The 133,779-nt window shown below is 41.2% G+C and overlaps 1 protein-coding gene across 2 annotated transcripts; it reads left to right on the top strand.

Moving 5' to 3' along the window:
- The first annotated feature begins 57,632 nt into the window (after positions 1-57,632).
- Positions 57,633-131,164, top strand: ints10 (integrator complex subunit 10). Of its 2 annotated transcripts, XM_041187138.1 has the most exons (18): positions 57,633-57,781; positions 62,324-62,391; positions 64,797-64,900; positions 71,034-71,173; positions 78,380-78,461; positions 79,172-79,312; positions 81,102-81,273; positions 82,508-82,677; positions 97,744-97,880; positions 106,932-107,085; positions 110,843-110,925; positions 112,384-112,530; positions 113,429-113,537; positions 114,772-114,851; positions 119,660-119,822; positions 122,568-122,661; positions 127,888-127,959; positions 128,674-131,164. In XM_041187138.1, exons 1-18 carry the CDS (start codon positions 57,653-57,655, stop codon positions 128,828-128,830), a joined length of 2,202 nt encoding a protein of 733 aa, XP_041043072.1. In that variant the 5' UTR covers positions 57,633-57,652; the 3' UTR covers positions 128,831-131,164. The 2 variants fall into 2 exon arrangements, with proteins under 2 accessions (XP_041043072.1, XP_041043081.1); XM_041187147.1 differs by lacking the exon at positions 127,888-127,959 and having other exon boundaries at positions 57,641-57,781.
- Positions 131,165-133,779: the final 2,615 nt, after the last annotated feature.

The raw sequence follows: 133,779 nt of genomic DNA, 5'->3' as shown, positions 1-133,779 counted from the left end.
GTCCTTAGCTACTGCATTAATCTCCTTTTAAAATGGTTTTTAATCACAACTTTTGTTTCATCTGACACTTTATTCATTTTGAAAAATTCCATATGTTAATGCTTTTCTCAACCTGTCTGCCTATCTTTCTTTCTTTTAAGCCACTCCTTTAAAACCTACCCCTATTCATCTCCCCTTATATCTCCTTATGTGGCACAGTGTTTTGTTTGACGTTCCTGTGAAGCGCCTTGCGACTTTTTTTTGTGAAATATGCTTTTTAAATAGAAGTTGTTTATGTATGCTCCTTGAATTATATTTCTCAAGTCATTTTCATTTTTTTTTAAAGCTGGGCATCCACGAAACCCCAGATTCACACACACATGCTGAAGTGTTTGGAGAATCTTTTAACGTGTAAACTATATCCAGAAAAAGAGACAAACTGCCAATAAAAGCATTTCAGCTTTGAATTACAGTAATATTTCAACAGATCCATTACATCTGTAGACCACAACAATCCTGTTTTGATGCATTAGGTTAACAAGGTTACTGAAGCATCATTATGCAGGAATGCATTGTATCTGACAAAGCTCTTTCTGATTTTTCAGCTCATGCCTTTACTTCACATTTGGAAAGCCTTCCAAATAATTTTCAGATCAATTTCAAACATATTTTGATCAGTTGTCTTTTGCAAATATCTCTGTTATAACCTTTTTGACATGTTGCCATTCATTCAATAACTTGTATTTTAGGAAAGTCATCATGAGCTTAATGTTTCAGCATTATCTGACTAAAATTGTTAGGTATAGTACCTGAGAAAAATTGACAATGCATAGAAACTAAGTGGTAATGATTTATGATGGTAATGAGTACATTTGTGAAATGTTTATCTGCATCATTAGGAGTCTTGTAAAACCTTAACTTACAACAAAGTAAATTGTGGTACTAGCTCCAATAATGAACAGTAAAAGATTGTAGGACTTCAAAGACCCAATATTTACCCATATTAGGACTGTGCCAAGTAATGAGTTTCAGTTCAAGCTTTGTACTACTTGAGAGAGGGGTGACGGAATCCATTCTAATAGGGGAGTGCAATCCGAGTTTTGTGATTATCAGTGAGCCTTTGTCCTATGGATTTGTGTTGGAAAGTGGAAATTTGTTTCAGTTTTGTCATTTGTATTTCCCTTTAGAAAATATAAACTCCAGGAGTTTAACAATATTTTAATCATATCGCTAGGCTGATTATTGTTTTGGCACTGACACACTGGACAGAGGTAAGAAACCCTGTACCTTAGTGCTTTGAAGTAGCATACATGAGGCGATGCAAACTAATCCAAAGTTGACCTGTGCTTTTGTATTCGCAATTGCCTAAAATTCAGTGGAAATATCTCACCAGACATTTTTTTTTCGAGTTTGGGTCATAGAACCAATTCTGAAATTCATCTATAATTTTAAAAATTCCAGTCGTTTATTGCCATTATTTTAGTTGTTATCATATTCTAAAAATAGTCTCTAACACTAGTCTCTAGTGGCTATTAATATGAAACATTCCTTGTTACAGGTATGATCAATAATTATAACTTCAAGAATAGATTTTTTTAACATTTTTTCAGCATTTACATAATTGGGAATGTGACCATTCCCAAGGAGCTACCTTGATCATCTTGACCCTTGATATTTTTTGGGACATATTCATGTCTCAGACCTAAAGCCATTAATGTTAATTCATCTTTTGTGCTTTTATTATACAGGGAATGTTTGAGTTGCACTATATAATCTTAACAAATCTGATCACATTGACGAAATACAGTACTGAGAAAATGAAATCGGAATTTTACAACACTGACTGAACTAACACCGTTAAACAAAATGGACAATGGATTCTTCATCGTCTTCCACAATGTCTTGTGATTTCTCGGCTGACCTAATTTTGCATTGCCTTTAAGAACCTTCTGCTCTTTGTCATTGACAATCTTTATGGTATTACACTGCATTTGTTTTTCACCTCCATTGTTTACTAGTGAATATAGAAAATGTTGATGGGAAATGTTAACACAATCAGTGACCCTAGAGTTTTATTAGATTAGAACTGACTTAGTGTAAGTACTATCTATTGCCAAAAAGGAAAGCAGTTTTTATTAAAAATTAAAATACCAACATCCGGCTTTCAGTGATTCATGCCAAATGGAAGCAGTTTGTCACAGAATTTGATTGTCACAATCCCTGAACTTCTCCAAGTCATTTTTATGAAGGCATATTCCGTTTAGTGATCTATTGCATGTGCGTAGCAATTAGTTTGGTACCTTTCATTGGATAATTAAGGAGCCAGTGGAAACGTTCTTTAAAAATAAATTGAGCTGACCTAAATGATTTTGCAATATATATGGAATAAACAATACTTTTTCTAAATTTTTTTTCAGTATCATATTTTCACTTGTTAGTTCATTCAAACGAGTTCAGTGGTGATTTGCCACTCTTACACTCCTTGGATTCTACAGTTATATTCTTCAAACATAATTGTACAGGAGTCTTAGGCACTGCATTAAAATCATTTTGGCTTTAATTTGACACTTTTTCATACATAGCGTGGTTGAAAATAGTTCTGAAATCTCTTGATGTTACCAATATTTTCTTTGCAAAGTTTTAATTCTTTAATGATTTTAAGATTTTGCAGGTTATGTTTGCCATAGTTTTGTATAGTACAATAGATGGTAATTCTTGTATGTATAATGGAACATTGGTATAAATTATGCAGAAGTTACTCAAATTTTCTGCGGTACCATCTCAAAGTTGGTTTTAGTGCCACTAATGCTCAAGGTTTATAATAGAATCATTGAAAGTTTATAGAACAGAAAGAGGTCACTTGGACCATCATGTCTGTGCCTGCCAAAAAACGAGCTACGCAACCTAACCCCACTTTCCAGCATTTGGTCCATAGCCCTGCAGGTTATGGCATTTGAGGTGTAAAACCAGACATCTCTTAAATGAGTTGAGGGTTTCTGCTTCTACTACTCTTTAAGGCAGTGAGTTTGAGACTGTACAACTCCCTGGGTGCAAAATATTTTGCCTCATCTCCCTTCTAATCTTTCTACCAACCACTTTAAATCTAAGCCCCTAGTCACTGACCTCACTGCTAAAGTAACTAGGCCCTTCCAATCCACTCCATCCAGGCTCCTCACAATTTTGTACATCTCAATTCAATCTCTCCTCACCACCTCTGTTCCAAAGAGAACAACTCCAACCTATCTAATATTTCCTCATAGCTGCAATTTTCCAGTCCTGACAACATCCTTGTAAGTCTCCTCTGTAAACTCTCTGATGCAATTATACCCTTTCTATAATGTGGTGACTACACATATTACTCAAGTTGTGGTCTAACTAATGTTTTATTTAGTTCTAGCATAACCTCTCTGCTCTTGTATTCTATGCCTCGGCTAATAAATTAAATACTATGTCGCCTTAACCACCTTATCAACCTGTCCTGCTACCTTCAGGGATCTGTGAACATTCACTCCAAGGTCCCTTATTAAATTAATTAAAGACCAGTAGGAAATTGAAAAACTAATTAAATAAAATAGAGATGAAGGGCCAGGCGATGTGTTGTAGCTGCATGATGTGGGAGCTGGTGGACCCCATTCTGGATCCTAGTGACCACATCTGTAGCAAATGTTGGTTGCTCGAGGAACTCCGGCTCAGAGTTGTTGAGCTAGAGTCTGAGCTTTGGACACTGTGACACATCAGGGAGGGGGAAGAGTTACCTGGAGGCTGTATTTCAGGAGACAGTCACACCCTTTAGATTAACTACCTTAAATTCGGTCAGTGGTCAGGGACAAGAGGGTGTGACTGAGTGAGGCAGGTAGAGGGATCCAGGAAATAGCACTGCCGGAACCTCAGCCCTTGCCCTTATCCAGCAGGTTTGAGATTCTTGCTCCCTGTGTGGACAAGAGCGGGGACTGTAGGGAGGATGAGCAAACTGACCATAGCACTGTGGTACAGGGAGCCATTCAAGTGGGGGGAGAAAAGAGAAATGTAGTTGTAATTGGGGATAGTGTAATTAGGGGAATAGATGCTGTTCTCTGTAGCCAGTATCGAGAGTCCCGTAGGCTGTGTTGCCTACCTGGTGCCAGGATTTAAGGATATCTCATCTGGGCCGCAGAGGAACTTGGAGTGGGAGGGGAAAGATCCAGTTGTCGTGGTCCACGTAGCTACCAATGATATAGGTGGAAAGAGGTTCTGCTGAGGGAAAATGAGCAGCTAGGGGCTAAATTAAAAAGCAGAAGCAAAAAGGCAATCTCCAGATAACTACCTGAGCCAGGAGCTAATTGGCACAGGATCAATAAGATTAAAGAGGTAAATGTGTGGCTCAAAGATTGGAGTGGGAGAAATGAGTTCAAATTCATGGGACATTGGCACCAGCACTGGGGGAAGAGCGAGCTATTCCAGTCGGATGGACTGCACTTGAATCATGCTGGGACCAGTGTCCTGACTAATCGCATAACTAGGGTTGTAGATAGGGCTTTAAACTAAATAGTTGGGGGGAGGGTTCAGTTGCATGGAAATATAAAAACTCAAAGTTTAAGGAGAGGGTAAGAGTGCAGGTTAGTGACGAGGCTGATTGTTATCAAAAAGTGAAAGGAAGGGACAGAGTGTGTGAACGCCATATTGCACCAAAGAATCATAAGAGTGGGGAAAATTGCCAATAGGGCAAACTTAAAGGCTTTGTATCTGAATGCACATAGCATTTGGAATACAACTAATGAGTTAACAGCACAAATAGAGATAAATACGTATGATTTGGTGGCGATTACTGAGACATGGTTACAGGGAGAACAAGTTTGGGAGTTGAATATCCCAAGGGTACTCAGTATTTCAGAAGGATAGGCAGGAAGGAAAAGGAGGTGGCGTAGCTTTGTTAGTAAAGGAAGAGATCAGTGCTATAGTGAGGAATGATATAGGCACTGGAGAGCAAGACATAGAGTCAGTCTGGATAGAAATAAGAAATAGCAAGGGAAAGAAGTCCCTGATGGGAGTAATCTATTGATCCTCAAACAGCAGTTCAGCAGTAGGGCACAGTATAAACCAGGAAATACTGGGAACATGTAAGAAAGGCATAGCAATAATCATGGATGATTTTAATATGCATATTGACTGGACTAATCAAATTGGCAAGGGTAGCCTCAAGGGAGAGTTCATAGATTGTATTAGAGATTGTTTCTTGGAGCAATATGTTGTGGAACCAACCAGGGAGCAGGCTATTCTGGATTTGGTTTTGTGTAATGAGATGGGATTAATTAATGATCTCATAGTAAAGGATCCTCTAGGGAAGAGTGATCATAGCATGATAGAATTTCAAGCTCAGTTTGAGAGTGACAAACTTGAGTACCACACTAGTGTTCTGGAGTTAAACAAAGGTAACCATATAGGCATGAGGGCAGACTTGGCCCTAGTGGACTGGGCAGGAAGACTACAAGGTAGGACATTTGATGAACAGTGGCAGATATTTAAGGAGATATTCAATTTCTCCCAAGTAAAATATATTCCAAAGAGGAAGAAAGATGGTAAGAGGGGGAAAAGCATCAATGGCTAAGCAAGGAAGTTAAAGATAACATAAAGGCAAAAACTAAGGCATACCAAATTGCAAAGGTCAGTGGCAGGCTAGAAGATTGGGAAACTTTTTTAAAGATCAACAAAGGGTTACTAAAAAGATAATAAAAAGAGCAAAGTTAAATTATGAAAGAAAACTAGCACAAAATGTAAAAACTGATAGCAAAAGCTTCTACAAGTATATAAAAGGAAAGAGAGTAGTTAAAGTGATGGTCCCTTGGAGGACGAAATGGGGAGTTAATAGTGGGGAATGCAGAAATGGCAGAGACGCTTAATCAATATTTTGCCTGTTTTCATGGTGGAGGTTTTGGTACCACTCCAATCGCTACAGGTAGAGCAGAGGTAGTAGAGAAGGAGGAACTTAGAAGAATCACCATCACTAGAGAAAAAGTACTGAGCAAACGATTGGGATTAAAGGGTAACAAGCCCCCAGGACCTGATGGCCTACATCCCAGGGTCTTAAAGGAAGTGGCAGCGGTGATAGTGGATGCATTGCCTATAATATTCCAAAATTCCCTGGATTCTGGAAAGGTTCCAGTGGATTGGAAAAATGCTAATATAATGCCCTTATTCAAAAAAGGGAGAGGCAGAAAGTAGGAAACTATAGACCAGTTAGTTTAATGTCTATCATTGGTAAATTGTTGAAATCCATTATTGAGGAAGTAGTAATGAGGCATTTGGAAAGTCAAAATGCAGAGTCAGCATGGTTTTATGAAGAGTAAATCATGTTTGACTAATTTGCTAAAATTCTTTGAAGATGTGACAAGCAAAGTGGATAATAGGGATCCTGTAGATGTGGTATATCTGGACTTCGAGAAGGCCTTTGATAAGGTGCCGCACAAAAGATTGATATACAAGATAAGATCACGGAGTTAGGGGTAATATATTAGCTTGGATAGAGGATTGGCTAACCAACAGAAAGCAGAGAGTCGGGATAAATAGGTCTTTTTCTGAATGGCAAGCTATAACTAGTGGGGTGCCACAGGGTTCGGTCTTTGGGCCCCAACTATTTACAATCTATATTAATGACTTGGATTCAGGGATAGAAGGTACTATAGCTAAATTTGCAGATGACACCAAAATAGGTGGGAAAGTAAATTGCAATGAAGAAATAAATTTACAAATGGATGTGGACAGGTTAGGTGAATGGGCCAAAATTTGGCAAATGGAGTTTAACATGGATAAGAATGAGGTTATCCATTTTGGTCGGAAGAATAAAAAGGCGATATTATTTAAATGGAGAGAAACTTCAGAATGCTTCAGTGCAGATGGATCTGGGTATCCTAGTGTATGAATCGCTGAAAGCTAGTATACAAGTACAGGTAATAAGGAAGGGAAATGGAATTTTGGCATTTATTGCTAAAGAAATAGAGTCTAAAAATAGGGAAGTGTTGTTGCAACTGTACAAGGCATTGGTGAAACCGCACCTGGAGTACTGTGCACAGTTTTGGTCCCCTTGAGGAAGGATGTAGTTACATTGGAGGCAGTTCAGAGGAGGTTCACTCGATTGATTCCAGAGATGTGGGGCATGTCTTATGAGGAGAGATTGAGCAGTTTAGGCCTATACTCACTAGAGTTTAGAAGGATGAGAGGAGATCTAATTGAGTTACATAAGATGCTAAAGGGGATAGACAAAGTAGACGTGGAGTGGATATTTCCCCTTGTGGGGCATTCTAGAACGAGAGGCCATAGTTTTAGGCTTGGGGTGGTAGATTTAAATCAGAGATGAGGCGAAATTATTCTTCTCAAAGGGTCGTGAATCTGTAGAATTCACTACCTCAGAGTGCAGTGGATGCTGAATAAATTTGAGGAGATAGACATTTTTAATTAGTAATGGGTTAAAAGGTTATGGGAAGAGGGCGGGAAATTGAAGTTGAGGCCGAAATGAGATCAGCCATAATCATATTGAATGACGGGGCAGGCTTGAGGGGCTAAATTGCCTACTTTTGCTCCGAATTCTTATGTTCTTTGCACCTCCTCGGTGTCCTCCCATTTTTTTGTGTACTTCTTTGCCTTGCTTGACCTCCCCAAGTTTATCACCTCACACTTCTCTGGGTTGAATTCCATTTGCCATTTTTCTGCCTACCTGACCAATCTATTGTTATCTTTTTGCAGTCTACAGCAGTCGTCCTCACTATCAACTATGTGGCCAATTTTTGTGTCATCCGCAAACTTCTTGATCATTGCCCCTATATTTACGTCCAAATCATTAATGAATGCCACAAAAAGCAGGGACCATGTGGAGCCCCACTGGAAACAGCCTTCCAGCCACAAAACTACCCGCCAACAATGACTGTTTCCTGCCACTGAGCCAATTTTGTATCCAGCTTGCTACATTCCCCTGGATCCCGTGGGCTTTTATTTTTTTTATCCAGTCTTCCATGTGGGACCTTGTCAAAAGCCTTGCTAAAATCCATGTTGACCACATCAACTGCACTACCCTCATCAATCCACCTTGTTACTTCCTCAAAAAATTAAATCAAATCAATCAGACACTACCAACCTTTAACAAATCCATGCTGACTGCCTTTGATTAACCTGTGCCTTTATAAGCAACAGCCTATCCTGTCCCTCAGAATTGATTCCAATAGTTTGCCCACTACTGAGGTCAGACTGACTGGGCTGTAATTATTTGGTCTATCCCTCGCTCCCTTTTCAAACCAAGGTACAATGTTAGCAAACCACTATTTCCCTGGCACCTTGCCTATAACCAGTTAGGATTGGAAAATGATGGTCAGACCCTCATCAATTTTCCCCCCAGGTTCTTATAATTGCCTGGGGTACATTTCATCCGGCCCTGGCAATTTATCTACTTTCAAGGATACTAATCCCCTCAATACTTCCTCTCTCCCTATGTTTATTGCATCCAGTGCTTCACACTCCTCCTCCTTAACTACAATGTCTGCATTGTCCCCCTCTTTTGTGAAGATGGACACAAGTATTCATTAAGAACCATACCCATATCCTGCAACAAAAACAAAAATAGCTGGAAAAACTCAGCAGGTCTAACAGCATCTGTGGAGAGGAAGACAGAGTTAATGTTTCCAGTCCGTATGACTTCATCAGAACTAAAGAGAAATAGAAATGTGGTGAAATATAAGCTGTTTAAGGGGGTGGGACAGGTGGAGCTGGACAGAGGACCAGTGATAGGTGGAGGCAAAGGAGAGATTGCCAAAGGTGTCATAAACAAAGGTCAAAGGGATGTTAACAGTGGTGATATTAGCTTAAGGATGTGCTAATGGTGACATTAAGGGTAGAAAGGATGAGCAAGTGACAGATGGCCCTATTGGGGGCTTGGGGGGAAGGGATCAAAATAGGCTAAAAGGTGGAGATAAAACAATGGATGGAAATAAATTTTTAAAATAATAGAAATAGTTGGGAAAAGAAAACTATACGTATATAAAATATATATATTAGAAAACGGGGGTGAGGATGGAGGAGGGAGTTTATGATCTGAAGTTATTGAATTCAATGTTAAGTCCGGAAGGCTGTAAAGTGCCTAATTGGAAGATGAGGTGCTGTTCTTCCAGTTTGCGTTGAGTTTCACTGGAACATTGCAGCAGGCCAAGGGCGGGCATGAGAGCAGAGTGGTGTGTTGAAATGGCAAGCAACAGGAAGGCCTGGGTCATGCTTGCGGACAGACTGAAGGTGTTCCACAAAGCAGTCACCCAGTCTGCGTTTGGTCTCTCCAATGTAGAGGAGACAGCATTGGGAGCAGCAAATGCAGAAGGGAAGTGCAAGTGAAGTGCTGCTTCACTTGAAAGGAACGTTTGTCACCCATATCCTGCACCTCCACACACAGGTTACCTCTGTCTTTATGGGTCCTACTTTTTCCTTTGTTATCCTCTTAATGTATTGATAAAACATTTTTGGGTTCCCCTTGAGTTTGCTTGCCAATATTCTTCCATGTCCTTGCTTTGCTTTTCTAATTTTCTTTTTGATTTCACCCCTCCTTTTTCTATATTCCTCTTGGCTTTCTGTAGTATTGAGTTCTTGGTGTCTGATATAAGCTTTCTTTTTATATCTTCGCTTACCCTGTAAGTTCCTTGACATCCAGGGGGCTCTAGATTTAGCCATCCCATCCTTTTTGTTTGTGGGAACATGTATACTCTGAACCCTCTGAATTTCCCCTTTGAATGTCTCCCCTTGCTGTGTCACTGATTTACCCTCAAGTAGCTGTTTCCAGTCCACTTTTGCTAAATCACTTCTCTATTTAGTAAAGTTGGCCTTGCCCCAATTTAGAACTTTGACCTCTGTTCTATCTTTGTCCTTTTCCATAATTATGTTAAAACTAACTGAATTATGATCACTACCACCAAAATGCTCTCCCACTGTCACTCCTTCCACCTGCCCAGATTCATCTGTCAGAATTGTTATGGTGCAGAAGGAAGCCATTCAGCCCATCATGTCTGCACTGGCTCTTTAAGCATTATGACTCCATGCCATTCTCCTGCTTTTTCCCTGCAACCCTGCACATTGTTTCTATTTAAATAATCATCTAATGCCCTCTTGAGTGTCTCAAAATAACCTGTCTCCACCACACTTCCAGGCGGTGCGTTCCAGACCTGAACCACTTGCTGTGTGAAAAAGTTGTTCCTCACATCACATTTGCTTCCTTTGCAAATCACTTTAAATCTGTGCCATCTCATTCTCGACCCTTTATATGAGCAGGAATGGCTTCTCTGTGTCTCTTCTACCCCTTCATGATTTTGAATGCCTGTGTAGCATATGCTTCCTTGGCAAAGACTGATGCAAAGTATTCATTTAACACCTCAGCCATGCCCTCTGCCTCCATGTGTAAATCTCCTTTTTGGTTCCTAATTGGCCCAATCCTCCTATTACCACCCTTTTACTATTTTTATGCTAATAGAAGATTTTGGGATTCCCCTTTATATTGGCTGGCAGTCTTTTCTCATAATCTTTCTTCCTTCTCTTATTTGCTCCTTTACCTCTCGTCTGAATCTTCAGTGTTCAGCTTGGTTCTCAATTGTACTTTCTACCTGACATCTGTCATAAGCATGCTTTTTTTCGTTATCTTAATTTTTATATCCTTTTTCATCCCATGAGCTCTGGATTTGTTTGCACTACCTTTCCCTTTTGAGGAATATACTGTGGCCGTGTCTGAACCATTTCTTCTTTGAAGATCGACCAAGTGTTCAGCTACGGTTTTTCCCACCAATCTTTGGTTTCAGTCTATCTGGCCCAGCTCCCTTCTTGCCCCATTGAAGTTGGCTCTCCCCCAGTTAATTATTGTTACTCTGGATCGTCCATTGCCCTTTTCTACCATCATCCTAAATCTCATGAGACAATGCTCACTGTTTCCTAAATGTTTACCCACTGACACCTGATCTACTTGGCCCACCTAATTTCCAAGAACCAGGTCCAACAGTGCCTCCTTGTTGGACTGGACACATACTATTGTAGAAAAATTTCCTGAATACAATCTAGGAACCCTTGCCCCTCTCTGCCCTTTACACTACCACTGTCTCAGTCTACATTTGGGTAAAGTCCCCCGTTATAACTACTCTATAATGTCTGCACCTCTCAGTAATTTCCCTGCAGATTTATTCCTCTGCATTCTTCTCACTAGTTGGTTGCCTATAAACCACACTGAACGATGTAATTGCATCCTTTTTGTTCCTTAGCTCTAGCCAAATTGATTCTGTTCTGGAACCCTCTGGGACATCCTCTTTCTCCAGCACTACAATGCTCTCCTTAACCAGTACAGCCACCCTCCTTTTTTCCTGCCCTATCATTCGCCTTGTACCCAGAAATATTTAACACCCAGTCATACCCTTCATTGAGCCAGGTCTCTGTTATCGCCACAGCATCATAATTCTGCAAGGCAATCATGAGCCTGTAACTCGCCTATCTTATTTGCTATACTTTGTGGATTCACATACATGCAGTATATAACCTTAACTTAGACTTCATTACTCTCTCTCTTACTCCAACTTAGCCTATTAACTTACTATTCTCTATTCTAGTGCTATCTGCATCTCGCAGTATTGTGTGCACCTTGTTATTCCTCTCTGGTTCCCACACCCCTGTCGAGTTAGTTTAAAATCCCCCAACAACACTAGCATTGAGCTTCACTGGAACATTGCAGCAGGCCAAGGACGGACAGGTAGGCATGAGAGCAGGATGGTGTGTTGAAATGGCAAGCGACAGGAAGGTTTGGGTAATGCTTGAGGACAGAACGAAGGTGTTCAGCAAAGTGGTCACCCAGTCTGCATTTGGTGTCTCCAATGTAGAGGAGACCGTGTTGGGAGCAGCGAGTGCAGTAGACCAAATTGAGGAAAGTGCAAGTGGAGTGTTTGGATCCTTGGATGGTGAGGAGGGGAGAAGTAAAGGGGCAGGTGTTGCACCTTCTACGATTGCATGGGAAGGTGCCATGGGAGGGGGTTAAGGTGTTGGGGGTGATGGAGGAGTGGACCAGGGTGTCCTAGAGGGAACAGTCCCGACAGAATGCCGACAGCGGGGGTGAAGTGAAGATGTGTTTGGTGGTGGCATCATGCTTGAGATGGCGGAGGATGATCCTTTGAATGCAGAGGCTGGTGGGGTGAAAAGTGAGGACAAGGGGGACCCTATCATGATTCTGGGAGGGAGAGGAAAGTGTGAGGACAGAGGCACGGAAGATGGGTCGGACACGGTAGAGGGCCCTGTCAACCACCATGGTTGGGAAACCTTGGTTAAGAAGGAAGACATGTCAGAACCATTGTTTTGGAAAGTGGCATCATCGGATCAGACTTCCTCCATCACCCCCAACACCTCAGCACCCTCCTACAGCATCTTCCCATGCAATCGCAGAAGGTTCAATACCTGTCCCTTTACTTCCCCCCTCCTCATCGTCCAACGGCCCAAATATTCCTTTCACATGAAGCAGTGCTTCACTTGCACTTCCCTCAATTTGGCCTATTGCATTTGCTGCTCTCTGTGGTCTCCTCCACATTGGAGAGACCAAACGCAGACTGGGTGACCGCTTTACTGAACACCTTTGGTTTGTCCTCAAGCATTACCGAGACCTCCCTGTCGCTTGCCATTTCAACACATCACCCTGCTCTCATGCCCACATGTCCGTCCTTGGCCTGCTGCAATGTTCCAGTGAAGCTCAACGCAGACTGAAGGAACAGCACCTCATCTTCCAGTTAGGCACTTTACAGCCTTCTGGACTTAACATTGAATTCAACAACTTCAGACCATGAACTCTCTCCTCCATCCCACTCCTTTTTGATCCCCCCTGTTTCTATATTCATTTTTATTGATTAATTTTTATTTTTTCCCCACTTATTTTCATTTTTATTTTTAAAATATATTTCCAATTTTTATTCATTGTTTTATCCACAGCTTTTAGCCTATTTTCAATCTTTTTTTCCCTCCACCATCCCTCCACTGTTATCTACTTGGATTTCCAGAAGACCTTTGACAAGGTGCCGCACAGGAGGCTGCTCAGTAAGATAAGAGCCCATGGTGTTAGAGGCAAGGTACTGGCATGGATAGAAGATTGGCTGTCTGGCAGGAGGCAGAGAGTGGGGATAAGGGGGTCGTTGTCAGGATGGCGGCTGGTGACTAGTGAAGTTCTGCAGGGGTCAGTGTTGGAACCACAACTTTTCACTTTATACATTAATGATCTAGATGAAGGAACTGAGGGTATCCTGGCTAAGTTTGCAGATGATACAAAGATAGGTGGAGGGACAGATAGTATTGAGGAGGCAGGGAGGCTGCAGAAGGATTTGGATAGGTTAGGAGAATGGGCAAAGAAGTGGCAGATGGAATGCAACATGGGGAAGTGTGAGGTCATGCATTTTGGTAGGAAGAATAGAGGCATAGACTATTTTCTAAATGGGGAGAGAATTCAGAAATCTGGAGTGCAAAGGGACGTGGGAGTCCTAATCCAGGATTCTCTTAAGGTTAACTTGCAGGTTGAGTCGGTAGTCAGGAAGGCAAATAAAATGTTTGCATTTATTTCGAGAGGACTAGAATGTAAAAGCAGGAATGTGCTGCTGAGGCTTTAATAAGGCTTTGGTCAGACCACATTTAGAATATTGTGATCAATTTTGGGCCCCGTATTTCAGGAAGGATGTTCTGGCCCTGGAGAGGGTCCAGAGGAGGTTCACAAGAATGATCCCAGGAATGAAAGGCTTAACATATGAGAAACATTTGAGGACTCTAGGTCTATACTCGATGGAGTTTAGAAGGATGATGGGGGATAGGATTGAAACTTACAGAATACTGAAAGGCCTGGATAAAGTGGACGTGGGGAAGATGTTTCCATTAGTAGGAGACACTAGGACCCAAGGGCACAGCCTCAGAGTAAAGGGAAGACCTTTTAGAACAGAGATGAGGAGAAACTTCTTTAGCCACAGAGTGATGAATCTATGGAATTCTTGCCACAAAAGGCTGTGAAGGCCAGGTCATTGAGTGTATTTAAGACCAAGATAGATAGGTTCTTGATTGGTAAGGGGATCAAAGGTTATGGAGAGAAGGCGGGAGAATGGGATTGAGAAACTTATCAGCCATGATTGAATGGCGGAGCAGACTTGATGGGCCGAATGGCCTAATTTCTGCTCCCATGTCTTATGGTCCCCTCCCCCTACCCTACCCCCATTAGAGTCATCTGTCAATTTCCAGAGTGCTTACCTTGGTCCGGCCATTATCACATTCTGCTTTCCAGTCTTAATGTCACCATTAGCAACTCCTTTAGCCAGTACTACCACTATTAACAACCCTTTGACCTTTTGTTTATGACATCTTTTGCAATCTCTCCTTTGCCTGCACCTATCGCTGGCCTTCTATCCAGCTTCACCGGCTCCACCCCCCCTTAATTAGTATATATTTCACCATATGTCTACTCCCCATTAGCTCTGAAGAAGTCATACTGACTCGAAACGTTAACTCTGTCTTTCTCTCCACAGATGCTGTCAGACCTGCTGAGTTTTTCCAGCACTTTTTGTTTTTGTGTATGTGAAGGAGATTGTGTGTAAGGTAGAGGCATTTGAAGATCCAACAAGTGTGAGAAGCCTCCAGCCTGTAAGCCACAAATTTGTCTGCAAGGACCCAGAGCTGAAAGAAACTCATTTTGAATGCGACTGTCCAGGGTGTCCCTCACCAGGTGTCTGTTTAAATCTGAGATTTACTGTTGCCTTAACAGGGGCGTAACTGAGAGTCAGATTAATTAGGGGATTCTTGTAGTTATTATAGTAGTAATTTTGTAGACATATGTATGTGTTTACAATCTTTCTTATATTAATAAATGTTTAATTTAGTTTTATAAAAAACCTCTGGAGACTCAGTGGTCTTATTATTACTGAATTCAAAGCCTGCATCTCAAAACATGCAAATTGCAAAAATGGGTTATGACAGTTGTTTCAAGTTTCTGTCTGGGATTTGAACAATTCGACCTTTACCATCAGCTGTGTCATAATAACCACATCCCCCTTCCTACCTAATTCATCGATACCAACATGGACCACAACCTCTGGCTGCTCACCCTTCTCCAGAAGGATGTCCTATAGCCACTCAGTGACATCCTTGACCCTGGCACCAGGGAGGCAACATACCGTCCTGGAGTCACATCTACAGCCACAGAAACACCTGTCTGTTCCCCTAACCAACAAATCCCCTATCACTATTGCTCTTCCTTTCTTCTTCCTTCTTCCCCCCCTGTACAGCAAAGCCACTCATGGTGCCACAAACTTGGCTCTGACTGCACTCCTGTGAGGAATCAGTGCCCTCACCTGTATCCAAAATGGAAAATCGAATAGCAAGTGGGACCCCAGAGGACTCCTGCACTACTTGTCTGGTTCTCTTGGGCTGCCTGGGAGTCACCCATTCCCTTTCTGTCTCCATGCTCCTAAGCTGCGGTGCAACCACCAATCTGAATGTGCTACCTATGTAGCTCTCAGCCTCTCTGATGCGCTGCAGTGACTCCAGCCACTGCTTGAGCTCCAAAATGCGAACAGTCTGGGCAACTTATTTGTTGAGTGCCTATTAGTGGCATAGATTTGTTCTCAATCTAAGCTCTTGTAAGTGCAACTATTGTCAGGAACTGATTCATACCTAATGACGCCTAATGCTCAGAACTGCAGACCTAAAATGGCTAAAGCCTGTTTTTGACATAAAATAGAAAAAGCTTTACTCTGCATTTAAACATATTATAATTTGAGCTTACTGAAAGTTGATGTAAAATGCAAAAAAATGAGAAAACTGTTGCTCAGCTTGATGAGAACAATGTTTATCTCTACTTTTTGCTTCCTGTCTGTTAATAAATCCACTATCTGTGCTAATATATTAACCCCACCTCCAAGCAACTGTTAACCTTTTGTGTGACATCTCATCGAATGCCTTTTAGAAATCCAAATACACAACATCTACTGGTTTCCCCTTATCCACATTACTAGTAACATCCTCAAAAAACTCTAATAAATTTCTCAAATACTATTTTCCTTTCTTAAAACCATGCTGACCTTGCGTGATTGCACTATGATTTTTTTAAGTGTATTGTTAAGATTTCCTTAAGAAGTTCCAGCATTTCCCAATGACTGATTTGAGGCTAACCGGCTGGTAATACCTGTTTTCTCTCTCCCTCCTTTCTTGAATGATAATGTTACACTTACCAACTTCCAATCTGCTGGGATTGTTCTAGAATCTATGGAATTTTCTAAAATCATAAAATCTCTGCAACTATCTCTTCAGAATCCTTGGATGTAGGCCATTAGGTTGGATTTTAGTCCTCTAGGTTCCATAAATACTATTTCTCAGTTTTTTTAAAAAATCCATTCATGAGACCTGGGTGGGTGGGCCAGCATTTATTGCCCATTCCTAATTGCTCTTGAGAAGATGGTGATGAGCTGCCTTCTTAAACCGCTGCAGTCCATCTGGTATAGGTACACCCACAGTGCTGTTAGGGAGGGAGTTCCAGGATTTTGGCCCAGCAACAGTGAAGGAACAGCAATATATTTCCAAGTCAGAATGGTGAGTGGTTTGGAGGGGAACTTCCAGGTGGTGGTGTTCCCATGTGTCTGCTGCCCTGTCCTGCAATGCATCTTGTAGATGGTGCACACTGCTGCCACTATGCATCAGTGGTGGAGGGAGTGAATGTTTGTGGAAGGGGTACCCTGGATGGTGTCAAGCTTTGAGTGTTGTTGGAGCTGCACTCATCCAGGCCAAGTGAAGAGTATTCCAACACACTCCTGAGTTTTGCACTGTAAATGGTGGACATGCTTTGTGGAGTCAGGAGTTGGGTTAGTCACTGCAGGGTTCCTAGCCTCTGATCTGCTCTTGCAGCCACAGTATTAATATGGCTAGTCCAGTTCAGTTTTTGGTCAATAGGAAGCCTCCAGAATGTTGATTGTGGGGGATTCGGCAAAGGTAATGCCATTGAATTTCAAGGGGTGATGGTGAGGTTCTCTCTTGTTGGAGATGGTCATTGCCTGGTAGTTGTATGGTGCGAATGTTACTTGCCACTTGTTGCACAAGCCTGGATATTGTCCAGGTCTTGCTACATTTGGATATGGACTACTTCAGCATCTGAGGAGTCACAAATGATGCTGAACGTTATGCAATCAGCAAACATCCCCACTTCTGACCTTATGATGGAAGAAAGGTCATTGGTGAAGCAGCTGAAGGCGGTTGGGCCTAGGACACTACCCTGAGGAACCTTTGCAGTTACATCCTGGAACTGAGATGATTGACCTTGAACAAACATAATCATCATCCTTTGTGCTGGCTATAACACCAACCAGCAGAGAGTTTTCCCCCTGACTCCCATTGATTCCAGTTTTGCTCGGGCTCCTTAATGCCACAGTCTGTCAAAAGTGACCTTGATGTCACAGGCAGTTACTCTCACCTCGCCTCTGGACATCAGCTCTTTGTCCATACTTGCGCCAAGGCTGTAATGAGATCAGGAGCTGCATGACCCTGGCGAAACCCAAACTGAGCATGTGTGAGCAGCTTATTGCTAAGCAACTGACACTTGATAGCACTGTTGATGACCCCTTCCATCATTTTACTGATGATCGAGAGTAGACTGATGGGGCAGAAATTGGCTGGGTTGGATTTGTTGTGCTTTTTGTGTACAGGACATACCTGGGCAATTTTCCACATTGCCAGGCAGATGCCAGTGTTGTAGCAGTACTGAAACAGCTTGGCTAGAGGCCCGGCAAATTCTGGAGCACAAGTCTTCAGTACTATTGCTGGAATATTATCAGGGCCCATAGCTTTTACAATATCCAGTGCCTTCAGCCATTTCTTGAGATCACGTGGAGTAGCTGAAGACTGGCATCTGTGATGCTGGGGACTTCCAGAGGAGGCCAAGATGGATCATCCACTTGCCACTTCTGGTGGATGATTGTTGCAAATGCTTAAGCCTTATCTTTTGCACTGATCTGCTGGGCTCCCCCATCATTGAGGATGGGGATATTTGTGGATCTTCCTTCTCGTAAGCTGTTTAATTGTCCACTGCCATTCACAACTGGATGTGGCAGGGCTGTAGAGCTTCACTCTGATCTGTTGGTTTGGAATTGCTTAGCTCTGTCTATCACTTGCTGCTTATGCAGTTTGGCACACAAGTAGTCCTGTTGCAGCATCACCAGGTTGACACCTCATTCATAGGAATGCCTGGTGCTGCTCCTGGCTTGTTGGTAATGGTAGAGTGGGGGATATGCCAGGCCACAAGGTTGCAGATTGTGGTTGAGTACAATTCTGCTGCTGATGATGGCCCACAGCGCCTCATGGATGCCCAGCCTTGAGTTGCTAGATCTATTTGAAATTTATTCCATTTAGCACAATGGTCATGCCGCACAACATGATGGAGGGTATCCTCAATGTGAAGACAGGACTTCATCTCCACAAGGACTATGCAGTGGTCACTCCTACTGACACTGTCATGGACAAATGTATCTGTGACAGGTAGGTTTGGTGAGGTTGAGGTCAAGTATGTTTTTCCCTCTTGATTCCCTCACCACCTTCTGCAGACCCAGTCTAGAAATCAGCAAGCTTGGTCTGTACTGGCGCTATAGAACCACTCTTGGTGATAGGCATTGAAGTTCCCCTCCCAAAGTACATTCTGCGCCCATGCCACCTTCTGTTCTGGAGGAGCACTGATTCATCAGCTGAGGGGAGGGCAGTATGTGGTAATCAGCAGGAGGTTTTTCTTGCCCATGTTTGACCCGATGCCATGAGACTTCATGGGGTCTGGATTCGATGTTGAGAACTTCCAGGGTAACTTCCCTCCTGACCTTTTACCACAGTGCCACCACCTCTGCTGGGTCTATCCTGCCGGTGTGACAGGACACCGGCAGGGATGGTGATGGTGGTGTCTGGGACATTATCTGTAAGGTATGATTTCGTGATTATGAATGGTCAAGCAACAGCCTCTCCCAATTTTGGCACAAGCCCCCAGATGTTAGTGTGGAGGACTTTGCAGGGTCGACAGGGCTGAGAATCATTTCTAGTCAATTTCTAGGTTGATGCCGGGTGGTCCATCCAGTTTCATTCCTTTGACTTTCTAGCAGTTTAATACAATCTGAATGGCTGGCGTGGACATTTAAGATTTAATCACATTGCTATGGATCTTGAGTGAGTCACAAGTAGGCCAGACCAAGTAAGGACGTAGATTTCCTTCCCTAAAGGACATTAGTGAACAAGATGGAGTTTTACAACAATCAACAATGGTTTCATGGTCATCATTAGGCTTTTAATTCCAGAGCATTACCCTGGGTCTCTGGATTACTCATCCAGTAACAATGCCACTATGCCAGCGCCTCATTCCTATCAGTCCCTAGGTAACCCTCTATTTCTGATATGTAACTTGTGTCTTCTACTGTGAAGACACACAGAATATTTGTTCAATGTCCCTACCATTTCCTCGTTCATAATTTATCCTGTCTTTGCCTCTTGGAGGCCAATGTTTACTTTAGTTACTCTCCTTTTTGTACACCTGTAAAAGCTCTTGCAATCTGTTCTTATATTCCTGACCAATTTACTTTCATATTCTATTTTTTTTCCTTTTTATCAGCTTTTTGGTGGCCCTTTGCTGTTTTTTAAAACACTGTCCGACTTCAGGCTTACTACTATTCAGTAGTGCAGTGTTATATAAGCCTCTTTTAATGTAATACTACCCTTAACTTCCTTAATAATCCATGGATGGATTTTTCGTCCTGAGTTATTGTTTTTAATGGAATGTATTTTTGTTGAACATGCTGAATTGTTCCTTTAGCAAAAAATAAATCAAGGACAGAAGGGGCATGTAATTGGAGACCAAATTAAAATCAATCGGTTATTTCTTTTTTTTAAAACTAATCTAAAGAGTTATCAAACTAATCTATCTGTCGAAGGGTCATGAGGACTCGAAACGTCAACTCTTTTCTTCTCCGCCGATGCTGCCAGACCTGCTGAGTTTTTCCAGGTAATTCTGTTTTTGTTTTTAATCTCCATCAGAAATGTGATCTTTGTTTAATGCGAATGGTCCCAGAACATTTAACTACTTTGTTCCTTTTTAAAAATCATAATTCAGTGAAGTCTTTCTAATTTAAACTTTTTATTGCTTGTCTTTATACAATAAGCACATTCTTGCCCTTTTTTGAGTAGTGTAACATTATTGCAAATTTCTCCCCTCTTACAACTGCTGACTCTTTGGTAAAAATGATGACACTTTGATGATAATTTGTACAGTGCCCAAGTGACCATCTTTGTTATCAGAAGAGAAAAGTATATATTATTCAGGCATGATATTATAGCCCGATCCTGTTTCCATGGCATTATAGCCCAATCCTGTTTCCACCTGATTGCCACACAAATGTCCTTTGCAGGAGTGATCCTTTTCAAGCGCAAGAATTCTGCCTGATTTCTTATTGGAGTGTTGATACTAATTGTAGTACAGAAAATTCTGTCCTTTCTGAAATGATGAATTCAGCACAGGTTGGCAAAGAAATCTGAAGCTTTATGGTCTTCAGTAATACTGAGCTGTACAATGGAGGAAAGGTGTTGAAGCAGGGTGATGTGCTCTATTGTCTCAAAGGAAAATGTAAAGATTAGGAGGGATAATGCTTATGATAAATCACAATGTTACTTGTGACTTTTGTTAGGGCTGTCTCAGTGCTGAGACAGGGACTGAAGCCTGATTGAAGAGATACAGCTCTGAGTTCCATGAAGGATGGGCATGGACTTTGGAGGCAGCGGAGCAGTCTCAGACTTTGGAGAGGAAACTGAGTTTTAAGATGGGATAGTACTTTGCAGTGAGTGGAGAATGTTTTCTTTTGAGGAGGGAATGATGATGGTGACTTTGAAAGTGAGGGGGATAGTATCCGAGGAAAGAGAATTGTGCACACTGTTATCTATAATGTTGGCCAGGAAGGGAAGATAAGTGGGAATGGGATCAAAGGGGCAGGAGATTGGCATCATTGAGATTGGCTGTGGGAGGCATGAAGAGCAGTGAGTGAGGAAAGAAATGCAGGTTCAGGACGAGGGCAAAGGGGAGCTGAGCCTGTGGTGGGTGGAGTGGTTTGGCAATATTAGGAAAGTGGGAGAAGCAGCAGAGGTAAATACATGGATCTATCTTGATGGCAAATTCTGTCAGATCCTTGCTTATTGAAGGTGACAGAGAAAGATTTAGGCAGGCTGGCTTAAAAGTAGATAAATCTCCAGGCCTGGATGAAATGCATCCCAGGCTGTTGAGTGAGGCAAGGGAGGAGATAGCAGAGGCGCTGGCAATAATCTTCAATACCTCTCTGGCCACAGGAGAGGTGCCAGAGGACTGGAGGACAGCCAATGTGGTACTATTATTCAAGGAGGGAGGAAGGGATAAACCAGGGAACTACAGGCCAGTCAGTCTAGCCTCAATGGTGGGGAAACTATTGGAAGCAATTCTGAGGGACAGAAGTAATCTACACTTGGAGAGGCAGGGATTAATCAAGGACAGTCAGCATGGTCTTGTTAAGGGGAGGTTATGTCTGACCAATTTGACTGAATTTTTCTAAGAGGTGACCAGGTGTGTAGATGAGGGCAATGCATTTGACGTAGTCTAATTGGGCTTCAGCAAGGCTTTTGATAAGATCCCACATGGGAGACTGATAACGAAGGTAAGAGCCCATGGGATTCAAGGCAATTTGGCAAATTGGATCCAGAATTGGCTGAGTGGCAGGAAGCAGAGGATGATGGTCGAGGGGTATTTTTGTGAGTGGATGCCTGTGTCCAGTGGGGTTCCACAGGGATCGGTGTTGGGTCCCTTGCTGTTTGTGGCATATGTAAACGATTTAGACTTGAATGTAGTAGGGTTGATCAGTAAGTTCGTGGATGATACAAAAATTGGTAGCGTGGTAAATAGTGAGGAGGATAGCCTTAGATTGTAGGAGGTAATAGAGGGTCAGATGGGCTCATCAGTGGCAAATAGAATTTAATTCGGATAAGAGTGAGGTTATGCACTTGGGCAGGACAAACAAGGCATGGGAATACCCAATGAATGGTAGGACCCTGGGAAGTACCGAGGATCAAAGGGACCTTGGTGTGCATGTCCAGTGGTCCCTTAAGGTAGCAAGACAGGTAGATAAGGTGGTTAAGAAAACATATGGGATACTTGCCTTTATTAGCCGAGGCATAGAATATAAGAACAGGGAGGTTATGCTGGAACTATATAAAATGCTGGTTAGGCCACAGTTAGAATATTGCATGCAGTTCTGGAATCCACATTATAGGGAGGATGTGATCGCACTAGAGAGAGTGCAGAGGAGATTTACCAGGGTGTTGCCTGGGCTGGAAAGTTTCAGTTATGAGGAGAGATTGGATAGACTGGGGTTATTTTCCCTGGAGCAGAGGAGATTGGGTGGGGTCATGATTGCGATGTATAAAATTATGAGGGGCATAGATAGGATAGACAGGAAGGAACTGTTTTCCTTTGGCGGAGGGATCAATAACCAGGGGCATAGATTTAAGGTGAGGGGCAGGAGGTTTAGAGGGGATGTGAGGAAGAATTTTTTCACCCAGGGGGTGGTGGGAATCTGGAACTCACTTCTGAAAGGGTGGTAGAGGCAGGAATCCTCATAATATTTAAGAAGTATTTGGATGTGAACTTGCGATGCCATGACATACAAGGCTATGGACCTAGTACTGGAAAATGGGATTAAAATAGTTAAGTACTTGTTTGACTGGTGCAGACTTGATGGGCTGAAGGGTGCTTTTCTGTGCTGTAGACCTCTGTGACTCTATGATTTAAGGAGACAGTTGATGGTGGAGAAAAGCTATGGATATCTTTGCTGTCTAGGGTGGTCTTGAAGTGGTGAATCATTTTGACAGAGTGCAGCAAGGTATGGTAGTGCTTGATGTGTGCCAACAGATTTGGTGATGGATGACTATGCCAGTTTTCTGTCAGTTATGCTTTACCCCTTGGACTTGAGAGCAAAGACGGGAGGTATACATGGGCGACCAACCAGGATGGAAGAGAGTAAAGATTTTGTCAAACCCAGGGCAACACAGGTGGCAGAAAGTGAGTGGTTCAGCAAATCTACGGTTGCAGAAATATAACAGTAAATGAAGGGCAAAGGCTAAATAAATGGAAGTACAGTTGTAAATGACACATGAGGATAGAGACAAGGAAGGGGATATCTGGGTGGAGGGGTGCATGTGAAGGACATAATGAGGTGATTGGGGAGTAGTCTTTTCTGTGATCAAGACCATGGGTTTAGAGATGCCAAGCTCAAAGGGATGTCTCTGAATGTCAGTAGGAGAGTTTAATTGGCAGATAGTTCAGAGGAGAGAGATGAGGCATGATGCAGATTGAGAAGGTACATTGCAGTGGCTGAGGAAAGAAAAGTTGGAGGTCATCTTGGGTAGAAACCTGAGACAGGGCTGGGGTCAGTTGTAAACAACCAAGGTTTTAAATGAATGGTGGGATGTTTGAAAGAAGGTGCCAGTGGAATAGGGAAAGAGTTAAGAGGCCACTCTGCCACTGCCCTGGATTAAGTGGGACAGGTGGTAGACGGTGTAAATAGGGAATGAAGCTTTGATGTGGAACAAGCTGTTGCCACCCATGAACCAAGTATCAATGAAACCCAAGATTTCAATGCAATCACCCATTATAATGTGAATAGCAAGGGCCTTGTATATGAATAAGCAAGCATCAATTCTAGAAAGAAATACAGAGCGAGTTAACTGATTTGCTAGCATTGTCTAAGGGGGCAATGGTGAGTGTAATGGGAAGGAGGTGAGCAGTGTTAGCTCCCAGCAGATATGCTGTGCAGGAATGTTATTGAGAGAGGAGAATGGAGTAGTAGGAGTGTTGTTTGCAGGAAACCAGCATGGGTGGCTCATCCATGACTCATGGGGATAGAGACAACGAAAGGGATATCCGGGTGGAGAGGTGCATGTGAAGGACACAATGAGGAGATTAGGGAATAACCTTTCCTGTGGGAATAGAAATGCCAAGCTCAAAGGGAGCATGCCAAGAGAGGCAGAGAGGATGGATGTGGTCGTATTAAAGCCTGGAACATCAGGAGAATAAAAAGGCAGGGAAGTAATGATTGGCTGGGGCAGGAATTGGTGAGGACAAAGTAATCAAGAAGGGAGAAATAAATTGTGACATTATTGGTTGACAGGAGAGAAGGAACCAAGAGAGGCCATAGGGACAATAAAAGGAGTTGGACATAATGGACTTCGGTCCAGAATGGCAGCCAAAATGTTCAGGCAAATTGGTAGGATTTGCATGATCAAGATTAGCAGAGATCCAAAAGTGAATAGGGGAGCTCCAAGCACAATTTTTAAAAAAATATTCCAATCTAATTAGCAGAGATCTAGTCCTTCCTCTAGTCATAATAAAGCTTCTGGGCATTGGCTAGATCATTTTACTCTTTTAAAGTACAATGTGAATGTGATACATAGCATATTGTTAATTATGAAGTTCATGGCTATGAAATAAATATGCAGAAAAGCCAAAATTGTATATTTTTCTTCAAACCTTGTAAAAGTAGATGTGAAGGAATTTCAGCACAGTCTGTACCATGCTGCTTGTTTTTTGAAACTTCTCCCACGATCACAGTGCAGACTTGCTCAAGATATTGCTTGTTTTCCTGTTTCCTAAATTATAAGAAGCAGTGATTTGTTTAGGCTTGCATGGTCAAAGCATAATATCATGAGTTGAATCAGTTCATGAAGCCTCAACATTCCACTGCACCGTGTATCAGGGATATACCAATTAGAAATGGGAATGTTATAGGATTTCAGAAGTTTGTTATGGGGCTAGCAAAGTGTAGATTTGCACTGCTTCTCTGAGACAGTACATTCTTCTGTTTGAGCTCAGACAAACTGGTTTGTGATAAGTCAGTAATATATGTTAAACTCATTTAACTTACAGAACTTTTAAAAGCATGGAATCCAAATTGATGCCAGCTGCTGAACAAGAGTTCATAATTTCAGATTTTCTTGTATATGGATTTCAATGACAAGCCAGAAAAGATCACATTTCAGAGGGAGAAAAAATTATTTGCATTTTATCTCAAAATATAAATATTTGGCATAAGATGGATTGTAGGATTGTTATGACTGATTATTTATCTTAAGGTGCAATGCCCCAGGGCTTTTTCTGCTATTGGAGATAAATCTTTGCATTGCATATGCACAATTAGTATTTGAATGCTGAGTCAATTCTGATCTTTGCCCTTGTTTGTGAGAAACAGGGGACGTGTGTTAAGAGTAAAGGTCAATTATTCTACGAACATACGCATTAGGAGCAAGAGTAGGCCATTCTGCCCCTCAAGCCTGCTCCAACATTTGATAACCTCATGGCTGATCTGATTGTGACCTCTATTTACCTGGCAACCCCTATACCCTTTGACTCCCTTGTCAGTCAAGAATCTATCTAAAAACAAAAAAACTGCGGATGCTGGAAATCCAAAACAAAAACAAAAACAGAATTACCTGGAAAAACTCAGCAGGTCTGGCAGCATTGGCGGAGAAGAAAAGAGTTGATGTTTCGAGTCCTCATGACCCTTTGACAGTTCTGTCGAAGGGTCATGAGGACTCGAAACGTCAACTCTTTTCTTCTCCGCCGATGCTGCCAGCCTGCTGAGTTTTTCCAGGTAATTCTGTTTTTGAATCTATCTAACCCAGCCTTAAAAATATTCGATGACCCAGGTGCCACTGCTCTCTCAAACAGAATTTCACAGAGTAATCCACCCAAAAAGCGAGACCCCTTATTTTTAAACTGTTTCCTCTAGTTCTAGTCTCTCCCATAAGGGGAAACACCCTTTCAGCATTCAAGCTACACTTTGTAAAACAATCTTTAAAAATAACAGCCAGATACATTGGATGAAATTTTCCACTCCAGTTGGCAGCAGTTGTCATGGCAGGTGTGAGTGGGCAATATGGCAAGAAGGCCAAAATTGGTTTTGCACCATCATGAAACCAGTTTGCGATTGTCTGTTCCACTCCTCAATGGCAGGCCGCGTTTCCCACCGTCCAATTTTGGGAACTTAGTTTTAATGCATTTGCATCTCATCATTGAGTCCACATGCCAAAATCATCCTGCCACCTTAAATTTACCTCCCACTTAGACCATAAGACGTAGGAGCAGAAATAGGCCATTCAGCCCATCGAGTCTGCTCCACCATTCAATGAGATCACAGCTGATCTGATAATCCTCAACTCCACTTTCCTGCCTTTTCCCCATAACCTTGATTCCCTTACTGATTAAAAATCTGTCTATCTTAGCCTTGAATATACTTAACTACCCAGCCTCTACAGCCCTTTGTAGTAAAGAATTCCACAGATTCACTACCCTCAGAGAAGAAATTCCTCCTCATCTCTGTTTTAAATGGGTGACCTCTTACACCAAGATAATGCCCTCTGGTCCTAGACTCTACCATAAGTGGAAACAACCTCTCAGCATCTACCCTGTCAAGCTCCCTAAAAATCTTATATATTTCAATAATGTTGTCTCTCATTCTTCTAAACTCCAAGAGTACAGGCCCAACCTACTCAATGTCTCCTCATAAGAAAATCCCTCCATACCCAGAATCAACATAATGAATCTTCTCTGGACTGCCTCCAATGCCAGTATATCTTTCCTTAGATAAGGGGACCAAAACTGTTCACAGTATTCTAGGTGTGATCTAACTAGTTCAGAATGTTGTGATTTACAACTGCCTTTAAAAGGCATACACCTGGTAAGCTGAACGTCAAGGGGAACTCTGAGGTGAGTGCCCGCAACCTTTGGCAGCTCTCATGAGGCAAATCACTTTTTCCCAGCTGGCTTTCAGTGTGGTGCCAGGGCAAGGACTCCAGTTCGGGTGGGACCAGGGTGGTGGTGGCTTGGGGGGTGGGGAGGGGGGTGGTGGGGGTGTGGGTGGTGCAAGGCAGCACACACTGAAAGAAGCACACAAGCACATGTGGGAGCAGGGCAGGGAAGCGGCCACGCACTAAGAAAAGCTTGTAAAAAGTGAGCATTCTTCCGCAGCTGAGACCATTCAGCTGCAGCTCCACTGACATGCTTGGGGTCAGGCCTCTGAATCTTTTCTCCCCACTCAAGCAATGCAAAAGCATGAATGTGCCACCATCTGCTCCAGAACCTTTCACCTCTCGGGCGCTGACAGTAAATTAATGTGCATTTTAGGGGGCTGGAGAACAATTGAACGACTGAGCAAGTTGTAGAATTCCCTTGCGAAAGATGGGCATGATGCAGTCACTGGTGGAGGTGCTCAGAGCCTCTTGCAGTGTCTTTATTATGGCGTGGACCAATATCCCTCATGGTTCAAGCTAACAGCTCAGTCTTGCAGTGCCAGTTAGGAGAAGGCCTGAGCTGAGACCACAGCATGCAGTCCAGTGGCTGAAGCTGCCATCAATCAATCAAGTGGAGTGAGACTGAGGTGGATGGGGTTTTGGACAGCCATGAAGCGACTACACACTGGCCATCTAAGTGGTGGCCAGCACCCCCCAAAATGCATGAAGGGGCCTTGAGGCTTAACCAAGAGAGGTCCTTAGGACACATATGCTAACCCACGTGAATCCCTCTTTGATCCTGCAGGAGGAGAACATCATGATCATGGAGCCTGGTCATTTAGTGGTATGCATCATGCCTTACAGGGAGCAGAGAAGAGTATGACAAGGGCGCCTTGCTCACCAATGGGAGGAGCACTACCCTCAAGATGAAGGTGCGGCAGGGCCTCCTGTGAACACAGCTGAGGATTCACCGCGAGCTGTCGCTCCTAGGTGCCTCACTAGACCGAGAGTCTATAGATGGTATTTATCATTCCTGCAGATGACTGAGAACCAAGGTGGCCAAAGACTATGCATGTCTAGTGAACTGGTCGGTCACATGCCACCTGCTGCAGGATTTGGGGTGCCACGGGGACATGGAGAGCCTCCAATTCCATTGGCCATCATAGTGACCATGGTGCTCAATTTTTACGAGTGGCTTCTTCCAAGGTTCCTTGGTGACCTGCACAGGATCCACCCATAAGTGTATCCAGGAGGTCATGGACACCATATTCGTGCAGAGGGAGAACTTTGTGCATTTCGTCTGGGATCAGGCAAGCTAGGTAGGAAGCAAGCGTACAAATGTAATGATCTCTGGCTTTCCACAGGTGCAGGGTGCAGTCGACAGCACTCACATGGCACTTAGATCTCCATAGCAAAAAGCAGTCAACCATGATAACTACAAGGGCTTCCACTCGTTGAATGTTCAGCTGGTTTGTGACCACCACAAACGTATCCTCCAGGTCTGTGCACAATTCCCAAGGAGCGCCCACGACTCCTACATCCTCAGCAGGTCTCAGATCCTTGGCATTTTTCAGCATCCACAGAGGCTGCAGTGTTATGTCATGGACATGTAGTGGAGACCCTAATACTCGGCAAAATTCCAGGAGAATGATGACAACATGCAGTGAGGACACTCCAAGGACCTTCACATTGCCTAAATGAATATCTGACCCCTGTCTGGCTGAGGGCAGCTCGTTTGAGCTCTATGATCATGGTCTTATCTTGGAGATGCAGCCATGAAACTTTGCATACTTCGAAATACTACCTCTCCCCAATTAACTTCTGTATGCATTGTGAGAGACAGTTTATTTTTAAATGGTGATCTGATTTATTACTTCATAATTCATACATTTTTAATCTAAAAAACTATCGGTGGAAAAATGCCACTACTTCCCCAAAAACTACCTCAACAGTCATTCTCCCTCCTGGGATTCCATTCTCTCTTCACCACATTACTCTCTTACCCACTTCCCTGATGTAGTTCTCCCCCTTCAATTTTCATTTAATTTACAGGGACACTTTGTCTCTCTAACCTTCATCCTACAGTTCACAAGAACCAACCTCACTCCAAGTACACAGACACTTTACCTTTGCCTGATTATGTTTGTTGATGTGAAGAAATTATTGAGCTCTCTTCCTCACTGTTCATAGCAGTTTTAAGTAAAGAGAACACTCAATAAGCTGAAAAAAAGCTGCCTATTCTATGTTTTCTATCAATTCAAAACGCTCTTAGCTCTTTCTATTTTAAGCTTGTCAAATTGAAACAAATGATCCTTGTCTTGTCTTAAGCCATTGCTACCAATTCAACTTCTAGTCATGTGGTAGTACAAAATTTGAATATTGCTGAAAAAGAAACATGCTGTCAAAGCTTTTCGTCTTGCACTCATCAGGACAGTTCACAAGAATAAAGATAACAGCAATTTATACTGCATGAGAAGAGAGTACTGATTGGTTGGCTAGTGGACTCTGGTGGAGGCATTGCCACGGAGAAAGAAGACGTATGTTCACGCATTGTGCCTTTTCCAACTAAACAAAAGCTTGGGGACAGCCATTCCCTGGTTCATTCCCCACGGCAATGCCTTGACCAATCAGAGTCAACCTGCCTAGTTTGAATTTGAACAAAAGCTTGGCAGTTAACCATTCCCTGATGCATTCTCTATGGCAATGCTCTACCAATCAGAGTCCACTTGTCAACCAATCAGCACTGTCTTCTCATGCAGTATAAGTTGTTGTTTCTTTTAAATTTGGAATTCTTGCAAACTGTCCCGACGAGTGAAAGACTAAAAGCTTTGACAGCATGCCTCTCTTTTTTCAGCAATACTCAAATTCAACTTTTCTTCTGTCAAATGATCAAAGTACAAGCTACAATATATATAAAGTAACAAATGCCTCTCATGTGTGGGAGTGTAGTCGAATGGAGGCCCAACCAATCCCCATCCACCATCACCCTCCTCCACCTGACTGAGCTTGTTTTCATCCTGAGCAACTTCTCCTTCAACACCACTCACTTTCTTCAATAAAAGGTGTTGTTATGGATACCCACATGGGTTATATAAGCATACAAATTAGGAGCCACAGTAGGCCATTCAGCCCCTGGAGACTGCTCTACCATTCAATATGATCATGGTTGATCTGAATGTGGCCTCAACTCCACATTCTACTTACACCGATAACCTTTGATGCCCTTATTAATCGAGAATCTATTTACCTCTGTCTTCACCGCTTTCTGGGAAGAGAGTTCTAAAGACTCACAGCCCTCAGAAGAAACTTCTCATCTTGTCTTAAATGTAAGACCCCTTTTCTTTTTAAACTATGTCCCCGAATTCTAATCGCTCCCACAAGGAGAAACATCCTTTCAGCATTCACCCTGACAAGTTCCTTCAGGATTTAATGTTTCAATAAGGTCGCCTCTCATTCTCCTAAACTCCACTAGATACAGGCCTAGCCTATCCAACTTTTCTTCATAAGTATCAGTCGAGTGAACCTTCTCTGAAATGCGTCTAACGCATTTATATCCTTTCTTAAATAAGGAGACCAAAATTGTACTCCAGATATGGTCTCACCACTCCCCTCTATAACTGTAGAAAATTACTTCTTTTATATCCTATTCCCCTTGTAATAGATAATAACATTCCATTTGCCTTCCTAATCACTTGCTGTGCCTGCATACTAACTTTTTGTGATTGATGTACCAGGATATCCAGATCCCTCTGTATCACTGAGTTCCGCAATCTCCCTCCATTTAAGTAGTACACTGCTTTTCTGTTCTTCCTGTCAAAGTGGACAAATTTATGTTTTCTCACATCTGCCAGATTTTTTCCCATTCACTTAACCTATCTATGTCCCTTTGCAAGGTCCTCTTCACAACTTACTTTCCTACCTATCTTTGTGCCATCAGCAAATTTAGTAATCATACATTTGGTCCCTTCATCCAAGTCATTGATATAAATTATAAATAGTAGAGGCCCCAGCACTGATCCCTGTAGCACTCCACTTGTCATATCTTGCCAAACCAAAAATGACCCATTTATGCCTGCTCTGTTTCCTGTTAGCTAACCAATCCTTGAGCTATGCTTGTCTTTTTGTGAGATATGTAGAACATTCATTATTTCAGTTGGGCCCCCTCTCTTATCTCTCTTTCTGGCACATTGATGACTCGTATTGGTGCCATTTCCTCTTGCCACAAACTGGAAAATTTCTTTGAATTTTTTTCAAATTTCCATCCTTCTCTCCTTCACCTGGTCCATCTCTTACTCTTCCCTTCCTTTCCTCAACTTCTCTGTTTTCATTTCAGGTGTTTGGTAGATAGCCTATGTTCACTACAAACCCAGACTTGCACAGCTACCTTAACTACACTTCCTCACATCCTGCTTCCTGTAAGGACTTCATTCCAATCTCCAAGTTTCTCTTTCTCTGTTGCATTTGTTCTGATGATGAAACCTTTGGCACTTCTAATATGTCTTTTATTCCTCACTCAAGGATTCCCACCCAGGGTTGACGAGGCCCTCCACTGATCCATTTCATGCACTTCTCTCAACCCTTCCTCTCCCTCTCAGCACCATGATGGGGTTCCCCTTGTCCTCACCTTCTACCCCACCAGCCTCCATATTCAACGGATCATCTCCTGCCATTTTCACCTGCTCCATAGTGACGCCACCATCAAACATGTCTCACCCTACCCTCCCTTTTCAGCATTCCAAAGGGACTGTTCCCTCTGTGACACCCTCATCGACTCCTGAGTCACCCCTACAGCACCTTTCTGTGCAAATGCAGGAGATGCAACACCTGTCCTTTCACCTCTTCCCTTCTCCCCAGGCAAGGTCCCAAACACTTCTTTCAAGTGAAAGAGTGATTTTTTGTACTTCTATCAATTTAATATTCGCTGTTCAAGATGTGGTCCCCTCTGCATGGGGGAGACCAAACATAGACAAGGTGAACACTTTGCGGAACACCTCTATTCAGTCCGCAAGCATGACCCCAAACTTCCTGTCACTTGTGATTGTAATTTTTCACCTTGCTCCCATTTTGACCTTTCTGTCCATAGCCTGTTACAGATTCCAGTAAGCTCAACACAAACGCAAGGAACAGCACTCATCTTTTGTCTCTACACTTGACTGCCTTTTGAACTTGGTATTAAGATCAACAACTTTAGATCATGACCTCTGTCTCCATCCTGTGCAATGTGTTTTTTTGCTGGCTTGTTTCTTTCTTTAGCACTTCACGTTGCATTCATATTGCTGCTATATAGCCATTCACACCTCATCTGTTTACTATACTCATTATCACTATCTTTGGATTTTGCATTATGAAATCTTCTGTTCATTAATCTCTATTCATTAATCTCTACTATTATTCACCCTATTGCAGACCTTCCTGCTCCTTCCCCATTCTACTGACTTGAAACCTCTGAAATTTATCGATCTGAAACATTGGGCTGTAACTTCTGAGCACCCCAACGTCGGATTAGGGGGATACACCAAAGAAGCACTGGGTGACCTCACAGGTAAGGGTTTGCATTGCAATTGCCCAGAAGCGCAAGCTTCCTCTGGGTAATGGCCCTGCTCTGGGAACCATTTGGAGTGCAATTTTACATTGCAAGCTTTGGAGGTTCTGACAGGGTTATATCAAGGGTTATACTTAGAAAAAATTAGGAGAATTAAAATCTTTCTAACGTCTGGGTAACTATTGTAACGAACCAGACCAACCGCACCCCACGGGACTCCCCCACCCCCCAACTAGCCACACCCCCCCACACTACAGTATTGTCCATACCCCCCCAAACACCCCATGTGACTCCACCCCACCTGCACAGGCACACACTGCAGGTCTGACTTTCATTCCCATGACCCGACCCCAACCTGACGTATCCCCCCACACCCTAGCACCCCCCCAATCGCAGCAGACCTGGCCTGACAAACCCCAACCCCAATACCCAATCTGGCCCAACTACCCCCCATGCAGACCCAGCCCTCCACAAAACACCCCCCCACCTCCACTCTCCCAAAAAACCCACCCCCTCCGATATGAGGTCCCACCCCTTCCACTGAGGACCGATCCCACCCCCTTCACCGAGATCCGGACCCCCACTCCACTCCACTCCACTGTCCCCTCTAGATGTCTGACCCCAACCCCAACGAGGTCCGACCCCCACCTCACAAACCCACATGAGGTGCAGCTGCCCACCACTCCACACACTGAAGTCCAAATCCCCTCAACTGACCCATGCCCCCATCCCACCAGCACCCCCACACTGACCACTGATGACTCGCCCCCATCCCACCCTTCCCCATCACACCCTACCCCCCCCACCCCCCCCAAACGAGGTCTGACCAACCCCCTTTCCCGAGGTCCAACCACCCCGACACCTCCCGAGACCCTGACTCCCTCCCGAGATCCCACTGTGCCTCTGATTTTTCCCTCCCACCTGCCAAATCCTATCTACTTACCCTCTCCCTGGCCCTTCAAGGACCTATAAATTTCAATGGGACCTTTAACTTACCTGGTTTACGGCAGCTCGTGCTGTAAAAATGGGGCCGTGTCCTCCTTCACTTCGACAGAGCTGGTCTTCGCCACAGGACCTCGAGGGCGAGCTGCTTTGCCTGGATCTCGCCTGGCCTGAGCTGGAAGGCCGGGCAAGGCAGGCTTGGAGGAAAATCACCTAAGTAATTGGGCATGGAGTGGCAAATCCAAAGCTATTGCCACTCCAAGGAAGTTACAGCCCATTAACTCTGTTTCTCTCCACAGATGCTGCCTGACCTGCTGAGTAGTTCCAGCAATTTTTGTTTTTAATTTCTATTGTTATCATTCGCAGTATTTTTCTTTCCCAATCAGGAAACACCTGATGAAGTCATACTGACAGAATCTTACTTTTTAGCCAACATTTCAGACTCTTATCACCAACCCTGGGTATATCCTGTCTTACCGATAGGCACTCACACCAGAGGTTGTGGCTCAGTGGTATGCAGTAAGGAGCGAGTGGCCCTGCAGGGTGTCTCTGAACTCCATGAATGCTCTTGGCATCAGGTTAAACATAATAAGGAAACCTCCTGATTATCATCTACCACCTTTGGTTAGCTGATGGATCAGAACTCCATGTCGTACACCACTTGGAAGAAGCACCGATGGTAACAAGGGCACAGGATTTGATTTAGGTGGATTAAGGGTCTATATGTTCAACATTTGCTAGGTAGGACTGTGGCAGTGACAGAGCCAATATGAGGGAAAAACCTACTTGACCTCACGCTCACTAACTCTACCTGCTGTAGATGAACTTATCCATTGCAGTGTTGAAAGGAGTAATCACTGCACAGTCCTTGTGACAGTGAAATTCTAACTTCACACTGAGGGCATCCTTCATTGTGTTGTGTGGCACTACCACTGTGTTAAACAGAACACATTCAAAACAGATATAACAGCTCAAAAATGGGCATCCAATCACATGCAGTATGCTGTCAGTCACAGCAGAATTGTTTTTCAGCACATTTGTAATCTCATGTACCAGCATATTCTTCACTACCGAGCCAGGGGATCAACCCTGGTGCACTGAAAAGTGTAGAAGCGCATGTCAGAAACAGCACTAGGCATACCTGAATATGGGATACCAACTTAGTGTTTTGGGACCATGTGTGTAGGAAATGTCATCAGCTATTTGAGCTCAAGCTCAGGCTTTCCAAGCTTGATGGGCAGCTGGAGTCACCGTGGAGCATCAGGGAAGCTTCAGGGAGGTTCCAGGTGGCGGCCATCCCGCAGGCAGTGCGTGTTCAGGATAGTAGATCGGCGGCCATCCAGAGGAGTAGAAAGAGGCGCCATGTGTGTGCTACACTCAAACCAGTACTCAGCATTGGAGACTGCTGGGAATGATAACACCATGAAGGAATGTAGCTCGGACGATGACACCAATGGGCAAGGAACTGTAGAGGAGGGAACAGCAAAGGTAGAATTGTAGTCGTTATAGGAGATTCCATAGATGGGGGTGCAGACAGACAGGCATTTCTGTAACAGTCATCGTGAATCCCTCATGGCGTGTTCCATCCCTGGTGCCAGGATAAAGACATGGAGAAGGTGCAGAATACTGTATTCTGCATGGCGAAGGGCGTGAATCAGAAGTTGTACACGTCGGTACCAATCACAAAGGGCAGGTATTGGCTCCCTACAGTCTGACTTTCAGGAGCTAAGAAGGAAGTTAAAAAGTAGGACCCCAAAGGTTAATAATCTCTGGATTACTCCCAGTGCCACATGCCATTGAGAGTCGAAATGCGTGGCTTGAGGCATGGTGCAGGAGGGAGAGCTTCAGATTCTTGGAGGATTGGGACCAGTCTGGTTCATGCTTCTTCCTGTTGTACTCCTACTAGACTGGAACCAATGATCTTGTAGGGAAGTTCACTAAGGTGTTTGAGGAGGGTTTAAGCTAAATTGATCAGGGTGGGAACCAGCATATAGAAGTAAAGAGAGGAATAAAGGAGTGAGTGTTAAATAGAACTTGAAAAGGAAGTAATACCTTATTAGATAGCAGGCTAAGAAGCACTGAAAGGAATACAAAGACAGGCTTTGTATGTATGTATAAGTATAATGAGTGATACATAAAGTTGATGAGCTACAAGCACATAGCAATGCGGGAATGTGATATAGTGGTAATGACGGAAACATGGTTTAAGAATGGTGGGGATTGCACATTAGATATTCACAAATACAGTGTATTCATTTTGGGAACGAGGAAAGGAAGGTGGCAGTCCTGATCAAGGAAGGCATTGTAGTGTTGGAAAGAGGATGTGCTTTGACATAATCCATTGGATAGAGTTGAGAAGCAAAAAGGGCACAATCACAACTGGGGCTATTCCTCAGGCTCCAAATAGCGAGTGAGAGGATGGGGAGCAAATCTGCAGGGAAATCACTTGGATGTGCAAGAACTATAGGTTGGTGATATTGGGATATTTAATTACCCAAATATTGTTTGGGATAATTATAGAGTAAAGGGAAAAGAAGAAGAGGAATTTCTGAGAACTTCCTTGACCTATACGTTCTTGGTCCAACTAGGAAGGAGGCATTGCTGGATGCGGTGCTGGGGAATGAGGTGGATCAAGTTGATCAAGTGTCTACGGGAGAACAATTGGGTAAGAGTGATCATATTGTAAGGTTTAAATTAATGGAGAAAAGCAAGGAACAATCTAAAGTAATTGAAAGAGGACTAACTTCAGTGGGATGAGAAAATGTGGCGAGGGCAAAATTAAACTAAATTGTGACGAGAATAGCTGTAACTTACGAATGGGTGATCTTTAAGGAAGAGATGTTTCAGGCTAGATACATTCCAACAGGAGGGAAAGGCAAGGGAGCCAAAGCTGGGCTCTTTGAATGAAGGATATAGAGAAAATGGTTAAACAAAGAAGAGCATGTATGATGCATGTCAGATGAATTCTTCAGGAGAGAAGTTGAGAGGATAAGTGAAGAGAAAAATTAAATTGTCAAAGAGAGAATATGAAAATAGAATGGCAGTTAACATAAAAGGGAACCCAAAAATTTTCTCCCATATATAAATAGTAAGTGTGCAGTAAGAGATGGGGTGGGGCCTATTAGAGACAAAGAAGGTGACATGTTCTTGGAGGCAGAGGGCAAGGCTAGAATACTTAATGAGCAATTTGTATTGATGTTTATTAAGGAAGAGAGTGCTGGCAAAATATCATTAGAAACAGAGATGGTGGAGGTAATGGATGGGGTGAAAATTGATAGATATACTAGAAAGACTAGCTATGCTTAGAGTGGATAAATTGTCTGGCCTGGATAGTTTACATCGCTGGTTGCTAAGGGAAGTGAATGGTGGAAATAGCAGAAGGAACTGCCATAAGCTTCAAATATTCCTTCAATGCAGAGGAGGTACCAGAGTATTGGAAAATGGCAAATGTGACATCCTTATTCAAGAAAGGATGTAAGGATATTCCTACTGACTACAGGCTGGCAATTTAACATCAGTGGTTGGTAACATTTTAAAAACAGTAATTGAGGAAACAATAACAGGCATCTGGAGAGCTTTGAGTTAATTAAGGATAGCCAGCACAGATTTGTAAAAGGCATATTGTGTTTAATCTAATTAAATCTTTGGATGTAATAACAAAGAAGGTTCATGAAGGGATTGCAATGGATGTTGTTCATATGGATTTTAAGAAAGTGTTTGACAAAGTACCACATGAAAGGCTGATTAACAAATTGAGGTTCTTGGAATAGGAGGTGAGTGCCAGCTTGGATTTTAAAAAATGCCTTAAGAACAGAAAACAGAGCCGCAGGAAATGGTTGCTTTTCAGGTGGAGGATGGTAGACAGTGGTGTTCCCCAATGGTCTGTGCTGGGGCTACTACTATTTTTGATATATTAGAGTAAAATTTCAAAATTTGCTGATGTTTCCAATCTTGGAGGTGTGGCAACCAGTGAGGATAATGCAATCAACTTGCAACAAGGCATAAATGGGCTAACAGAATGGGCAGACAAGTGGCAGGTGGAATTTAATACAGAAGCGATACATTATGGCAGAAAGAATAAGGAGAGACAAAATTGACTTAATGGCACAATTCTAAAGAGTGTGCAGAGACAGAGGCCTGGGAGTTCATGTGCATAGATCTTTGCAAATGTTAAACAATCACGGAATCATTTCTAATGTTGGACACTGTGTTTTGAGTTTTGCAAGTGCAGGATGGTTGGGTACAGTCTGTAACTTGCCCATTGTGAACAGCAGAAAGGATTTGCTGTTTGTTACAATCCACCACTCTTTGGGATGTATGGCCTACATGCTAGCATCACACTGGCACTGAAATTCATATACTACATGACTCATTTGTGTGATAGGTAGAACGTCTTTTTGGCTTGACAGCAGCATCCTGTTTGTGGCGAATACCACTCATGTTGCTGCTGCATAGTAGCAGCATGGAACAGCTAGCTTCACCTGTTCCTCAAATTTTTGAGATACCTTGCCCTTCCAGGGTAATCTGAGGTACATTGGGCAATTTTCAGGGTTGAAAATAATGGCCTTAGGCCCATTCATGAGTTTGCGCAACACACAGCGCGAAATGATCTGATCAAGGGGCCATTATCCAGCAGGATGTCTTTAATGAGCCCTATTTCAGCATCAAGCTTGCATGTTGAGCAAATGGCTTGTGCCCTATTTATAAGGTTGCTGATTAGGCCAATCTTATAGTGTGTGGAACTGTAAGAATCCTAACGCGTATATTGACCAGTGAAGGTAAGCTTGCGGTAGACTGTAGTAGAGAAACTCCTGGCAGATTTCTCAACGAATACATCAAGGAAGAGGATAAAAACAAAAAACTGCAGATGCTGGAAATCCAAAACAAAAACAGAATTACCTGGAAAAACTCAGCAGGTCTGGCAGCATCGGCGGAGAAGAAAAGGGTTGACGTTTCGAGTCCTCATGACCCTTCAACAGAACTGGGTGAATCTTAGGAAAGGGGTGAAATATAAGCTGGTTTAAGGTGTGTGTGTGTGTGTGTGTGTGTATGTGTGTGTGGGGTGGAGGGGGGAAAGAAGTGGAGGGGGGGTGTGGTTGTAGGGACAAGCAAGCAGTGATAGGGGCAGAGAATCAAAAGATGTCACAGACAAAAGAACAAAAGAACACAGAGGCGTTGAAGGTGGTGATATTATCTAAACAAATGTGCTAATTAAGAATGGATGGTAGGGCACTCAAGGTATAGCTCTAGTGGGGGTGGGGTGGAAAGGCTAGCAGGGCATAAAAGATTTAAAAATAAAGGAAATAGGTGGGAAAAGAAAAATCTATATAAATTATTGGAAAAAACAAAAGGAAGGAGGAAGAAACAAAAAGGGGGTGGGGATGGAGGAGGGAGTTCAAGATCTAAAGTTGTTGAATTCAATATTCAGTCCAGAAGGCTGTAAAGTGCCTAGTCGGAAGATGAGGTGCTGTTCCTCCAGTTTGCGTTGGGCTTCACTGGAACAATGCAGCAAGCCAAGGACAGACATGTGGGCAAGAGAGCAGGGTGGAGTGTTAAAATGGCAAGCAACAGGGAGGTTTGGGTCATTCTTGCGGACAGACTGCAGGTGTTCTGCAAAGCGGTCGCCCAGTTTACGTTTGGTCTCTCCAATGTAGAGGAGACCGCATTGGGAGCAACGAATGCAGTAGACCAAGTTGGGGGAAATGCAAATGAAATGCTGCTTCACTTGAAAGGAGTGTTTGGGCCCTTGGACGGTGAGGAGAGAGGAAGTGAAGGGGCAGATGTTGCATCTTTTGCGTGGGCATGGGGAGGTGCCTTGGTGGGGGTTGAGGAGTAGGGGGTGATGGAGGAGTGGACCAGGGTGTCCCGGAGGGAATGATCCCCACGGAATGCCACCGGGGGGGGTGAAGGGAAGATGTGTTTGGTGGTGGCATCATGCTGGAGTTGGTGGAATTGGCGGAGGATGATCCTTTGAATGCGGAGGCTGGTGGGGTGATAAGTGAGGACAAGGGGGACCCTGTCATGTTGCTGGGAGGGAGGAGAAAGCGTGAGGGCGGATGCTCGGGAGATGGGCCGGACACGGTTGAGGGCCCTGTCAATGACCGTGGATGGGAAACCTCGGTTGAGGAAGAAGGAGGACATGTCAGAGGAACTGTTTTTGAAGGTAGCATCATCAGAACAGATGCGACGAGGCGAAGGAACTGAGAGAATGGAATGGAGTCCTTACAGGAAGCGGGGTGTGAGGAGCTGTAGTCGAGATAGCTGTGGGAGTCGGTGGGTTTGTAATGGATATTGGTGGACAGTCTATCACCAGAAATTGAGACAGAGAGGTCAAGGAAGGGAAGGGATGTGTCAGAGATGGACCATGTGAAAATGATGGAGGGGTGGAGATTGGAAGCAAAATTAATAAATTTTTCCAAGTCCCGACGAGAGCATGAAGCAGCACCGAAGTAATCATCAATGTACCAGAGAGAGAGTTGTGGAAGGGGGCCGGAGTAGGACTGGAACAAGGAATGTTCCGCGTACCCCATAAAGAGACAGACATAGCTTTGGCCCATGCGGGTACCCATAGCCATACCTTTTATTTGGAGGAAGTGAGAAGAGTTGAAGGAGAAATTGTTCAATGTGAGAACAAGTTCAGCCAGACGGAGGAGAGTAGTGGTGGATGGGGATTGTGCGGGCCTCTGTTCGAGGAAGAAGCTAAGGGCACTCAGACCATCCTGGTGGGGGATGGAGGTGTAGAGGGATTGGACATTCATGGTAAAGAGGAAGCGGTTGGGGCCAGGGAACTGGAAATTGTTGATGTGATGTAAGGTGTCAGAGGAATCACGGATGTAGGTGGGAAGGGACTGGACAAGGGGAGAGAGAAGGGAGTCAAGATAACGAGAAATGAGTTCCGTGGGGCAGGAGCAAGCTGACACGATCGGTCTACCGGGACAGTTCTGTTTGTGGATTTTGGGTAGGAGGTAGAAGCGGGCCATCCGAGGTTGGGCGACTATCAGGTTGGAAGCTGTGGGAGGAAGATCTCCAGAGGAGATGAGGTCAGTGACAGTCCTGGAAACAATGTTCAGTGTTCCTCCTACCTCTCCCTTGACCATGACCCCACCACTGAGTACAGAACAACCATCACTCCTAGAGGTCTAATTGTCCTCAATTGTGATTTCTGCCATAAGGCAATCTCTCTGTACATTGCCATTTTACATGAGTTCAATAAAGACTTTAGACTGGAAAGCACTACAATCATTGAACTTGAAATAATCCCTGTGACACTCCACTAGTTACAGCCTACCAACCCAAAAAAGGACACATTTACCCCTACTCTCTGCTTCCTGTTAACTAACCAATCCTTTATCTGTGGATTCTATGTGATCCCTGCACCATGAGCTATTATTTTGTTCAAAGCAGAGATGTAGAGTTGTGAAAGCACAAGACTTGATTTGTATATTAATAATGGTGTGTGCCATGAACACGCCTGTTATTTTTCTAGCACGATATGGCTCATTAATTATTTTATTTGGCCAGAAATTGTTACAGCATAGTGTAGATCAGCAGACTGTTTGCTTCAGCTTTTACTATTGCCACAGTCAGAATTTTCCATGTGCTCTCACTATTTCAATATCCTGAAGGGCAGGGAAATTAAAGAAGGACTAAATGTACTTTTGGTTTCACTGAACCACATGACAGTAATTAATCCACACAATAAAATATATCAGTTTAGCTCTTTCACCTGGGCTCCTGAGCAGGAAGTGAGTGGGAAGTACTGCATGCAGCAGGGGTGGGCAGTTTCATGTTGCAAACATTAAAATGATATCCAGCAGATGCTTAAAACTATTAATATGTAATGCTCAACTATCCTGGTGGCATCCAGCATCATGATGTCAAACATCAAACACAATAGGTCTGGCATTTATTGGTCTGCAATGATAGAAGCTCTGAAAGCTGTTCAACCACAACAATGACAAGAGAAAAGCTTGTCTCAATATGGCTGACTTATATGGCAAGAAATGCAGCCAAAAGGTCATCACAGAATAAGCAACATGTAGAGCTGCTTATTATGGTAACAATTAGCATTTGTTAGTATCTTTAACTTAACTTTTTTAAAGGTGGAGAGAGAGAAATTTAGGGAGAAAGTTCAGAGAATAGGGTTCAAATAGCTTAAGTCTCTTTTATAATTGAGACAGTGGAAGGAAGTCTGAATACACAATATACCAGAGTTACAGGACAGAATAGTAGGGCTGAAGAAAGTTGCAGAAGGTGGAATAGAGACATGGAGCAAATCAAAGACAGGAATTGTAAAGTTAATGTGGTGGTTCCCGGGAACTAACATAATAGGTCTCCATCATTACATTTGCAATTGTTCAATAATATTTGTGAAACTCAAAAACTGCTGGGACATAAATATTTCCAATATTAGCTGCCAAACATGTTGATTGTATCAAATTACTCTGTCTGCTATTTAACAAAGACATGAAACTATGGTGTAAAACATTGACTAATGTAGTAGGCAAATGAATTTTCTACAATTGTGTCAGAGCATAGTTCCATCCCATTTGAAGGGAAGGTTTTAACTTTCCCTTTACTGGAATTTATTGGATGTCTAGATTAGATCAAGGAACCACTGGATTACTTGTGGAAACTGAAAGCTTTTTTTTTGTCAGGATTGATTTTGTGCTGTGTTGGAAGGACAGGAGCTTCAGGTCACATGCCTCTCCAATGACACACATCTGTTCCTGATGAATCATGCCTTCATTACATTTTCCAAGTGAGCTTCTGGTAAATCATTTGCTCTCAAAGGAAACATGCTGGTTCTGAGTGAGCTATCTGCCACTGCTGCAGCTATTTGAATGGCAGGCCTATTTTTGATGGGAAACATTTGGAAAATATTTCTTTATGCTTACTGTATGCAGGCTGATAATAGGTAGAACTGCTGCTGTAAGAAGTGGGTGTTTAAGATGTTTGCTCTGCTTGACACTTCAGAGTACTGTCCCCACAAGAAAGCAGCCAAAGCTACCTGACAAGAAGTGGAGCAATAAATCAGTCTGATTGCAAGATATATGGTACTAAATTGAAAAGCCCTTTCACACAGCCAGCACAGCATGATGGGCCAAAAACCTCCTTTGGGGATGCTGTAGAATTATATGACTGTGCAAGTATTCCGATTTATAAATGTTTGTTTATTTAGTAGTGTTTGCTTTACTTCTTTCTTGTGCTGTGTAATAAAATTCATTCGTTTTCAACTGTGGAATGTTGTGGCATCATTTCTTTCAGGTAATCACTGGATGTTCGAATTTCTCTTCAAACATTAGTCTCTACAGGGATCATAACACATTATGGATTAGCTTTATGGCTCGTCCCGCCCCCTCACAAAATAAAAATCAACTTAAGTGGGATTTCAATAAATTAACAAATTTTATTGTTATTTATTTGAGTTCTATGTTGAAAGTTCAGGGAAGATTGACCACAACAATTCTGGCGCTTAAAATTGTATACAGTAAAGTGAGTCACGAAACCAGACTTATTTTCATTGGAGAAAAGATGCTCCAGGTTTATAAAATGTCCGAGACATTCACCAAAGCGTACTGCGTTATGGCTATGGGCGTTGAGTCATTTAGATCAAGTTGGGTCCCGGCTGGGAGGGCAGGGGTTGCTGATAGGGATATTACAGTTCAGAATTTCCAGTTGGTGCAATGCTGGGTGCATTGCTGCTGCCTGCCAAGTTTTCTGCGACCCTATGGAGCTGCCAATTTTCAGCTGGGACTTCCAATCCCAGCTGAAACAAATTGATCAGCACAGCCACTCCAGGGTAAGTCTAGTAGGTGCAGTTGAGTCAAAGGAAGGAGAGGGCACACTCCCTTTTTACTGCACTAGCTATTATATTCAGTTAAGTTTTTAAAGGCCCAAGTCAGTAAGTGAGTGGGTGGTTGGGGTATGGGTGGTTGGGATGGGGGTGGGGGAGGGGGCGGGGACGGGGACAGGGGGAGAGGGTTGTAGTCAGGTCAAGCCGGGGGGTGATCAGGTCAGAGGATTAGTCTGTTGGTCAAGAGATGGCCAGGTGGTTGGTGGGGTAGATGTGTTGGGTTGGAGGGGGCTACTCAGGTAGTTGGGTGTCAGGTCAGGTTGGGGGGTTAGTCAGGTCAGGGGATGATTGGGGAGTTGATTGTTATGCTCAGTTGAGTCCCTGAACTACACCAGATATAAACCAGCGTACCATTTCCAGGGAAGAATCAGGTAAATCCAGCATATCTGGCCCAAGTCTCTGAATCTGAGCTAAGGTCAGAGACTTTCACAGAGGGTCCTGGGCTGTGGAAATCAACCCATTGGAAGTTTAAAGTTCCCAGCAATTTCAGTGCATGTGTGTGCATCAGGACTTCTGCGGGGTCCTGACGCACATCTCCCAGCTAATGGGTCCCTACTCCGATGATACGGATACCAGAAGATTTGGGCCTACATTTGGACTCGGTGCACCTTAAGGTTGCCAACTTTACAGGATTGGCCTGGAGTCTCCCGGGACTGCAGATCAATCTCCAGGACACTGCTGTATGCAATCCTGGAGAAAAATCATTGGGACGTTAAAAAAGATTGACTTTTTGTCATTTTCTTTGAACATTTCTCTTTACCAGGTATTAAAATATTAAAAATGGGGACAAAAAGCTGTTTGACTGACAGTCAAGCATCATCCATTTGGGTAATGAGTCTTTTTACTTTCCGATTGGTGTAAGGAGGGCATTGCATCACTGGCTGGATCTGTCAGCTGCCTGATGGCTGGAACGTGGGAGCAATTCAACTGAAGGAACCTCCAGGAATACGTTTGATCACAGTTGGCAACCCTAACGCACCTGTGTTAAAGAAAGAAACTAAAGCCAGATCCCTGTTCCCAATTGCTATGTATTGATCCCTAGTGGAAGTACAGGTGTAGATATTAGACAAAGATAGGGTTTGAACTGAACTGTGGTGCTTACCTGGTAGGCAAAGGCTACCTTCTCTAACTCAAGGCACATACATTGAGGGTTCACTGGAACTCACATATCTACAAATAGAACCATAGCTCAGGAAGGAGTCAATACCTTCAGGAGAGAAGGAATGGGAGACAATAGATGAAAAAAAGCAGCATATTTAATTTTTATTGTGAGCACCGGACCGGAAGATGCACATAGGAAAATAGGAATTCTCATTCAGAGAAGTAGTTTCTCACACACTAAAGGCAGGATTTAATGCTTCCCAGCAGGATCATGGAGGTGGAAGGGAGAGCGGCCAGTGCACCTGCTCCCACAGCCGATGCTTCTGGCGCAATTAGGTGTCAACTGGCCAATTGGCAGCCAGCCGACTGGACATCCTAGGGCAGAGGGGTAGCTTTAGGGGAGTGTTTTTTTCTTTGCATAATTTGCAGAGTTATTCACTCTCACAAGTGTCAATTTGTTTTAGGGATTTCTACTGCTGTAACACAATTGTGTGTAACACTGTTCCTAAGAAACTACATTTCACCTCTGAATTCTACCACCAACAGTGTAATTCCAGAGTAAAGCATTTGTTTTTTTTTGTAATGAATCTAGAATGGTTTTTTAAAGAACATGTTTTGTATGACCCCTTTCTGTGAACCGAAAGAAGGTTCCAGAGTACAATTTAAAGGGCTGCAGATACTGAGGAGGGTATCACGAGGGGCAGGAACTTTGGCATGCCTGAATAATTGAGGCAAGGCAGCAATGATAGCTGAGATTTAAGGAAGAACAGCTGTTGCCATCCTGGTGACTGTTGTGCCAGCTGCATCTTGTGACAGTCCCGTTTCGAAGGAGAAAATTTTATCTCCCCATCCAGTGCACCCCCGCACAGCGGAAAAGTAATCCACTCTCATTGCTGCAGCTGCTAGGAGCGATGAGGAATCCAAAAAGCTCAATGGCCCATGGTTTCATGACTCCCTGTGAGTCCTCTTCCAAGCTGTGAATGAATGGTTGGAGACTCTAATGCCAGAGGAGTCTTCCCTGTCAGACCAAGGAAGCTTGGCTGGAGGTGGCAGAGGAGGTCAGCACCAAGGGGCATACAGAGGACATGGCTGCAACGCTGCAAGAGACTGAATGATTTCCTACATTCCACTTTCTCAATGTGGACAGATACCTATGGGGGGCTGTGAGGATGTTATGTATGGCAAGTGGGAATGGGTTAATGATTGAACAATAGCCAGAAGGCAGAATCAATAGGCTTTCCACCCTGCATGGCTCTGGGGGCTGGGGTGGGGCTGGGCTCAACCATAACAGCTGGATCTTGATCTTTCCGGAGGTGAGACTCATCATTCTTCCAATCTTTGCAGGAGAAGAGAGCCCATTATGCCCATCAGGACTGATGGGGTGTGCCCAACCTGGCTTTTACGACACTAATGGAGGAGGATATTCTCAGAGGCTCAGATCCATTGACCTTGCAGAGGCTGGAGTTTGGCCTGGTGGAGGGTGTTGGTTGGAATCCAAGGGGCGATTGCTCAGTCCAGGGAGGAGATTGTGGGTGGCTGGGTGGGTGGGGGGGGGGGGGGTTTGGTGGTGGTATGGTATTGTTGGAAAGAGGTTGCAGTGTGCAGAAGTGGTGGAGGGAGGAACTTGTGTGCTTTGTCTGAAGAATTGGGAGGGTGTGACCTTGTGTCATGGCTTACATGGCGAGGGTGTGTGACCGAGAAGCAGCAATCTCTCAATCAACTGCACATGAAGAGTGGAACATTGTGATCTTTATCTGTTCTCCCACAGGTCAGTTGTCAGCACCTGTAGTGAACAGCCCCAAGAGATCAGCATTAACCTCTGAAGAAGAGGAGGGAACTTTAGAGGGTGCACCATCCCATCTTTGCACCACACCCAGCACCAGTTCAAATACTCACACCTCAGTGGGCTTGTGCGCATCAGCTGAAAGGGAATCATATAATAGTCTGAGCACATTACAATCTCCAGCCCAGCTGTCGGAGGCTGGGTTAGTCCAGGCCTCTTTCACTCAGAGGAGAGATGGAGGCCGGCTAGGTGCTGAGCTCCATACTGATGATGGATGCTGGACATATAACAGGAGGTGCATGCGGATCTGGCAGAGGTTCCAGAGGGTCAACCTGTCCTGGCACAAACAGTGGAGGAGTCCATCCAGGTGTGCTATGATTGCCCTCTCCTCTGAATGCATGGCTTTCTTCATCGAGACATTGGCAGCTCTCATGGAGAGCCAGATTCAGCAGCTCAATCAGGGGTAAAAGCAAAATACTGTGGAAGTTGGAAATCTGAAATAAAAACAGAAAATGCTGGAAAAACTCTGCAGGTCTGACCGTATCTGTGGGGAGAGAAACAGAGTTAACGTTTCGAGTCCATATGACCCTTCTTCAGAGCTTTTAGCTCATTCAGGGGCTTTGTTCATACATCCTCACCCTGTATTTGACCTTTTTGTCAAGCAGCCATTGTCAAGGCGAGAGGGGGGATGAGGCATCTGGAGTCTTTACTAGGTCCTGTCAGGAAAGCATGGAGGGCTGACTGGACCTCAGGACGGCAAATGAGCAGTAGCTGTTGCTATCGGGTCACCTCTCAGGGCTCTCCTGATGGTGACAGCCTCTCCTCCACCCCCTGCCAGGGATACCAGCACTTTAGGATGCCACTGTGACTGGATACTCCTGTAACTGTGCAGGAGACCCTCACCACACCAGAAATGTTACGATTGCCTTAGAGACCAATAACTTTTAAAGATATGTTTGAATTCCTGGTGGCTGCCTGAAAGGATCACATGGCGAGGTTTCAAATTCTAAGACATTTACTGTGACAAACAAACTAAACACTATTTAGTAAGCTACTAATACACTAAACTACAGAAAAGATATTCCCCCTCCAACTTTTAGCATGACTGAATACACCACGCCATGATTATACTTTACATCCAGCTCTCTGCTGAATAATCTCTCTCTCTCTCAAACAACTTCTAAACAATAAAAAAAATTTAAATGAACATTTTTGCATTCATATTACATGATGATTTAACTTAGAATTTTGGTCTTTGGTAGAGACATTGATGTATTAGGCAATGACGAGATTTACAATCTTTATATTTCATATGGGACATTCAAATATACCATTGATAAATACCTATATTATCATGAAGCAGGTCAAATTAGGGTTGATATCATAAGAAAATATCTGGTCATTTTAAACAAGTATTTTCAGACAAGTCAAATTTCTCCAATGACGATTTCTCACGCAGTATCTTCTTTTCCTTTACAGCACTAATGAAATTGTATTGCTCAAAGCATCAATCCCCTAAAATATCGTAATCATTGCAGTTAAACATGCAAATGGCCAAAACATCTATAACATCTGAAACTACCCCAATACGTTCATTTGTGATTTTTCCTTTCTGCAGCCTCACCATATAGAACATTATCTGGCTGTGAACTGCTGTTTTAAAATATTTGTAACCCTAAAAATTGATTTCTTTGACTGTGATGAATTCTGAGTTGTAATTCAATGCTATTGATTTTGTGATTTCAAACACGATCAATTTTGTCCCCCTTACTCCTAGTAAAGAATCCTGGCTGTTTCTCCTTTTCATATTTCACACTAATATGACATTGTGCCAGGGTTCCCAAACCCATTTGTGATCATATGGAACAAAAGCTCCAACTGGGACATCAACAATTATTCCATTACAATAAGTTAAAAAGTACCCCAAAATATTTGTAAATTCCAAAATACTTCCGCCTGACTAGATTGTTGGTGCAGAAATTGTGATAACAAAGAATCTTGAAGCCAGAATATCCATTAAGAAAAATATTACACTGAAATTGACTATGCACTAGCAGCTATGAATGCCACAGATTTTATTATAGTGGTTAAGTTAGATTATGGCGCAGAGAGTTTATTGCCATTAATAGGAAATATCAACATGTTGTATCAGACTTGCCATCAGAGCAGAACTAAGATAATAACCTCTCAAAATTGGAAAGCTATTTTTAAAGTTATAATTTTAAAAGATATTGCGGTTCAGTTACTAGACTTTGATTTCTTGTCAAAAACTTAATTTAAAATATCTACATTTCATCTCTGTATGTGTTACTAAATGCAGTAGTATTTGCCACTATTGTGCTAATTTGTCCCAACTCTCCCCCTATACTACATTTTGGAAGAGAAATAAAACACAAACACTCGATTAAGTTTAACAACAGAGGCACTTAAGAAGCCAAATAAGGATAGTTTAAATTTTATCAGAGAATTGTATGCAATCTCATTACATTAACTGCTTTTCAATAGCACATGTATTGTAACTAAAAGATGCCATGATTCGCACCTAATTAAAGGATGGTGGGTGTACTAGCACATTGTCACAATGACCACGCTAGGTGGCCCAGCTGGCACCACAACTCATTTTAAGACTCTATTAAAACAGTGCTGAAGATAAAATGTCACCACTATTTCTGAAAGGAAAACACAGCTGGAATAATGGACACAATCTCTTCTGTTCAGTATAAATAACCTAATCTGCTGGAAAGTGGAAACAAATTTGCTATTTGCTCAGCAATACAAATCTGACTACCTTTCAGTTCTGTATTTTTTAAAAGCCGGCAGTATTTTGCTGCCCCCCCCCCCCCAAACAGTGCCACCCTAGACAACCACCGAATTCATCTAGTGGATGCACTGGTCCTGCACAAGTGCCTAGTTTTGTGACCTGCTGAACGTTTATCTCTTTGAGGGAAACACACTATAATCCTGATAATGGGCTTCAGCTATTTCAACTAATCTAAACTACAATTCAAGAGTGGAGAAGTCTCCTTTCTTTACCCACAATGAATGCTCTCTTACATAGGTACATAGGAACAACAAACCAGACACGTGAACTGTGAACTATCCTTTAGTTTACAACTTGTAAAGGTACACTATTCTTTCTAACTTTGTTCTTTTTCTCGTGTGTGTGTGTGTGTGTGTGTGTGTGTGTGTGTGTGTGTGTGTGTGTGTGTGCTGAGTGAATGATGTAAGGTTTAGACTTTTGGAGTGAATGCGTGAATAAATAATCCTCATTACTTAAACCCATGAAAGCTTGCTGCTGTTATGTAAAATGCCCACACACTCTGGAGGCTAAGAAACACAAACTTTCCTCTCCAAAAACCACACTGATTATGGACAATAGGGGAAAGGGTGCAAGGGTGCAAGGGTTTCAGTTTACTCCTGATCCTGTCTGTAACACAATCCTAATTCAATTCACACCAGGGGAAAATTACTTAAATATCTGTTCAACAAAAAGAATGCAAATATATTGACAGTCTATTAAGTATACAAAAGCAAAATACTGCTGTTGCTGAAAATCTGAAACAGAAACAGAAAATAATGAAAATACTCAGCAGGTCTAAGTTCTGTCAAAAGGTCATTGGCTTGAAACATTAACTCTGTTTCTCCCTCCACACATGCTGCCTGACCAGTTGACAATTTCCAGCATTTCTGCTTTTATATCAGTTATACAGGGTGTGATGGATCCTTAACTGTAGGTGCAAATATGACTTAACCATGGGATAGAACTGCAAGTAATGACAGGATTTAGTTTCACTTGTTTACTTTCTGAAGGTCAAAGGAAAATTTCACAAATCTTTATCACCCAGGAGGTTTAGCTATGGATGGTAATCTGTCTCAATATGTTGTGTAGAGTCAACAAAAAGACAAACTGTGCAGTTCTCTATTAAACACTTCCCTTCTGCTTATTCTGTCTTCCTTTTCCTTCTCCACATACGTACTTTCCCCCAATTGCTTTTCTGCTTTTATTATTTTAGCTGTCACAAAATTCACAGCCAGGCAGGTTATAAAAGAAAATACAGTGAAAGGAATCAAAGAAAAATGTGACAAGATAAAGATGAAAAATGAAAGAGGTGTAAATAAGGCCAAGACAGAAAAAAAATTCAAAAAGCTTTTAAAAATGTAACTTTTACATTGGATGCATTGTCAGTCTTATTTTTGCAGTGATATAATTGAAAGCCTGTTTTTACTACCTACTTGAGTGGAGTTGAGGAGGAAAGAATTTTTTTATTTGTTCTTGGGCTGTGAATGTGACTGACAAGGCCAGAATCCATTGCCCATCTCTATTTGCCCTTGAGCCAAGTGGCGGTAAGTCACCCTAAACTGCTGAAGTCTGTGTAGTGTAAATATACTGTGCATTTGGGAAGGAGTTCAGGATTTTGATTTGGTGACAATGAAGGAACGATGATATAGTTCCAAGTCAGGTTGGTGTGTGACTTGGAGGGAACTTTGGAGGTGGCGGTGTTCCCATTTGTTCATTGCAATATTCCTTCAAAGTAGTAGAGGTTGCGGGTTTAGAAGATGCTGTTGAAGAAGCCTTGGTGAGTTGCTGCGGTGCTTGTAGGTGATACACACTACTGCCACTGTGTGCCGGTGGTGGAGGGAGTGAATGTTTAAGGCGGTGGATGGGGTAACTGTCAAGCTTCTTCAGTGTTTCTGAAGCAGCACCCATCCAGGCAATTGGAGAGTATTCCATCACATTCCTGTTGGGTTGCCAACCCTCCAGGATTGGCCTGGAGTCTCCAGGGATTGAAGCTCAATCTCCAGAACACAGCTGTGTGCAGCCCTGGAGAAAAATCATTGGGACATTTAAAACTTTTTTTTGTTATTTTCTTTGAATATTTCTATTACCAGATATAAAAATATCGAAAATGGGAAACAAAAGTTGTTTGTCTGACAGGCATCCAATTGAGTAATGATTCTTTTTGCTTTCCAATTGGTGTAGGAAGGTAGTGCAACAGAAGGATGGGTGTGTTGGCTGACTAATGGCTGGAATGTGGGGGCAAGTCATGTGATGAAACCTCCAGGAATACATTTCATCACAGTTGGCAATCCTACATTCCTAACTTGTGTCTTGTAGATGGTGGACAGGCTTTGGGGAGCCAGGAGATGAGTTGCTCATGACACAATTCCTAGCCCCTGGCCTCTTCTTGCAGCCATTTATCTAGCTAGTCCAGTTCAGTTTCTGGTCGATGAAACCTCCAAAATGTGGTTGGTGAGGGATTCGGTGATAATCATGTCATTTAATGTCCAAGGGAGATGGTTAGATTCTCCCTTGTTGGAGATGGCCATTGCCTGGCATTTGTATGGTCTGAATATTACTTGCCAATTACTGATGAGGCCTGAATGTTGCCCACATCCTGTTGCAAGGGGGAATGCACTGCTTCAGTATCTGAGGCATTGCAAGTGGTACTGAGCAGTGTGAACATCCCCACTTTTGACCTTATATTGAAGGAGAGGGCATGATGAAACAGCTGAAGTTGGTTGGGCATGGGAATTTCTCCAGCAATGTCCTGGTGCTAAGATAATTGGCCTTCAACAACACAACCATCTTGTTTTATGCTAGGAATGACTTCAGCTAATGAGGGGTTTTCTCCCTGATTCACATTGATTCCAATTTTGTATGGGCTCCTTGATGCCACACTTGGTTAAATACTGCCTTGATATCAAGGGCAGTCACTCTCACCTTACCTGGAATTCAGATCTTTCACATGTCCCAGCTCATGTGACAGTGTCACATGAGGGGACGTTTTAAAAGTTTTTATTTCCCTTTTTTTAAATTTACACATGTCAAATTGAGCTCCCTGAGGCACAGAGGTGCCTCAGGGTGATCTCTGCACTTTTTTGGGCACATGTGCGAAAGAGCGCAGGGAACGACTCAAGGAATCCCTCCCACTGCCCGCACAGGGAGTGCTCAGCGCTTCCGTGTGAGTGTCACGTTGGGCGGGCCAATTAAGGCCCACCCACGTAAAATGGCGGCACATCCCCGATTGGGGGCGCTGATTGGGTTCACGCCTGCCCTTGTCCTTGCCCTCGCCCTCCTCCACCCACTCTGCACAACCCCCTCCCCCACCGATGGGGGGACAATTCAACCGCAAGAAAGCTTTGCTGCATCTTCAGCCTTCAGCCAAATTCCTAGGACCAAGACCAGGAATTCTGCCAGACAAAGCCACTTGGAAGAACCTTCACTGGGCATTGACTTACTGGACTGTACTTATGTGAATTAATTCCAATACCTTTTGACTTTTTTTTAATAACTCACAATTTGTAACTTCTTTTCCTTCATTTTCTGCCTCTCTACCTTGTACACTCGTGAGAGTGAACTTGTGCCGCAATCAATCCCTTGGGTTTTGAATGTGTTAATAAATCCTGGTTTTGTTTCACCTTAAAGAATTTGATGTGGGGTTATTTTAAATGTTGACCTTATAAACCAGGGTTTGGGAAACACAGCCCATTTCAACAAGGGAAAGGATACTAAGAGAAACAAATTAAATTAAAAATTAAATCTATTGCTGTCACGGGCAGAAGAGGGGAACAGTAATAATAATTCAATCCACCTTGCCATCTTGTCCGTAATGCCTTCTAGATCTCATTGCTCAACAGACTGTTATCAGCAGTGTGATTTTAATAATTGAGTAGCTTTAAAGATAAATAAGTTAATTTTTAAAATATGAATAAACCACCAAAGTTAGTCTTAAATTCTAATGTTTAACTTGTTTGGCAGGACTTTTAACTGTGTGATATTCTAAGTCAATCCTCTGCCAAATAATTTCTGATAGCTGATTGGTTGAAAATACTTAGTCCCATAAGTAGCAGGAAGAATTACTCAGATAACTGAAGAATATCAAGGGCTTGCCATAGCCGAGCACCAATAACAGGATAGAAAACTCTAATACAAGTACTGACAGTTTGTTCCGCCATGCTGCATGTGATAGAGAGAGCTTCTTTGTATTTATGTGGGTGACAATTCCAGCATGCAGCTGGTGATTGAAAATCTCATGCTCGTGTTAACAGCCTAATGAAATGTGTAGTTTAGATTTATAATTCAATAAATTTTGTCAGTTTAGTTGTGATCATAGATTGGCTCTGAGTCGTGGAGTGATGCCTCACTTCAGAGCTTCAGCACCATAGTCTGGACTGATGCATCAGTATTCTGAGAGTGAATCAGCGAATCTTACAGTGCAGGAGGAGAACATTTGATCCATTGTGCCTCTGTCAAATGTTTGAAGGTGCTATCCAATTAGGCCCACTCCCCTGGTCTTTCCCAAAAAACCTGCAAATATTTTCCTTTTTATGTATACATCCAATTCCCTTTTGGAAGTCATTATTGAATGTTTCCACCACCTTTTCGGGTTATGCGTTCCAATCATAATGATGCATAAAAAAAATTCTCATCTCCCACCTGGATCTTTTGCCAGTTATGTTAAATGTGTCTTTGGTTATTGAACCCTTCTGCTGGTGGAAACATTTTCTCTCCGTTTCCTCTGTCTAATCGAACTTTTCCTAGTAGTAAACACCTTTATCAAATCTCCCCTTAATCTCCTCCCCTCTAAGGAGAACAATCTCAACTTCTTTGGACTATCCACATTGCTGATGTTCCTCATCCCTCGTGTCATTTTAGTAAATCTCCTCTGCACTTTTGCCAAGGCCTTTAGACCCTTCCTAAAGTCTGAACTCCAGATTTGGACACAATACTACAGCTGAGAGCTAACCAATGATTACCGGTATAAAGGTTTATCATAACTTCCTTGTTTTTGTGCTATATTCCTCTATTTATAGTGCCAAATAATAAGCACATGTTTTTAATAATTTATGAACTTGCTCTAGCACCTACAAAGATTTGTATATGTGAACCTGCAGGTCTCTCTCATTTTGAACCCCCTTTAAAATTGTACCATTTGGCTTATATTGCCTCTCTTCATTCCGAAATGCATCACTTCACATTTCTCTGCATTAAATTTAATTTGCCATGTTTCTGCTACTATCCTCCTCACTGTTAACTACATTTCCAAGCTTTGCAGCCTCTAGAAGCTTTGATTGCACACCTCTTAAAAGTAGCACCAGGTTATTAATATATTTGAAAATAAGCTGTGGACCTCATACCAACCCCCAGTTGACATAAGTGTATGCTGCCCTCTTGTGTGATAAACAACTGTTAACCACTATTCTTTGCCAGTGGTGGGAGAAACTGCGCATTTGCCAGCGGACACAGTGCAAGCTGAGTGTGCGTGCACAACTGTTCCTGGTGCCTGGCCAATCAACTTCAGGACTTCCAGTGTTTTTTTTGAAAAGGAATGTAACATTTGAAACTCTCCAGTCCTTTAGCACCACTCCCATATCCAAGGAGGATTGCAAGATTGTGATCAAAGCCTCTAATTTCCACAATTACTTCCCTCAGCAATTTATTTTGCATCCTATCCAGATTAGAGAACAAGAAAAATCACACATTTTTGAGGGTGTTAAACTGAATCTGCTGGTTCCGGTGATTGTTAAATGTCCCATGATGCTATTTGCAGAAGAGTAAGAAATGCACCTAACCACATTCTTCCCTGAACCCTACATCTAAATAAATGAACTGCTGCACCTTGCAATAGTAATTTCAATTTCAAGAAGTAATACATCAAGCTGTGACTCAGTGACACTTTTGCATCTGCATGAAAGTTTGTGTGTTCAAGCCACAAGCCAGGAATTGAGCACGTGTCAGCTGATCCAATGTGAAGGAGTGCTGCACTGTCAGAGGTGCTGGGGGTTAAATGGTTCATTCCCTGAAAATGGGAGCAATGAATGTGGTGTGCTATTAAAGAAACCCACACAGTTTAGTAGATTGCAGGCAGCATGCCAATTTGTTTAACCTCCATGCAGAAGACTGGGCTATTATGGGTAGGGACATTGCTGAGGCTGTGGTACCTGGTGGGGCAGAAGTCAATGTGGATGAAGTTATTCACCTACCTAACCCTCCTCCTCTCATCCCACTTCTCCCTCATCCACACTTTCTTCTAACACAGAAGCTGCTGATGGTGGAAGCATGCACCTCTTATATTCATAAACAGAATTACCTGGAAAAACTCAGCAGGTCTGGCAGCATCGACGGAGAAGAGAAGAGTTGACGTTTCGAGTCCTCATGACCCTTCGACAGAACTTGAGTTCGAGTCCAAGAAAGAGTTGAAATATAAGCTGGTTTAAGTTGTGTGTGTGGGGGGCGGAGAGAGAGAGAGAGAGAGGTGGAGTGGGGGTGTGGTTGTAGGGACAAACAAGCAGTGATAGAAGCAGATCATCAAAAGATGTCAACAACAATAATACAAAAGAACACAGGTGTTAAAGTTGGTGATATTATCTAAACGAATGTGCTAATTAAGAATGGATGGTAGGGCACTCAAGGTATAGCTCTAGTGGGGGTGGGGAGAGCATAAAAGATGTAAAATAAATAAATAAATAAATAAATATATTTTTTTTCCTCCCTCTTTTTCTCTTTTTATAATGGAAATAGGTGGGAAAAGGAAAATCTATATAATTTATTGGAAAAAAAAGAAAAGGAAGGGGGTTCCTCCTGGAGAAACAACACCTCATCTTCTGAATAGGAACTTTACAGCCATCCGGACTGAATATTGAATTCAACAACTTTAGGTCGTGAGCTCCCTCTCCCATCCTCACCCCCTTCCTGTTTCCCCCTTCCTTTTCTTTTTTTTCCAATAAATTATATAGATTTTCCTTTTCCCACCTATTTCCATTATAAAAAGAGAAAAAGAGGGAGGGAATTTTATTTATTTATTTATTTATTTATTTATTTATTTTTTACATCTTTTATGCTCTCCCCACCCCCACTAGAGCTATACCTTGAGTGCCCTACCATCCATTCTTAATTAGCACATTCGTTTAGATAATATCACCAACTTTAACTTTAACACCTATGTGTTCTTTTGTATTATTGTTGTTGACATCTTTTGATGATCTGCTTCTATCACTGCTTGTTTGTCCCTACAACCACACCCCCACTCCACCTCTCTCTCTCTCTCTCTCCGCCCCCCACACACACACCTTAAACCAGCTTATATTTCAACTCTTTCTTGGACTCGAACTCAAGTTCTGTCGAAGGGTCATGAGGACTCGAAACGTCAACTCTTTTCTTATCCGCCGATGCTGCCAGACCTGCTGAGTTTTTCCAGGTAATTCTGTTTTTGTTTTTGTTTTGGATTTCCAGCATCCGCAGTTTTTTTGTTTTTTTCACCTCTTATATTCTCCTCTTCCCTGATACCATAATCCTAGCTTTGCCCCTTTTCCCCTTCAGATACCCAAACACTGCAATCTGTCCAGGCATTGGAGAAAGAGCAAGGAGAGGGTGAAGATGAAGACACAGTGTGCGATTTCAGTCACAACCACCTACTCAGATACTGATATTTTGTATAATTTAGAGGATATTAGAATTGAAGAAAGAAAAGCCAGAAGAAATATACCAACAACTAGACTGTAAGTGACTGATGATCTCTGCATACTGTCAATGGATGCATCCCAATCCTTTTACCAATTTTGCAGCTAGTGCACTTTGCGTCAGAAGTGAGCTCATGTGCTAATGATGCCAATTTTGAAACTTTAAAGGGCTTCATGTTACCCAACGGAACCCAATTTCACCACTGATACCTTTTGAAGAAGACATTAAACTGGGGTCCTGTCTGCCTTCTTGGGTAAATGTAAAATATCCTATTTGAAAAGCAGGGGTGCTCCTGTTGGCCTGGCAACATGTATCTCTCAACCAAGAACATCAAAACAATTTAATTGGCATTGAGTTCAACAACTTCAGATCATTGACTCTCTCCTTTACCTTCACCTCATTTTAATCCCTTTTTAAAAATGTATTTTTATTTTTTTTATGTTTATTCATTGTTTTATCCCCTTTTTATCCCTTTTTCTATCATTTTTCCCCAACCACCACCCCCTCACCCCACCCCTAAAAGGGCAATCAGTCACCTGTTCCGTGTTGTTCTTTCACAGAGTGCTTACCCTTGTTCTGCTATTCACACTTTCTGCTTTCTTACCTTTATGCCACTTTCAGCACCTTCTTTAGCCCTTACCACTACCATTAACACTCTCTTTGTCCTTTCCATGACATCTTTGTCAATCTCTTCTTAGCCCCCACTTATCACTGACCTTCCATCCAGCTTCACCTGCTCCACCCCCCTTAAACAGTATGAAGTTAATCACATTTCTACTTCTCCTTAGCTGTAAAGAAGAATCATACTGACTCATAATGATATCTCTCCACAGGTGCTGTCAGACCTGCTGAGTTTTTCCAGCATTTTCTATTTTAAAACAATTTAGTTGATAATTTATCTAATAACTGATCATCAACTTGCTGTGTTTGTCGACATTAAAACTTTCTTTGGCGGAAAAAAGCTTTGAGATGTCTTGAAGTTTTTGAAAGGCGCTATATAAATGGAAGTTTCTACTCTGGGGAGGTTTTTTTTAAAGCCAATCCTTCAATCATGCGGTCCATTGGTCAACGAGATGTCCAATGAGAGCTGGAGTATCAGCGCATGCGCAGTTCCAGCCCCGGTGTACGCATGTCCAGTTTAACGCGCCTGCGCACTGGGTCTCCACTCCAACTGGTCGAATCATGGCGGCGCAGGTGGACTGCGAATTTCTGGTGAAGAAGGCTCGGGATTTAGTGGCGGAGGATCCCTGGGCCGCCAAAGCCTGGCTAATCACCGCCAGGACCTTGTACCCTACAGATTTCGGTATCCAGGTCGGTGTGAGCTGGAGGAATGGGAGAGACAGGACAGTAAAGATGATGATAATGGGGTTATTGTGGAATATGTCTTGGAGTGTTTATGGCTTTACAACCATTGTCAACAATCATCTTCACTGTCCATCAAATTATTCCCATTTTTATATATAAGGGGCTGCAGTTTACTGTTTCACAGTTCAATACGATGTATATTACTAATAAAAAAACCTACAACCTACAGTGCCCATCTTCTAATGACTGACATTGAGCAGTCTAGTACAGCGACAGCTGGAAAACTATAATAATGATCAGAAACTCTGTAGAATTTATATTACTTAAAAGTCATGCAGACTGCTCTATACATTGTTTACTGTTCAACAAATGACAAAGCATGTGCAGGGTTTACTGTTCAACAAATGACAGGCCTGTACAGTGTATATTGTTAAACATTGACATTGGCATTTCTCTTCAGGGTGCATAGCTAATCATTGATTGATAGCTTCATAGAGTATGTATTCCAAGATTTAAAGAATAGTGCATCACACAGCCTTTACCTTGTGACTTGTTCAGACCATGAATGTAACATTTCTTTTAAACGTTAATATGCAATTAATATAAGCTTAAGAATAAGTTAAAGGTTTTTTTGCTTTACTCTTTAATAAACTCTCCATCCTTTGATTAAAATCCAACCTTATAACTCCTGGATATTTTGTACTGTGTAACACACTGTAGCAAATGCAGAGTAGTTTATTACCATTTCTCCAACCTCTGTGACCCACATAAAATCCAGTATTGACTAATAGAGAGTGAAAGGAGTCTTTTTTTTCTAAGGATCACAAAGAAGGTTTGGGCATTCTCAACCCAGATTTTAATAGATGTTCATTGCAAAATGTCCCATAATTTGGCTTAAGTTTTTGCCGCATTGGTTAATTTTCAATGATTAATGCTAAGCTACATTTTTAAGGCAGCAAAGAACAATTTGGTTTGACAGGGGCACAGTTGAGGCTTTGGAAGGCAGGACTCTTTTGTGCTTACCTTAATGAATGCAAAAGGTTTTAAAGCTATAAAAGGGAGACCATGAAGAGTCTATTCTGTTTAGAAATTAATTATCTTAAGTCATTCTGCTTCTACGTGTCCAAATATCTCTGTGGCTCAGTGTTAAATTTTGTTTAATAATACTCCTGCAAAGTGGTTTGTGATGTTTTACTATGGTCGAGGGTACTATATAAGTGCAAGTTGTAAAACTGACTCTTGAAATAATTCACTTATCATTTACATGACTACTTGCTGTCACAAAGTCTTCAGATTAGATTTGTATCCATGGTGACATCAAACAGCCTGGTGAACTTAGTGCAGGCATCCAAATATAAGACCACAATCACAGGTTCCTGGTTAAGATCTAGAAAGAAGCATGGACCTACCCATTGCTCAGACTTGACTGTCATCCTCATCTCAAATGTAGCTTGGAAGCAAACCTGTTATTATTTTTAAAAAGATCCCCATGATGTCAGTTGAATGATATGTTTGAATTGAATGGCTTGACACCCTCCTGAGCAATCTATTGATCAATTCTAATTGCTTTAGTTAACCTGTGATTGTAGGAAATGAACAAGTGTTTAGACAGCCAACAGGGGCACTACTGGCTCTTCACTCAACAGACATTAATATATTAAACCACTTTATTTGGTTCCTCTGGAACATCCTTCAGTGACAGTGTTTATTTTGCAGCACTGGGAGCTTATTGAAATAACTAGTAATAATCAGTTTTAATCACCTGTGCTGTGATCAGCAAGATAGAATCCAATAAGTAATCTGTCATGGAGAAAAGTATTTCAATTTTGACAGGGTAGAAAAAACACAGTTGCAGGAATTTTTTTTGACACTAAGTAATATCATGAAGATTACAGTCATGCATTATAATTTGTGCATCCAGCAATGATTTTAATGTGGAAATTCAGAGGTACATTTCATCTTGCTTTTGTAACTTATGACCTGAACAGAACAATTTAATTAAATTGTAATTCTAATCCATTGCCAACTGTTCTCTGATGTCTGCCCTATCTTTAATTTCACTCATTTCCTCTGTTGCCACCACAACTGAAATTGTGGGAGTGAAACCATGGCACTCTGTCATTGCACTCACTGGACCACTTAACCAATCAGTGAATCTTTTAACTTGACATTCATATATGGTAGAGTCCTGGATCAATATTTTAGTATTTAAGTGAACGTTTTTAAAATTCATCCATGGGTTGTGGGCGTTGCTGACTAGGCCAGCATTTATTGCCCTTGAGAAGGTGGTGCTGAGCTGTTTTCTTGGACTGCTACAGCCTATGTGGTGTAGGTACACTCACAGTGCTGTTAGGGAGGGAGTTCCAGGATTTTGACCCAGTGACAGTGAAGGAACCGTGATATATTTCCAAGTCAGGATGGTGAGTGGCTTGGAGGGGAACTTCCAGGTGGTGGTATTCCCATCCACCTGCTGCCTTTGTCCTTCTTGATGGTAATGGTTGTCCATTTGGAAGGTGCTGTCTAAGCAGTCTTGGTGAATTTTTGCAGTGCATCATGTATATGATGATACACACTGCTGCCACTGTGTATCACTGGTAGAGGGAGTGAATGTTTGTGGATGGGGTGTCAATCAAGCAGGCTGTTTTATCCTGGTTGGTGTGAAGTTTCTTGAGTGTTGTTGAACCTGCACTCATCATGGCAAGTAGTGAATATTCCATCACACTCCTGACTTGTGCCTTGTAGATGGGTGGACAAACTTTAGGGAGTCATGAAGTGAGTTGCTCCTCAGGATTCCTAGCCTCTGACCTGCTCTTGTAGCCACAGTATTTTTATGGCTAGTTCAGTTTCTGGTCAATGGTAACCCCCCAGGATGTTGATAGTGGGGGATTCAGTGATGGTAATGCAATTGAATGTCAAGGGGCAACGGGTTAGATTCTCTCTTGTTGGAGATGGTCATTGCCCGGCTCTTGGTGTGGCGTGAATGTTACTTTCCACTTGTCAGCCCAAGCCTGGATATTGTCCAGGTCTTGCTGCATTTTGATATATACTGCTTCAGTATCTGAATGTTGTGAATGGTGCTGAACATTGTGCTATCATCAGCGAACATCCCCACTATTGGCCTTATAATGGAAGGAAGGTCATTGATGAAGCAGCTGAAGATGTCTGGGCCTAGGACACTACCCTGAGGAACTCCTGCAGTGATGTCTTGGAACTGAGATGATTGTCCTCCAACAACCATAACCATCTTCCTTTCTGCTAAATATGACTCCAACAGTAGGAGAGCTTTCTAGCTGATTCCCATTGACTCCAGTTGTGTTGGTTATTATCAAATTGCAGTTTATTTCAATCACAGATTAACTGAAATATTTGTGTCAGTATTATTGGGAAATTGTACTGAAATGTTTTAAACTAATTTACTGTCATCCTTCCTCGCCACTAATATTTTAATTATTCTTGTTCTTAGCAATAAACAGAAGTGGAAAGGAAGTTTCAACATGTTTTGCTGGCCTGGATTTTATGAATGTATTGAGAGCAAAACTCTTGGTGTTCGCCATCATTAGTCTGTGAAACTGAAAGAAACTTCTGGTGTCTGTACATGTGTAGCTTAATGCAGAAACCCATAAGTTGCTGATAGTGATTCCCCACTCCCCCAGAGGGTGACCTACTGAAGTCTTTGCAGATGGAAATCAATTCGAAATCACGGATTTGACGTGAACTTCCACTTTTACATTATTAGTCTTGCTGTAAAAACCCTTGAAAAAGTTAAGCCATTGAATGAGGTGTGACTGGGTTCTTAATGCTGTACTAAATCATAATTACCACTGAACAACCCTTCTGGCCTAAAAAAATTAAATTTTTTATTTCTGGAATGTCATTGTTTCATTCCATTCTAAAAATTCCACAGTTTTTTTTATTTTCTAATGTTTATGATGCTTCAGCTATATATATGTCCCAATGTTTATTTCACTCCTACTAAAATGATAAAAAGTGAACAATGAAACCTGCTTGTTGTTTCCTGGTTTGCTGCCTGTGAGAATTCTTCAATATGATTGACTGCTTAGCCTGCTTGATGACATCACCATTGTTGGATGCCAGAAAACTCCTTTAGCTGGTGCCAGAATGAAATTAGCACAGGGAAAGATAAAATCTTTCTAGTGCCAGCATTCTCTAAGCCAGGATCCAAATGGCAACATAAAAGCTGGCTGGGATGGGTTATTGACAGGTGGCTGGAGTGAGATCACACAGAAAGCTTGCTTCTTGATTTAAGTGGTTCTGGAGCTCACTGTGAAATTGCCCGTTTCACTGCCAGATTTATTAACTGATGTCCTTTTTCTGTTGTTACACATGCTGCTATTGAAATGGGGGAGGCAGTGGGATGGGGGTTCAGTCAGTCAGTCAGGTTCCTGATATTTGAAACTCAATTTTTACTGTCTCTTGTTTTCCCTCTTGAGGTATAACTGAATAATGCTTTTATGAAATCATATTTAGATGCTTTGGATTAGTTTCCTGGATTTTTAAAAATTAATATTTAATGGTTTCTGTTCTTAGTATGAAATGTACATGATTGAGCGAAATGCTGAGAGAACAGCTTCAGCTGGAAGACTCCTTTATGATATGTAAGTAACACAACAAACAACTTTCCACAAAAACAGGCAGCAATAAAGTGCTTTGTGTTACTGCCAGGCATTTCTAAGGAAGATGTAAAGAAGAAACTACAAATGCTAGAAATCTGAATTAAAAACAAAATGTTGGTAATACATCTGAACAGAAAACTGCTAGGCTAACATTTTGGGTACAGACCATTCATTGGAATCCTTGGGAGCCTGTGTAGGCTATGAACATGAAACAATCATTATTGCAGGAGAATTTTCCCTTTTTAATCCCAAAAAGGAAGCATTTAATATTTTCGATGCTTGTACCATCAATTAATGAAGTTATCAATGAGAAATCCTTTTGGGCAACAAGAGGGTGATGATGATAGCTCATGCACTTTTCCAATTAGATATGTCTGCATTGGGTAGTGAAACACTGTACTTATCATAAAATTACACATCAAACTATACTCTATTCCTATATAATTTACCCAGTTTTATTTGGGTTGATATATCTGAGCTAACCACAATTAGCCTGAATTCAAGACTTAAGTACTTTATAATAAAAGCAAAATACTGCGGATGCTGGAAATCTAGAACAAAAACAAAAATACCTGGAAAAACTCAGCAGGTCTGACAGTATCTGCAGAGAGGAATACAGTTAACGTTTCGAGTCCGAATGACTCTTCATCAGAGCTAAGGAAAAAATAGAAAAGAGGTGAAATATAAGCTGGTTTATTGGTTGGGGTGGGGGTGGGGGGAGAGATAGATAGAGCTGGATAGAGGGCCAGTGATAGGTGGAGATTGCCAAAAGATGTCATAGACAAAAGGACAAAGAGGTGTTGACGGTGGTGATATTATCTAAGAAATGTGCTAATGGGGACATTAAGGGTAGAAAGCAGGACAAGCAAAGGACAGATAACCCTAGTGGGGGTGGGGTGGGGAATTGAAATAGGTTAAAAGGTAGAGATAAAACAATGGATGGAAATACATTTAAAAATAATGGAAATTGGTGAGAAAAAAAAATAAATTATTGGAAAAAGGGGGATCGGAAAGGGGGTGGGGATAGAGAAGAGAGTTCATGATCTAAAGTTGTTGAACTCAGTATTCAGTCTGGAAGGCTGTAAAGTGTCTAGTTGGAAGATGAGGTGCTGTTCCTCCAATTTGCGTTGAGCTTCACTGGAACATTGCAGCAGGCCAAGGACGGACATGTGGGCATGAGAGCAGGGCGGTGTGTTGAAATGGCAAGTGACAGGGAGGTCTGGGTCATGCTTGTGGACAGACTGAAAGTGTTCCGCAAAGCGGTCACTCAGTCTGCGTTTCATCTTTCCAATGTAGAGGAAACTGCATTGGGAGCAGCGAATGCAGTAGACAAAATTGATGGAAGTGCAAGTGAAATGCTGCTTCACTTGAAAGGAGTGTTTGGGCCCTTGGACGGTGAGCAGGGGGGAAGTAAAGGGGTAGGTGTTGCATCTTCTGTGGTTGCATGGGAAGGTGCCATGGGATGGGGTTGAGGTGCAGGGGGTGATGGAGGAGTGGACCAGGGTGTCATGGAGGGAACGATCCCTACGGATTGCTGCCAGGGGGGGTGAAGGGAAGATGTGTTTGGTGGTGGCATCATGCTGGAAATGGCGGAGGATGGTCCTTTGAATGCGGAGGCTGGTGGGATGATAAGTGAGGACAAGGGGGACCCTATCATGGTTCTAGGAGGGAGAGGAAGGTGTGAAGGTGGATGCGCGGGAGATTTACCGGACACGGTTGAGGGCCCTGTCAACCACCGTGGGTGGAAAACCTAGATTAAGGAAGAAGGAAGATGTCAGAGGAACTGTTTTTGAAAGTGGCATCATCAGAACAGATGCGACGGAGGTGAAGGACCGAGAGAATGGGATGGAGTCCTTATAGGAAGAGGGGTGTGAGGAGCTGTAGTTGAGCTAGCTGTGGGAGTTGGTAGGCTTGTAATGGATATTGGTAGAGAGTCTATCACCAGAAATTGAGACAGAGAGGTCAAGGCATTGAACAATTTCTCCTTAAACTCCTCTCACTTCCTCCAAATAAAAGGTGTGGCTATGGGTACCCGCATGGGCCCCAGCTGTGCCTGTCTCTTTATTCCTTGTTCCATTCCTACTCTGGCCCCCTCCCACAACTCTCTCCGGTACATCGATGAGAGGAAGGTGTGAGGGCGGATGCGCGGGAGATTTGCCGGACACAGTTGAGGGCCCTGTCAACCACCATGGGTGGAAAACCTAGATTAAGGAAGAAGGAAGACATGTCAGAGGAACTTTTTTTTGAAAGTGGCATCATCAAAACAGATGCGATGGAGGCGAAGGAACTGAGAGAACTTTATAGTTTTGTAATGGTGTGCTTTCCAGAACAGTGAATTATTGTCTATGCATTACAAGTATCTCAGTGCATTTTGTTTTAAATACCAGGTTTGTAAATTTTCCTGATCAGCCGATGGTATGGAGGGAAATAAGCGTTATTACAGCAGCACTGCGTAATGATGCCCAGGACAAGCAAACACAGTTTTTACGAGGTAAAATATTGGTTAACGTTTCTTAATTTCCTGTATCGTGTTTCCCAAACAATGGTAAACCGACTCACTGTACTACTGAATGGGGTGCCATGAAATGGAATTTGTCATAATTTTGCCAGTGTACAGTGCCATTTAGAGAGGGTTCAGGGGACCTAAGAATACTGAATGACAGAGAAATGAATGAAGGGAGAAACTGGAGATGAGTAACTCCAAGCTATCTTTGTCTGCTTCCACCCTCTGACTGAAGAAACAATGCTGGTGGAGGCTTGGGTACACATTTGGTGCAGGTTAATTCAAATTGATGCATGAATGGAATCACAGTAAAGTGTTTGTAAGAATTTTCTATAGCAGGTTTCTCAATTCACATGGCATCTTGCTATTATTGGATCAAGTTGTGTGCTACATCACAGAAGGCAGTGAAGTTCTGAATAACTTACAATCTAGAATAGCCATTCCTGTGGGGCTCTGTGTCATAAAACTGAAAGTTTTTCCAGACAACATAGCATCTCTTTCAAAAAAATGTCAAAGTTGTCCCCAGTGAAAAGCTATGCCAGTTTAGGAAAAAATAAAGTAACATCCATATGCAAATTGTTGGTCAGCAAATTACAGGCACTAATCTAATCTAGCAAGTTTAACTGAGTTTAGCTGTCATAATTTATATAGTCATCTGATCCTTTTGATTGGATTACAGATTTTTAATTCAACAATAATTTTTTTGTATCAAGAAGACTGCTATTTTTGAAATAAATATTTGTGTGTACCATTACGAATTGAATTAATATTGCAAAAAAGGAGGTCTGTTTTGCATCTTCATTCTTTTCTTTGTTAGGATGTAAGCAGGGAGGTTTTGCTAAACCGTATAAAACATGAATTAGATCACAGCTAGCGTGCTATTTATAGTTCTGGTCACTGCATTACCGGAAGGATGTGCTCACACTAGAGACGGTACAAAGGAGTTTTATGAGGATGTTACCAGGAATGGAGAGTGTTAGCTATGAGGAAAGTTTGGATAGGCTGGGTTGTTTTCTTTGGAACAGAGGAGATTAAAGGAGATTTCTTGAAGTGTGTAAAATTATGAGAGGCTTAGAGAGAGCAGATAGGAAGGACCTATTTCCATTAGCAGAGAGGTCAGTTACCAGGGGACATAGATTTAAAGTAATTTGTAGAAGGATTAGAGGGTAGTTGAGGAATAATTTTTCACCAAGAGGGTGGTGGGGCCTGGAACTCATTGCCTGAAGTGGTGGTAGAGGCAGTAAACATCATTGTATTAAAAAATACACTTGGTTATGCACTTGAGGTGCTGTAACTCACAGGGCTGTGGGCCAATAGCTAGAATGTGCAATTAGACTGGATATCTGTTTTGGCCAACATGGCTACGATGGGTTGAATGGCCTCCTTCTATGTCCTAATGTTTCCTATGTTTCTAATTTGAACATTATCTACATGTGCGCATGTGACACTTTTAAATTCAGTGATGTTCCTGTTCATAAGAGCAAAGCAGCAAAGAAATAATTTTGCTTAAATTTGACAAAATATGTCATTGTAAGATAAGGGGTGCGTAGAGATATTGATGACAGAAAAGTGAGATGAACTGAACTTCACGCAGTTAAGTGAGACAGGCCTTCTAATTTAGCAGACTACAATAGTACAATAGCAATCATATGTGCTTGAGAACTGTCACAAAGCTTCTTACCTGCTGTTAGTAGGTCTTATAGTTGGGTTATCAGTGTTTTATCTGATTCCTGTATACAGGTTTTGGACCTGCAGCATAAGAAAATTGTGTGCTGTGGCACCACCACTGGTATTGACATGATTGGGGAAAAAACAGTTCACTGACAAGTTCAGTAACTTTGTAATATTTGTTTTATTTCAAATAATTTGAATATATTTTGTACTAAAATATTGGATTATCCAGTACTTTCAACTAAGATATGTAAATAACTCGAAAAAGTGGGAATTTACTGATTTAAATGAATTTGTTGGATAATTTGAAATATGGAAATTTGAATTAAGAGAAACTCCTCTGTTTTCTTATCGGTTTCTCATAATTTAACACCATTCCATAGAAGTCAGTGGGTAATGCTGTAAAAATTGACATCGATCATTCTCACTTCTTCCAGAGGATGATGCTTTAATCATCTTTTTTTAATAAGAAAAACTAGCCCATAATAATTGTCAAAATAAAGATTAGGTTAATGGTGGTCACCATTATTCAAGTGCAATTTGCCACAGCAAATTCAGCAGAGGACATATGTGATTAACTGCCAAAATTTAGAAGTTGCTATTGGAGGTGTGCTGCTCTGCTGTTATCTTTACGAAAATGGCATCTCTCTGTCAAGCAGATTGAGCAGCTTGAAGTTCCTGTAGTTCCAAGGTATAAATGAAGTAAACTCAGCACAGAAAGTGAAGTCTTCATTTCAAGTCTTAAGTAACTGCATAACAATGTGATAAGGTTAATTATTGTCATATTGAAAATTAACTATTGCAAGCGTGGGCTTTCATTCATAGAATCTTGGAATGGTTACAGGAGAGGATGCTATTCAGCCTGTTCTGTCTGTGCTGGCTTTCTGAAGGAGCAATTCATCTAGTGCCACACTTCTGCCTTCTCCACATAGCCCTGCACATTCTTCTTTTCTACATAATAACCCAAGTTCCTCTTGAGTGCCTTGATTGAACCTCTATCCACCACACTCTCAGGCACTGCATTGCTGATTCTCACCACTCATTGTATAAAAAAGTTTTTCCTCATGTCGCCATTGCTTCTTTTGCCAACTACCTTAAATCTGTGCCCTCAGGTTCACGATCCTTCCTCCAATGGGAACAGTTTCTCCCTATCTACTCTGTCCAGACCCCGTCATGATTTTGAATACCTGGATTAAACCTCCTCTCAACCTTTTCTTCTCCAAAGAGAACAGCCCCAATTTCTCTGATCTATCTACGTAACTGAAGTTCCTCATCCCTGGAACCATTCTCATGAATCTTTTCTGTACTCTCTCTGTTGCCTTCACATCCTTCCTAAAGTGTGGTGCCTAGAACAATGTTACACAGAGTTTTGATTCACAAGGGAATTAAGAGTTATGGGGGTCAAGCAGGAAATTGGAGTTCAAGCCACAATCAGATCAGCCAAGATTATATTGGATGGTGGAACAGGCTCGATGCTACTTTTTCTATTTCTTACGATCTTATGAGAACTGGATGCAGTACTCTAGTTGAGGCCGAACCAGTGTTTTATGTAGGTTTAACATAACTTCCTTTGTTACAGACAAGGAAGAGAGGCAAACCTGAACTCCTTTATTCTCTCACTGTCTGTCCAGAAGCAGAGGTGTTTTAAATTTTGAAAAAGGCTGTGGCATGTTTCCTCAAAACCCTCTGTTTGTGAGGTGATTTTTTAAACTGACTCACAGCAAACTGTCTTTAGGGTTAAATCAGAACTATAGTTAATTCATACACCTGGGCAATGGTCACATTGTCATACACACACACTATCACACAATAAGAAGATGGGAAAGAGAAATTTTTGCAACTATAAATAGCTTAAAAGAAAAAGAACCATAGATATGGATATCAGTTCACATGAGTGCCGGAGTCCAGAAAGTCATAGTCCTGTGAGGGTTCCTTCATGGAGGAGTTACTGTTCAGGCCTATTCAGCTAGCTGAAGCAGGAGTCGTAGAATTTCTTTGAAGTTGATGGTGATGCAGTGAGATGAGGTTGGTCTATTCAGCAGGCACTGGCAGGAATCTTCCAGAGAAACAGGCTTTGAGGAGGCTTAAGCATGATGCAGGCTATTAGTCAGCCTGGTGTCCTACATTGATGTTTGCTGGCTGGAAGTTAACAGCAGACTGAGTTGCGAGTCTAGAAATGTAATATTGAATCTTTCCAAGGTCAGAAGCTTAGGTCATGTGATGTTGCCCATTAATGAGTCAGTTGCAGGCTAATGAGCAGTTTCTATGCCTCTAACCAAATTCCATTGTTTACCTTAGAAGATAGATAGTGGCTATTAGAGCTTCCGCAGGTATAATAAGCTTTGATGGCTCTCCCTTTGTTGTAGGACCAGGCTTGGGAGACAGATTGTCTGTTGGTCCTTGGTTTTGTTGATTGTAATGTGCCCTCACAATGAGAGATGTAAGATTCCACAAAGATGAGGGTTGAGCTTTTGTCTTGGTGCTGCTGTTGAAAGTTTCCAAAACTGTAGCCACCTTGTGAATTATATGACCTGTAGCAGCCATCTTTTGGTTCAGCAAAGTTCACTTTTTAAATAAACAAAAAAAAAGTAAAGGTTTGATTTAAACAGTTTATTATCTCTTTCATGTCTTAGGGTCTTAACACTTGGCTTTTTTACTCAATGCTCCTATTGATAAAGCCCAGGATACTGTATGCTTTATTAACCACTCTCTCAACTTGTCCTGCCACCTTGAAGTTATTAATTATTTTTGCTTTTTATTTCTCTCTTTCTCTCTTCTCTCTCTGTCAATCCAATCTTACTTTCCCCCTTATTTGTCTTTCGCTGCTTGGTTTGACATTTTAATTCAAGATTCTAAATTGCATTTCCTTGTTCAGCTGTTAATTTCAGAATAGTTCAATCTGGTTAAGGAGAAAGACAGTTGCTTGTCCTGTTCACTCAGATCCCAAATATCTTGTGGAGGATGCCTTGCAGTTTTCATCCCGCATCTCTAGCAACTTCCAGTGCAAGATATTGTTGCCATTAAACAGGCAATGGCAAGTCTTACTCCCAGCAACTGCAATTCATTGACCTGTTACAGGCTATTTTCTGACAATTCAATCCCTGTCACTTATACTGTTGCTGCTTATCCCAACAGGTGCTTACGTTGAGTAAGTGATGTTGATCATAGGCGTCAATTGTAAAGGTGCCACTTAAACAGTATTTTAGTCTGTTTCAAACTGTGCAAACAGCTGTTTACTCTTGTTAAATAGCATTAAATAGCATTACCTGCTATTCAGTACTAAGTCACTTGTGTTCTCTATAATTCCTGCCACTGCCACTCCTGCAAGCTCTCCTTGCTGGCTTGTTGAGCTGGACACCATACTGCTTTAAATTAATGTGACTGTCTGAACACCTCTTAAATGGATTTGACTCCTTTATTTCTAACCCAAGTTGCTGACAGTGAGATTGCAAAGCCTTCATTATCTTAAAATCCCTGCGTGAGCAATGTACTGGTCATATGTCGACATGTAGGCATTGAGTAATGGCTGGCGCTGTATATGTACACAAATGGAAATGGAGAGATGGTAGAAGAAGCTTCCCTCTTGGCTTTTTAAAAATGGAAACATTTTCTAATTTTATGAAAAGATATTTAGGAAACAATATTACATTATGCCAGCCATTGTGTATCGTGGGAAAATCACGTTCACGTGAAAATGCCTGCTATCTGTAGTGTGTAGTGCAGTCTAATGGTAGAATGCTTTTTCTTGCTTCCTGCAATCTCTCTAAGCCTGTTAAAACAAAAGGCTAAAAGACATTTCTTCTAGTTAATTGTAGACAGTGTCACGGAAAATTGATGAGATATAATCAATTAGGTCATGACTTATCTGCACCTCAACTTCATTTAATTGCCTTTACTCCATAACCTTTGATGCCCTGCCTAATAAAAAAATATTTCTGTCTTCAAAGCTCCAAATGTCCTGATATCTGCAGCCTTTTGGAGTGGGAATTCCAGATTCCTGCTACCTTTGGTATAAAGTTTGTACTCAAATTGTATTTTCCCAGAAAAGAAAGGGATTTATCTTTCCATGTTGCACAGCAAAATTGCTTCTTAAAGGGTTATAAAAAGTTTTCTTAAGTAGTCAGCATAATGTCTAGATTTGAAGCTAACATTGAGATACACAGCTTGTCCTATGCTGAATGTGGTGTGTAGAGATAGAGCAAGAGTTCCCAAGCTGGCATCTCTATTCACGGAATAGCCCACATTTCTGGTGACATGTAGCCTTTGTTTCTTTGAGGAAGGTAGTATAATTTGTAATGTGAATTATCGACAATGTGTGAAGTTTGATTGACCTTGTATATCCTATATGAAAGGCCTGCATGAACCAAATTTGAATCCTTTGTGAGATTTTGAAGTACAAATACTATAGTGATACTTCTGAGATTTAAAACTCTGTTAAATTACTTTTCAGGATTGTTTGAGACCCTTCCAGGTAGAATACAATGTGAAATGCTTCTTAAAGCCACAGAGCAGTGCTTCAACACGTTGGAGAGAGCAGAAATGTTGCTGCTGCTCTTGAGACGGTTCCCAGAATCTGTGGTACAACATGGGGTACGTATATTCATGTAATACCAATCTAATTTTTTTTTTCACTGTTGTTAACTAACCTGTACATTGTTACTGTGCTGGCGTGATATGTTTCGTTTCAGCAATTGCTATGGATCTTTTCTGTTAAGTTTAACAAAAATAAGTTTAAAATGAATGCAGTAGTTTCTCTTACTTGGAGAAACTGTTACTGAAACAAAATCATAGAACCATAGAAAAGTTATAGCACAGAAGGAGGCCATTCAGCCCATCTTGTCCATGCCAGCCTGAGGATACCTAGGTGCCCTTTCTAATCCCACCTTCCTGCACCCGGCCCATAGCCCTGCATCTGACAGCACTTTAGGTGCAGATCCAGGTACTTTTTAAAAGAGTTTAAAGCTTCTGCTTCTACTACCAACTTGAGTAGTGAATTCCATATACCCACTACCCTCTGCGTAAAAAAGTTCTTCCTCGTGTTCCCCCTACACCTTCTGCCACTTATCTTGAATCTATGTTCCCTGGTTCTAGAATTCTCTATCAAGGGAAACAATTTTATCCTGTCCACTCTATTTATTCCCCTCATAATTTTGTACACCTCAATCAAGTCATCTCTCAGCCTTCTTTGTTCTAAGGAAAATAACCCCAACCTATCCAATCTCTCCTCATAGCTACACTTTTCTAACCCTGGCAACAGTCTTGTAAACCTCCTCTGCACTCTCTCCAGAGCTATTACGTCCTTCCTGTAATGTGGTGACCAGAACTGCGCACAATACTCCAGTTGTGGCCTCACCAGTGTTTTATACAATTCCAACATTATGTCCTTACTTTTATATTCCATCCCTCTGCCAATGAAGGAGAGCATTCCATATGCCTTCTTTTCAACCTTGTCTACTTGAACTGCTGCCTTCAGGGTCCTGTGTACTTGTACGCCAATATCTCTCATTTCATCTACCCCTCTTAGTATATTCCCATTTATTTTGTAACCCCTGTAACTGTTTGACCTCCCTAAATGTATGACCTCACACTTCTCTATGTTAAAATCCATCTGCCACTTTACTGCCCACACCACCAACCCATCTATATCATTTTGGAAATTATGGCTATCCTCTACCCTATCCACTACTTGGCCAATCGTTGTGTCATCTGCAAATTTCCCAATCGTGCCCCCTATGTTCACATCCAAATTGTTAATATATAACACAAACAGCAAGGGTCCCAACACCGAGCCCTGTGGAACATCACTTGAGACAACTTTCCATTTGCAAGAGCATCCATCGACCATTACCCTTTGTTTCCTGTTACAAAGCCAACTTTTTATCCAGTTTGTCACATTACCCTGAATCCCATGGGCTTTTACTTTCCTGACCAATCTTCCATGTGGGACCTTGTCAAATGCCTTGCTAAAATCCATGTACACAACGTCCACTGCACTACCTTCATCAACACTTCTTGTCACTTCCTCAAAGAATTCAATCAAATTTGTGAGGCAAGACCTTCCTTTAACAAATCCAAGCTGACCATTCCTGACTAGTCCATGCCTTTCCACATGACAGTTAATCCTATCTCTCAGGATTGATTCTACTAATTTGATCACCACCGATGTAAGACTAACTAGCCTATAATTGTTTGGCATTTCCTTTGATCCTTTTTAAACAGTGGAACTACGTTTGCGTTTCTCTAGACCTCCGGTACCTCCCCCTGTATCTAGTGAAGATTGGAAAATCATCCTCAGAGCATCTGCTATCTCCTCCCTGACTTCGTTCAGCAGCCTCGGAAACAATCCATCTGGCCCTGGCAACTTATTGACTTTCAAGGATTTCAACCCTTCGAGTACTTCCTCTCTCTTTATGACTATCCCGTCCAATATCTCGCAGTATTCCTCCTGGACTACTATATCTATATCCTCCCTTTCCTTTGTAAACACGGAGACAAAATATTCATTCAAAACCCTTCCCACAGTTTCTGCATCTACACACAAGTTTCCATCTTCATCTCTGATAGGTCCCACTTTTTTCTTAACTAACCTTTTAGCATTAATGTATTGGTAAAACATCTTTGGGTTATCTTTAACTTGCTAATCTTTTTTCATACCCCGTCTTTGATTTCCTTATTTCCTTTTTTACTTTGTCCCTGCACTTCCTATATTTGTCTAGGCTATCTGCAGTGCTTAGTTCTTTGTGCCTGTCATACACTTTCTAATCTGCTCGTTCTGTATGTGCTGTTTTCTACAATTTTTAAAGCCTATAGTACATAGTGGCAAACTAGAACTAGTGAGGTCAAGTCCAAGGTTTGGTGAGGACCTGACCCCAACAGTTTCTTTGGGGGTGATGCTTAGCAGAGGTTGGACGATCCCTTATGGGTCAGAATGGATAACCACAGGTCACAACTCCTAGTGGAAATTGCACAGTGGCAATGTCAGGTACCTGGGAGCAATTTTCTTCCCTACTTTCCTGGTCAGGGCCTGTACATGATACAATAAAACTTGGAAAATATAGAGAAGGAAATAATGGTTTAAATAGCTTGGTCCTCTCCTACCTAAAAGGTGAAAATCAAAGATTGCACACAAAAAATAGATTATATCTCCTTTTTCTGCTGAAATCTGGATTTTACTCTATAACAAGAAAACAAAGATGGTCTTTGTTACCCACTGTAACCAATCCTGTTGCAATCCGGTTTGGATTGTGATCTAGGTTATGGAATGCTACATGTTCACTCGCCAACAGTACTCCAAATATTGGTCAACAGGAGGCAAGGGAGTGTGTAGAAATGATTATTGTAGTCCTATCTAATGCTCTGGACAAGATCTGACAAAACTCATCCAATTGAGATAAGACTTCATGTGGTTGATTTGTTCTTACCAATTTGTGAGTAAAATGCTTATCCTTTCTAACTGCTGAAGTACATTGAGATTTTTTTTTTACTCTCATTCAGTTTTAAAAAAGGAGACCACAGGAGATTTGTGAAAGAGCAGACCACCTTCGTGTGAATTATTGAAATAAAAAATCCAAGTAATAAAAGAAGCAAAGGCTTGTGATGCTAAAAATAGACATTCTAATATGTCTAATTAGTGTCTGCACTTAAAGTTGCTGTGTTAGTTTTGTAACTGCACACTTAATCCATAAAGATTTTATAACTATGTTAAGACTCTTGTGACCAGTGTGCATTCTCTGTGCATATGAAACTTGTTTCTGTGTCATGAATTTTAAGTCTCGGTTTTCTATGAGAACATAATGGCAAGAACCCATTTTGACATTTGACTGTCATGTTGTAATTGCAGACATCCTAACATTAGGTGGCATTATTGTCTCCCTTCCATTTGTTTGCAAGTCCTCTGCCCTTATAAATACAGCAGAAACAGAAATTTTAATTGTGAAGTGATACATCTTAGTAAAAAGAAATAGCAGTAATTATACTCAAAATGGAAGTAGGATCGATAATGTGAAAGAGCAAATTAATTTGAGGGTACCTGTTACAGAACTATAAAGGTAGCACATCGGATTAATAGGGCTGCAGAAGAGAAGTGAATTCTTGGTGTTATCACATAGTATGAAAACTAAAAGCTAAGAGGTAATGATGAGCTTATATAAAATTAATAAGGCCTTAGTTGGAGTAATCTAAAGTATTGAGTCCCACACTACAGCAAGGATTTAGAGGGGGTACAGTACAATATGAAAAAGATGCTTCAATTTCAGTAATTTTGTTGGGAGGGGTTGAATTGGATTTGTTTTCTGGTCTATTGTTGTAAACAGGAGATCTGAGAATGGGCAGGATTTTTGAACTTCTCCCTAGATTTGCTTTCACGGGGCTAGGAGAGGGGTGAACAGAAGTTTGTGTCCGAGAATTACTGCTCAGTTTGTTGGGTATGGAGGAGGGGACTTAAGGGATTTCACGTGAGGGGTGGTGGTTGCTGATGATTTACTGTGAGCCACAGTTTCGTCTTCTGTGCTCAGTATTTCAATTCTACATTACTACTGCTCTGCACAAATTTCTTTACAAAATTCTCTGACAGTTGGGCTTTAAATTGATGACTATGAAAACCAGACAGCACAGATTGCTTAACAGTACTGTCTTCCCAGTTTGATGTTTTCAGGAGGTTACAATCTTAGCTGTTTTCAGCAAAAACCTGACTCTTTTTACAGGTTTATTTTGGAGCTGTTTTGTAACGTTAGGTTGCCCCCATTTTTGTTAATTATCCTAGTTATGTCCATAATGCCACCTATAACTAAAGTACCTTTAAAATCTTGCTGTTTATAATATACTGTGGACTATATCTGTTGCCTGAATTCCTTCTGACTACATTTTTTATCTTGCTGCTTACTTTTTAAAAATATCTTATACCTCCAACCCTAAAAATATTGGTGCATCTTGCTCCTCTCCTGCTTCTGTTACCAATTTTAAGTAGCCCCAAAATGTCGTTTCCACTCCTGTCAGCTTTATGTCTGGTTTCCCCCTCATCCCCTCTCCTCTACCCCACAACCCCAACTCTCTACACAATCCAGTGTCTCTGTCCCTCATTCCCCAGGTGTCTCTGCACTGGGAAACCAAAGTGCTTTTTAAATATTTATAACAGTGTACATAAATGGAACATGGTATTCTATTTCTGTTATATTCTATTTAGGAAGTTTAAACACTTTAAAAATGAATTGCTGGCTTCTCTGTTCTGTGAAACCCATGAACAAGAGTGAAAAGTGGTTAAACAGGCATATAGGATCTTGGGTTTTCTAATTAAAGACATAGAGTACAAAAGCAAGTAAGTAATGTTGAACCTTTTTAAAATACTGGTTTGGCCTCAACTGGCGTATTGCATCCAATTTAAATACCACACTTTGGGAAGGATGTGTAGGCATTAAAAAAATACAGAAAAGATTTACAAGAATGCTTCCAAGCATAAGGGACTTCAGTTACATACATATATATTGGAGAGGCTGTTCTCCTTAGAAAAGAGAAGGTTAAGAGAAGATTTGAAAGAGATGCTCAAGATCGTGAGGGGTCTACATAGAGTAGAGAGATAAACTGTTCCCATTGGCACAAAGGTCAAGACACAGATTTAAGATGAATGGTAAAAGAACTGTCAGCAACATGAGGAATTTTTTTTTTACCCAGTGAGTAGTTAAGATCTGGAATGTACTACCTGAGAGTGTGGTGGAAGCAGATTCAATTGAGAGAAATTTGTGGAGCTATGGTGAAAGGACAGGGAAGTGTGATGGAAAAAGTTGCTTTTGTAGAGAGTGGCAAGAACATGAGAAATAGCCTCCTGTGCTGTAACCTTTCTGTGGAATGTGCTTTTCAGATGTGCATTATGGAGGGAAGTGGTTCAAGGTTGTAGATGTATGGCATTGTGAGCTAGAATGAAGAAGAGTTACATGTAGAGGGGCTGTGGGGGATGAAAGCAAGGTAGAATAAGCAAAGAAATGTGGGAGGGCAATAGGGTTTAATAATCTTGGGTCAAGTGATCAGATTGGAATGGTAGTAACAGGTGAAGGGGATAGAACACAGGGAAGTTTAAGAGGTGGGAAGAAGGTGACTTCAGATTATAGGGAATACGTGAAAGCTGATGTTAGTGTAAGGGTTAGTGGTTACACAGGGCATGAGGGATTAGTGCAGTGGGAAAAGGTCATAGACACTATAGCTGTCAGTAGATAGTGGGAAAGGAAGTGACGCTACATGAAGGGGAGAAGCAACACAAAACGGTGTAGAAGTATGAGATGTTAAGGGAAGTGGCGTAACAAAATGCACCTTGCCAGCCTGTAGTATCTCCTTCCATGCCACGACATCCAATTAAATTGATAGAAGAAAGAGAACAACAGAAAGAAATAGAAAAGAACAGACTAGAGCATGAGAGATGAACAATATATACATGGTTAGAAGAGAAGGAGAGGCATAGAAACAGAACATGAGACAAGGGAATTGATTTTGACCTATGAATGACCAGCTGGTGGAGCACATTGGTTGGCCTCTTGTTCCAGCAAAGAAGAAGCCCCTGCCACTTGAAGCCAGAGCCCCATTTAAGTTTCACAGACAAGCTGAGAGATGCTTATCAGGTGCCCTAATACAACTCGTTGGATTGAGGTTGCAAGATCAGGTTGGGTTATATTGTCGTTTCTGTGCTGCAATCGGTTAGCGCATTCACCTGTTAACCGAAAGGTTGGTGGTTCAAGGCCACCCAGGGGCGAAGCTGTCACTTTTAAGCTTAGCCTAAATGGCCAAGTGGTTATGGTACTGGGTTTGTAACCCCAAGATCAAGAGTTCAAATCTCACCATGGCAAACTATGAAACAATGTAACTTCATCTGAAACAGATGGAAACAGGTTTGTACTCGAACGAGTTATCAGGTTGGGTTATCAATGAAAGTTGCAGGGCCAGGTGGAAGGCATGAGCACTACTGTACCTCTGGGGCTCACAAAACTAATTCAACACTTAACCATTGCTGAGCTTCTTCTGGTCCATTGTCCATGGAGCTGGCTGGAGTGTACATGGGATAGGCCTTGGCTAATTCTGATCTAAATTGGCAGTTGGGGGTCATAGGACTCCAGTTTTCATATTAAAAATATCCTTCCATGTTAAAAAGAGCCTAACATTTGCACACCCAGTGATAGGTTCCATTCAAAATGGAGTCAGCCACATTGCCAATGTTAACCATTCTTTCAGGCAGTTAATGTTTACATAACAGTGATTGGTTCATAGAAGAATCCAACAATCAGGCACTTGTTAGAAAAACTTAGATTTTTCAGTCTTCAAAGGGGTTGAATAAGAAGGACACCTTAAAGAAGAATATACATTTAAGAGACTAAGTGAAGTAGAAAAGGCTAATCTGGCACACTTCATGTTTCACCATGACTCCTAAACAAAGAACCTTAGAGCATCCTGTTGAAAGGTAAGTTCGGGACTGATGTCAGGAAGCTCTTACCTCATAGTGATTGATTTGTAGAATAATTTTCTGGGAATTGTGGTAGAAGTATTTAAGAAGTAGTTGGACATTGTGATGGGGGAGGAGGCCATGGATTTCTATAAAAGGATGAGCTAGATGGGGCAAATGGTCTCCTTCATCTGTATAGATAATTGTGTAGTTTACTGTGACCTTTGCATGTGTGACACTGAGGGCTTGAAATGCAATGTGTGCTAAATGCAAGTCTTTTAACAATAGAGGTTTTGAAAACTTGGAAAGATTTTTGACTATGAATGAGTTGATGGTGATGAATGTTTTGGGTATGTTTATTTTGTTCCATAAATTAGGTCAGTCTTGGTGAAACATTATTGGAAGCTGAAAACCTTGATGATCAAGACTCGCCTGTCAACTGTTTTAGAAAGTTATTTGGTAAGAAAGTAAAAAAGTCTTTATGAAAATATGAGTTTATAATAGTTCCTGGATTGCTTTGAGTTGGAACTTGCTGATGAACTTATTGGTATATGCACCATATGGTGTAGTTCTGAGTTATCTAGAATTGTAAAATCTCAGTCTTTATCACTGGCTTGTACTAAGTTAATCACATCCAGAGCAGTTCTGCAGCGCATCTTAATGTTCCTAGGCTAGGCAGGAGAATAATGAAGCAGGGTTCTATTTCTCATTGCTACTTACAATGCATTGTGCATGTGTGTGGATATTGGTCAGGCTCAGATGTGATGCCCTTGTTGATGTACAGTTTGCTGATGCTCATCTAAGTGGACATATGAGAAATGTTTAGTTTGGAGAGGTGCCAGGTGGCTGCTGCTCCCTGTACTATTTGAATATCTAGCAAAATCCCTTGTATCTATTTGCAATTCTTCCAGTGGATATTGTGTTATAATTCAAGAATTGGGGTCCATCATTGGCTTCCAAAAAATACTCCTTCATTTTTTTTTCTCCTTTAACATAAAAAGGCATCAATAAAACTAAAGAGCTAAAACTGCTCTCCTTTTTGAAGGATGGTCAGTGTATAATTTAACGGTTTGTCTGGAATTACCTGTCGTGCCATATGACATATGAGACTTCTTTTTCCTGTTGTAATTTAAATTTTTCTATAACACAATGCACTTTTGTATCTGCAGTGTGTGATGTCCTACCTCTAATTATTAATAACCCTGATGTGAGATTACCTGCCAATCTGTTGTATCAGTATCTCCACAAGGCAGCAGAGTTTTATATTGGTTACGTTACCAGATCTCCTTCTTTGGAAAATCAGCATCAAGGTAATGCAATGCATTCTTCTAAGAGCCCAGTATTGCATGGTCACTGGACCAGTAATAAGAGAAAGAATTGCTTTTATTGCTGTTAGAAAGTGATCTTTTAATAATATAGTTTATTAATAATCAGTTGCATAAACCTGTGTAAGAATTTTTCCAGCACGTTCGATATGATTTTATTTTTGCGAAGATAGTCTTTTGTATTTTGCTTCCCTTCATTTACGTCTCCTTGATCCAAACATCTTCCTCATCAAAAAAAGATAGGCTGGAGCACTATTCCTAGGCCTTTGCCTTATCCCATAGCTGACTGCTAGGAAATATTACTGAAGTCGCTCATGGCGACTACTGGTGAGACTTTACATTCTGGAAGAAAAGGAGGGATTTTGATCTGCTTCATGACTAATCTTGGTGAAATTTCCCAGTCAGGCTCATGAACTGGTGGGCAATAGCATTTACATTAGATTAAAGGGACTGGCAACCATGAAAAATACAAATGGTTTGCTAGCTTAGAGAAACTGACAGTGATCTACCTATTGTGGTGTCTTCAATGGTCTATCCTTTGACTTGAAGGGCCAAATGGCCTCCACCAGTGCCGTAAATGACTAGGACTCTGATTCACCTCATTACCCATATCAAGTCAGGATTATGTTCTAATATACCTGGAAACACTCATGTTCTGTTTTGTACAATCCTTCTTTATATTCAGTATTTTTAAAAAATTCCTTCATGGGATGTGGGTGTTGCTGGCTAGGCCAGCATTTATTGCCCATCCCTAATTGCCCTTGTTTAGAGGACATTTAAGAGTCAACCACATTACTGTAGGTCTGGAGTCACATGTAGGCCAGACCAGGTAAGGATGAAGTTACATTGTTTCATAGTTTGCCATTGTGAGATTTGAAATCTTGATCTCAGGGTTACAAACCCAGTACCATAACCACTTGGCTATTTAGGCCAAGCCCCAGACCAGGTAAGGATGGCAGATTTCCTTCCCTAAGGCCTTAATGAGATTTATGTGACACATAATGTTACTTCATTATCACTTTATTAAAGCATCCCTATCCATATTTAAGTTCATATTTTGGAAGATTGCCAAGAGAGAAGTAGGTGGGACCTGGCACTATGCCTGTATGTGCAATTTTCCTCTGCTCATGCAGAGACTGTCATGATTTGGCAGGAAATTTTGCCATTCCTGTCATTTCTCACTATCACTTTGGGGAAAGTACCTGATTTATGCTCACTGTAGCTCACTAACAGCACTGCTTGATTCAGAAGTTACTTCTTATGTGGAATCCTGGTGCCAGCTACTCCCTGGAGTAGTCAGAGTTTGATTTCATCATCCCTTTTTAAGCTAGTGTCGCATTTCTTGAGTAATTAATTTTTACCTGTATTGCAGCAAAATTGTTGATCAGTGTCATATATTTGGAGACATTTGGGGTGAGGAGAAGAAGGAACACTTCAATCATGTATGTTAGTACAAATTACTCATCTGTAAGGAGCATATCCTTTAGTTTTAAGACATGCGTTTGATCAGAATTGGCAATAGTCTTGAATTTAAAAAGTAAATTAGTTCCAATATTTTGCCTAGTAAATTGGACCTGTCAGAAATGTTTTGATGGAGAATATTTGACTTTGAAATATGAATTGGCTCCTTGTATAACATCTGAATGGATGGATTTTTCAGAATTAGGCTAAGGAAGTTAAAAGATTGAACTGCAGTGGGTGGAAAGGTTGTTTTTGGTCTGTTTGTGTTTTAACCATTCAACACAAAAATTAATTAACTCCTATCTTCTGCTAGGTTCCCAAGAAACAGCCGATATAAAGTCACCCACCAAACGAAGCACTCAGAAATATATCATCGAAGGGCTGACTGAGAAGTCATCGTTGATAATGGAACCATGGGACAGATTGTTTGAAATCATGTCTATTGTGGCAATGAGGTGTGAGTGGCAGATGGACAAAGCAAACAGGTTAGAATTCTGATTGACCATTTTGGTCCACTACTTTCTAGGATAAGCATTGTAAAAAAATCCACCAAATTACATGCTATTATAATCTGAGGAGCTCTTTTTATCTTTTTTCCTGTGAGGCTGGTGGGTGGGAGAGTTCTTTAAATAATCTAGTACAAAGTTTTTAACCATTTTGCAAGCTAACTGTTTCCAGGCTGCCATCCAATGTTGTTTAAGTAGGAGTGTCCAATTCACAGACATCTCCATGGATACAGTTTATAGCTACTCTGAGCCAAGCACATTTGAATAATATGAAAGAAGATCCCCTGGGATAGTTTCCCTTTTTTCTATCCTCTTTCCTCCAATCAGTGTAGGACTGGCAAAATGGCCTTGAGAAAATAATGAATAAATTAATATCAACTATTTACATGATCCAATGTTAGTATGTTTGAATAAACTGTATAGAATCAAGCAACATATTATTCTTCACCATCCTTTTTTGAGTATCAAGTTGCCCGATCTTATTAGAAGTTGAAGACACTGAATACTTTTTTGAAATAATCTTGAGTTAAGCACGGTAAAAATTCAAATCAGATCTCTCACTAGTATATTATGAAAATCCTCCTAACTGCAAAGAAAAAATATTTGCAACCTGACATTTTGGCAGTGTTTCTATATCCATTGCTCCTCTGAACTTTCTTGTTCCTCATAAGCCGCATATATTTCAATCTACATGCTTATCCTCCTTGTAATTCTTATTGTGTTGACATCAAGACTCAATGCATATTCTTAAAGCTATTGAACCCTTACCTCTCTTCAGCATTTCCTTCCTCCCTTGAAGATTCAGTAACCTACTTTAACTAATCCTTATTTTTTTCCCTCATGATATATGAAACATTGGTACTTTCCTGTGCCTTAGCTTTTCGATTTATAAAAAAAAAGTTTTGGCTGGGTTGAAGCGCTGATCCTATAAATACAAAGATTAAAAGTGAACTAGAGAAAAAATTGATCCTTTAATTCAGAATCAGCCCATACGTAGTATTGTTATTGCAATGCTTTCATTCTTCTTGTGCTGACTATTCAAAATTTACAGTTATAACATGAACAAACATTTCTTAACAACCCATTTAAACTGTATTGCAGCTTGAAATCTAAATCCACGGTTCAATGTAATATTGAGGGTTTTTTAACGTGTTTTTTTCACATATTTCACTCATCCTTGAGTTCTAGATTATCTGTCAAATTTATCTTTCAGGAATTGTGGTGAAATTCTGCATAGGATGAAAGATTTATGCAGGTATATAAACAACTTTGACGACGAAGGCCATAGGAAGTATAAACATCAAGTTGTTTATTCTACGTTACTGGTTTTCTTCAAGAATGCATTCCAATATGTCGGCAGTATCCAGCCATCTCTATTTCAAGGTTAGTTCAGGGATTCTTAGGAAAATAACGTTGTCTCAGGTAGACCAAAATCAGAGCTCTTGTATCCAAAGAAATTACCATATTTTACAATTAATTTTCACTTGGATGAAAATGCAGGGAGGAAAATAAGGAAAGCTGGTAATCGCGCCATATGAGAGAACATACGTTTTAAAAAATTCTTTCATGGGATGTGGGCGTCGCTGGCTAGACCAGCATTTATTGCCCAGGAGTGTGCGGAGCCTAGAGTTGTTGGAGCTGCACTCTTTCAGGTGAATGGAGGGGTATCCTCACACACACCTGACATAACCTGAAGATGGTGGATAGGCTTTGGGTAGGCAGGACGAGAATTACTCTCAGCAGAATTCCCAGCTTCTGACCTGCTCTTGTAGCCATGGTATTTATATGGCTGGTCCAGTTCAGTTTCTGGTCAATGGTAACCCTCCAGGATGTTGATAGTGGGGGATTCAGAGGTGGTATTGCTGTTGAAAGTAAGCAGAGATGGTTAGTTTCTCTCTTGTTGAAGATGGTCATTGCCTGGCACTTGTGTGGTGCGAGTGTTACTTGCCCCTTTTCACCTCAAGCCAAAATGTTGCCCAGGTCTTACTGCATATGGACAGGACTACTTCAGTATCTGGGAAGTCACGAATGGTACTGAACACTGCAATCATCAGTGAACATTCCCACTTCTGACCTTATGATGGGGGGAAGATCATTGAAGCAGCTGAAGATGGTTGGGCCTAGGACACTACCCTGAGGAACTCTAGCAGCCATGTCCTAGGGCAGCGATGATCAGCCTCCAACAACCGCAATCATCGTCCTTTGGCTTAGGTATGACTCTAAACAGTGGACGGTTTTACCCCTGATTCCCATTGACTTCAGTTTTGCTAGGGATCCTTGATACAACACTCAGTTGGACGGTCACTCTCATCCCACCTCTGGAATTCAGCTCTTTTGTTCATGTTTGGTCCAAGACTAATGCGGTCTTGAGCTGAGTGGCCGAGGCAGAATCCAAGCTGAGCATCAGCGAGCTGGTTATTGGTAAGTTCTGCTTGACATTCTTGACAGCGCCTTCCATTGCTTTGCTGATGATTAAGAGTAGACAGTTTAAAACAGCGAGAAGAGAGCCGGGATTTTTACAATTTAAGGCAGCAAGAGGAGGGCCGGGGTTTTTACAGTTTAACGCAGCAAGAGGAAAGCCGGGATTTTTACAGTTTAAAGCAGCAAGAAGAGAGCTGGGATTTTTACAGTTTAAAGCAGCAAGAAGAGAGCTGGGATTTTTACAGTTTAAAGCAGTGAGAGGAGAGCTGGGATTTTTACAGTTTAAAGCAGGGAAAGGAGAGCCGGGAGCACATGGAGAGCAGACCTGTATGAGAAGGACAGTGGCAGTGGGAGATAAAAACTGGCAGCAGTGAGTCCCTTCCACCTGTTTCTACCTGTCAGAGCCAGTGTTTGACATCACAGGAAAACAGGTAGGTGATCGGTGGGTACCTCTTCCCTGTCTCTTTTGATTGGCCAAGTGGTTTGAATCAGATGTTATTTACAGCTGAAGAGTACAGATAAACATAGAAACTTAGAAAATAGGAGCAGGAGTAGGCCATTCGGCCCTTCGAGCCAGCTCCGCCATTCATTATGATCATGGCTGATCATCCAACTCAATAGCATGCTCCAGCTTTCTCCCCATATCCTTTGATCCCTTTCGCCCCAAGAGCTATATCTAACTCCTTCTTGAAAACATACAATGTTTTGGCCTCAACTACTTTCTGTGGTAGCAAATTCCACAGGCTCACCACTCTCGTGGGTGAAGAAATTTCTCCTCATCTCAGTCCTAAATGGTCTACCCCGTATCGTCAGACTGTGACCCCCGGTTCTGGACTCCCCCACCATCGGGAACATCCTTCCTGCATCTATTCACTTAAAATATTTAATATCCAAATTAATTAATTAAATAGAATAGAGATGGCTGGGCAATCGATGTGTTGCAGCTGTAGTATGTGGGACTGGTGGATGTTGGTGCGATCCACGGTGACCATATCTGCAGTAAATGTTGACTGCTCGAATTTCGGCTCAGATTTGATGAGCTGGAGTCCAAGCTGCAGATACTGCGGCATATTAGGGAGGGGAGAGTTACCTGGACACTGTTTCAGGAGGTAGTTACACCCCTTTGATAAATTACATCAAATTTGGTCTGTGGTCAGGGACAGGCAGGTGTGATTCTGAGTGAGGCAGTATGGGGATCCAGAATTTAAATTTGGAGGAGTCTCAGCTGGTGCCCTTATCCAATAGGCACGAGGTTCTTGTCCCCGGTGTGGATGAGGGCACAGACTGCAAGGAGGTTGAGCAAACTGACAACAGCACCGTGGTACAGAGCACCTTTCAAATGTGGGGGGAGATAAGTGAAATGTAGCAGTAATAGGGGATAGCATAGTTAGGGGAATAAATACTGTTCTCTGCAGCAAAGACAAGAGTCCCAAAGGCTGTGTTGCCAACCTTGTGCCAAGGTTAGGACATCTCTTCTGGGTTGGAGAGGAACTTGAAGTGGGAGGGGAAGGATCCAGTTGTCGTGGTCCACGTAGGTACCAACAACATAGGTAGGACTAGGAAAGAGGTTCTGCTGAGGGACTATGAGCAGCTAGGGGCTAAATTAAAAAGCAGAACGACAAAGGTAATAATTTCCGGATTGATACCTGAGCCACGTAGGGTAATTGGCATAGGATAAATAAGATTAGAGAGGTAAATGCGTGGCTCAAAGATTGGTGTGGGAGAAATGGGTTCCGATTCATGGGGCACTGGCACCAGTACTGGGGAAGGAGAGAGCTGTTTTGTTAGGACAGGCTTCATTTGAACCATAACACAAACAGAAAATGCTAGAAAACTTCTTCATTTTCTGTTTTTGTTTCAGAATTCCAGCATCTACAGTACTTTGCTTTCATTTGAACCATGCTGGGCCCAGTATCCTGGAGAATCATATAACTAGGGTTGTAGATAGGACTTTAGAATTGAAGGGAAGTTTAAAAAATCAGAAAGAAATGAGAGAGCAGAGGTACTGGGTGGTGAAGAGGTGAACGATAATCAAATTGTGACAGGAAGGGGCAGAAAATATAAGCAGAAGAGTGCAGCAGAAATTAGAACCAGAATGAGTAATAACTGTAAAAAGTCAAAGCTTAAGGCTCTTTATCTGAATGCATGCAGCGTTTGTAAGAAGATAGATGAGTTGATGGCACAAATAGAAATATATGGATATGACTTGATAGCTAGAGACATGGTTGCAGGGTGACGAAGACTGGGCACTCAATATTCAAGGGTATTCGATGTTCCGGAAAAGTAGGTAAAAAGGAAAAGGAGATGGGGCAGCTTTGTTAATAAAGGAAGGTATCAGTGCAGTGGTGAGTAATGATATAGGTGCCATAGATCGTGATGTGGAATCAGTTTGGGTAGAAATAAGCAATAGCAAGGCCAAGAAGCCACGGGTGGGAGTTGCCTATAGGCCTCCGAAGAGTTGCCTCACTGTAGGACGAAGTATAAATCGGGAAATAATGGAGGCATGTAAGAAGGGCGCTACAATTTTCATGGGTGACTTTAATCTGCATATTGACTGGACACATCAGATTGGCAGGGGGTAACATCGAAGACAAATTTGTAGAGTGCATCAGGGATTGTTTCTTAGAGCAATATGTTGCAGAGCCTACCCAGGAACAGGCTATTTTAGATCTAGTAATGTGTAATGAGGTAGGATTAATAAGACATCTCGTAGTTAAGGATCCTCTAGGAGGTAGTGATCACAACATAGTAAAATTTCAAATTCAGTTTGAGAGCAAGCAACTCTGGTCTCAAACCAATGTCCTCAACTTAAATAAGGACAATTACAGAGGTATGAAAAAAGTGTTATCTAAAGCGGGCTGGGAAAATAGACTAAGGGGAAGGTCAGTGGATGAGCAGTGGCAGATATATAAGCAGATATTTCATAATGCTCAGCAAAGATTTATCCCTGTCAAAAAGAAGGACTTGATGAGAAGGATGAACCACTCAAGGCTAACATAGGCAGTCAAGGAGAGTTTCCAATCAAAAACTAAGGCATATGAAGCAGAGAAAACTAGTGGTAGGCCAGAGGATTGGGGATTTTTTAGGAGCCAGCAGCAGATGACTAAAAAGCTAATAAAAAGGGAGAAAATTGATTATGAAAGTAAATTGGCAAGAAATATAAAAACAAACAGCAAGAGCTTCTATGGGTATATAAAAAGGAGAGTAGCTAAAGTGAGTGTCGGACCCTTGGAGGATGCAACTGGAGAACTGATAACGGGAAACAGGGAAATGGCACATAATTTAAATCAATATTTTGCATTGGCCTTCACGGTGGAGGACACTATAAACATTTCAACGATATTAGCTAAGGAAGGAGCTAATGGGAGGAAAGATCTTGTAACAATCTCTATCATGAGGGACAAAGTATTTGACTAACTAATGGAACTAAAGGCAGACAAGCCGCCAGGACCTGACGGCCTGTATCCAAGGGTTTTAAAGGAAGTGGCTGCAGCGATAGTGGAGGCATTGGTCAAAATATTCCAGAACTCACTAGGTTCTGGGAGGGTCCCAGCAGATTGGAAAACCACTAATGTGATGCCCCTGTTCAAGAAGGAAGGGAGACAAAAAGCAAGAAACTATAGGCCAGTCAGCCTAACATCTGTAGTTGTGAAATTGCTAGAGTCTATTATTAAGGAAGAAATAGCAGGGCATTTAGAGAAGCTTAATGCAATCAAACAGTCGACATGGTTTTGTGAAGGGAAAATCATGTTTGACAAATTTGCTACAGCTCTTTGAGGATACAACAAGCAGAGTTAATAAAGGGGAACTGGTAGATATAGTGTATTTGGATTTCCAGAAGGCGCCACATAAAAAGGTTATTGCACAAGAAAGGAGCTCATCATATTAGGAGTAATATATTCGCATGGATTGAGGATTGGTTAACATACAAAAGACAGAGTGTTGAGATTAATGTTTTTTTTCAGGTTGGAAAGAAGTAGCTAGTGGAGTGCCACAAGTATCAATCCTAGGGCCTCAATTATTTATTATCTATATTAATGACTTGGAGGGGGCAGAGTGTAATGTATCGAAATTTGCTGATGATACAAAAAAGGTGTGAGGGCATGTGCTGATGATGACATAAGGAATCTGCAAGGGGATTTAGGCAGGTTGAGTGAGTGGCCAAAAACTTGGCAGAGGAGTTTAGTGGAGGAAAGTGTGAGGTTATGCATTTTGGTAGGAAAAATGAAAAGGCAGAATATTATTTAAATGGCGAGAGACTCCAAAAAAGTACAACACAGAGGGATCTGGGTGTTCTTGTGCATGAAACACAAAAAGTTAACATGCAGGTGCAGCAAGTAATTAAGAAGGCAAATGGAATTTAGGCCTGTATTGCTAGGGGGTTGGAGTTTAAAAATAGTGAAGTATTGTTACAACTGTACAGCGTGTTGGTGAGGCAGCACCTGGAGTACTGTGTACAGTTTTGGTCCCTGCATTTAAGAAAGGATATACTGGCATTGGGGGCAGTTCAAAAGAGATTCACTAGGCTGATCCAGGGATGAAAGGGTTGACCGATCAAGAATGGCTAAACAGGTTAGGCCTTTTTTTTGTTAGAGTTTAGAAGAATAAGGGATGATCTTATTGAAACATACAAGATTCTGAGGGGACTTGACAGGGTAGATGTTGAGAAGATGTTTCCACTAGTGGGGGAACCTTGAACTAGGGAACATAGCTACAGAACAAAGGCACACCCATTTAAAACTGAGGTGCGAAGGAATTTCTTCTCTGAGGGTAGTGAATGTCTGGAATTCTCTACCCCAGAGAGTTGTGGAGGCTAGATCACTGAAAGTATTTAAAGAGGAGGTAGATAGATATTTGAAATATCGGGGAGTTGAGGGTTGTGAGGAGCTGGCACGAAAGAGGAGTTGAGGCCTGGGGCAGATCAGCCATGATCTTATTGAATGGTAGGACAGGGTTGAGGGGCCAGATGGCCTACTCCTGCTCCTAATTCTAATGTTCTTATGTAGACTGTTGCAATGCTAATTGGTAGAATTGGACTTGGCCTGCTTTTTGTGATCAGGACGTATCAACAGTTTTCCACAGATATATGCCAGTGTTGTAGCTGTACTGGAACAGCTTGACCAGGGGTGCAGCTAGTCCTGGAGCACAAGTCTTCAGCTGGTATGTTGTCAGGGCCCAAACCTTTGCGATATCCAGCATGTTCAGCCATTTGTTTTTATCACATGGAATGAATTTAATTGTCTGAAGACTGGCATTTATGATGCTGAGGACTTCAGGAGGAGGTTGAGATGGATCATCGACTTGGCACTTCTGGTTGAAGCTATTTACAAATCCTTCAGCTTTGCCTTTGACACCAACATGCTGGGCATCCTCCATCATTGAGGATGGCAATGTTTGCGTAGTATCCTCCTCTAGTTGGTTGTTTAATTGTGCACTACCATTTACAACTGGATATGGCAGGACTGCAGAGTTTTGATTTGAACTGCAGGTTGTAGGATTGCTTAGCCCTGTCTTTGGCATACTTTTTCCACTGTTTAGCATGCATATAGTTTTGTACAAAGTTGACATCTCATTTTCAGGTATGTCTGGTGCTGTTGTGGCATGCTTTTCTACAACCCACATTGAACTAAGATTAATCTCCTTACTTGATGGTCATGGTAGAGTGAGTGAAATGCCTAGCAATGAGGTTACAGATTGTGATTGAACATAATTTTGCCACTGATGATGGCCCAGAGAGCCTCGTGGATACCCAGTACTTTTCAATGGCCTACACTTTGCTGATCTTTGCGTTTTCCATCTTTCACTTGTCCCTCTGCATTTGCAGTTTTACCATATATCAACCCAAATTCCGCAGAAAATGGGAAGAAGTGTTGCAGAAGGACACAGAAGAATGAATTAAAACAGAAGACTAAGGGGAACAAAAGGGAAAGTAGATAGAGATGAGAGCAAAAGGAAGTAAAAGAAGAGCGAGCCAATGAAAGAATGGACAAGAGGATGAGGAAGTAGAATAATAAGTGGAGTATTTCTAATGAATAGATTCCTATTGCAGCAGTGCGACAAACTTGAAATATCGGGAAGTTGAGGGTTGTGAGGAGCTGGCACGAAAGAGGAGTTGAGGCCTGGGGCAGATCATATTGACAGTTGACCTCCAGTTGAATGGTAGGACAGGGTTGAGGGGCCAGATGGCCTACTCCTGCTCCTAATTCTAATGTTCTTATGTAGATTGTTGCAATGCTAATTGGTAGAATTGGACTTGGCTTTTTGTGATCAGCTGGAGAGAAGATAGCGAGACTCTTTTGACATGAGGCAAAGCCAAGAGAAATTTGACTTGAGGGTGGGGGAGAAGGAAAGGGACAGAGGTACCTCCACAACCAGGTCCACAAGACGGTTTTCATAGTTTCCCTTTGCTGTTGTGCCCTGGAACTGGAACTCTCCATATCTTCAATACCTTGAAGAGAGTTAGGAAGAGAAGTGGACAAATATTTATTAAGAGGGAAAAGACTTTCTTGCTCACAAACAAAAAAAAGCCTTGCTTTGAACATTCAGAATTAATTCAGCAGTCCATCTCAAACTGCTTTCATAGATTAGGAGACTGAATGATAGCATCAATGTAAACCTGTTGAAAATGTGCCAATGAGTGCTAACATTGCTGGTTTAGCATGCAAGTGGAAACTGTCCCAGTTCCTATTTATTTGAGGCCACCCTTCCACAAAAGCAGTTATGAAACATGGCAAAGTTTTAAAACATGAAAAGTGACAACTTAATATAGTAACAGAGACTTTGACACTTAGTTATCAATAACTTGCCAAGGTATTCTATTCGCTCTGTAACAGCTGTGAAAAAACTGGCACCATTTCGATCCAAATCACAGGTTTTGACCATTGAAGTCTGCTTTGGTTCTGTCAGCTATGACACCTAACATTGGCAAAGATAACTTCCAGAAATGAATAAACCATATTGTGTACTTCATTTACTACATAAAATCGTCATCAGTCCCTTGATTCGAGGATGACTTCTACACAGGGTTGCGAGTTTCTGCTGTGGCCTTCATGTGACTGAACAGACTGATTCTCAATCCACTTTGAGCATATGGGACACAATGTCGCATGAGGTACTGGGATCCAGAATGCAGGATTTACTTTCTTTTGTTTCCTTTTCTGCTGCAACTCTGCCTCATCATTGAGATGTGCCTTAAAGCATGATGTAGCTTGATGGACAAGTTGCTGCCATTTTGAACAATTGATAGCAAGATCCTTTTAGTCATTAATGTCAATGCTGCTGTGCTTAAAGGAGAGCTTCATAGTGTCTTTGATGTGTTTTCTTTGTCCTCCCCTGGAATGTTGGCCATTTTGAGAGTTGAGATAAAAAGACCTGGTGGAGGGGAGTCACTTTTTGGGCAAGCGAACATAGCCGGACATCCATCGAGTTAATTTTGCAGGAGTATTTCCTGAATGTTTGTGGAGTTGACTTCAAGAATGACACTAGCATTTGTTTGATGGTTCTTCCATTGAATCCAGAGGATGTGGCAGAGATATTGATGATGGAATTTCTCTATGTGTCATTGATACAAAGTCATGTCTCACTGCAGTACAGGAGTGTGGTGATGACAACTATCCTGTACACTAGGACCTTTGTTGACTTGTTGAGGCCTTTGTTGTCAAACACTCGCTGCCGTAGTTTGTAGAAGGCTGAGCAAGCATAGCTGATCTAGTGCTGGATTTCCTCGTCAGTGATGGATTTTTGGTGGCTGCCAAGGTATGGGGAGTGCTCAACACATTCCAGAATCTTTCCATTAGCGTATATGGGAGGTGGAATATTTGGCTGACCAGGTGCAGTATGATGTGAGTTTTGTTTTGGCAACATTCAAGGAGAGGCCAAATTTCTTATATGCAGAATTGATAAGTTTAACAGTGACTTGCAAATCTGATATCACCTAGATCTTTGACCTGAACAATGACATAATCCAGGAGTTGCCAATGCTTGATTTAGGCTGCCTCCATATGGTTTTGTATTTTGCCTTCTGGAGGAAATTGATGTTTATTATAATGAGGTCATGCTAAGCACACTTTCTCAGCAGGAGGGTGCCGTTTGCATTGACCTTTCCTATCTTGTTTTTCCCAATGTTTCTGCTTCAGACATTGGAGTCATAGACAATGATACTGCATTCATCCAGAATTTAGATCATGAGTGTCTTTGGTGGTCAGTTTAGTTTTGACAAGGAGACGACTGAGGTTAAAGAGTTGCCCATCTAGGAGGTACTTAACACTGACACCAGAGGGCAATTGAATTTTGAGGTCAATACCACTGTCAGATTGTAAATAGCATAGGGCTATCATGCGGCCTTGCTTGAATCCAGTCCTGATTTTGAAGGCATTTGTTTCAGATCTCCTGCTCAAGGCATTGCAGTTATATCATCATGTAGCAGTTTCAGGATTGTGATGAAATTTCTTGGACATCTAAATCTTTGGAGCACAATCCAGAGAGCCTCGCAATTTATTGAGTCAAATGCTTTGGTCAGGTCGATGAATACAATTAAGGGTTCCTGGTTTTGTTCTCAACATTTTTCTTGTATTTGTCTGGTAGCACAGACCATGACAGAGGTTCCTCGGGAAGGTCTAAAGCCACACCATGTCTCTGGCAGGATTTCCTCAGCCACAGGAAGTAGAAGATTTGTGAAAATGTGTGTCAGGATTTTTCCCTGTTCTAGTTTTAAAGACATTATGTATGTCCAAATAGATGGCGTTGCCATAGGATCCCCTCTCAGCCCAGCTCTCGCAAATATCTTTGTTGGCTTCCGTGACAAGTGTGTCTTCGATGGTATGACATCTAACCTCCTATCCCTCGCATAATTCCGATATGTGGATGAAACAAACATTTATTATGTTTAAATCCGCAGCTGCATGTAATAATTTCCTTATATGTCTTTATGGGCTCCACCCTGTGCTCAAATTCACCTTTGAAATGGAGCTGTCAAATGAACTTCCCTTCCTTGACGTACTAATTGAGAAATCTGCAATGGGGTTCTCTACCACAGTCTACCGCAAGCCTACCTTCACTGGTCAATATATGCATTGGAATTCTTATGGTTCCACACGCTATAAGGTTAGCCTTTTTGGCAACATTGTGAATAGGGCCCAAGCCATTTACTCACCATACAAGCTTGATGCCAAAATAGGGCGCATCAGAGGCATCCAGCAGGATAATGGCTACCCTGACTAGATCATTTCACGCTGCACATTATGCAAACTCATGAAGAGGCCTAAGGCCATCATTTTTGGCCCTGAGAAGTGCCTAGTCTGCCTCAGATTACCCTGGAAGGACAAGGTATCTCAAAAATTTGAGCAACAGTTGAAGCTAGCTGTTTCACGCTGCTACTATGCAGTAGCAACATGAATGGTAATTGCCACTAACATGGTGCTGCTATCAAGCCAAAAAGATGTTCGGCCTATCGCACAAATGAGTAATGTGGTATATGAATTTCATTGCAGTGTGATGCTAGGTATGTAAGCTATACATCCCAAAGACTGATGGATCGTATCAAACAGCATATTCCAGCAGCCGTTCATAACGGACAAGGTACAGACTGTACCCAACCAGCCCATGCTTGCAAAACTCAAAACACAGTGTCCAACATATATGATTCCGCGATTGGACAACATTTGCTAAATAATCCTTGGTGTGCTAAGAATTATGCTGACGACTAATTTTAGATGCAGTGTGGCGTATTTGTGTGTACTGGAATTAACATACAGGGCCCTGTTCTTTTCAGACAGAAAGAACATGTACACACATTGCACCTGTTTCAGCTAAACAAAATAAATGATAGCCGTTCACTGACTCATTCCTCAGGGCAATGCCTTGACCAATCAGGGTCAAGCTGCCTGGTTTAAATTCAAACAATGCTTGGCAGTTAACCATCGCTGGTGCATTCTCCATAACAACGCCTCTACCAATCAAACTTGCCAACCAATCAGCACTCTCTTCACATACAGTATAAATTGTTGTTTTCCCCTTATATTGGTATTCTTGTGAAATACCCTGATGAATGCAAGACGAAGAGCTTCAAATGTCTCTTTTTTCAGCAATACTCAAGTTCTGTACTACGAAAATTTAGAGTTTTCACTCTTTGACCACAAAGATGGCGATCCTGCAGGGTGCGGTTCCCCCAGCCAGGAGAAAGTCGGGCAGCTTATTTTTAGGGCACCATATTTAGTCCCTTCCACTTGGGTGAGCGGAGGGTATCATGAAGAGGACTGTCACAGATGCTGCTTCCCAAAGACACCTCTGTCCTGACACAGGTGTCCAACAACCTTCATGCATCACTCGCCTGTGTTCAGGTTCTTTACTAGGGACTTGCAGGTACGCAGCCCTGTCTCCATTGCCAGTTCTCTATCGCCACAGGACTTGGCAAATGAATCCTGGTAGAAGCCTGCCCTTGACTCTGGTTAATGTGGGGACCTTGGGGACGCCATTATTATGCACACAATCTTGGTCAGACTTTGGTGATAAGTCAAATCACAATGATCAGGACCTACTTGCTGCCGCAGCGCTCTTCCACTTTCGCGGTGGGTGAGATGCACAGCCTTGCTTTGCATGTTCTGCCATTGAAGACATTTTGAACCACGCTTTGCCTGGCACCTCGTCCTGGCCGTACCACCATGGATGGCCCTACCTGGAGCAAGTTGCTCCCGGCGGCATTACTTAAAGGATTGTCAAGGGTGCAAAAGCTTCTCAACTACATCATTGTGGCGATCTACAAATGGTATTACACAGAATTTGCAGGCTGGAATGCCAAGGATTGGTCAGTCTTTGTTCTAAACGTTTCTGATGTCAGCTGAATGCCCTCGGTTTATTCTTGTTTTGTAACAAGCCTCTCATTGTCCTAAAAGTAAGAATTGTAATTTTATGTAAATGTTTTAATAAGATTCTGTGGTGTGTCAGAAAAGTCATTTGAAAGCTTTGTTTTGCTTAAACCATATTTGAAGTTGGGGTTATTTTATGTGACATTTATTATTGAGTTCTTGACGTGTATGTACTGATCTTGTCTCGTATCACATGAATAGCTTAAATTCTACTTCAGTAGTGCTGTCCATGCTGATGTTCTTCATGTTGGTTCAATCCCAGAAAGCTTTATGTTGATAAATGACTTCAGGAATCACTTTGTTTTCACTTGTGTTAACAAATTAAACCATCCCTTTCTGTTTGCAACGTGTACACTTCTGTTCAGATTTTTGTATGATTAGCAATTTTAAAAACCTGTTCAGAGAAATCTAGAGAAATAAGCCTGTATAATTCAGTTGACCAATTAGCAAGAAAGATGGCAAGAACCAACATTGAAGAGAGTTAAGAGGAATTGCTATGTTGTTTTGAATGCTGACTCTCTCCGAACAGTATATCAGACATTGCCCTGTAGATTCTAGTGTTATGTGGCATAGTTAATGTTAATGATCTGTATCCAAAGAGAGTGCTGGATTTTAATTTTATAAATGTTTAACAGAGCATTTCTTACTCAATATATTCTGTGAAGAAAACAAATGGTAATGCTGTTCCTAAAAAATGGCATCCATTCTTTGGATGTGGCCTGTGTTGGCAAGGTCAGCATTTATTGCCCATCCCTAATTATCCCTGGGAAGGTAACAATCAACCACCTTCCTGCACTGCTGCAATCTGCATTTTTTTTATTCGTTCACAGGATGTGGGCTTCGCTGGCTGGGCCAGCATTTATAGCCCATTCTTAGTTGCCCTTGAGAAGGCGGTGGAGAGCTCCCTTTTTGAACCGCTGAAGTCCATGTGGTGTAGGTACACCCACAGTACTGTTAGGAAGAGAGTTCCAGGATTTTGACCCGGTGACAGTGAAGGAACGGTGATATATTTCCAAGTCAAGATGGTGAGTAACTTGGAAGGGAACTTCCAGGCAGTGGTGTTCCCATCTATCTGCTGCCCTTGTCCATCTAGATGATAGTGGTCATGGGTTTGGAAGGTGCTGTCAAGAGGCCTTGGTAAATTCCTGCAGTGCATCTTGTAGATGGTACACACTGCTGCCACTGTGCGGTGGTGTTGGAGGGAGTGAATGTTTGTGGATGTGGTACAAATCAAGCGGGCTGCTTTGTCCTGGACAGTGTCAAGCTTCTTGAGTGTTGTTGGAGCTGCACTCATCCAGGCTGGGTAGATTGTCAGTGTTGTAGCTGTACTGGAACAGCTGGGCCAGAGGCATAGCAAGTTCTGGAGCACAAGTCTTCAGTACTATTGTTGGAATATTGTCAGGGCCCATGGCCTTTGCAGTATTCAGTATCTTCAGCCATTTCTTGATATTGCATCGAGTGAATTAAATTGGCTGAAGACTGGCACCTGTGATGCTGGGGATCTGCGGAGGAGGCTGAGATGGATCATCCACTCAGCATTTCTGGCTGAAGATTGTTGCTAATGTCTTATCCTTTGCACTGATATGCTGGACTCCCCCATCATTGAGGATGAGGATATTTGTGGAGCCTCCTCTTCCAGTGAGTTGTTTAATTGTCCACAACCATGACTGGATGTAGCAAGAATGCAGATCTTAGATCTGATCCGTTGGTTGTGGGAATGCTTATCTTGCTGCTTATGCTGTTTGGCACGCAAGTGGTCCTGTGCTGAAGATTGGCATGCCTGGTGCTGCTCCTGGCATGCCCTTCTGCGCTCTTCATTGAACCAGGGTTGATCCCCTGGCTTGATGGTAATGGTAGAGTGGGGGATGTGCCGGGCCATGAGGCTGCAGATTGTGTTTGAGTACAATTCTGCTGCTGCTGATGGCCCACAGCGCCTCATGGATACCCAGTTGCTTGATCTGTTCGAACGGTGGTAGTGCCACACAACATGATGGAGGTTATACTCAATGTGAAGGCGGGACTTGGTCTCCACAAGAACTGTGTGGTTGTCACTCCTACCAATACTCTCATCTGTGGCAGGCAGGTTGGTGAGGATGAGGTCAAGTATGTTTTTCCCTCTTGTTGGTTCCCTCACCACCTGCCTCAGACCCAGTCCTTTAGGACTCAGCCAGCTCGACCAGTAATGGCTTTACCGAGCCACTCTTGGAGATGGACATTGAAGCCAGAGTACATTCCAAGTGGTGTTCAACATGGAGCACTGATTCATCAGCTGGGGAGGGCAGTGCATGGTAATCATCAGGTGATTTTGTTGCCTAATGCCATGAGACTTCATGGAGTCTGAAGTTGATGTTGAGGACCCCCAGGGCAACTGCCTCCCGACTGTATACCACTGTGCCGCCACTCTGCTGGGATGATGATGGACATTATCTGTAAGATTTGATTCTGTGACTAGTCTGTAAGACAGCTGTCCCAATTTTTTCACTAGCCCCAGATAAGCAGGTTAGTAAGGAGGACTTTGAGTGTCGACAGGCTGAGTTTGCCATTATTGTTTTCAATGTTAGGTGGTCTGTCCGGTTTCATTCCTTTTTTGAGCAGTTTGATACAACTGAGTGGCTTGCTAGAGTCACATGTAGGCCAGACCAGCACCAGGTAAGGATGGCAGATTTTCTTCTCTAAAGGACATCAGTGAACAAGATGGGGTTGTACAACAACCGACAATGGTTTCATGGTCATCATTAGACTTTTAATTTCAGATTTTTTTATTGAATTCAAATTCCACCAACTACTGTGGCAGGATTTAAACCCTGGGTCTCTGGATTACTAGTCCAGCGACAATAACACTACACCATTGCCTCCCCATGTTAAAGGTACTCCCACAGTGCTGTTCGGGGAGTTCCAGGATTTTGATCCAGTGACGATGAAGGAATGCTGATATATTACAAGTTAGGATGGGATGTGTTTTGGAGGGGAATTTACACGTTATGATGGTCCCATGCGCATGGTGCCCTTTTCCTTCTAGGCAGTAGAGGTTACTGCTTGAGAGGTGCTGTTGAAAAAACCTTGCTGAGATGCTGCATTGTACTTTGTAAATGTAGATATGTTCTTGTTCATGCTGGTGCTGTTTGATGCATATTGATTTAACAGCTTCAAATAATTTTCTTTTTAGCATCTAGCCCTTCCAGCAACCAAGTTCCTCTTATTTTGTTGGATGATTTGTCAAATATCTATGGTGATGTGGATATTGATAGGAGTAAACACATTCATAAAAGACGGAAACTTGGAGAAGGGAGGGAAAAAACACTGGTGAGTAATCTATACCTCCTGAACTTTTCATTATTTTTAGAAAGTTATTTTTTTCCCTACTGGAAATGGCCAGGTTTCAGACCTTTTGCAATATTGTTCATGACGAAATCATCTTCAACAATGGGTCAGCTTCCACATGCACGTTAATGACACCCAGCTGTTCTTTTCCCATCTCTCCTGACTCCACAACTGCCCATAAGTTATCAGACTTTTTAGATGATATCCAATCTTGGATGAACTGTAATTTTTTTCCCAGTTAAACCTTGGATGACTAAAGCCTCACCACCAATTCCATCCCCCTCCCCAACTATTATCTCCGGCTCAGCCTTATTGTCTGCATGTTCAATGTCCTATTGGTCCCAACCTGAGATGCCAACCCATATCAGCTCCATCATAGAGAATGTCTCCAGAGCTCTGAGGCTGGAAGTGGGGGTGGGGGGGCCAGAGCCTTTTAGGCTGCCAGAGAGAAGATCAAATAAGAGTGCACTGCTCAAACATCACAAATATGGGAAAAAGGACATCTTGGCCTCAAATAACATGGGACAGCCAGCACAATTATGGGACAATTCCGTAAAATCTGGGGCAGTTGGTCTCCCTGACCCCCATGCCGCTGAGACCTTCCTTACTTACCCCTTTGACCAAGCTATTGGTCACACTTCCTGCCTTATTTGTCTTGGGATCCATTCTTGTATGATTATGTCTTGTGAAGTATCTTGGGATGTTTTCTCAATTTAAAGGCAGTATATAAATGCAAGCTTTTTGTAAACATTGCACAGACTGAAGCCATCATCTTTGACCCTTGTCACAAATTTGCTACTGATTCCATCTCCTGTCTTGCTATTTTTTCAGGTTGAACAAAACTATTCACACCCTTTCTATTGTATTTGATGCTGGGCTCAGTTTCTGACCCCACGTCCTCACCATCACAAAGACTGCCTGGTTCCACATCTATAATAATACCCATCCTAGCCCTTGTTCAGCTCATCTTTTGCTGAAACCCTCCTCTGTACCTTCATCACCTCCAGACTTGACTATCCCAATGTTTTTCTGCAGTTTCCTGTTAGCTAGGCAATCTTCTATCCATGCCAATATGTTATCCCCTACACCATGAGCTTTTATTTTCCACAATAACCTTTGGTTTGGCACCTTATCAAATGCCTTCTGTAGGACTAACGATCACTTGGTTAACAATTTTTAAAATATCTATAGAAGCTCTTACTATCTGTTTTTATATTTCTAGCTAGCTTTCTCTCCTACTCTAATTTTTTTCCCTCTTTATTTTTCCCTTTTAGTCATTCTTTGCTGTTTTTTATATTCTGTCCAATCTTCTGACCTGCCACCCATCCTTGCGCAATTATATGCTTTTTCTTTAAGTTTGATACTACCTTTAATTTCTGCAGTTAACCACAGATGGTGTGTTCTTCCCTTGGAATTTTTCTTTCTCGTTGGAATGTAGCTATTCTGTGTATTCTGAAATATCCTTTTAAATGTCTGCCACTGCATCTCTATTGACCTATCCCTTAACCTAATTTGCCAGCTCATCTTAGCTAGCTCTGCTTTCATGCCATCATAATTGCCCTTATTTAAGCTTAAAATACTACTCTTGGACCCACTCTTCCCTCCCTCAAAGTGAAAGTAAAATTCAATCGTATTATGATCGCTGCTTCCTAGGGGTACCTTCACTATGAGATCATCAGTTAATCCTATCTCGTTGCACAATACCAGGTCTAGTATAGCCTACTCTCTGGTTGGCTGCAGAATATGCTGTTTTAAGAAACTATCCCACAAACATTCTATGTACTCCTCATCTAGGCTACTTTTGCCTGTCTGATTTTTCCAGTCTGTGTGTGGATTAAAATCTCCCATGATTATCGCTGTACCTTTCTGGCAAGCTCCCATTATTTCTTCCTTTATACTCCGTCCTACCGTGTGAGTACTGTTAGGGGGCCTGTATACCACAGGTGACTTCTTGCCTTTCTCGTTTTTCTTCTCTACCCAAACCACTTCCACATCCTGGTTTCCTGATCTTATATCATCCTAATACCCTCATTAATTAACAGAGCCACCCCTCCACCTTTTCCTAGCTCCCTGTCCTTCCTGAATGCCATGTACGATGTAGTTTCTATATCTTTGTGCTTGTCTTTTTTCTTCCTTTTTTTTCCTGAGAGATTTTCTCCTTCCAGTAGATCTATATGATTGTACTATGATCTGGTCAAAGTTGGCTTTGGCAATAATTGAGAACATTCCTATGAAGGTTTCTCCAATAGTAGGCAGAAGTATTTACCTGATTTCAGTTGAGGAATTCGCTACCAACTGAGCCAAATAGGGAAGGTCTTGCTTTTCTCTGGGTAAGAAATATTCTAGTGCATAGGCTGAAAGCCCATTCTTGTGTGAAACATCAAGTAAGGCAAACCAAAGTGTCACCATCTACTCCATACCCTGTTGCCTGTCAGGTTAACAACTTTTCCCATTGTACTTTCCATTTGCTATTGAAATAGTTTAAACTATTTCAATAACCAAAACTATTATAGCCTCTCTTCCTCTCATCAAATTCCCTTCAACTTGTTCTTGTACGCAGGATGCCTGATGTAATTGATTGCTTTCTTGGGACACCCCCTCAGTTTACTGTACCCAGAATAGCACATGACTGATGTATGTTACCGTGATTTTATAATGGAAGAGGGAAGATAGGCAATGAGAGTGCTAGCTCCTTGTAAGCTATCCAATTATACAATTTTAAAGATCTGGAAGCTGGTTGGAAACTGTTCTTTCCAGACTGAGAAAATCTGGTTGATGTAATGATATTCTAGTGTTTTAAGTAACTTCATAAAACAGTGTTGGTAGTCAGTAAATTGATCCAGACCTGGAGTTTAATCATTATTTATTTATTTATGTATCCCTTGGACTAGCCAGCCTTCTAAGTTATACTCGAGACATTGACTTTTTTTCCAAAAAATAATGTAGATAGATATTGCGGTATGTTTTCAGGATTATGGAATATATCCCTTGGGGTTGTGCTATGGCTTTGCAACATACTGTTCAGAGTGCAGGTGGATTTAATACATTCAATTCTCTTCACTACACCACAAAAAAGATGCATATACATATAGAGAAGGGCACTGAAAATGATCTTGAATATAAAAATGATGACTAATGAATAAAGCTTTAAGTATGCTAAAGCTATACAATTGTAAGAAAGCTAATGAAAGATATTAGACACCTTGGGCATAAGTGTTTCCTGTCTTTATAAGCAGTTTATTCCTCATTGTATTGATCATTACCTATTTCTATCTGAGTGCCACAATGTCACCTGTAGTGCAGCATGTGAGCACTCTACAACAAAAATGTGTTTGTTATTAATATTTGTTTCAAGTACTTGGATTTATCAGGCAAGAGGAACTAAATCAATGATAAGTTAACTTAAAATAGACGTACAGAGAAACGTAAAAACATACCATTTTTGAGGAATAATCTGCCCAACATAATAGTCGAGGAAAAGACATTAAAGGTATTGAAACGGAACACTTGTCTAGGAGCGTTATGCTACTGAAGGAACAAATACAAGATCTGGATGATTTTTTTCCCATTCTAGACTACTGTTTTGTTGCTCCAGGTTGGCATTGAAGGCAACTGACCTTAATCCACTATTCCTTCATATCCTCTATGAAGCTGATTCTGTCACTAAGACGTGCAAAAATATTATTTCTTGTAGAGATGTACTAATTTATCGTCTGCCAGACTATATTCCAAGTTGCCTTTTGAGATGGAATACTTAGGAACCAGTTGTCTAAATGAGAGTGGTTATAAAGAGTGACCAAGTCATAGATCAGCTGCACATTTCATGAAAAACTTGTGCTGATGAAAGACCAAATGGCTTCACTTGGGTAGAAGTTGAACTTCAAGAACTTTGCATGCCTGGACTGATTGCCAGTTTGAGAGTAGTGGGTCTTTGGAGAACATTATGACCATCCAATTTCTTGGTTATGCGGCCTGAATAATATAGGGTACTATTGCCATTTTGAATTTATCTGCTGACATGGGATCCAGAAACCTCTGGTCTCTTGGCAACTGCATAGTACAATGTGTAAGATTGACTCCTTTCTCATTTGACAAGAAGCTGTTTGATCACAGTGCTGGTTAGCAGCCTGCTTACTTCAGCTGCAAATATTGTCATCAACTAAGAATCCTTCAATTGGCCTGACTACACTGCTAAACTAAAGGGTGGGGACAAACACTGCTGACCCACACACCACTAGTGACCTCATGCCATTTTCTGCTGCATCAAGCAGCCCGCTCCCACCCCACCACATCTTTCTGGACCACTGGCAAGCTGGGATGAGGCGGATCTGGTATTTATGCTCTTGCAGTTCACATTGTTTGCTTTGCAGCTCCATATGAAGACTCAGGCATCTTGAATTAGGCTATACCTTTCCTATTATATGTTGCATGTGACAGAATCAATAATGACCCTTTTACCAAGTTATTGTACATCAGAAATTGCAGAGGTGCCCACTACACTTCAAAGCTCTCAGATAAATGGCAAATGCTGTATCATAAAAGCTAAAACAAACCTGTGAATTATTCACAAGTTGGTATTGCACAGTAGCAATACAGATACTATTAATAGTTATCGAGTTAAACATCAAAAATCTCATCAGTTCATAATATTGATTAAGATAACTTATTCAGAGACTGTTTCACCATCTGATAAACAGCAAGGTCTGGAGAGGACACTGACTTCCATAAATTTCCTGATCATATATTATTATGCGAATGAGATAATGTTCTTGTATTAGGCCATAGAGCCTAGCTGTTGCCTTCACATACAATCAAATGGCTGCCATATAGATTTAGCCAGCAATAGGATTCTGATTAGAAAACTATCAATCAAAGGAACAATTATACATTGACAAGCTGAGGATTTGCCGTGTACACCTGGTGCAGTCTTTGCATAGCTAACAAATGTTTTAAGAGGCATAATATAACATGAGTGATGGGCAAAACAAAGACCCCCATGCTGTGTTCTGCAGGACACACCCCTCACCATTTGACCCTTTAGTTCAAAAACAATAACCTTCAGTCTCACGAAAGGCACAAAGAATGAATGTTGGTGGTATTCTTCGTTCTGTAGGAAATGTGAACCTTTTTAAAATTTTTTTTACACTTTGTGGGTAATGAATTCCTTCTTATGTGCATTTTGGTAGATGAAAGATTAATTGTAGATGTGTGAGTACTGCCTGCATGACTTGAGTTAATTCGAATCATATGTATGAATGGATTGTTTATGTTTTGGTCATGACAAAGTCTCTGCTTTTCAGCTGTATCCCATAATCTGCACAAGTTAATGGTGCAGACAAATAAGGGAAGCTGCCTGAAATTTCCGTGAGCCGTTTGCAATTTAAATCAGCTAATACATTTAGTGTGAGGCCAGGTCAATCTCTGATATAATGTTATTGTTCTTTCGCAGATACATGCTGTCTGTAAATAGAGGGCAAATCACATTGACTTAAATGTACCTGTTAAACATTATGGGGACTGTACTATCAGTCAAATAGGTGGTGGCTATAAGGGATCTATTTAAGGGGTGTTTTCACATGTAGACAATTTCTGATTTCCCTCTCCAGTGGTTTACCACCTATGATGACATTTTTGTTTCTACTAACATTTTTGTCAGCGATTTCACCTCCATGTTTAATGTCCTCATCCCAAATGGTCTTCCTCTCCATGGTCTCAAACTGTACGGTTGTTCATATTTTTGCTCTCCCTCAGTCTTGAATACTCCCATCATGTCCATGAAGCCTGCCAGCTGACCTTTTTCTCAGTTCTCAACCATTCTGTTGCTCTTCTTCAACCCCATGTCTGCTACTATCATCAATCTCCTATTTCAAGATTATTATGATTTCTCAAGCAAAGCACCAATAACCTCTCAATTCTCCACGTGTTGCTCAGTTTCCAACCTTTCCTTTCTTTCAAATCCTGACATGTTGTGCAACTACTCTCTCGTCAATCCTTATCCTTATTTGACACTCTAATCTTGTTTACATCTGACTGGCATACAGCACTAATATGTCAGCAGTGGAAGTCATTAAGGACATGTAACTGTACCTGTGGCATTCAATCTCTCTTCATCTCAAACAATCTCATGACAGGGTTGTGAATATGTTTAACAAGATTTTCAAGTGGCATTGAGACCTATTGCTAATTAGTTATGCCAGAATTTACACTCTCTTTAACAACGATTAACAAATTCAGAATAGTTTGTGATGAAATATTAAGGTTAGCATGAATGGAATCAGCACTATCACCATACGAGCATCGATGTGTATTGATTTAGTTAGCTTTGCTAAACATACCAACTGTGTTGTTTTGTGAGGGTGAGCTGCCTTCTTGAACCGCTGCAGTCCATGTGATGTAGGTACACCCAGAGTGCTGTTAGGGAGGAAGTTCCAGTATTTTGACCTAGCGACAGTGAAGGAACGGCAATATATTTTCAAGTCAGGATGGTGAGTGGCTTGGAGAGGAACTTCCAGGTGGTGGTGTTCCCATGTCTGCTGCCCTTGTCCTTCTAGATGGTAGAGGTCATGGGTTTGGAAGGTGCTGCCTAAGGAGGCTTGGTGATTTCCTGCAGTGCATCTTGTAGATGGTACACACTGTTGCCACTATGAGTCGTTGGTGAAGGGAGTGAATGTTTGTGGATGCCATTTAAGCAGGCTGCTTTGTCCTGGATGGTGTCAAGCTTCTTGAGTGTTGTTGGAACTGCACTCATCCAGGCAAGTGGGGAGTATTCCATCACACTCTTGGCGTGTGCCTTGTAGATGGTGGACAGGGTTTGGGGAGTCTGGAGGTGAATTATTCGCCGCAGGATTCCTAGCCTCTGACCTGCTCTTGTAGCCACAGTATTTATATGGCTAGGCCAGTTCAGTTTCTGGTTAATGGTAACCCCCAGGATATTGCGGGTGTAGGGTTCAGTGATGGTAATGCCATTGAATGTCAAGGGCTGATGGTTGGATTCTGTCTTGTTGGAGATGGTCATTGCCTGGCTCTTGTGTGGCATGAATGTTACTTGCCACTTAACAGCCCAAGTCTGGATATTGTCCAGATCTTGCTGCATTTGGACATGGACTGCTTCAGCATTTGAGGAGTCACGAATGTTGCTGAACATTGTGCAATCATTAGCGAACATCCCCATTTCTGACCTTATCATGGAAGGAAGGTCATTGATGAAGCAGCTGAAGATGGTTGGCCTAGGACACTACTTTGAGGAACTCCTGCAGTGATGTGCTGGAACTGAGATGATGACCTCCAACAACCACAACCATCTTCCTTTATGCTAGGTATGATTCCAACCAGCGGAGAGTTTTCCCCTGATTCCCATTGACTCTAGTTTTGCTGGGATGCCTTGATGCCACAATTGGTCAAATGCGGTCTTGATGTCAAGGACAGTCGCTCTTATCTCACCTCTGGATTTCAGCTATTTTGTCCATGTTTGAACCAAGGCTGTAACAAGGCCAGGAGCTGAGTGACCCTGGCGGAACCCAAACTGAGCATCAGTGAGCAGGTTATTGCTAAGCAAGTGCCACTTGATAGCACTGTTGATGACACCTTCCATCACTTTACTAATGATTGAGAGTAGACTGTTGGGGTGGTAATTAGCCGGGTTGGATTTGTCCTGCTTTTTGTGTACAGGACATACCTGGGCAATTTTCCACATTGCCAGGTAGATGTTGTAGCTGAGCTTCACCCTTTCCACATTGCTGACCTTTAGTTATGCACACTGGGTTTTCCAGTTGATCGACTGTATGAAGAAAGGGCACCTAGGGTGATGTCATCTTGGTTCAATTCAACTCAGAATTTCTGCTTGTAACTTTTCACTGTCAGTTTTATCATATTTAATATGTACTTTATAGGGAGTAGTGGATTATTGCTACCCATCTCAAGTTAATAATCTAATTGATTATCTAACTAAATAATCTAATAGATTTTGAAGACTGTAACTCATCTGGCCTTCAATTGGATTAATGCCTTTGAGGCAGTTCAGGACAATTTAATTTATAATTTTTTTCTTCTGTTTTGGATTTTGAATTTATGCTATGTTTCTTTCATATAATGATACTGAAGAAATAATGGGCTTAAAATTAATTTACAAAGTAACCAATGCAAGTCTCTCATTAAATTATTTTTAATTATCAAGAGATTTATCATTAAAAAAGACTTGCATCTTATTTCACGCCTTTCATGGCCATAAATTATGTACTTTTGAAGTGTAGTCACTGTTGCAATGTAGGAAACACTGGTGCCAGTTTGATGTGATAATTACCATGTGGAATGACCATTGCACACCTGAAGAAGATGGGGGGAAGATCAGCTATATTTTCCAGCCCAAATTGTTATCTGGTGCTGTGGTTCTCGAGGGTTTTTGTTTGAAGGATCTCTTTTCAAATGGATTAATAATCACACATTCTTCCCCACACCTCACCCCCAACACCCTAATCTAAATTATAATATTCATAATACCTGGAAGAACATGTATTTGGGTGCTCTTTCTTTGACTTTAAGTTTAAGTAATTAAAAATTAATGAATAAATTCCTCTCGAACAAGGCTGAACTTGCCTGGTGTCCACCTGAAACCTTGGTAACTGCGGGTCTATTTGATGACCTTCCTGTTTCATTCAGTGCTCCTTCATGTGTGCTCTCCTGCAAGGCCAGACAACCAGCTTACCCTGTGCTGCACATGTGGTAGATTGCAGTTTGAGAAAGGCAGATCTACCGATCCTTGCTGGAAGTCTGTGTGTGGATATTTGCTTAGGACAAGGAGTGAGTCAGGTTCAGCTGTGATAATCCTTGTCCTTCAGGGTTGAGTAGCCTAGGAATGTTTATTGCCGAGACTTGCACACAAGGAGCAACCACTTGTGTGAGGTACAAGACACCATGGAAGGAATTAACTTATTCAGATGAGGGAAAATAGGTGTAAAAGGTAATGCATAAAGCAATATTAGTTGCTTAACATTTAAATTTTAAAGAAGTTAAATTTATTTCATTTTTTAAATTTAGAGTTCAGATGATGAAGAATGTTCTGGAAAAGGGCGTAACCGTCACATTGTTGTCAATAAGGTTGAGTTGCCAAACTCAATTGATGTTCTTGAGAACTTTAAGCTTGCAAGAGAAAGTTGGGAGTTGCTTCATTCTCAAGAGGCTTTGGAGAAAGGTAGGGCTGATCCCATTTTATAATGGAGATTAAATTATCTTTTCTCTGTAGAACCTATCTGCGAGGAGAGGATTTATTTGACTTTTTTTTTCAAGCTATCTGTGAAAATGCACAAGATTTCGTTTTATCTCTATATTTTAGAGATTGTTGTTGCATCAAATTATTGCATCAAATTACTGGCTTAGTTAACTTATTCCTGGCCTAATATAAGTGTGAAAGCATTGAATGATTCAATCCCATTTCAGGTTTTCTGCATGGGAATCATTTTCTAATTTACTCGTAATTGTGTGTTGTACTATAAGTAGTACTCCATTTATGGTACAGATCTGCCACTGATACAACTGTTAAAGTCTGTAACAAATTTAAAATATGATTGTTGCCTTTGATTTTGTGGAACTTGCTTGATGACTGATTTCCAGATGACAGAAATCCTCTTTGTTACATCAGTGTCATTGTAAGCTTAAATGGTGCTGATACTAAGGGTATAAACAAGAAAAGCATGATTGCTATCATGTCCCGCAGCTGAAGTGCTCCTACTCTTTTCTATACAGAGAGTTACATGATTTTACTGCCATTCATCTGTTTGGCTTTTCTCCAGTGATTAAGATTGGGGATGTTATTAAAGCAAAGGACAAGTTTTTAAATTTTTATGAATCAGCTATGCCTATGCAAACTACACTGGAACCCTGCTATAATGTGGTCCATGGGGCCCATTTCTCAAGACCCCGTTATGGGTGAGGCCAAACGATAAAGAAGTCCTTTCAAAAGTGCCAAGCCAGTAGTAAGAATAAAGCAGAACTACTGATTAAATCGGCATCCAACAGAGAATTCCCAAGACGCCAGTCACATGTTCTCTATAATGTATGTTCAGATTTTAAATCCTGCTTCATAATTTTTCCTCATTGTCATGAACTTTTGTTGAGCTTGAAATGGGTACAACAGCATTCTAAGTTTAAAATAAATAAAGCCTGTGGGTCTTATTTAAATAAATCAATACAGTAAATGGCCTGGCATGCACTTTAAAATTTTGAAAGGCGAATAAAAGCATAAGAACTAAAGATTTAAAAAAATAACAAGGCAACTCTTACAGATGGTGCTGAAACCTGCAGAGGTAAACTGTTAAACCATTAAATAACAGTAATGGGTCAGAGATAACAAGTCAGAAAACAGCCTGAGCCAATGTCTAGGTAGGTCCAATGACAGGCAGACAAACTTTCCAGTGATTGTCCCAGCTATGGAATGCTAACCAAGGGCACAATCCCAGCGGTTACCCTGCATTTGATGCTGGGAGCAGCGTTGATTGCTTTAAGGTGAGAGTTCCTCTGCCCCCTTTCTCAGGAGGAAGCCCCACCTTAGAGAGCTGCAGGCTTGGCTACTGGTAGCCACCGCTGGGACTACAAGCAGTCCCCAATTCTGAGGAACCTGAACTGACAGGTAAGTCTGGGGTTGTAGTATGGAGAGGGGGCTGTGGGGGATAGGGGGTGCTGGGTTCAAGAGGCAAGTGGGGGGCAAGGAGTGGAGGATGACCTTGGGGGTGGGGTACCTCTGATGGGCCCAGGTTGTCCCAAAGGAGGTTTCCCCACCCTTGCCCGACACCAGCCCGTGCAGCTAAAGCTGCTGGGCTTCCCGCTTGGCGTGGTAAAATACCTGCATCAGTGGGATGAGGCCTTTAAGTGGACATCAGTTGGCCACTTAAGGGCTTCAATAAGCCCAAGGGCAGATGTGCTGCCCGATTCCTCCCCTGCTTCCTGCAAAATTTCAGACAGGTCGGGGTGGGTGGGATAGACAGTGGAGAGGCCACCCGCTGGATATTACTTGTTTTTGCCTCCCCCTCCCCGCCCAGCTTTCAAACCCACCAGTGAGGGAACGTAAAATCCAGCCCTAAGTTACACAGACTGGATCTCTACAGCTTCACTGTAGCTTACACACAGTGGAAGTGATTTCACTGCACTCAACTTTAGCTCCCAACCTGAGTGACATGGCCTACATGAGTTGACACCCTTCCCCTAGGTTTATTTAACACTTTGCTCCACTTTTCATACAGTTCTGTGAATAAATGTAAATGAAAATTTTGGATTCCAGGGCACTCACATTATTACTGAGTTCCATGCTATAGTGTGGTCCCAGTGTATGTTGTTTTTGCAAGTTTTTAAAATTCATTCATGGGATGTGGGCTTTGCTGGCTGGGCCTAGTTGCCCTTGAGAAGATGGCAGTGAGCTGCAAGTACAGTTATAAAACTCAATTTTTCTTCTGCATCTGCTCACTTGGGGAGCCTTGTGTAGGTGAATAGTAGTAAAACCTCTACTTTCTATACTGAAGGATGCAGAAACTCTTTGAGGTCAGTCAAATGGCAGCCATATTTTTGCTTACCCATTCTTCTGCCTTGAAGCAGTTCAGTACTTAATAAGAAAGACACAACAGTAGATTTCTGGTGTTGGTATTTTCATCACTCTGTCACACCTTGTTTAATGCTATACATAAGGGTGTCCATAATAAATAGTTTTTGTGCATTGTGAACTTACTTTGAAAGTTCTTCAATTTAGATCACCTCTCTATGGTTCCCTGACCTTTATCAAGGCATCTGGGGAACTACCACATAAAATAAATTCCTATTCTCCAGTACAGTTTGCACAACAATACTTTTTAGTTGTTTACTCACTAATTTCTGAAAAGTTTGTGGATAATCATAAGTGATGGGTTCATTTTACACATATCAAAACACCTGAAGGGGACTGCAAATATTCAAAATTGATATCTTGTTTTAAACAGTGCTGCTTTATAACTTCCTAATTAAAAATAATTTTAGGGAAGAACTATAGCTGCACACTTTTGAATGCTTAAAAGGTTGCCAAAGAAGTCTAAATAATAAAGAAGCCTCAGAAAGGGATGGTTTCCAAATTCTCTACTGGTTGCCATCTTTCTCAGAAATAGCTATAAGAATTGGATCGAAACCTTAACCAGCTGATATGTCAAAAGTGTCCAATTCTGTACCAGTAAAACCAGTTACCTTTCAGAAGTTAATCTGGCAACCAGAGGGAATTTACTTAAATCACAAACAGCAATAATACATATGAAAAGGTATCACTTGGATGTGCTCAATGATCATGGTTTTTCCAGACACACTTTAAAATACAAATTAGGAGCAGGAGTAGATTATTTGGCCCCTCGAGCTTGCTCTGCCATCCGGTAAGATCATGGCTGATCTGATTGTGGCCTCAACTGTACTTTTCTTCATACCCCCTATACCCTTTGACTCCCTTGTAGATAAGCATACGAATTAGGAGCAGGAGTGTCCATAACCTGTCAACAGAATTGGCTTGACTAACATTTTAGCATACCTCATGCATTGCCAAAACAATAGAAAATAACTTAGCACGCAATTTCAGAAACTATTTTGAAGTTGATATCTTAGAAGAGATAAACTATGTTCAGAAATGTAGTACAAAGGGAACCCGTAAATTAGGGACAATTCTACTCCATTTTTGTCACCAGGCAATGGCATAAGGCTTGGGATTGATTGACTCAGAATTGTAGTTTCCTTTTATATTAACTACATGTGTCATTGATATTCCAGAGTTGCTGATGTACTGGAATTCTTGCAGCATAATATTTGCTTCTGGTGGTTGCATATCTCTGCAAGGGTACTTGCAAGTACTGAAAAACTTTTTTCTACTTTTCCTTAAACTGAGATGCACTATTAATCACCATTTTATGATATATTGTAGAATTTATTTGTTATTCTTTTCCACTCTCAAGAATTCACACGAATCTGCATGTCTTGGAAGACTGAAACTTGGCTGTGGTTGAGGATATTCATAACTGACATGATTGTATACCAGGTAAATTATTTGAGGTCACACTGACTGTGGAAGCACAGGAAGACATTTTGCTTTCAAATATATCTGCTTAGTCTTATTAACTAGCGGTTTTTTCTGAATTTATTGGTTGAAGTTAATTAAGTTATCTTCACAAAATTTATTTTCTTGTGTCTATTACCTTGTGACTGTTGAATCTCTTTGGGAATTTTCTTCCTTATTGGATAAGTATTTCAGTTAATATTTTTTCTTTCTATTTGATTATTTTCTACTTTCATTACCATTCATATTCCACCGAGAATTTACACAATCACATTCAAACAAAAATTCTCCAATATACAGCCACCATAAAAGTTCCTCATCTACTCAACTATAAATCCCAAAAAAAAAAAGGATCGTTATCAGAACTCTCAGATTTGCTAATACAATGTAATTTGTCCCCCACAGTCCACTTAGCCTCTGAGCATGCTCTCTTTTTAAAATTTGACTGCACATATTGACCCATCCATAGTTACCTGAGGGCATTGTCGATCATGAAGTGTGGAACTTTAGCCACGTATACGCCAAACCAAGTGATGGCAGCTCCCTCCCTTGAAGGACCTTGAAGCAGTTAGGTTTTTATGAAAATCTGTCAGCTTTTATGTATATTTTATCTGGTCATATTTGTGACTTGCCACGTTGGGAAACTTTTCAATGTACCCCTGATTGCTAGTACAGTGCCATTCTCCCAAGGGCAGATCTGTTCCCTTCCCCACCACCCTAATGCAATTCTTTTCTGGCAAGTTGGTTCCTATGTTTGGATGCTAATGTAATATGCTGAATGTAATATGCTGAATAAATACGTATATGTGCAGATGTCTATCTTGACACGAAAGATACCATTTTCCAGGAGACAGTGACTACTACTGCAACCCAGTCAGAAGGCAAATGTGAATCCCACATTCATGCATACGCAACTTATACTATAGATGGGCAGAAACATTTTATTTGGATTAAGTTTGAACTTTATTTTTGATGTTATTCACATTTAGAAAGAAATAAAGATGATTTTAATGCTAGATTAGTTATTTAAAGTAAACTCTTAAATTTAGAAATACTGTATACTATCCAGCATTTCGGTGGTATGCCATGTTGGCCCCAGTGCATTGTGCTGTGGTGTAGTTCACTACATGACTATGTCTTCTCTGCTGCTGAGGACAGAGGAGGAATGGAAAAGGGTAGAGGGTAAAGGATACTGGATAACAGTAACCTTGATACCACACTAGTTATTAGAAGAATAAAAGCAATTACAATTTCTATAATCTATTATTCAAATGTTAGTTTGCTGATTAAGGGAAAGCAGGACTATTGAAGTGACCTCAAGACATGCCATAAATAGTTGACTTTTTTTATTGTGTACGTAATGGGATTATATAAGTACTCTAAGTGATGTTTTTACCTTTTTTATTGCCTTAGTATGTAATTGAATTTTTTCTTTTGAAGGGCCAATACAGAAAAGCAATAAACAGTCTTCATCAGTTAGGCGCTCTTCAAGGAGCCCAGCAACATGTCATGAGTCAGGGCACACTGGAACAACAAAGAGCATTAATCCAAATGGCTGCCTGTCACTTTGCATTAGGAGAATACAGAGTAAGTACACAATGGTGATACATTCTGAGAACTTAGAAATTGACTTTTGCCTACCCATTTTACAAATTTCAAGCCTCCTGTTGCAATATTGATGATTTTTGATAAGATATGGGAAACCTTGTTAACGTATTTGAAAACGTGATCACTTGGATGCATATTTTTGATATACATGTTAGTCAGTAGGGCTGATGATCTAAGTGGCCTTCTGGGTTAATGTAGCAAGTAATTGGCGTGGTGGGTTACTGGAATTCAGCTGAGAGTTTCTCATACAGTTAATTTCTAATCTGAATAGTGGGCACTATGTGAAGATGAGAAGCTATCCCTTACCAATGTTGAAAGACAGCATCAACTCTTGCTATTCTGTAACTCTATTCTGCAAAGTAGGATGATTGTAGGTGAGGAATGAGCTGGTTGCTGCCTCTGCTCCTGAATGAAACTAAATTGGCTGCTTGTTTATTGACAGGTGTAAAAGTAAAATGAAAAATTTATAATACATTAGTATTTGGTAGCTGACGAATCCCCTGTTTTGACCACACTCTTTTGAGACGGATTGCACTATTTGATTCATGTATGGATTTTTTTTTCTTTTTAAACCAAGTATTTAAATTTACCTGTGCCATTAATGATTGGGAAGACTGCCAGGACAAACCATAAAAATGGGTTCAAGAGACAATTGGATGCATTTCTGAAAATGAAGAGTATGATGAGAAAGGTGGATAGATAAGTTTGATCTGTCAAAGATGGAAGAATTTAATTAGATTTTATGGCCTTTACTGTTTGTCTAAAATCATATGTTCCTCTTTAAGTTGATAAATATGACCTTGTAATTTATTTTTCTCATCATTTGACAATGTAATGAAGTCAATCATGAATCTGACCTCTTGTTTTCCTTCCATAGATGACATGTGATAAGGTGTTGGATGTTATGTGCAGTGTCATTCCATGTACACAAGATGTTGTGAAAGTACAGGAGGAAACTCCAAAAACGAAACCTAGATTTAGGAAAGGTATGGACAACATTGAGTTATTCAGATATATGCTAATTTTAATCCTTTTATCTCTTTCTCCCTGAAGACTTTGAGGTTTATGAAGAAGTTGTGATTTGGCAGTGCCTGCACCCCTTCTAAACTAGGCTAATGTATCACACACAAGTGTTCCTTATAAGTTGATCATTGTACGCATTGATCTAAGTACATCTCTACAGTGCCATGGTAACCTGTTTACCTGTTCAACCTGGGCAAAACGTATTAGGGCGAGGTGTACAATTAGTTTAGCTCAAAAATAGGTATATTGGTATTTATGGTGTATATTTTCCAACTTTCTTTTGTAATTTGTGAAATAGTTTGGAGTGCAACTGGAGAATTTATAGAAAAATAAAATTGTGCAGATATTGGAAATGTGAAATAAACAGAAATGCTGGAAATATTCAGCACTCTGAGAGAGAAACAGAGTTAATGTTTCAGATTGATGAATCTAATTTATAAGCTTGGAAAAGGCCACATCTGTGCAAGAGATGTCTTTTCATTTTCACGCATGAGATGTAGTTGGGACAACTGGATTCTTACCACTTGTTCCAAAACTAAGTATTCAGATTATTTGTGCTCCTCTAAAACTTTAGAGCTTTTACTTACAAAACCAAAGCAGATGATGTCAGAAGTTTGTGTTCTTTTCTATAGAATTCTTGGTGATAGTGATGGAAGACATCAAAATAATAGATATTGCACCTTGAGTTTTACCCCTGCGCTTGCATAAAGATATTGACACAAATCTCCATGTAGGATGGAGCAAGTTAGAGCCCTGTATTTTTGTGATAATTATAAAAGCATTAACCTAGAAGTGTAGATTGCTTAACCACATGTTGCTGAGTGCTTGAACTTGTACCACTGTAGAAAGACAACAAATGGAGGACAAAACCAGGACTGCTTCTGAACTGCAGCTAGTCTCTGATTAATAACAGCAAAGTGGAGGTCTAGGAAATGGTTGTCCTAGCATCTTAACTGAGCTTCATTTTTGCCACTTGAAAGCAGGAAAGGGAAAAGAGTGAAGTGTATGTCTTTTTTAAATTCTAATTAAATACATTAACATTTGCATTAATTCCTGACAATTTATATATGCTGCATAATTTGCTTAACATGTGCAAGAAATTATATGAATTTACAGAAATTATAATTCTGCTTAATTTCTCAAAAGCTCCAGTTGTACTGCTGCCATTTTTATTTTTTATACTCTATTTACTTTCAGCATTAGACCTTAAACTATTGCCCTGTACAAGCAAAGCTATGATGCCATATTGCCTTCAGTTAATGTTGGCCTGCTTTAAGGTAAGCCGATTGACTGACTGAACTTCTTCATTAATATTAATAATTTATAGCATTTGTAAGTAAAGACTTGAGTCAGTCCTGGTGAACACAAAAATAAAATCGATGTGAAATGCAATAGGTTTTGCCTCATCCTTCCTGGAGGCTGGATCTTGCCTGCAAGATACAGCTCCGTGACACTCGAATACTTTATTCAACTAAACTAATCTGGCGTGTGAACATGGGTAATGAATGCTAGCATGATGGCTAACTATAAAGAAGAAGAAAGAAAGAGCTTGTATTTATATAGTGCCTTTCGGAAGCTTAGAATTCCCCAGTGCATTTGGTGTTTGTGTTTTCGGTCATGGGTCACTGGATAATAATCATGATCAAGAACTGCACCGTCCCACTCCCCTGCCCCTCTGCCATCCTCAGATACTGAAGCCAGTGGTAGTGTCTCATTTGCTTCTTAGCTGAGTTGTGTTAACTGCACTAACTGTGAGTCAAAACTAGGAATATCTGGCTCAGCACTGCAATTGGCTGTACATTCACCCAGTAGGCCATCAGGGAAGACTTTATTTAATGTTATCTGGATTTTTAGCTCTTTTTTTTCTTTGCTCTGACACTCCTGCCCTTGCTCCAGATTAGAGGAAACAAACAGCTGATTACTGATTGCTGGAAGTGTGCATCTCAGTACTTGCTATATTTTTATTTACTAAGGATTTATCTGGCCTCTTACTGGTGTTTGTTCGGAGAACGACACTAGGCCACCACATGGGGAATTGTGGACAAAAAACATATTGGGTGATAAATTGGGCATGTTGGCCTCTATTTTTTGGACACTACAAGTGCCCTTAGAGCTCCAAATGATATCTGTGGCATGCATGCACACTTGAAGAGCGAATCACACCGGATGCCATATTGATGCAGGTGTTAGCACACACACAACATCCACTGGAAGTATGCAGAGTAAGCAGATCATGATGTCAATCAGCATGCAGTGCTGACTTGATGCCAGGGATACCATTTTGGAGCTTCATGCTTCAGCTTTTTAACCTCGCACAGCTGAACACTCATTCAGCAACAGGAAGGACACCTCATCAGTGCCTTTCAAGAGATCATCAATTGCTTATAGGTTAGTTGCTGAGTATTGTTGCAATTCCATAAGCGTTTGGTGCCTTCTATAGTTGTTTCAAGTACCAAAGTCTCCAGGGAGTCGTGCAAAGCACTTATTCCTTATTTCAAAGCACAAACTGGTTGCTGCCAGACAAGTAGGCATTTCCCTTGGAATGCAGCATGACTTGGAGAGCCAACAGAGGCCATACAGAGTAGGACAAGCTGCTGAAACTTTCCACCTGAGGAGGGGGAAAGAAGGGCTCCCAGCAGGAGATCATATCCGCCCAGGATGTTCAGGGAGAAATTCTCCTTGAACTTCAGCAAGGGAAAGTGTGAGTGACATCTCTACTTCAGTAAGAACAGCCTTGCTAAAATCTGTTACCTGCTTCAGCTGCAACTATAGTCTTGGAGCAGGGCAAGGGCTACAAAGTCAGTGGCTGTGAAGATGACTGTGGTGATGAATTTTAATCCATTTGACACCTCCCAGGCTGGAGATTTGCAATATCTTGCAGCTTGATGTCCATTGTTGCATCAGGGAGGCCACTAAGGCCATTACATTTCATTCTCCAGAGGGGCAGGCAGAGAGAGGGCACACGACTTTGCTCGGATTGCAAGTTTCCCTGTTGTCCTAGGTACCTTTAATTTCGTTAATATCAATTTCCTGGCACCACATGCCACCCCTGCCTTATACTGGAGCTAAAAGCAATTCCACTCCATCAACATCCAGCTGTATGTGAGTATAGACAGCAAATCGTGCTGGTCACTACCCACTATCCTGGCAGCAGCCATGATGCTTCATTCTGCAGAAGTCTGCAAACCAGTGGGTGGCTTCTGGACAGCAAGGGCCGACCAGCCACTGATGACTCTGGTGCGCAGCCCACACGCACAGTGAAAGTCGTGCTGCCACACAAAATGTGATAGAGCAGACCATTGATGTGATGAAACAATGCTTTCAATGTATTGACTATTTGGGTGGAGCTGTGTGATTCTTAGCTGGATAGGTGTCAAGTTTTGTGGTGATCTGCTGGATGCTGCATAACCTTGCCATTATGAGGAGACAGACCTTGATAATAGCTACATGGCATACAGCTAAGAAGCAGGAGCATGAGGAGGAAGCAGAAGGGGAGAGGCAACTTAGGGAGCCCCTTGCTGTCCATGAAGAAATCATCTGAGTGTGGTGTCAGTAACTGCAACCCTAATTCCCCATTCTTCAACAGTCCCGCACCCTACCTTCCCTTTTTTGTACACAAGCTGACACTGTAATGTTACTATGTAAAATTAAAAACCGCTTTTAACATTCCTAACCAAATTTATAAATCATGCCATATGACATACTAAAATCAACTAATCAGTCTTGTGCATTTTCATAGTACTTGTCTTCTATGTACCTTTACCTGTCTTACTGCTCCCACACGATGCTACCCAGTAACTGCAGCATGGCTGGTGGAAGGCTGCTGATGTTCATTGGAGGAAACTGCAGATGGCATTGAAGAATGACCTCGAGCAGCTTTGGACCTAGAAGCCTCGGTGATGGACAACACCATCTGGGCCTTGGCGACAGCAGCCTCGGCTGGTCAGCTGACGCACAGCAGCAAAGGCACTGGTAGAGTGGTGGGATGGCAGGCAGAAGGCCTTCCTTCAGAGGGGACAGCAGGTTTGCGCTCAGAGCCACTGCCACTCCCCAGGATGATGCCTCAGCACACCTAATGATTTATTGGAGGACAAATTTCTAGACTGCAGTGACATTCTGCAAGCCCTTTGCGCACACTAATTCACAGCAATGATCACAACAGTCTGAGTTGACGTGGCAGCAAGTTGGCCTTGAATGACAGCAATCTGAGCTTCCACTGCAGCATTTGGACTTTGAGTGGCTCCTGCTTGTGCTGCAATGCAGGCTGTGACATCATCCTGCTGCATTATGTTTGAGCATGTGAATGAGTTACTACCACTTTCATGCTGGAAAGGCTGGGCTCCACAATACGCCCAAAGCCCTCTGCCAGGTGGTGCTGGACTCCTCCATGCTCTGACATTGATGACATGCTTCCCAATGCACCAAGCGTTCTGTTGTGTACACTCATCAGTTTCTTTTATCAGCTGCCCAATTGAAGCCCTCATCTGAGTTTTCTGCAGTGGAACTCCTTTCCAACCTTACCCTCCAGCAAGCTGACACCTGTGCTATCTTCACCCTCTGCCCTGGATTCAGACTACAGATGGCTAGTGTCTCACCATGTTGCTGCTGTTCTATCCTCAAGATACACACAGTGCCAGTGTCCAAGATGATGGCTGCAAGTGTGAAATCAAATGACAGTACTATATCTTCATCATCACCCTCTTCTTGGTGTTTCTCCATTGCCTGGTCAGGTTGCACCTCTTGGGTATCTGAAAGGAAAAATGTAATGTTGTCATGTGGAGAGTTGGGAAAAGTAAGAGGTGCATGCTTACAACATCAGTAGCTTGTAAATCAGAAGAGCGTGTAGGCTAAGAGGGAAGTGGGATGTGTGGAAAAAGATTGAGTATGGGGATACTGCCATCTTTCATGATTTCAGGCCTGTCACTGACCATGACCTCAGCAGTGGCCATCCCAATAATTACCAGTGCCATCTTGTCCAGTGCTAGCCTCTCCAGTTAGCTCCTGCTGTTTCCAGTCAAGTGCCAACCACCTTGTCCTGCAATAGAGGGGGAAGGGTCAATGAATGCTGTGCAGTTTGTATGGTTGAAATGGCTGTCATTGTCGAATAGCTGGCAATGTGTGTAATCTGTCTGATGTGGGCCTGAGGCATGCAGCAGTGCCAAGTGATTGAAGGCGATGTGAAGCATATGAATGTTAGGTATGAGGCTTGATTGTTAGAGACTGTTGGTAGATAAGTGGATGGTGTGGAGAATCGAACAGTGACTAAGGCTACTAGTGCAGTTGGTTATGGCATTTGAAGACCCCATGGACAGAGGAAACATTTCCTCAGCATCTACCTTGTCAAGCCTTTAAGATTTTTATATGGTATATATTATATAGTACAAAAACATCTTCATCTTTCGGAACAGAAAATCCCATCCATCTGCTAGTTGAGCATAGAAGATCCTAAGGCACTTTGGAAAATGAACAGGGAATTTTCTCAGTAGCAACGTTTCACCTGCCATAAGCAACACCACCAAAAATGAACTGGCTATTTGTCATTTGCTAATTGTGGGACCTTGCTGTGTACAAATTGGTTGCTTATTTCGCCTACATAGTAGTGAATACACTTCAAAAGTAATTGGTTATAAATTATTTTGGGGCATGCTTGAAGATATGATAAGGAGGTCTGTACATACAAAGTTCAGCTTTCATATGCAAGGTCCTACATGTAGAAATAAATGGGAAGTGAGTGTATTCCCTGGTAGAATAGAGCTCACCATTGGGGAACCCGAAAGTGGTGTAAGGTTCATTCATCCCTAATTATTAGTAAACAATACTAAACGGCAATAAATATTTCAGATGAGATTCTGGGTTATATTGACATATCAGTCATTTGGAGATCAATTAGTATCTGCTATTGCACTGGCAATAGACATTTGTGCACTAGCGCATTGTGTCACCGCATCATCATTTAAGTTTTTTCAGTTGTAAATCGAGATATTCAACTTTTGATAACATGAAATAAAACCAAATTGTTGAAAAAATAGTTCTGCAATTTCTTGTTTCCTTCAGGAAATTTAACAAATAACTTTGCTTTTTGTAGTTGAGAGCTTTTACAGACATACGAGATGATCTAGCTTTAGGTCATGTGATTGTACTGCTCCAACTGGACTGGCCTCGTGGAGAGAACCTATTTCTCAAAGCAGTTGACAAAATCTGTCAGCAAGGATCGTTTCAGTATGAAAACTTCTTCAATTATGTCACAAGTATCCTTTTATGTTTTTTATTATTTGCTAGGAAGTTCTAAGATGCCATCCTATTTATTAATCCGCCTTTATTGTTTTTGAGTCAGAAGGTCATGGCTTCAAATTGTATTCCAAAGACTTCAGCACTACATTATGGTATTGAGAGATTGTTGAATTAGTGGAGGTGCTTTCTTTGAATTGAGATGTAAAATTTTGAGGCCCTGTTTGGCCGATCAGGTGGGCGTAAAGAATGTCACTGCACTGTGAAGAACAGGCAGTCTATAATGGTGTGCTGGCCAACATTTGTCATTAGTCCACACCAGTAGAACTGATGGGCTTGTCTTTCATCTTATTTGATGTTGGTGCGATCTGACTGTGCACAAGTTGACTAACAACTTTTGGCACACTGAACTTAATTGAGAAGCATTTTGGGGCTTCATATTCATTTGTTATTTTAACTGTTGTGCTAAGAAATCGGGAGTTCAAAAGAACGGAAACCAAAGTATATATGACCTCTAGATTTAGTATAAAATATCAGTGGTGTGTAAAAATGTTTTAGGTCAATGTAATCTGTGTTAGTGAACTTCTATGTGTTAACCTCTTATTGCAGTGTTTATTTCTGCTACTTTATTATGTCAAAATACATTTAAGTAATTGGATGTTGTACTATAAGACTGTAACCTGCTCAAGGAGCTCAGAAGATATAAATTATTAGTGCAAAGTTTGAATAATTTAGCAAGTGATCTAAACATTGAAATATTGCAGAATTGAACACACCAAAGCAACCCTTTAAAAGTGAGAGAATTTTGTGTTGAATTTTTCAGATCTTTCTCACTTCAATTTATAATCACAGGAAAAGGGAATGCCCCTACAACATTTTAGTGCTAGCCGTCTGAAGAACTACTGAAAACCATTCTCCTTTATACATCACATGTTGCATACATCAGAGGTACATGTCACAAATAAAATCGCATGACATATCTATTCCTGAATCTTTTGAAGACAATTCATCCATGTAAACAGTCATAGTTATTTGCTCCAAAGCTATTTCCCTCAAACAAGACTTCCTGACCTAGCTGTTCTTAACGTGTTTGAAGAGCAGTTTTTATTAAGTTATCCCTCTATGCTATGTTTAATGGATTCCTCAACCGGTGTTTATTACCCTAGACACCAAAGTTATACTTTAATCCCATTTATCAACATTACTGTCACTTATTTCTTTTCACAAGCATTTTTTGTACATGACACTCGGGCAGTAAAAACATAAGGCAAGCCAGGCTTTCTTCTCATGACACTTCAAAACCATCTTGCTTGTATTGGCAAGCCTGTTGCTCCATGATACAGTTTGATTATCAACCCCTAGCTCCCCAGGGTGTTGAGGAGATCTAACAGTTGTCAATTCTGAGCTAGCGTGGCTGGTTCTGTCATTGGTAGCCCTTCCTGTGACAAGTCACGCTTGGCATTGTCTCTCCTTGGCCATTCTTGCCTTTTTTCATGCGTGTCATGGAAGGTAATCCAGCTGTTTCCATTCTTGAAATGTGCTCAACGCATTTCTTTAGTCTCTTGGATCTTTTGCATAAATGCTGTTTCTTGGCCAAGCAATATTCTTACTATATCATTCTTGATTTTTTTTTTGCTTACTGGACATTCCTATCAATAAGCTCATCTCTGCTATTATTATCTTTTGTCCATCAGTCTTTCTCATGCTCCAAATTTCAGATCCATATAATAATATGTGGATAATCATCACTTTGGAAACTTCTACATTTGTTTTTATCAAAATATCTTTGAACTGCTTAAACTTCCAAAAGCAACTTCCAAGTTCAATCATTTGATGTCTTCACAGTTCCCATTGAGGTATACCAACGTTTTCATCTGTAGAACTGCATCCCCTCCAACTATAATGTGCTCATCTTCCAGATATTTCCCCCCTGCCCAGGTTTCAAATGCCTTTTTAAAAAGAAATATAAAACTGCATGTGCTAGCTGGTTGTGTACATGCCCAATTCTTTAATTTAAAACAAACTTTCTTGCCTGGTTTGAATAGTTGGTTAAGGGAGCCCTGGTGTCAGTACTGCTTCTGAAATCACTCCAGTTTGAGTGGTGACTTCAGTTTTTGTTGTGCTGCAATTTGTGTTTACAGTAAACTGAAGTCAAATCTCATATCTTCAGCTCCCACCAACTACTGAAAAGAAAAACACTGAATTATGCACCCATTTGGCTCCAGTATGTCACTGTAGTCTGTGGCTGAACATGCGCAGTTACCATTGCGGTTCTTGGCACATGTACAGTAATCACACTAAAGTGAAAATGGAGGCAGCACTATTCGGGTAAGTTCCCTACTTTTCAAACCATACTGAAATGGAAATGCGTCATTAGAACGCTCTTTAAAAGGGATATCTGTACACCGAAGTAACATTTTGTAATCTTGCTATAACTTCTAACAATTAGAGTACATGAGAGAAAAGGGAATAGAAAAGTATGCTGTAAGGCTGAGATGAATATAAATGAAAAAGGAGAAGATTCATGTGGAGCATAAACATCCTGTTGTATGTTCAATGTAACTTTGTTTATACCTCAAGTGTTGTATAAGACGTGATGTTCTTGCATCAGAATAAATTAAACAGGTGAGAGATATTAAATTACGAATGTGCTCCCAGATTAGTGGTAGAAGAATACATTCTGCATAGTTGGTGAATTTATTACAAATGAACAAAGTGTTGTACTAAAATAACAATAGTCAACTTGTCCTTAATCACATCTGTCGACATTGACATGTTGGAAGAATTTGCTTATCTCAGAACCACAGAAGGTGGTAAAATTCATCTAGAGTTGTTGCCAAATCAAGGTCTTCTAATAAAGTGAGTACTAAGCTTGTAAGACAATTATTGTGCACACTGTGACTCATGTTGGAATTTCATTATGTTTGTTTGAGTAACTAATGTTGCTCCTTGCTTTATTACAGCATGTTACAAAGAATGTGTTGCAATTGCTAAGGGGAAAAGATGCTGGAAGGGGTTGAACCTCTGAGAAGGCCAGCAATAGTTTCAACTACCTGAGATTAGCAATTTAATTAACATTTCTTTAAACATTTAAGTTTTTGTGATTTTGAATGTCCTTAGAACAAGCTAGATTTTAAGTTGTCTTTTTTAAACGTCCATTAAATTGTTAGGCTGTTTCTCTTTTCCTCAATTTAGTAACAGTTTTAAATTCTCTGGATGGTTTATTGAGTCGTCCAGTGATTATCTTTACCATTCAGATCTGGAAAATCCAGGTTTTGTAATTGTAGTTTGTCACAATGTATCTGGGTTAGCGAGGGGACAGTTGACCAAAATTGCCAGTTCTGATCACTATCCAGTACTTCTACTGAAAATGCATACGTGGACATCAGATGAGTGCAAGATTAGAATTGGCTGTGGTCTTCCTGTTGGTGAATAGGCATCTGATGGTGTTGATGCTCGTTGACTCATAGATGTTTACAGCACAGAAAGTTGCCATTTGGCCCATCATGTCGGTGCCGTTCAACAAAGATCTGACTACACTAATCCCATTGTCCAGTGCTTGGCCCATAGCCCTGGAGGCTATGGCAATGCAAGTGAACATCTAAATACTTCTTAAATGTTATGAGAGTTTCTGACTCAACCACCCTTTCAGGCACAGAGTTCCAGACTCCCACCACCCTCTGGGTGAAAAAAATTCTCAACTCCCTTCTTAGCCTTTTACCTCATACCTTAAATCTATGCCCCCTGGTTATTGACCCCTCAACTAATGGGAAAAGTGCCTTCCTAGCCACCCTATCTATGCCCCTCATAACCTTATATGCCTCTTTCAGGTCCCCTCTCAACCTTCACTGCTCCAAGGAAAACAACCCCAGCCTATCCAATCTTTCCTCATAGCTCAGACCCTCCAGCCCGGCAGCATCCTGGTAAATCTCCTCTGCACCCTCTCCAGTACAATCACATCTTTCCTATAACGTGGTGACCAGAACTTCACGCAATACTCCAGTTGTGGCCCTAACCAGCATTTTATAAAATTCCAGCATAACCTCCCTGCTCTTGTATTCTATGTCTCGGCTAATTAAGGCAAGTATCCCAATTGCCTTCTTAACCACCTTACCTACCTGCCCTGCTACCTTCAGGGATCTGCGGATATGCACACCAAGGTCCCTCTGATCTTCAGTATTTTCCAGGGTCCTACCAGTGTAATCCCTTGCCTTGTTAGCCCTCCCCAAGTCCATTATCTCTCACTTTTCTGGGTTGAATTCCATTTGCCATTGCTCTGCCCACCTGACTAGTCCATTGACATCCTCCTGCAGTTTATAGCTACCGTCCTTACTATTTACCACCCTACCAATTTTCATATCATCCACGAATTTCTTGATCATACCCCCTCCATTTAAGTCCAAATCATTTGTGTACAACACAAACAGCAAGAGTCCTAGCACCAAGCCCTGCGGAACCAAACTGGAAACAGACTTCCAGTCACAGAAACATCCCTCCACCATCACCCTCTGCTTCCTGCCTCTCAACGTCTTTGGTTTTCTGCTCACATGTGGACCAGTGCGCATGCGCACACATGGATCGGTGGCTATCTTTGGGCCACCTTGCATTGGCAGGAGAGGCAGTGTTTTGGATAAGTACTGGTTAGCACTCCTTTACCTGTGTTTCAGTAAGGCATCAACACTTTGAAAATAGGAGGAGGTAATAAGTGACAAAAAAGAAAAAGTAGTATTTTCCCCATTCCTTGACTTTGTTTCTTATTATTGTTCCACTGGCTTAGATACTAACATTTAGATACTGAGGTAGAATTCTGGTTAAGTACCACAGATCTCTGTGTGAGTGTATGCTTGCATGAGTGTATGCGTGTATGTATTATAATATAGATTACTGGAACCAAGAATTTTTGGAATTGCAGGTAAGGTCCATTTTTTCTTTTGTTCAGTAAATTATCTTTTCTTCTGAGAATTTCAGAAGTAAACAGCACTGCAATAATTAACTTTCCTGTTGAAAAATTATTTTAGTCAGCGGGTAACTTCAGGAATTATTCTTATGTGGAAAATAATTATCATATTAAAATCACCTTTCTATTGTAGCCAATTGTGCTAATCTACCGTTTCCTTTTTACACTTGGGCAGTTCAAGTTGCTGGCCTGAATAAACCAAGCAGCACAGTTGTTTTTAGAAATCGGATTTAATCTACATTTTTAATACATATGTTGCTGATGTGTTTAAAACTTTGTATAATTAAAACTCCAAAGTAGTCAGGAATTGTGATTGGATTAATTGGAAATTGTTTCCCCCCTGCTTTATAGAAGGATTTGAAACTTGTATTGGACAGATTAAAATCAAAAGATCATTTTTAGGCCTATTATACAAAATGGACACTTATGTAAAATTAACTTCACAAATTTATTTATTCACATTTCATGAGCTGACATATTTAGCTACTCTAAATGTTACGATTTCCTCAAAATAATTGATATTTTCTGAACTCTTGAATAGGCATGGGGAAAGAACAGTTAAAATGGATTAGAGTAGATAGCTCCAATATGGAGCTAGCACTGGCATTATTGGTATATAGAGTCATAGTATGGTTACAGCAAGGAAAGCAGCCGTTTGGCCCATTGTATCCATGCTGGCTCTCTGCAAGAGCTGTTCACCTAATGCCACTCCTCGATCTTTCCCCCTTAGCCCTGTAAATTTTTCCTTTTCAGATACTGATCCAATTCCCTTTTGAATGCCATGATTGAATCCACCTCTACCACACTCTCAGGCAGTGCATTCCACTCGCTGTGTTTCCAACTGTGGAGGGAGAAACAGAATTAACGTTTCATGCCCAATAATACTCTTCTTCGGAACTGAACTTCTTTCAAAAAAGTCATATTGGACTTGAAACGTTAACTCTTTGTTTCTCTCGCCACAAATGCTACCGGACCTGCTGAGTTTTTCCAGCATTTATTCTTATTTCAGATCTGCAGCATTCACAGTATTTTGCTATTATTTTAGTTAAACATGATTTGCCCTTGACAAATCTGTGCTCACTTTCCTTAATTAACCCAAATTGGCCCATGTGACGATAAATTTTGTCCCAAAATCATTGCTGCTAAAAGCCTCCCCACCACCAAGGTGGGCTGGTCTGTAGTTGCTGGACTTACCTTTATACCCTTGTTTGAACAAGGGTGTAACATTTGCAATTCTCCAGTCCTCTGGCACCTTCCCTGTATCAAGGTGTGATTGGAAAATTATGGCCAGTGCTTCCGCAATTTCTACCTTCACTTCCCTCATTATCCTCAGGTACATCTCATCTGGTCCTGGCGCCTTATCAAATTTAAATGCAATCAGTTTATTCAATACCACCACCTTATCAATTTTAAACCAATCAAGTGTCTAAACTAGTTCTTTTTTCACCATGCTTTGGGCAGCAGCATCTTTCTTGGTGAAGACAGATCCAGAGTATTCATTTAATACCTCAGCCATGCCCCTTGCCTCCAAGCCTAAATCCCCTTTTTTGTCTCTAATCATCCCCAGTTTTCCTTTTAACACCCTTGTTTCTATTTATATGCCTATGGAAGATTTTTGGATTACTTTTTGTGTCCACTGTCGGTCTCTTTCCATACTCTTGCTTTGCTCCTCTTCTTTGCTTTTTTAATTCCCTTCTGAACATTTTATATTGAGGCTGATTCTCAATTGTATTATCCACCTGACATCTGTCATATTGCTTATTGCTTCATCTTATTCTTTGGCTGGAATTTTATGGCCCCATCATGATGGGGAGGGGGCTGTAAAATGTCACAAACCATTTTAAACTCCAATGACTTTGGCGGGACCATAAAATCCCACTGGTGTAAAATTCTGCCCTCTATCTCTCTCTTCATCCAGGGAGCTCTGGATTCGTTTGCCCTACCTTTCCCCCTTGTGGAAGTATACTTTGACTGCATCTAAACTATCTCTTTAAAGGTAGCCCATTGTTCAGTTACACTTTTGCCTGCCAAATGTTGGATCTGACCCAGATAAATTGGAAGCATTCTCACCTCAATGAAGTTGGCGATCCGCGAATTAGTTATTCTTACTCTGGATTGTTATGTAGTCTGCAACAAATCCTGGATGTTGTATTGACGTATATTCAAGCCATACTAAAACCTATGTCTCCTGTTGGGATAAAGTATTAATTTATTAAAATTACCCAAAGTTAAATCTTTTCTTATGCTTTCTTTTAAAGAGTGTGGCCTGTATGTGAATTAATATGACAAAACCTTTTTGAAGATGGATGGGGGGGGAGGGTGCTGGTGTGAAGGATGTGTAAGTTTCATAAAGCTGTGTTCTTGAATTTGATCATCTTACCAACCTGCTATTATTGTGGGAATAAACTCATGCTGCGTTTTCCTCGGTATTTAATTCTGGCAGTCTAGAGTGCTGCTTTTGATCTTAAAAAATGAAAAACTGTGTCTGATTTGGATAAAGAAATAGTTCCACTTTGACCATTCTGTGTAAAACTTGGCATGTTATCACATCTTTTTAGTATTTTTTCAAAAGCAGTTATGCATGCATAATCTTGAAGAAAATGAACTGTGAAGTTATACACTCCCAAGCTTCCAGTTATGCTTCTACACTGGTGAAATATTTTATTAACAGCAAATGGGCAAATGAATTGCCAATAGAAGAGCATTGTGGAAGTTTGAGATGAAATCATCTGTCTCTCCTGTTACAGGAGACGCATGGCCTGGTGAGGTTGTAGGGGAAAAATAGGAAGTCTTGACCTTATTCATAAACAGATGTGATGATGAAATCCTGCACACATTTTCTCTGCTGTAAAAGCATTATTTCCTAATTTCACTGTGCCTGTTTTTTTTTAAACTACTGGTTCGAAAGGTGTGCATATGTCTTGTGTTTTATTATGTTGCATGTTTCAACTAATGAAAAACCTATCTAGTTTGTGCTTGTGGTATCTAATTATGAATTTGAAAGTTATTGTGTACTCTGTTCAATTCCTCCCAGTTATCTTTTTCCTGTTGGTAACAGGTAGAAGTTTTGTGCTATTGGTGAATATGTGTGAGTGTTGAATGTACTGTTGATGTTTACTGTTTTCAAGGAATTCTAGCCCTCCACTGGGGGTTCTTCCGCAGGAGTTCAAACTGCAGCCCAGCAGTCAGACAGCTGACAGGTACCACACGACCTGTTCGTCATGTGCTGTGTTTGTCACCATGTTAACCCATGGGTTTTAAAATTTTTAAGATGTCTTTATTTTTCTATTTTTCGTTTACACAATCCATGATTTAAGCATCATGCCATACAGTGATCATTTTAGTATATTGTACTTCACAAAATGCAAACTTTGTCATGATTATTTCAGTACTTTTTTTTTTGAAGGGATGTCTATGACTATTTTGGAAGTTATTATGAAATGAGTGCAGCAAGGGAGCATTTATCACAGCAACAAGTATATGTTATGCATTCCAATGAATTTGCACTATTGCTTTAAAAGAAAAGCCAATCACTTCAGATTTGTGTGCTTTAGTTAGAAAGCATGATTGGTCATGAATCTTTATTCTTCTAAATGTCCTTAAGTACTCACCAATTAACTTATTATATAACTAGTACAAAAATATTTTAATCACAAACTTGGGAATTTGGCTAGACAGAACTAAAGGGAAATTGATTCAGATCGAAAAATTCAATGAATTTAAAACATTATTCCAAATACAAATGACATTTCTATGCATACATTATATAATTAAATGTTATCAATCTTTAAGTTAAATTTTAATAACTTGAAATTTTCTTATGGTGGGGTATAGTCAAAGAATGAAAAGTTATTTACAATTGGCAAGAATGTGTAACCAGATGAATAATTAGCCTTTTTTCACTTGTGTTGCAGACATCACACTGTAACCCGAGGTATTACAAAGGGAGTGAAAGAAGATTTCCGATTAGCTATGGAGCGGCAGGTTTCTCGCTGTGGGGAAAATCTAATGGTGGTGTTACATAGATTTTGCATTAATGAGAAGATCATATTGCTTCAGACTTTGATGTGACAAACATATCCGAGCATTTCCCTTTTAGAACTTATGGATGGTTATGTCAATCTGCTGAAGTGCACAGCTCCTATCTTGTGCATGGTAAAGTTTGTTATTGGATTTTACACTTAAGTGTAAATGGAACTCAAGACAGACGTGAAAGAATATATTCTAATTCCATTGAAAAATTACCAATATTGATGCCTTAAGTAATCAATTTTTGATGAATATTTGCATTTGTTAAGGCCAGAGACCTCAGTTCTAAAGGACTAGAATATTTTTCCTTCCTTTTCTTTGTCATTGTATATCAGCTTCAAACACTCTGAGCAGGCATACATGGCTATAGTCATTTGTATCGAGGGAAAAAAAAGCTCCCTGTATTCTTGGCCCAACAATGTGCTTTAGCTCTTGCATCCAACCTTAGAAAAGCATCTCCTACTGCATCATGCACTACCTGGTTTGTTACACCAAGTTCTTGTAGGTATCTGAGACTGCCAACATTTTTGATGGCAATTTTAGTGATGTGGATCTTGCACCAATCAGCTGATATTTTCCAAACTCATTTGACTTGGGTCTCTTACAGCCATCAGAAACGAGACTTTCTTCACTCACTGGCCGGAAAGTCTAGGTAAAGGGACAGTGTTATAACTCTCTGTCCTCTCAGCCATACAATATGGTGATATAATTATGAACAATAAATAAGCATAATAATTTTTAATTCAAACATCATACACAAAAATAAAATTCAGCTCTTCTTCAGCAGACCCATATTTTAATGGCAGATCAATTACAATTCCACAATTGCATAATTTCCACAGACTATAGTACCTGCTGTCAGTTGAGATCAAGTAATCAACATTTTCCAGACTGAATACCTTATCCTAAATTATTTCTGCCCCATGGAGATGAATGTGCTCTCTTAAAATTTGTATCTAAAATGAATGGCTCTTTAAAAGCATTTTTAATACCACTTTTTCTCCTGAAATTAGGCATTTGTATTTAGCTACTACGATGCAGCATTAATTCCTCCTAGAAGTGGAACTAGCCCTTGCAGAATTTATTTACCATGAATAGGAACCTGACAGAAATAAATTTCTGGGAGACAAATAAAATGTTTGAAAAATAATTGATCTATGCTATAACGTTAAACCTTTTACGTTGTCCTATAGGCTGGAGAACTTGTTGGTTTTCTCTTATGGTTTAACACAGCAGCCTATGAGAGATTGTGTGCATAAACCATCTGATTTGGAATTAATTATTGGAGATTCCAGTTTATATATTTCTGAGTTTATTTGGACTGATTTTTCAAAGTGATAGTTCTGTTAAATCTTAAAATAAATAATTGAGGCTCTTCTCCCATTTTTATTTTCAACTAAGCAGTTAAATTGCAGCTCAACATTTTATAATTCATAATATCTTGCCAGCTTTTAACACCTGCTCCAATGCTAATAGTTCAACTATAAGGCTTTAAGCACCACCCCACCAATCAGCTAAAGAACCAGGGAGAATTTCCAATGTGTTTTTCTGATCTTACGCTTGAACTATGGTGTAAGTGGTTGTTTTTGGCTGTTTATGGCAGTAGATTGAGAGAACCCCTCCAGAAATTTCAGACACAGATCCTTACTGAACTTTTTCTGTGTTGGTCCAGCGTGCAGTAGGGAACAATCATTGGCCGATATAAACAGAAACAGAAATACCTGGAAAAACTCATTGTTGGACCAAATGCAGCCCTCTTTAAACCATGTACATTCTGTAACTTCTCCAGCCATATTCCCAAAATTGAAACAGTCACAGTACTACTGTTTTTGATGAACCATTCCCTTGGCAATTAAAAGGCTTTTTAGGAACATTTTAGAGTTTCAAGTAACCCAGTGCCACAGTGAGGGAGAAAGATGATCTTAACTGAAGATGATCTTGAAGAAAGGAAAGACTCTGTTCTGGGCTGTCATAATGGGCCCACAGACGGAAACATATGGACTTAAGTGCTCACCTGTGGTCAAAGCCTCTAGCATAATGTTTTATTCCCAAATACATGTCCAGTTCAATTTACTCGAGAGTGTAATGCATTCTATTCAGTGGCCTTAAATAAGCCAAAGCTGGCTGTCCATGGTCTTAGTAAAACTGTGGTTCAACATGGAATGCATTGAAGTTACAAAAAGAGATTTATATTAAAAGGCAAAAACCAAGTATCCAATATGGACCTAGTAACATTGAATTGTTAGTGGAAAATAATATAGTTCTCCTAATCCACACAAAAGATGTAATTTTTTAAAACAGAATTCATGTACAAGTCTACAGAACTGTTGTAATTTAACGTGCACTTGTGTTTTTATGAAAAACTTTCCCAAAAAATGCTATTTTGTCTTTATTGAAATATGTTGCATTTGAGCTTAATGCTGCACCATGCAGCACATATACTAATGATGTTTGTTCCATATATGTTTTAATCTTTTGTCATATCGTCAGATACTTAAATGCATCTGCTTGAATGTGTGAAAGAAGATTCAAATTACGTCAGATTCCCTGCACCTAAGGTGAGTTAGGTATAACTGGTCAAACTACCACTGCTGTTTTTCCTTGCCCATAAGCAAGGTTAACACACTTGGTAAACAATATATATTGTCATTACTTCATGCCTGTTTGGAAGGCACCATCTATTCTTCATTTCAACTAAGGAATAACTCGCAATCCAAATTATATCCAGATTTCCCTAATTGTTTTTGTGCCGCCTTGGATATTTTCTGTGCAGGAGAGCATATCATAGGTTTTTAGATTGCTTTAAGTCTTCAAATTTGATTAATCACTGTCCAGTTGTGAATGGTTATTAGTCTTCTCTGGGTTATGACTGTCCGTCTTAAAATTATACACTTTCATCCAGATTCTCAATCTTTCTCTTGCCTTCATTCTGCAGTGTAGGATTCACCTGTTCTCATATGAAATTGGAGCAGAAGTAAGCCATTTGGCCCCTTGAGCCTGCTTCCCCATTCAGTAAGATCATGGCTGATGTGTTTATGTTTTGAATGGCACATTGCCATTTACCCCGATAACCTTTGATTCCTTTGCCTAACATGAATCTATCCACCTCTGCCTTAAAAATATTCAATGACCCCGGCCTCCACTGCCTTTGAAGGCAGAGTGTTCCAAAGTCACCCAACCCTCTGAGAGAAAAAAATTCTCTCCATCTCTGCCTAAAAGGGCAACCTCTAATTTTAAAACAGTGCCTTCTCATTCTGGACTCACCCACCAGAGGAGACATCCTTTCCACATTGACCTTGTCAATACCATTCAGGATCTTATATACTTCAATCAAGTCACCCCTCGCTCTTCTAAACTGCAGTGGAAACAAACCCAGTCCATCTAGCCTTCTCTCATAAGAGAACCTGCTCATTCCAGGTATCAATTTAGTAAACCTCTGAACCACGTCCAACACATTTACATCCTTAAATATGGAGACCAAAACTGCACACAGTTTTCGAGATGTGGTCTCACCAATGCCCTGTACAACTGAAGCATAACACTTGTAATTTCAATTCCTCTTCTAATAAAGGATAGTATTCAATTAGCCACCTTAATGACTTGCTGTACCTGCATACTAACTTTTTGTGACTCGTGCACTAGAACACCTAGATCCCGCTGCACCTCGGAATTCTGCAGCTGTTCTCTATTTAAGTAATACTCTGCTCTTTTTATCCTTCCTGCCAAAGTGAACAACTTTGCATTTTCCCACATTATACCCCATCTGCCAGATTTTTGCCCACTCACAACCTATCTATATCCGTCTGCAACCTCCTTATGTCCTCTTCATAACATACTTTCCTACTATCTTTGCGTCATCTGCAAATTTAGCTATAATGCCTTCACTCCCCTCATCTAAGTCATTGATATAAACTGTAAAAACTTGAGGCCCCAGCACAGACCCCTGTGGGACTCCACTTGTCACATGCTACCAATCAGAAAAAGACTCATTTATGCATATTCTCTGTTTTCCATTGTTCTATCCATGCTAATATGTTATCCCATATGCCATGAGATTTTATTGTCCGCAATAACTTTGATGTGGCACCTTATCGTTTTCAATTGGAAGCCGGTCCATGTTTTGTACATCACCCTGCCTACTTGCTTCCGAGGATGGTCCTTAGACATGATGATGAAGTAGTAGTAGGTATTTTAGTGCAGTTTTAGTTTTGTGAAAGGTGTGGACTCCAGTAAATGGATAGTCCATTTGTGTGCTATAGTGACTGCTAAATTGTTTCCATTTCATCTCAAGTTCAGTTAATCCATCATTCCCTTTCCAAATAAGCATGACCTCAATCATGTATTTTCAGTTAGATGCTTAGCAAACCTTATGCTTAAAAATAGCCACAATATATTCATACAAAATTGGAACCTGAGAGTAAATTTTATGAATTTGCAATTCTGAAATTGATTACTGCAGAATTGGGAACGAAGGTCCTGTAGTCAAGAACACAAGAGGTAAGAGCAGGAGTAGACCATATGGTCTTTTGAGCCTGTTCCACCATTCAGTACAATCATGGCTGATCTTGGGCTTCAGCTGTGCTTCCATGCCCATCCCTCATATCCCTTGAATCCCTTTAGAGACTAGAAATCTGTCTATACCAGCTTGAATGTATTCAATAATGGAGCATCCACAAGCCTCTGGAAAAGAGAATTCTAAAGATTCGCAACAGTTTGAATGAAGCAATTATCCCTCATTTCAGTCCTAAATTATTGACCCCTTATCCTGAAATTGTGCCCTCATGTTTTAAATTCCCTGACTAGCGGAAACAATCCCTCAGCATCTACTCTATCAAGCTCCTTTATGAATCATTTATGTTTCAAAGACATCACCTCTCATTCTTCTAAACTTCAGTGAAAATAGGCATTATTTGCTCAGGCTCTCATCATAGGCCAACCCTCCCACCCTAGGGACCAATTTAGTGAAGCTTCACTGTATTGCCTCCGAGGCA

This window comes from Carcharodon carcharias, chromosome 1, assembly GCF_017639515.1.
Source record: "Carcharodon carcharias isolate sCarCar2 chromosome 1, sCarCar2.pri, whole genome shotgun sequence".
Taxonomy (NCBI): Eukaryota; Metazoa; Chordata; class Chondrichthyes; order Lamniformes; family Lamnidae; genus Carcharodon; species Carcharodon carcharias.
The sequence above is the reverse complement of the archived record's forward strand: the minus strand, read 5'-3'. Positions and strand labels throughout refer to the sequence as shown.

Coding starts and splice junctions, on each gene's coding strand:
- ints10 (XM_041187138.1), top strand. CDS start 57,653: ATGGCGGCGCAGGTGGACTGCGAATTTCTGGTGAAGAAGGCTCGGGAT. Junction 97,881..106,931: donor AAGGGAGGGAAAAAACACTG/GTGAGTAATCTA, acceptor TTTTAAATTTAG/AGTTCAGATGATGAAGAATG. Junction 113,538..114,771: donor GAAACCTAGATTTAGGAAAG/GTATGGACAACA, acceptor ATTTACTTTCAG/CATTAGACCTTAAACTATTG.